The sequence below is a fragment of the Oncorhynchus mykiss genome, chromosome 19 (genome assembly GCF_057628025.1).
Source record: "Oncorhynchus mykiss isolate SJ-2025 chromosome 19, ASM5762802v1, whole genome shotgun sequence".
Taxonomy (NCBI): domain Eukaryota; kingdom Metazoa; phylum Chordata; class Actinopteri; order Salmoniformes; family Salmonidae; genus Oncorhynchus; species Oncorhynchus mykiss.
In genome coordinates this window covers 73,740,894-73,864,249 of record NC_143040.1, presented here as the reverse complement: position 1 = coordinate 73,864,249, position 123,356 = coordinate 73,740,894, and the positions used below count along the sequence as shown (strand labels likewise).

Here is a 123,356-nt window from a genome sequence, read left to right as displayed (position 1 = left end):
CTCTATTTAATCTATTCTGCCACTCTATTCAATCTATTCTGCCACTCTATTCTGCCACTCTATTCAATCTATTCTGCCACTCTATTCAATCTATTCTGCCACTCTATTCAATCTATTCTGCCACTCTATTTAATCTATTCTGCCACTCTATTCAATCTATTCAGCCACTCTATTCAATCTATTCTGCCACTCTATTCAATCTATTCTGCCACTCGATTTAATCTATTCTGCCACTCTATTCAATCTATTCTGCCACTCTATTCAATCTATTCTGCCACTCTATTCAATCTATTCTGCCACGCTATTCAATCTATTCTGCCAATCTATTCTGCCACTCTATTCAATCTATTCTGCCACTCTATTTAATCTATTCTGCCACTCTATTCAATCTATTCTGCCACTCTATTCTGCCACTCTATTCAATCTATTCTGCCACTCTATTCAATCTATTCTGCCACTCTATTCAATCTATTCTGCCACTCGATTTAATCTATTCTGCCACTCTATTCAATCTATTCTGCCACTCTATTCAATCTATTCTGCCACGCTATCCAATATATTCTGCCACTCTATTCTGCCAATATATTCTGCCACTCTATTCAATCTATTCTGCCAATCTATTCTGCCACTCTATTCAATCTATTCTGCCTCGCTATTCAATCTATTCTGCCTCTCTATTTAATCTATTCTGCCACTCTATTCAATCTATTCAGCCACTCTATTCAATCTATTCTGCCACTCTATTCAATCTATTCTGCCACTCTATTTAATCTATTCTGCCACTCTATTCAATCTATTCTGCCACTCTATTCAATCTATTCTGCCACTCTATTTAATCTATTCTGCCATTCTATTCAATCTATTCTGCCACTCTATTCAATCTATTCTGCCTCTCTATTCAATCTATGCTGCCAATATATTCTGCCACTCTATTCTGCCAATATATTCTGCCACTCTATTCAATCTATTCTGCCAATCTATTCTGCCACTCTATTCAATCTATTCTGCCACTCTATTCAATCTATTCTGCCACTCTATTCTGCCAATCTATTCTGCCACACTATTCTGCCACTCTGTTCAATCTATTCTGCTACTCTATTCTGCCAATCTATTCTGCCACTCTATTCAATCTATTCTGCCACTCTATTCAATCTATTCTGCCACTCTATTTAATCTATTCTGCCAATCTATTCTGACTCTCTATTTAATCTATTCTGCCAATCTATTTAATCTATTCTGCCAATCTATTCTGACTCTCTATTTAATCTATTCTGCCAATCTACTCTGCCAATCTATTCTGCCAATCTATTCTGCCACTCTATTCTGCCAATCTATTCTGTCAATCTATTCTGCCAATCTATTCTGCCACTCTATTCTGCCAATCTATTCTGCCAATCTATTCTGCCACTCTATTCAATCTATTCTGCCAATCTATTCTGCCACTCTATTCAATCTATTCTGCCAATCTATTCAATATATTCTGCCAATCTATTCTGCAACTCAATTCTGCCACTCTATTCAATCTATTCTGCCACTCTATTCTGCCATAGTATATTCAATCTATTCTGCCACTCTATTCTGCCACAGTATTATGCCACCACCTAAGGTCATTTTAGGTATAATTTATTCAACTGCAATATGTGGCCAGTCCAGGACTAGTCATTTATTCAACTGCAATATGTGGCCAGTCCAGGACTAGTCATTTATTCAACTGCAATATGTGGCCAGTCCAGGACTAGTCATTTATTCAACTGTAATATGTGGCCAGTCCAGGACTAGTCATTTATTCAACTGCAATATGTGGCCAGTCCAGGACTAGTCATTTATTCAACTGTAATATGTGGCCAGTCCAGGACTAGTCATTTATTCAACTGCAATATGTGGCCAGTCCAGGACTAGTCATTTATTCAACTGTAATATGTGGCCAGTCTAGGCCTAGTCATTTATTCAACTGCAATATGTGGCCAGTCTAGGACTAGTCATTTATTCAACTGTAATATGTGGCCAGTCCAGGACTAGTCATTTATTATTGTACACTATATGGTTTTGTATTGTTAGATTGTCATGCATTGCAGCCAGGGGTTTGGTATGTTTTTGTAGCAGGAAATAAGGACAACATTAAGGTGAGTCTGTATTGTAATTTCTTATTTGTAAGGTTATTGTATGTCTTTTTGCTGTTTATCCTGCGATTAAAGTGTATTTATATTAATCCCACGTTATTATACAAAATGAATACAACATGTAAATAGTATTCATTTGAGATGGAATTGACCTGCGTGTTGTTCACCCAAGCTTCCTACATCAATGCACGGTATTCTCTCCTCGACCCGGTGCTTAACGGATCGTGAATGTGCGTCTTGTTTTAATTCGTCCCTGGTGAGCTGTACCGACTTCAGTCACATGTCTGCAGAACCCGAGTCTGTAGCAGACGGAACTAGCCAGCCAGCTAGCTAGCCTTTTTTTTATTTTACATTTTAGCAAACAGAGTAATTTGCACGAATATTATTTATCTAGTCATTTCTGATTTTCTTGTCAAAATGTAAGTTTATCAAGTGATCGGGTCAAGACTAGTAATGGGATGATGGATATGGAATTTAGTTGGCTTGCTAGCTTGCTTCGTTAGCATTTGTGTGTGTTTGTTAACGCTAACTCAACTAGCTGGATAGACGAATTTCTTCGTGATTAATTTTTGGATTTAACTTGCTTGGATGTCATGGCTTCAACGAAGTGACAGGAATTATCTTCAAGTCACCAATACGGATTAAATAAACGGTTTGATCGGCTGGGTGGTGGAGAGAGGAGACATGATATTGTAGTGGTGCCTTGTAACGTTGCTCAACGTGACAGTGTTTTTTTTTATTGTCATACTGATTGGCTAAGTAAACATTAGCATATAGCTAGCAGGAAAGCTCCACAATGCATGACGCTTACGAACCGGTACCTATCCTGGAGAAACTGCCTCTCCAGATTGACTGCCTTGCGGCCTGGGGTAAGTTGATATTGTCATCTCTCTCTCTCTATCTCTATCTCTATATCTATCTATCATCTTAACTAACTAACAACACAATACCACTCTAGCTGGCTGGTTTGTTTACCATTTTAACGTTAGCCAGCTGATATCTTTACCAGTTTATAGCTTGATGAGTTTTGAGGTGACAGATCATTGTAAACAAAGTCACCCTGTCTTGGGCAACCCTGTCGATGACAGAGAGATTTATTAGAGACCAAGTCATATTTAGTGAATAGCATTGTATTTTAATGGCTCCCAGTTGATGTCCTCATAGTGTGTGTTCCAAATGGCACCCTAATTCCTATTGGTTCTTATCAAGAGTAGTGCACTACATAAGGAAACGGGTGCCGTTTGAGACATGACCATGCTGAGGTCCTTCTATTTCCTATCACGTCACAGAGGACTGGCTTCTAGTTGGGACCAAACCAGGCCATCTGCTGCTCTACAGAATCAAAAAGGATGCAGGTGAATGAGAGAGAGACCTCTGCTTTCAGCCTGTTTTTGTGTGTGTATTGTTGGCTTCGGTGTGCAATAGTTTCCAGTGTTATTACCTCCATCTCGTAGCAGATGTCTCAAACAAGGAAACATATCCGCTCTCTCTTTCTTCCTCGTAGGTACCAACAGGTTTGAGGTGACTCTGGAGAAATCCAACAAGAACTTCTCCAAGAAGATCCAGCAGGTAGGCAGATGAAGTGAGGACGGAGGGGGCTGGGAGGTCTCTCTCTCTCTCTCTCTCTCTCTGTCCCCCCCCCCTCCAGGCTTTTAAGGCACTGTCCCAAGAGGACCCCTTTCAGTGACTTGTCTCTGGTAATGTGGGCGGCAGGGTAGCCTAGTGGTTAGAGCGTTGGACTAATAACCGGAAGGTTGCAAGTTCAAACCCCCGAGCTGACAAGGAACAAATCTGTCGTTCTGCCCCTGAACAGGCAGTTAACCCGTCATTGAAAATAAGAATTTGTTCTTAACTGACTTGCCTGGTTAAATAAAGGTAAAATAAAAAATAAAAAAATGTAGGCACACTTCACATTCTGTTGATGTGACAGGAATTACAAATAACAAAAAGTAGCGTAGATTGAGACCACATCTAGGTGCCACTGTTGTCCCAGCCCTTGTTCCAGATCTGTGATGTGCTATGGCCAACTCCGTTTCTGCCCTTGACTGACAAGGAGTTGGTGACTTCACAGACTGACACTCACTCAGGTTACCATTGTCACCATCTCAGTTTTACCACCTCTGGTCTCTTTCTTCTGTTCCTCGCAGCTCTTCATTGTCTCACAGTACAAGATCCTCATCAGTCTACTAGGTAAAACATTTTCCTCAGCAAACAAACGGCCATATTGTTCACATGAACATGAGGTTTGGTTATCTCAGTAATCCATAGGTCAAAGGTTGTTTTAAATATTGTCTGTTTGTGTGTGTCTGTGTGCATGCGTACGTGTGTGTCTGCATGTGTGTTCCTCTCTCTACAGAGAACAACATCCATGTCCACGACCTATTGACCTTTCAGCAGATTACTGTGGTCTCCAAGGCCAAAGGGGCAACGCTCTTCGCCTGTGACCTGCAGGTAAAATATACCTCTGGTAACGGAGACATAGTTTGTAAATGTCTTGATGCGAACCAGTTCATTGTATTTATCTGTAGCTCCTGTAAAGATATTCCCTGTCAAATCTGTGAAATTGTATCACAAATTTCTGTTTCGTCTTCTTCTTCTACTTCTTCCTGCAGCTGTCCCCTTCAGGAGAGGCCCAGCTGAGGATGTGTGTTGCAGTGAAGAAGAAGCTTCAGTTGTACTACTGGAAGGACAGGGAGTTCTACGAGCTACAGGTGAGACAGGGAGTTCTACGAGCTACAGGTGAGACAGGGAGTTCTACGAGCTACAGGTGAGACAGGGAGTTCTACGAGCTACAGGTGAGACAGGGAGTTCTATGAGCTACAGGTAAGACAGGGAGTTCTATGAGCTACAGGTGAGACAGGGAGTTCTACGAGCTACAGGTGAGACACGGAGTTCTACGAGCTACAGGTGAGACAGGGAGTTCTACGAGCTACAGGTGAGACAGGGAGTTCTACGAGCTACAGGTGAGACAGGGAGTTCTACGAGCTACAGGTGAGACAGGGAGTTCTATGAGCTACAGGTAAGACAGGGAGTTCTATGAGCTACAGGTGAGACAGGGAGTTCTATGAGCTACAGGTGAGACAGGGAGTTCTATGAGCTACAGGTGAGACAGGGAGTTCTACGAGCTACAGGTGAGACAGGGAGTTCTACGAGCTACAGGTGAGACAGGGAGTTCTACGAGCTACAGGTGAGACAGGGAGTTCTATGAGCTACAGGTGAGACAGGGAGTTCTATGAGCTACAGGTGAGACAGGGAGTTCTATGAGCTACAGGTGAGACAGGGAGTTCTATGAGCTACAGGTGAGACAGGGAGTCCCCGTCCAACCTTGCAGCGATGCTCCCTGTCCAACCTTGCAGCGATGCTCCCTGTCCAACCTTGCAGCGATGCTCCCTGTCCAACCTGACAGAGCTTGACAGGATCTTTATTTATGGGCAGTTACATACACTTATGTTTTTCTTAACAGAATAGCTAGTGTTTTCAAATCAATTTAAGTTGGCTATTTTGGTTAATGGCCTCGGTGGCCTGGCAGATGGCCTCGGTGGCCTGGCAGGTGGCCTCGGTGGCCTGGCAGGTGGCCTGGCAGGTGGCCTCGGTGGCCTGGCAGGTGGCCTGGCAGGTGGCCTGGCAGGTGGCCTCGGTGGCCTGGCAGGTGGCCTCGGTGGCCTGGCAGGTGGCCTGGCAGGTGGCCTTGCAGGTGACCTGGCAGATTGGGCTCCTCTTGAAGGCCAAAGGACCTTACCCATAAAATCACGAAATTCCAGGCCTTCAAGATGGGCGTGTGAGTGGACAGACTCTTACCAGAGAACATGGGAACGATTGAGGAAAATGCAGACCTCACATTTAGAAGGATTTTGTTAACCAATAAGTATTAACCAATAAGTGTTGTTTGTCTTTCAGGGGGACTTTTCTGCTCCAGACATCCCGAAGTCCATGGCCTGGTGTGAGAACTCCATCTGTGTAGGCTTCAAGAGAGACTACTACCTCATCCGGGTCAGTGGGGCACAAAACAGGAAACACTGTGTGTGGATTTCATGTGAACCTGTGGGAGACATCTTCTAATATGATATATTATGAATACGAGCTATTATTATGAAGAGGGGCTTTGACCTCTTTCTCAATTTACCCTCTTCGTCCGCACTGATCGGAGAAGACTTGACAAGTTAACAATGGTATGGTAGAAGCTTATAATTAGCTTTCACCTGGTCAGTTGTTTCAGCTCCGAATCAGGACAGGAGTGGATAGAAGGAGGTTGTGTGTTTTTACCCCTCTTGTATCCTCAGACCTCTCCCCTGTTATCCTCCAGATGGATGGCCGTGGCTCCATCAAGGAGCTCTTCCCCACGGGGAAGCAGCTGGAGCCCCTGGTGGTTCCCCTGGCTGATGGGAAGGTGGCGGTGGGCCAGGATGACCTCACGGTGGTGCTCAACGAGGAAGGGGTCTGCACTCAGAAGTGTGCCCTCAACTGGACTGACATCCCCATTGATATGGGTACTTATGTTCCCTTGTTATAGTTTCTTTCCCCTGGCTCAGCAGTATGTAGATTCATATCCTGCCTTTCTGGTATTAGATAATGGCTACGCTTAAATGACTTTACGCCATATTGTTTGTCTCCAGACTTGCTACTTCTTTTTTGTTTCAAGTTTTTGTGTAGTCTACTTCACACTTACGATGCAATATTAACCAATGACTTACTGTTGGCTATGTTTTGTCGTCTACAGACTGAATGTCACTTTGTTTTCTATTTGGACTACTCGGCGTGTTATGGTTGGAACGTGAAAATGATGGGGCCGTACTTGCGAACATAAGCAGCCATTTTTAAATGTAAACTAATTTTTCTAATTTAAAAGAAATTGTCGCTCAACTTGCACGGGAGAGAATGCTAAATTATAGCTGGTCCCATAAGATAACATAGCTAACATTAGCCCTGTGCTAACCTCGCCAGGTGACAGTGATTTATGTTCTGAAACCATTTTTTTTTTTTTACAATTTTAATCAGCCTATCAAAGAGTTTAGACTTTATATCCACCAACCAATGGTATTTCTTAAAATAGGTAAAACCCCCAACCACTAGAGGGATATTTTAAACCTAGAAATTCAAGGTTTGCGTTTGTTCCTTTTGGTCTGTAACAGAATGTTGTGTGCCAACATTGATCCTTGGCAAGACTACTACTAATGTTAGACATTTTCACATGTATGAAACAACTGCCACATTATCTGTTTATCACGTTTATTGGTCACGTGCAGATGTTACTGCGGGTTTATCGAAAACCATGTGGTTTTATGGATGAAATATGGACATTTATCATGCATCGTGAAAAGAAAAGCAAAGAGCCTTTGTCAAATATCAGCCATGATCACCATCACTTTTAGGTGGCTGAAGTGGTTGACCAAGACCATAGTGGCCCACTGCTGAAGTGGTTGACCAAGACCATAGTGGCCCACTGCTGAAGTGGTTGACCAAGACCATAGTGGCCCACTGCTGAAGTGGTTGACCAAGACCATAGTGGCCCACTGCTGAAGTGGTTGATCAAGTCCATAGTGGCCCACTGCTGAAGTGGTTGACTCCAAGTCCATAGTGGCCCACTGCTGAAGTGGTTGACCAAGACCATAGTGGCCCACTGCTAAAGTGGTTGACTCCAAGACCATAGTGGCCCACTGCTGAAGTGGTTGACCAAGACCATAGTGGCCCACTGCTGAAGTGGTTGATCAAGTCCATAGTGGCCCACTGCTGAAGTGGTTGACTCCAAGACCATAGTGGCCCACTGCTGAAGTGGTTGATCAAGTCCATAGTGGCCCACTGCTGAAGTGGTTGACTCCAAGACCATAGTGGCCCACTGCTGAAGTGGTTGATCAAGTCCATAGTGGCCCACTGCTGAAGTGGTTGACCAAGACCATAGTGGCCCACTGCTGAAGTGGTTGACCAAGACCATAGTGGCCCACTGCTGAAGTGGTTGACTCCAAGACCATAGTGGCCCACTGCTGAAGTGGTTGACTCCAATACCATAGTGGCCCACTGCTGAAGTGTTTGACTCCAAGTCCATAGTGGCCCACTGCTGAAGTGGTTGACCAAGACCATAGTGGCCCACTGCTGAAGTGGTTGACTCCAAGACCATAGTGGCCCACTGCTGAAGTGGTTGACTCCAAGACCATAGTGGCCCACTGCTGAAGTGGTTGATCAAGTCCATAGTGGCCCACTGCTGAAGTGGTTGACTCCAAGACCATAGTGGCCCACTGCTGAAGTGGTTGATCAAGTCCATAGTGGCCCACTGCTGAAGTGGTTGACCAAGACCATAGTGGCCCACTGCTGAAGTGGTTGACTCCAAGACCATAGTGGCCCACTGCTGAAGTGGTTGATCAAGTCCATAGTGGCCCACTGCTGAAGTGGTTGACCAAGACCATAGTGGCCCACTGCTGAAGTGGTTGATCAAGTCCATAGTGGCCCACTGCTGAAGTGGTTGACTCCAAGACCATAGTGGCCCACTGCTGAAGTGGTTGATCAAGTCCATAGTGGCCCACTGCTGAAGTGGTTGACTCCAAGACCATAGTGGCCCACTGCTGAAGTGGTTGACTCCAAGACCATAGTGGCCCACTGCTAAAGTGGTTGACTCCAAGACCATAGTGGCCCACTGCTGAAGTGGTTGACTCCAAGACCATAGTGGCCCACTGCTGAAGTGGTTGACTCCAAGACCATAGTGGCCCACTGCTAAAGTGGTTGACTCCAAGACCATAGTGGCCCACTGCTGAAGTGGTTGACTCCAAGACCATAGTGGCCCACTGCTGAAGTGGTTGACTCCAAGACCATAGTGGCCCACTGCTGAAGTGGTTGACTCCAAGACCATAGTGGCCCACTGCTAAAGTGGTTGACTCCAAGACCATAGTGGCCCACTGCTGAAGTGGTTGACTCCAAGACCATAGTGGCCCACTGCTGAAGTGGTTGACTCCAAGACCATAGTGGCCCACTGCTGAAGTGGTTGACTCCAAGACCATAGTGGCCCACTGCTGAAGTGGTTGACCAAGACCATAGTGGCCCACTGCTGAAGTGTTTGACTCCAAGTCCATAGTGGCCCACTGCTGAAGTGGTTGACCAAGACCATAGTGGCCCACTGCTGAAGTGGTTGACTCCAATACCATAGTGGCCCACTGCTGAAGTGTTTGACTCCAAGTCCATAGTGGCCCACTGCTGAAGTGGTTGACCAAGACCATAGTGGCCCACTGCTGAAGTGGTTGACTCCAAGACCATAGTGGCCCACTGCTAAAGTGGTTGACTCCAAGACCATAGTGGCCCACTGCTGAAGTGTTTGACTCCAAGTCCATAGTGGCCCACTGCTGAAGTGGTTGACCAAGACCATAGTGGCCCACTGCTGAAGTGGTTGACTCCAAGACCATAGTGGCCCACTGCTGAAGTGTTTGACTCCAATACCATAGTGGCCCACTGCTGAAGTGTTTGACTCCAAGACCATAGTGGCCCACTGCTGAAGTGGTTGACCAAGACCATAGTGGCCCACTGCTGAAGTGGTTGACTCCAAGACCATAGTGGCCCACTGCTGAAGTGGTTGACTCCAAGACCCTAGTGGCCCACTGCTGAAGTGTTTGACTCCAAGACCATAGTGGCCCACTGCTGAAGTGGTTGACTCCAAGACCATAGTGGCCCACTGCTGAAGTGTTTGACTCCAAGTCCATAGTGGCCCACTGCTGAAGTGGTTGACTCCAATACCATAGTGGCCCACTGCTGAAGTGTTTGACTCCAAGTCCATAGTGTACTTTAACCATGGGTTCGAACCCACTTCGTGTCAAGACTTTTTTTTGTTGAGAAAAAAACTGTTCCTTTCCTTGTTGCTCGATTCAAAACTCATGTGATGAAGTGGATGATTATTATAAGGCATAGCCTTTAGAACGCTGTAGGCATAAGAATACAGCCAACTAGTGATAGTGTAGGCTAACATCTCCCCACCAGGAGGGGGCGTAGTCGCTTCATGGGTAGGCACCACCAGGCTTTCACCTCAGTGGCCTGCAAGCCATGGCGACATATGGAATAGGACCAAGGTGGTTAATGGGGTTGATCGTGAATTGAGGGTGTACCATACAAAGTGCCATATGCATTAGTAGGTTAGGACATTAGGACACTGTCTGATGTGAATGGATGTAGGCTATAGCTATGTTAGACTTCCTATAGAAGTCTACAGAAAATTATAATTTGTATTTATTAGGGATCCACATTAGTTCCTGCCAAGGCAGCAGCTACTCTTCCTGGGGTTTATTATTGATCCCCATTAGTTCCTGCCAAGGCAGCAGCTACTCTTCCTGGGGTTTATTATGGATCCCCATTAGTTCCTGCCGAGGCAGCAGCTACTCTTCCTGGGGTTTATTATGGATCCCCATTAGTTCCTGCCAAGGCAGCAGCTACTCTTCCTGGGGTTTATTATGGATCCCCATTAGTTCCTGTCAAGGCAGCAGCTACTCTTCCTGGGGTCCAGCAAAATGAAGGCAGTTTATACAATTTTAAAAACATTACAAAACATTGACTGTGTGTCCTCAGGCCCCTCCTCCACCACTACCACATATATACAGTACTAAATCCATGTGTATGCGTGTGTGTGTAGTGCGTATGCCATCGTGTGTGTGTGTCTGTGCCAATGTTTGTGTTGCTTCACAGTCCCCGCTGTCCAATAAGGTGTTTTAATTTTTAATAAAAAAAAAAATTAATCTAATTTTACAGCTGGCATGAGTTCCTTGATGTGGAATAGAGTTCCATGTGGTCTTGGCTCTATGTAGTACTGTGGAATAGAGTTCCATGTAGTCATGTCTCTATGTAGTACTGTGGAATAGAGTTCCATGTGGTCTTGGCTCTATGTAGTACTGTGGAATAGAGTTCCATGTAGTCATGGCTCTATGTAGTACTGTGGAATAGAGTTCCATGTAGTCATGGCTCTATGTAGTACTGTGGAATAGAGTTCCATGTGGTCTTGGCTCTATGTAGTACTGTGGAATAGAGTTCCATGTAGTCATGGTTCTATGTAGTACTGTGGAATAGAGTTCCATGTAGTCATGGCTCTATGTAGTACTGTGGAGTAGAGTTCCATGTAGTCATGGCTCTATGTAGTACTGTGGAATAGAGTTCCATGTAGTCATGGCTCTACGTAGTACTGTGTGCCTTCTGTGGTGACTTAACATGACTTTATCAAGTAGAAGTAATTCTCCATCAGATACTGATACAGCCCAGTGTTACTCCCTTAATACTGTTGATATGAGTCCTCTGGACTCGTGATTAAACTACTTTAACAAGAGCTGCAATACTGCCATCTGCAGGACCACTAGATATGACCACCTAAAATCCTACTGTTCACTCTGTAATGCTCATCCTCCAGTCTAATATCACATATGTAACAAATCAGATGGGGAGGGGAACGGACAGACCCGTGTGACATTAGAATCCAATCTGGGGGGCGATTACGTGGACTAGGCACTTCATCTGTTTTGGGGAGGCAGGTGGCCTGGTGGTTGGAGGAGGCAGGGTGGCCTAGTGGTTGGAGGAGGCAGGGTGGCCTAGTGGTTGGAGGAGGCAGGGTGGCCTAGTGGTTGGAGGAGGCAGGGTGGCCTAGTGGTTGGGGGAGGCAGGGTGGCCTAGTGGTTGGGGGAGGCAGGGTGGCCTAGTGGTTGGAGGAGGCAGGGTGGCCTAGTGGTTGGAGGAGGCAGGGTGGCCTAGTGGTTGGAGGAGGCAGGGTGGCCTAGTGGTTGGAGGAGGCAATAATACCCCTGTCGTCCAGATTGGTTGTAATACCCCTGTCGTCCAGCAGGGCTGTTGATAACAGGTTGGTTGTAATACCCCTGTCGTCCAGCAGGGCTGTTGATAACAGTTTGGTTGTAATACCCCTGTCGTCCAGCAGGGATAAGATTCCGGTTTGATGTTCCTATCCGGTAGGTGAGATGAGTTTTGAGGGGATTGTATTTTAGACAGGGACTCCTTGTTAGCTCTCTCATCCACAATCACTCTCTTTTCTATAAACAATGTTTCATTCTTTTTTTCTCTCGTCCTCAGTGTCATTTTATATCTTACAGTTAATATATAATAAATATATCCCATTTTAACAGATGCTTTTATCCCGACTTAGTTCAACCGTACACACACGTTTTCATATGGGTTGTCCAGGGAATCGAACCCACTGTCCTGCCATTGCAAGCACCATACTCAACCAACTGAGGACAACCCAACCCAGGACATGCTGTGTTGTCAGTTTGAGTACAGGTGACCTGGGGAACATAATGTGGAGCCGTCTATTTTGCCCTGAACGTGTCCGCTTTGCTAAAGGCCTTTTTCAGACAAAAGAAGATGCAAATGAAGTCTTTTTTTTTGTTTTTAAAGACTCTTTGTCTTCCGTCTGCATCGTTGGAATGCAGAAGTAACAGTCTGAGAGGGGAAATGAAGGCTCCAAGCTACGGAGGTTTCAATTCAAACAGCAATTTCCTCGTTTACATTGAGCCGACCAATCGTGTGGTTTTGGCAGGAGGCTGGACGGGAAGAGAATCGGCCAAGCGTTATGTCCACACATCTCTATATTCACGGTCATGCTCATCACACACACACACACACACACACACACACACACACACACACACACACACACACACACACACATAGTACATAGTCTGGTAATTTGTCTGATATTTGCTATTAATGCTTACTCTAAGACCTTGGATCTCCCCCTGGGTTCAGCCAGTCCCCCCCCCCCCCCCCCATCCTTCTCCTCAGTTCAGCCAGTCCCCCCCCCCCCCCCATCCTTCTCCTCAGTTCAGCCAGTCCCCACCCCCCCATCCTTCTCCTCAGTTCAGCCAGTCCCCCCACCCCCCATCCTTCTCCTCAGTTCAGCCAGTCCTCCCCCCATCCTTCTCCTCAGTTCAGCCAGCCCCCCCCCATCCTTCTCCTCAGTTCAGCCAGTCCCCCCCCTATCCTTCTCCTCAGTTCAGCCAGTCCCCCCCCCCCCATCCTTCTCCTCAGTTCAGCCAGTCCCCCCCCCCATCCTTCTCCTCAGTTCAGCCAGTCCCCCCCCCCATCCTTCTCCTCAGTTCAGCCAGCCCCCCCCCCCCCATCCTTCTCCTCAGTTCAGCCAGTCCCCCCCCATCCTTCTCCTCAGTTCAGCCAGTCCCCCCCCCATCCTTCTCCTCAGTTCAGCCAGTCCCCCCCCCATCCTTCTCCTAAGTTCAGCCAGTCCCCACCCCCCATCCTTCTCCTCAGTTCAGCCAGTCCCCACCCCATCCTTCTCCTCAGTTCAGCCAGTCCCCACCACCCCATCCTTCTCCTCAGTTCAGCCAGTCCCCCCCGCCCCATCCTTCTCAGTTTAGCCAGTCCCCCCCCATCCTTCTCCTCAGTTCAGCCAGTCCCCCCCACCATCCTTCTCCTCAGTTCAGCCAGCCCCCCCCATCCTTCTCCTCAGTTCAGCCAGTCCCCACCCCCCCATCCTTCTCCTCATTTCAGCCAGTCCCCACCACCCCATCCTTCTCCTCAGTTCAGCCAGTCCCCACCACCCCATCCTTCTCCTCAGTTCAGCCAGTCCCCCCCCCCATCCTTCTCCTCAGTTCAGCCAGTCCCCACCACCCCATCCTTTTCCTAAGTTCAGCCAGTCCCCACCCCCCCATCCTTCTCCTCAGTTCAGCCAGTCCCCCCCCATCCTTCTCCTCAGTTCAGCAAGTCCCCCTCCCCATCCTTCTCCTCAGTTCAGCCAGTCCCCACCACCCCATCCTTTTCCTCAGTTCAGCCAGTCCCCACCCCCCCATCCTTCTCCTCAGTTCAGCCAGTCCCCCCCCCCCATCCTTCTCCTCAGTTCAGCCAGTCCCCCCCCCCCCCCATCCTTCTCCTCAGTTCAGCCAGTCCCCACCACGCCATCCTTCTCCTCAGTTCAGCCAGTCCCCACCCCCCCATCCTTCTCCTCAGTTCAGCCAGTCCCCCCCCATCCTTCTCCTCAGTTCAGCCAGTCCCCCCCCCCCCCCATCCTTCTCCTCAGTTCAGCCAGTCCCCACCACCCCATCCTTCTCCTCAGTTCAGCCAGTCCCCACCCCCCCATCCTTCTCCTCAGTTCAGCCAGTCCCCACCACCCATCCTTCTCCTCAGTTCAGCCAGTCCCCACCACCCCATCCTTCTCCTCAGTTCAGCCAGTCCCCACCACCCCATCCTTCTCCTCAGTTCAGCCAGTCCCCACCCCCCCATCCTTCTCCTCAGTTCAGCCAGTCCCCACCCCCCCATCCTTCTCCTCAGTTCAGCCGGTCCCCACCACCCCATCCTTCTCCTCAGTTCAGCCGGTCCCCCCCCCCATCCTTCTCCTCAGTTCAGCCAGTCCCCACCACCCCATCCTTTTCCTCAGTTCAGCCAGTCCCCACCCCCCCATCCTTCTCCTCAGTTCAGCCAGTCCCCACCACGCCATCCTTCTCCTCAGTTCAGCCAGTCCCCACCACCCCATCCGTCTCCTCAGTTCAGCCAGTCCCCCCCCATCCTTCTCCTCAGTTCAGCCAGTCCCCCCCATCCTTCTCCTCAGTTCAGCCAGTCCCCACCCATCCTTCTCCTCAGTTCAGCCAGTCCCCCCCCCATCCTTCTCCTCAGTTCAGCCAGTCCCCCCCCCCCCCATCCTTCTCCTCAGTTCAGCCAGTCCCCACCACCCCGTCCTTCTCCTCAGTTCAGCCAGTCCCCACCACCCCATCCTACTCCTCAGTTCAGCCAGTCCCCCCCCATCCTTCTCCTCAGTTCAGCCAGTCCCCACCCCCCCATCCTTCTCCTCAGTTCAGCCAGTCCCCACCCCCCCATCCTTCTCCTCAGTTCAGCCAGTCCCCACCACGCCATCCTTCTCCTCAGTTCAGCCAGTCCCCACCACCCCATCCGTCTCCTCAGTTCAGCCAGTCCCCCCCATCCTTCTCCTCAGTTCAGCCAGTCCCCCCCCCCATCCTTCTCCTCAGTTCAGCCAGTCCCCCCCCATCCTTCTCCTCAGTTCAGCCAGTCCCCACCCCCACATCCTTCTCCTCAGTTCAGCCAGTCCCCCCCCATCCTTCTCCTCAGTTCAGCCAGTCCCCCCCCCCCATCCTTCTCCTCAGTTCAGCCAGTCCCCCCCCCCATCCTTCTCCTCAGTTCAGCCAGTCCCCCCCCCCCATCCTTCTCCTCAGTTCAGCCAGTCCCCACCCCCCCATCCTTCTCCTCAGTTCAGCCAGTCCCCACCACCCCGTCCTTCTCCTCAGTTCAGCCAGTCCCCACCACCCCATCCTTCTCCTCAGTTCAGCCAGTCCCCCCCATCCTTCTCCTCAGTTCAGCCAGTCCCCCCCCCCATCCTTCTCCTCAGTTCAGCCAGTCCCCACCACCCCATCCGTCTCCTCAGTTCAGCCAGTCCCCCCCATCCTTCTCCTCAGTTCAGCCAGTCCCCCCCCCCATCCTTCTCCTCAGTTCAGCCAGTCCCCACCCCCACATCCTTCTCCTCAGTTCAGCCAGTCCCCCCCCATCCTTCTCCTCAGTTCAGCCAGTCCCCCCCCATCCTTCTCCCCAGTTCAGCCAGTCCCCCCCCCCCATCCTTCTCCTCAGTTCAGCCAGCCCCCCCCCCCCATCCTTCTCCTCAGTTCAGCCAGTCCCCACCCCCCATCCTTCTCCTCAGTTCAGCCAGTCCCCACCACCCCGTCCTTCTCCTCAGTTCAGCCAGTCCCCACCACCCCATCCTTCTCCTCAGTTCAGCCAGTCCCCCCCATCCTTCTCCTCAGTTCAGCCAGTCCCCCCCCCCCATCCTTCTCCTCAGTTCAGCCAGTCCCCACCACCCCATCCGTCTCCTCAGTTCAGCCAGTCCCCCCCATCCTTCTCCTCAGTTCAGCCAGTCCCCCCCCCCATCCTTCTCCTCAGTTCAGCCAGTCCCCCCCCCCCATCCTTCTCCTCAGTTCAGCCAGTCCCCACCCCCACATCCTTCTCCTCAGTTCAGCCAGTCCCCCCCCATCCTTCTCCTCAGTTCAGCCAGTCCCCCCCCCCATCCTTCTCCTCAGTTCAGCCAGTCCCCCCCCCCCCATCCTTCTCCTCAGTTCAGCCAGTCCCCCCCCCCATCCTTCTCCTCAGTTCAGCCAGTCCCCACCCCCCCATCCTTCTCCTCAGTTCAGCCAGTCCCCCCCCCCATCCTTCTCCTCAGTTCAGCCAGTCCCCACCACCCCATCCTTCTCCTCAGTTCAGCCAGTCCCCACCACCCCATCCTTCTCCTCAGTTCAGCCAGTCCCCACCCCCCCATCCTTCTCCTCAGTTCAGCCAGTCCCCACCACCCATCCTTCTCCTCAGTTCAGCCAGTCCCCACCACCCCATCCTTCTCCTCAGTTCAGCCAGTCCCCACCCCCCCATCCTTCTCCTCAGTTCAGCCAGTCCCCACCCCCCCATCCTTCTCCTCAGTTCAGCCGGTCCCCACCACCCCATCCTTCTCCTCAGTTCAGCCGGTCCCCCCCCCCCATCCTTCTCCTCAGTTCAGCCAGTCCCCACCACCCCATCCTTCTCCTCAGTTCAGCCAGTCCCCACCACCCCATCCTTTTCCTCAGTTCAGCCAGTCCCCACCCCCCCATCCTTCTCCTCAGTTCAGCCAGTCCCCACCACGCCATCCTTCTCCTCAGTTCAGCCAGTCCCCACCACCCCATCCGTCTCCTCAGTTCAGCCAGTCCCCCCCCATCCTTCTCCTCAGTTCAGCCAGTCCCCCCCATCCTTCTCCTCAGTTCAGCCAGTCCCCACCCATCCTTCTCCTCAGTTCAGCCAGTCCCCCCCCCATCCTTCTCCTCAGTTCAGCCAGTCCCCCCCCCCCATCCTTCTCCTCAGTTCAGCCAGTCCCCACCACCCCGTCCTTCTCCTCAGTTCAGCCAGTCCCCACCACCCCGTCCTTCTCCTCAGTTCAGCCAGTCCCCACCCCCCCATCCTTCTCCTCAGTTCAGCCAGTCCCCACCCCCCCATCCTTCTCCTCAGTTCAGCCAGTCCCCACCACGCCATCCTTCTCCTCAGTTCAGCCAGTCCCCACCACCCCATCCGTCTCCTCAGTTCAGCCAGTCCCCCCCATCCTTCTCCTCAGTTCAGCCAGTCCCCCCCCCATCCTTCTCCTCAGTTCAGCCAGTCCCCCCCCCCCATCCTTCTCCTCAGTTCAGCCAGTCCCCACCCCCACATCCTTCTCCTCAGTTCAGCCAGTCCCCCCCCGTCCTTGTCCTCAGTTCAGCCAGTCCCCCCCCCCCCATCCTTCTCCTCAGTTCAGCCAGTCCCCCCCCCCCCCCATCCTTCTCCTCAGTTCAGCCAGTCCCCCCCCCCATCCTTCTCCTCAGTTCAGCCAGTCCCCACCCCCCCATCCTTCTCCTCAGTTCAGCCAGTCCCCACCACCCCGTCCTTCTCCTCAGTTCAGCCAGTCCCCACCACCCCATCCTTCTCCTCAGTTCAGCCAGTCCCCCCCATCCTTCTCCTCAGTTCAGCCAGTCCCCCCCCCCCATCCTTCTCCTCAGTTCAGCCAGTCCCCACCACCCCATCCGTCTCCTCAGTTCAGCCAGTCCCCCCCATCCTTCTCCTCAGTTCAGCCAGTCCCCCCCCCCATCCTTCTCCTCAGTTCAGCCAGTCCCCACCCCCACATCCTTCTCCTCAGTTCAGCCAGTCCCCCCCATCCTTCTCCTCAGTTCAGCCAGTCCCCCCCCCATCCTTCTCCTCAGTTCAGCCAGTCCCCCCCCCCCATCCTTCTCCTCAGTTCAGCCAGTCCCCCCCCCATCCTTCTCCTCAGTTCAGCCAGTCCCCACCCCCCCATCCTTCTCCTCAGTTCAGCCAGTCCCCACCACCCCGTCCTTCTCCTCAGTTCAGCCAGTCCCCACCACCCCATCCTTCTCCTCAGTTCAGCCAGTCCCCCCCATCCTTCTCCTCAGTTCAGCCAGTCCCCACCCCCCCATCCTTCTCCTCAGTTCAGCCAGTCCCCACCACCCCGTCCTTCTCCTCAGTTCAGCCAGTCCCCACCACCCCATCCGTCTCCTCAGTTCAGCCAGTCCCCCCCATCCTTCTCCTCAGTTCAGCCAGTCCCCCCCCCCATCCTTCTCCTCAGTTCAGCCAGTCCCCCCCCCCCATCCTTCTCCTCAGTTCAGCCAGTCCCCACCCCCACATCCTTCTCCTCAGTTCAGCCAGTCCCCCCCCATCCTTCTCCTCAGTTCAGCCAGTCCCCCCCCCCATCCTTCTCCTCAGTTCAGCCAGTCCCCCCCCCCCCATCCTTCTCCTCAGTTCAGCCAGTCCCCCCCCCCATCCTTCTCCTCAGTTCAGCCAGTCCCCACCCCCCCATCCTTCTCCTCAGTTCAGCCAGTCCCCACCCCCCCATCCTTCTCCTCAGTTCAGCCAGTCCCCACCCCCCCATCCTTCTCCTCAGTTCAGCCAGTCCCCCCCCCATCCTTCTCCTCAGTTCAGCCAGTCCCCCCCCCCCATCCTTCTCCTCAGTTCAGCCATCCATCGTCCCAGGCCATTCTAATATGTTATTCTATGGCTGTAGATAGCTGGCGCTACCAAGATTTCCTCCCTGCCCTGCTAGCCTCCAGGGCTCCAGTCTCTACACATCCAGACACCTCATGTTGGAAGACTTGAGGCAAATTTCTGATCCCAAAGTTAGTCGGTTTTATTCCTGTGTAGGTAGTGTCCAAAACACTGAAAAATGTATCTAATGATACATTATTTTTTTTTTTTTAAACCTTTATTTAACTTGTCAGTTAAAGAAAAAAATTATTATTTTCAATGACGGCCTAGGAACAGTGGGTTAACTGCCTTGTTCGGGGGAACAGTGGGTTAACTGCCTTGCTCAGGGGAACAGTGGGTTAACTGCCTTGCTCAGGGGAACAGTGGGTTATAACTGCCTTGTTCAGGGGAACAGTGGGTTATAACTGCCTTGTTCGGGGGAACAGTGGGTTAACTGCCTTGTTCAGGGGAACAGTGGGTTAACTGCCTTGTTCGGGGGAACAGTGGGTTAACTGCCTTGTTCAGGGGAACAGTGGGTTAACTGCCTTGTTCAGGGGAACAGTGGGTTAACTGCCTTGTTCAGGGGAACAGTGGGTTAACTGCCTTGTTCAGGGGAACAGTGGGTTATAACTGCCTTGTTCAGGGGAACAGTGGGTTATAACTGCCTTGTTCGGGGGAACAGTGGGTTAACTGCCTTGTTCAGGGGAACAGTGGGTTATAACTGCCTTGTTCAGGGGAACGGTGGGTTAACTGCCTTGTTCAGGGGAACGGTGGGTTAGCTGCCTTGTTCAGGGGAACGGTGGGTTAACTGCCTTGTTCAGGGGAACAGCGGGTCAACTGCCTTGTTCAGGGGAACAGTGGGTTAACTGCCTTGTTCAGGGGAACAGTGGGTTAACTGCCTTGTTCAGGGGAACAGTGGGTTAACTGCCTTGTTCAGGGGAACAGCGGGTTAACTGCCTTGTTCAGGGGAACAGCGGGTCAACTGCCTTGCTCGGGGGAACAGAGGGTTAACTGCCTTGTTCAGGGGAACAGTGGGTCAACTGCCTTGTTCAGGGGAACAGCGGGTCAACTGCCTTGCTCGGGGGAACAGTGGGTTAACTGCCTTGTTCAGGGGAACAGTGGGTTAACTGCCTTGTTCAGGGGAACAGCGGGTTAACTGCCTTGTTCAGGGGAACAGCGGGTCAACTGCCTTGTTCAGGGGAACAGTGGGTCAACTGCCTTGTTCAGGGGAACAGTGGGTTAACTGCCTTGCTCATGGGAACAGTGGGTTAACTGCCTTGCTCAGGGGAACAGTGGGTTAACTGCCTTGTTCAGGGGAACAGTGGGTTAACTGCCTTGTTCAGGGGAACAGCGGGTCAACTGCCTTGTTCAGGGGAACAGTGGGTTAACTGCCTTGTTCAGGGGAACAGCGGGTCAACTGCCTTGTTCAGGGGAACAGCGGGTCAACTGCCTTGTTCAGGGGAACAGAGGGTTAACTGCCTTGTTCAGGGGAACAGTGGGTCAACTGCCTTGTTCAGGGGAACAGTGGGTTAACTGCCTTGTTCAGGGGAACAGCGGGTCAACTGCCTTGTTCAGGGGAACAGCGGGTCAACTGCCTTGTTCAGGGGAACAGAGGGTTAACTGCCTTGTTCAGGGGAACAGTGGGTTAACTGCCTTGTTCAGGGGAACAGCGGGTCAACTGCCTTGTCATTTCGGGGATTTGATCTTGCAATCTTTCGGTTACTAGTCCAACGCTCTAACCACTAGGCTACCCTGCCACCCCGAGGAGTTAATGCTTGTGTATTATGGATAGTGCCCACACTGATTGTCGTCACAGTATCTCTGCATTCAAATTGACCTTTGATAAAAATGCAATTGTGTTAATTGTCGGTAGTTTATGCCTGCCCATACCATAACCCCACCGCCACTATGGGGCACTCTGTTCACAATTGTGACATCAGGTGAAGAAGCCGGATGTGGAGGTCTTGGGCTAGCGTGGTTACACATGATCTGTGGTTGTGAGGCCGGTTGGACGTACTGCCAAATTCTCTAAAGGCGGCTTAGTTCTCTGGCAACAGCTCTGGTGGGCATTCCTACAGTCAGCATTCCAATTGCACGCTCCCTCAAAACCTGAGACATCTGTGGCATTGTGTTGTGTAACAAAACGGCACTATTTAGTGGCCTTTTATTCAAATCAAATTGTATTGGTCACATACACAGGGTTAGCAGATGTTATTGGTCACATACACAGGGTTAGCAGATGTTATTGGTCACATACACATGGTTAGTAGATGTTATTGGTCACATGGTTAAGCAGATGTTATTGGTCACATGGTTAGCAGATGTTATTGGTCACATACGCATGGTTAGCACATGTTATTGGTCACATACACATGGTTAGCAGATGTTATTGGTCACATGCACATGGTTAGTAGATGTTATTGGTCACATACACATGGTTAGTAGATGTTATTGGTCACATGGTTAGTAGATGTTATTGGTCACATGGTTAGCAGATGTTATTGGTCACATACACATGGTTAGTGTTTGTGTTCAAATACTGGAGAGTTGAGACCAAATCACGGACGCTGGACAGAGTGGATTTCAGTTGTAACAAAAGACAGTTTTAATGAGTCAGAGATATCTTGTCCCGCAGTTTTACGTGCACGGACCTAGTTCACATAACTCGGCAAGGAGCCAGGTGAAAAAGAGGCCTATACAATGGTTACATACATTTTTATACATAGAATAAAGTAGGTGGAGTCTTGTCGTTTCGGTCTTCTTGACTGGTCGGAGGGTTGGAGGCGGGCCTTGCTCTAGCCAGAGCGGGCCCCATTGGTGCACAGCAAAAGTTCTTTGCTCTTGGGACCGGCCAGTTAGAGGGAGATGAGATGTGTGTTTATATAAGGAAGAGGGGGTCAGTCTTATGGCTGGGTGTATGTGTTCTTACGACGGAATGTCTTTGTTTATATGAGCTATGTGTATGAATATTTATATAACATTAGCACATGTTATTGGTCACATACACATGGTTAGTAGATGTTATTGGTCACATACACATGGTTAGCAGATGTTATTGGTCACATGGTTAGCAGATGTTATTGGTCACATACACATGGCTAGCAGATGTTATTGGTCACATACACATGGCTAGCAGATGTTAATGCGAGTGTAGCGAAATGCTTGTGCTTCTAGTTCCCGACAGTGCAGTAATATCTAACAAATGTAGTCTCTCTGATATCCAATAGTTCTGTTTGTAATAACATGTAAGGTTTTCTGGGCTAACAATGTAAGAAATAATATATTGAACTAAATACTGCACAGTTTCCGAACGACTAGAATCGAGGCACTTCTCTGTCGGCGCCATTTTTAATCAAGCTGAGAGAACAGTCTATTGTCCCCCAGCACAAGGTGCACCTGTGTAATGATCATACGGTTAAATCAGCATCTTGATATGTTGTGGATGGATTATCTTGTGCAAAACATTTGACTCAAATAAGCTTTTTGTGCAGTATGGAACATTTCTGGGATCTTTTATTTCAGCTCATGAAACACGGGAACCAACACTTGCCGTGTTTATTTTTGTGTTCAGTGTAAATGCCTGCTGCCACTGTATCGACGCCATGGGACACAGTTTATCATAGCGTACTATGGGACACAGTTTATCATAGCGTACTATGGGACACAGTTTATCCTAGCGTACTATGGGACACAGTTTATCCTAGCGTACTATGGGACACAGTTTATCATAGCGTACTATGGGACACAGTTTATCATAGCGTACTATGGGACACAGTTTATCATAGCGTACTATGGGACACAGTTTATCATAGCGTACTATGGGACACAGTTTATCATAGCGTACTATGGGACACAGTTTATCATAGCGTACTATGGGACACAGTTTATCATAGCGTACTATGGGACACAGTTTATCATAGCGTACTACGGGACACAGTTTATCATAGCGTACTACGGGACACAGTTTATCATAGCGTACTATGCTTTGTTATGGCCGATTTAGATTGAGAGCACATCATTGCCCTCGTCGTCCCGATCATCACCGGTTGCATCGCCGCCTGGTATGGCAACTGCTCGGCGTCCGACCGTAAGGCGCTACAGAGGGTAGTGTGTACAGCCCAGTACATCACTGGGGCCAAGCTTCCTGCCATCCAGGACCTATATACCAGGCGGTGTCAGAGGAAGGCCCTAAAAATAGTCAAAGACTCCAGTGACCCCAGTCATAGACTGTTGGCTCTAGTACCACATGGCAAGCGGTACCGGAGCGCCAAGTCTAGGTCCAAAAGGCTCCTTAACAGCTTCTACCCCCCAAGCCAAAAGACTGCTGAACAATTAATCAAATGGCCACCGGTGTTAGGGTTTTCTTGCGGTGAAGGGGGGTCGGACCAAAATGCAGCGTGGTAATTCCGATACATGTTTAATAAAAGATCAACACGAACAATACAAAAACAATAAACGTAACATGAAAACCTAAACAGCCTATTCTGGTGCAAACTAACACAGAGACAGGAACAATCACCCACGAAACACTCAAAGAATATGGTTCCCAATCAGAGACAACGATAAACACCTGCCTCTGATTGAGAACCACTCCAGGCAGCCATAGACTTTTCTAGAGAACCCCACTATACCACAATCCCATAACCTACAAAAAACCCCAAGACAAAACACACCACATAAAATAACCCATGTCACACCCTGGCCTGACCAAAATAATAAAGAAAACACAAAATACTAAGACCAGGGTGTGACAAGCGGACTATTTACATTGTTTCAGAAAGTAGGCTGGCCCTCTCTTGGAAGTTTTTGGTACAGTGCCTTCAGAAGGTATTCACACCCCTTGACTTTTTACAAATTTAGTTGTTGAAGCCTGAATTTAAAATGGATTAAAATGAGGTCTACACACACACACACAATACCCCATAATGTTAAAGTGGAATTTTGTTAGTAGAAAATGTTCTACATTTATAAATTAAAACATTTTTTGTCAAGAAGGGAACAGCTCTGGGATTTCACCATGAAGCCAATGGTGACTTTAAAACAGTTACAGATTTGAATGGCTGTGATAGGAGGTAACTGAGGATGGATCAACAACCACTGTAGTTACTCCACAATACAAACCTAAATGACAGAGTGAAAAGAAGGAACCCTGTACAGAATAATAATATTCCACAACATGCTTCCTGTTTGCAACAAGAGAAAAAACGTGGCAAAGCAATTCATTTTTTTGTCCAGCGTACACAGCGTTATGTTTGGAGAAAACACTGAAGCATGCTGGGTTTGTCATCGGCAAAAATAAATAGAGCTAAGCACAGGCTGTAGGAAAACCTGGTTCAGTCTGCTTTCCACCAGACACTGAGAGATGAATTCACCTTTCAACAGGACAATAACCTAAAACACAAGGCCAAATCTACACTGCAGTTGTTTACCAAGAAGACAGGGAATGTTCCTGAGTGGCCCAGTTAACAGTGTTGACTTAAATCGGCTTACATCTATGGCAAGACTTGAAAATGGCTTTCTAGCCATGATCAACCACCGACTTGACAGGACTTTGGAGTATTTTGTGTAGGTCGTTGACAATTTAAAAACAACATCTATTTTAATCTCACTTTGTAACACAACAAAATGGAGAACATGTCTCAAGGGACTGTAGATCATTACACTTTTTTTTTTGTTGTTTATAAAGCCCTCTTGCATAAACTTCAGTCTTTTAATGAGATACTAGACCTTTTTCTAATAACTCTACAGACCCTTTCCATCTACACTGAGTTGGGTATATCTGCTTTCAGTTGTTCTGGGGGGGCCGTGTTGAATGATCTACGATGCAGTTTAAAATGGGAGGAATTGATGCCTTTTAGGGCATTTCAGACAGTTGTTAGAATTACCTTTTTACTGAAGAATGTGTTGTTGTTTTTTTAGATTGTTTTGCTTTTTGTTAATTAATAATAGTAGTTAATAATAGTAGTTAATAATAGTAGTTAATAATAGTTAGTTAATAGTAGTTAATAATAGTAGTTAATAGTAGTTAATAATAGTAGTTAATAATAGTAGTTAATAATAGTTAGTTAATAATAGTTAGTTAATAATAGTAGTTAATAATAGTTAGTTAATAATAGTTAGTTAATAATAGTTAGTTAATAATAGTAGTTAATAATAGTAGTTAATAATAGTTAGTTAATAATAGTAGTTAATAATAGTTAGTTAATAATAGTTAGTTAATAATAGTAGTTAATAATAGTAGTTAATAATAGTTAGTTAATAATAGTTAGTTAATAATAGTTAGTTAATAATAGTAGTTAATAATAGTAGTTAATAATAGTTAGTTAATAATAGTAGTTAATAATAGTAGTTAATAATAGTTAGTTAATAATTGCAGGTTTTTTAATAGTAGTTTAATGTGTTTTAATCAAGGCTGGATTAATGCAAGAGGTCACCGGGGTTGAAAAATGTATACAGTATATACAGGAAGTATTCAGACCCCTTGACTTGTTCCACATTTTGTTACGTTACAGCTTTATTCTAAAATGGATTTAAAAATATTTCTCATCAATCTGCATACAATATCCCCTAATGACAAAGCAAAAACATTTTTCATTTTTTTGGCACAAAAAAATAAATGAAATATCACATTTCCATTAGTATTCAGACCCTTTACTCAGTACTTTGTTGAAACACCTTTTGGAAGCGATTACAGCCTTGAGTCTTCTTGGGTATAACACTACGAGCTTGGCACACCTGTATTTGGGGAGTTTCTCCCATTCTTCTCTGCAGATCCTCTCAATCTCTGTCAGGTTGGATGGGGAGCATCGCTGCATAGCTATTTTCAGGTCTCGTCAAGTCTGGGCTCTGGCTGGGCCACTCAAGGACATTCTGAGACTTGTCCCGAAGCCATTCCTGCGTTGTCTTGTCTGTGTGCTTAGGGTCGTTGTCCTGTTGGAAGGTGAACCTTTGCCCCAGTCTGAGGTCCTGTGCGCTATGGAGCAGGTTTTCATCAAGGATCTCTGTGTACTTTTCTCTGTTCATCTTTCCCTCCATCCTGACTAGTCTCTCAGTCCCTGTCGCTGAAAAACATCCCCACAGCATGATGCTGCCACCACCATGCTTTACTTTAGGGATGGTGCCAGGTTTCCTGCAGACGTGACGCTTGGCATTCAGGCCAAAGAGTTCAATCTTGGTTTCATCAGAACAGAGAATCTTGTTCTATCAAATCTACATTATTAGTGTGTGTGTGTAGCAAAATGCTTTTTTTTCTTTTTCCTCATAACAATACAGACATTTTAAAAGTAAATTCATGGAATTAAGAAATATATATAAATATTAGGATGAGCAATGTCGGTGTCACGTTGTAAGGAGGAGGCGCAGCGTGATACCCGTACATTCTTCTTTATTAAATGAATGAGACACTGAACAAACTAACAAAATAACAAAACGAACGTGAAGCTGCGCCTCCTCCTTACAACGTGAAGCTATACAAAACGAGTGCTGACACTAAACACAGAACAACAACCCACAAAACCAAAGGGGTAAATGGCAACCTAAATAGGATCCCCAATCAGAGATAAACAGCTGCCTCTGATTGGGAACCAATTCAGGCCACCATAGACTTACAAATACCTAGAACTACCAACACCCCTAGACATACGAAACCCCCTAGACAATACAAAAACGAACATACCTACTCTCGTCACCACTTGCCCTAAACAAAATAATAACGAAAACGGAGATATCTAAGGTCAGAGCGTGACAGTCGGAGTGGCATTGACTAAAATACTGCTTTACTCATCTGTATACACTGTATGTAAACATTATTACATTGACCAGTGATTCTATGTATATAGTAGTTTTCCCCCAGTGATGCGTTCTGCAGACCTCACCGCCCTCTGCAGAGCCCTGCGTTTGCGGGCGGTGCCGTTGCCGTACCAGGCGGTGATACAGCCAGACGGGATGCTCTCAATGGTGCATCTGAAAGTTTGAGTGTCTTAGGGGCCGAGACTCATTTCTTCAGCTTCCTGCGGTTGAAGAGGCGCCGTTGAGCTTTCTTTACCTCACTGTCTGTGTGGGTGGACCATTTAAGGTCATATGGTCATTTGGTAAAAAAGCCAATTTGACATTTGCTCAGTACATTGTTTTCAGTGGGGAAATGTCTGCTGTTAATGATAATGCAGAGGATTTTCCCAAGGTTTCTGTTGACTCATATCCCACGGTAGTTATTGGGGTCAAATTTGTCTCTGCTTTTGTGGATTGGGGGTGATCAGTCCTTGGTTCCAAATATTGGGGAAGATGCCAGAGCTGAGGATGATGTTAAAGAGTTTAAGTATAGCCAAATGGAATTTGTAGCCAATTGGAATGTGTGGTCTGTATATTTTATAATTTCATTGAGGATATCTTCAACACCACAGGCCTTTTTGGGTTTAAGGGTTGTGTATTTTGTCCTGTAGTTCGTTCAATGTAATTGGAGAATCCAGTGGGTTCTGGTAGTCTTTTAATAGCTGATTCTAAGATTTGTAATTGATCCTGTATATGTTTTTTCTCTTTGTTATTGAGACAATAAGCTTGACGAAGTGGTTTACCCATACATCTCTGTTTTGGATAGATGACTCTTCGTGTTGTTGTTTATTTAGTACGTTCCAATATCCCCAGAAGTAGTTCGATTGTATGGATTCTTCAATTAGATTCTTCTGTCTCTCTGTCTAAGAAAACACCAGCCCCCCTACGTCATAGCTTTTCTCTCTCTCTCTGGTTTTGGGCCAGGCCAGCGTGTGTTTTTAATCAGTCTGCCACAAGCTGTTGTAGTGATGTAATGCTGCTGAGGTTTCTGTGTGTTTCTCTCTCTCTCTCAGAACATCAGCCCCCCTACATCATAGCTGTCCTGCCTCGCTATGTGGAGATCAGGACCTTTGAACCCAGACTGCTGGTCCAGAGTGTGGAGCTACAGAGACCACGATTTATCACCTCAGCTGGGTGAGAGGATATTTATTGTCCAGATATGTACCTTTTGTTTTCTGAAGGAGGGAATCCAACCAACCGTACTGGAAACCACTGCCACGCAGATCAGATGTTACGCAGATCAGATGTTACGCAGATCAGATGTTACGCAGATCAGATGTTACGCAGATGAGATGTCACGCAGATGAGATGTCACGCAGATGAGATGTCACGCAGATGAGATGTCACGCAGATGAGATGTCACGCAGATGAGATGTCACGCAGATGAGATGTCACGCAGATGAGATGTCACGCAGATGAGATGTCACGCAGATGAGATGTCACGCAGATGAGATGCCACGCAGATGAGATGCCACGCAGATGAGATGCCACGCAGATCCGATGTCACGCAGATCCGATGTCACGCAGATGAGATGTCACGCAGATGAGATGTCACGCAGATGAGATGTCACGCAGATGAGATGTCACGCAGATGAGATGTCACGCAGATGAGATGTCACGCAGATGAGATGTCACGCAGATGAGATGTCACGCAGATGAGATGTCACGCAGATGAGATGTCACGCAGATGAGATGCCACGCAGATGAGATGCCACGCAGATGAGATGCCACGCAGATGAGATGCCACGCAGATGAGATGCCACGCAGATCCGATGTCACGCAGATGAGATGCCACGCAGATGAGATGCCACGCAGATGAGATGCCACGCAGATGAGATGCCACGCAGATGAGATGCCACGCAGATGAGATGCCACTCAGATGAGATGCCACGCAGATCCGATGCCACGCAGATCCGATGTCACGCAGATGAGATGTCACGCAGATCCGATGCCACGCAGATCCGATGTCACGCAGATCAGATGTCACGCAGATCAGATGCCACTCAGATCCGATGCCACGCAGATCCGATGCCACGCAGATCCGATGTTACGCAGATCAGATGTTACTCAGATCAGATGTCGTTATTTTATAGCTTTGCTGGATCAACTATCCCATGTTTTTGATGTAGAACGTTTTTGTCAACCATCACACACTCGTAATAAAAACAATCTCTCCCTTCTCTTGTTGTTCCCTCCTCCTCTCTGTCTGTCCCAGGCCTAATATAGTGTACGTTGCCAGCAACCATTTTGTCTGGCGCCTGGTACCTGTGTCCATCGCCAGTCAGATCAGACAGTTACTACAGGACAAGCAGTTTGAACTGGCCCTGCAACTGGCGGTGAGTAATTACCCCATCACTACTATTACTACTACTAATACTACTACTACTACTACTACTACAAATACTACTACTACTACCACCACTACTGCTACTAATAATAATACTACTACTACTACTACTACAAATACTACTACTACTACCACCACTACTGCTACTAATAATAATACTACTACTACTACAAATACTACTACTACTACCACCACTACTGCTACTAATAATAATACTACTACTACTACTACTACTACAAATACTACTACTACTACCAATACTACCACTACTACCACTACCACTACTGCTACCACTACTGCTACCACTACTACTACTACTACTACCACTACTACTACCACTACCATCACTAGTACTACTACTACTACTACTATCACTACTACTACTACTACTACTACTATCACTAATACTGCTAATACTAGTACTACTATTCAAATTACTACTATCACTGGTACTACTACTACTACTATCACTACTACTAATACTACTAATACGATCACTAATAGCGCTAATACTAGTACTACTATGCGTATTACTACTATCACTAATACTACTAATACTAGTACTACTATCGCTAATACTACTATTACTATCACTTTTACTACTACTCCTATCGCTAATACTACTAATACTAGTACTACTATTACTACTACTACCACTACGGCCACTACTACTATTACTATCACTACAACTACCAATACTAGTATTGATACTAATATCACTACTACTAATACCACCACTATGACTACAATTACTAGTCCTATTACTACTATTACTAATACTACTACTATTACTACCACTACTACTACTAATACTACTACTACTATCACTACTACTAATAAAATACTACTACCACTACTACTACCAGTACTACTACTGTTAGAGTTGCGTAAATTCGAATCTGGTATCAGGATAAATATGACAATGACTCACCGATTTTTATACTATGTATTTTTTATTAGCTAAGCAATAAATGGCAATTGCAACTTTCGTATATACGGGTTCACTGAATCACCACGCAGGGCAGAACAGGGAACTGACAGGATGTATGTAAACAGTGTTCTTAGATAGGCCAACAGACGGGTTGGAACTGTCTATCACAGTAGAGGCTGGGCGTGGTTTAGACTTGCTCAGCCTATTGCAGGCGCTCAGGCGGGTCCCCGCCTCTTGGCGCTTCTTGGAGTCCTCCCTCCGTCAATATATAGATCCTTACTGTTCTGGTATCGCAGCCTAGTTATAACAGTTGCTCAGTTCCTGCTATTGTGTTGTTCAGTATTTTTCCATCTCAGTTAAACCTCGTGATGACCACCCCTCCCTATACCTAAATGACCACAACTTTGTAAGATACAGCAAGTCACACCATGTGCTCAATATTGTTACATCCAAACACAAGGACAAAGCATCTGCTGGGCTGTTATCTACAGTTTTGCAACATGCAGGTCACACCATGTTACTCAGTTCTTGTCACACACACAAACAGGCAAGTAGATGTAGCAAGCAGTTGTTTAATCTCATGATGATGCTCAAGTGCACAAATGCAGACACCTCACACAGCCAACATCAGATAATATTTAATCATATATATGGTAATGGCTATAATGTAAAACACAGAATCGCACACTACTGCTACTACCTCTACTTCTGCTACTACTATTACTACTACTACTACTACTACCACTACAACTACTACCAGTACTACTACTACTACTACTACTACTACTACCAGTACTACTGCTACTACCAGTACTACTGCTACTACTACCAGTACTAATACTACTAATACTACTATTACTGCCACTACTACCACTATTAGTACTCAAGTGAACAAATGCAGATACCTCACACTACTACTAATACCGCCACTACCACTGACATACAAATCAATAAAATCCAGACAGAAAATATTTACACAAGAAGCAATCTAATATCACACAGTCAAACTCTCAGTCGTTTAGTAAGTTCACCACACCACCACTACCACCATTACCACATGGATTCACACACTGCGTTTTAAAATCCGGACCACTCCTTTAAGGGTGTGTGGGGGGGGGGGATCCGGACCACTCTTTCAGGGGGAACAGAGATAATATATAGGTCAGAGGGTTAGCAGTGGGACAGAGATAATATATAGGTCAGAGGGTTAGTAGTGGGACAGAGATATGATAAAAACCAGAGGGTTAGCAGAGGGACAGAGATATGATACTGACCTGTCATGGTGTGACTCACTACATCCCTATATGCCTCTCTCTCCATCCCTCTCTCCTCTCCTCCCTCCCCATGACCTCTTTCCCCTCCTCCATCCCTCTTATTCTTCTCCCCTCCTCCATCCCTCTCTCCTCTCCTCTCTCCCCATTACCTCTTTCCCCTCCTCCATCCCCATGACCTCTTTCCCCTCCTCCATCCCTCTCTCCCCCAGAATATGAAGGATGACGTGGAAGGAGATAAGAGACAGCAGATTCACCACATCCAGAATCTCTATGCCTTCAATCTGTTCTGTCAGAAGAGATTCGATGACTCCATGCAGGTGTTCGCTAAGCTCGGCACAGGTGAGCTTCTGGCTGTCCGTTAACTACCTGTCCGTTAACTACCTGAACAGGTCTGTCCGTTAACTACCTGAACGGGTCTGTCCGTTAACTACCTGAACAGGTCTGTCCGTTAACTACCTGTCTGTTAACTACCTGAACGGGTCTGTCCGTTAACTACCTGAACAGGTCTGTCCGTTAACTACCTGAACGGGTCTGTCCGTTAACTACCTGAACGGGTCTGTCCGTTAACTACCTGAACGGGTCTGTCCGTTAACTACCTGTCTGTTAACTACCTGAACGGGTCTGTCCGTTAACTACCTGTCTGTTAACTACCTGAACGGGTCTGTCCGTTAACTACCTGAACGGGTCTGTCCGTTAACTACCTGAACAGGTCTGTCCGTTAACTACCTGAACGGGTCTGTCCGTTAACTACCTGAACGGGTCTGTCCGTTAACTACCTGAACGGGTCTGTCCGTTAACTACCTGTCTGTTAACTACCTGAACGGGTCTGTCCGTTAACTACCTGAACGGGTCTGTCCGTTAACTATCTGAACGGGTCTGTCCGTTAACTACCTGAATGGGTCTGTCCGTTAACTACCTGAACGGGTCTGTCCGTTAACTACCTGAACGGGTCTGTCCGTTAACTACCTGAACGGGTCTGTCCGTTAACTACCTGTCTGTTAACTACCTGAACGGGTCTGTCCGTTAACTACCTGAACGGGTCTGTCCGTTAACTACCTGAACGGGTCTGTCCGTTAACTACCTGAACGGGTCTGTCCGTTAACTACCTGAACGGGTCTGTCCGTTAACTACCTGAACGGGTCTGTCCGTTAACTACCTGAACGGGTCTGTCCGTTAACTACCTGAACGGGTCTGTCCGTTAACTACCTGAACGGGTCTGTCCGTTAACTACCTGAACAGGTCTGTCCGTTAACTACCTGAACGGGTCTGTCCGTTAACTACCTGAACGGGTCTGTCCGTTAACTACCTGAACGGGTCTGTCCGTTAACTACCTGTCTGTTAACTACCTGAACGGGTCTGTCCGTTAACTACCTGTCCGTTAACTACCTGAACGGGTCTGTCCGTTAACTACCTGAACGGGTCTGTCCGTTAACTACCTGAACGGGTCTGTCCGTTAACTACCTGAACGGGTCTGTCCGTTAACTACCTGAACGGGTCTGTCCGTTAACTACCTGAATGGGTCTGTCCGTTAACTACCTGAACGGGTCTGTCCGTTAACTACCTGAACGGGTCTGTCCGTTAACTACCTGAACGGGTCTGTCCGTTAACTACCTGAACGGGTCTGTCCGTTAACTACCTGAACGGGTCTGTCCGTTAACTACCTGTCTGTTAACTACCTGAACGGGTCTGTCCGTTAACTACCTGAACGGGTCTGTCCGTTAACTACCTGAACGGGTCTGTCCGTTAACTACCTGAACGGGTCTGTCCGTTAACTACCTCTCCGTTAACTACCTGAACGGGTCTGTCCGTTAACTACCTGAACGGGTCTGTCCGTTAACTACCTGAACGGGTCTGTCCGTTAACTACCTGAACGGGTCTGTCCGTTAACTACCTGAACGGGTCTGTCCGTTAACTACCTGAACGGGTCTGTCCGTTAACTACCTGAACGGGTCTGTCCGTTAACTACCTGAACGGGTCTGTCAGTTAACTACCTGAACGGGTCTGTCCGTTAACTACCTGAACGGGTCTGTCCGTTAACTACCTGAACGGGTCTGTCCGTTAACTACCTGAACGGGTCTGTCAGGTCTCTAATGGCACCCTTTTCCCTACGTAGTGTGCTACTTTAGATATGCTGCCTTACCTACGTTGTGTACAGCAGTACTGCGTACCATCGTCCCATCTGGGACATTAAAGTTAATGTTAACCAATATAAAGCCTCTGGTCAACAGCAGTGTACAGGGAATAGAGGGTGGTAGTAACGCTGTACCTTCTCCCTTCCAACAGATCCCACCCATGTGATTGGTCTGTATCCAGACCTGCTCCCCGCTGACTACCGTAAACAGCTGCACTACCCCAACCCCTTGCCCAGTCTGTCTGGAGCAGAACTGGAGAAGGCTCACCTGGCGCTCATAGACTACCTGACACAGGTGGGTGGGGGGGTTGTAAACCAGCGTGTAGTATTGTCCCTGTTAGATGATGTGTGTTGTCCCTGTTAGATGATGTGTGTTGTCCCTGTTAGATGATGTGTGTTGTCCCTGTTTGATGTGTATTGTCCCTGTTAGATGATGTGTGTTGTCCCTGTTAGATGATGTGTGTTGTCCCTGTTAGATGATGTGTGTTGTCCCTGTTAGATGATGTGTGTTGTCCCTGTTAGATGATGTGTGTTGTCCCTGTTAGATGATGTGTGTTGTCCCTGTTAGATGATGTGTGTTGTCCCTGTTAGATGATGTGTATTGTCCCTGTTAGATGATGTGTGTTGTCCCTGTTAGATGATGTGTGTTGTCCCTGTTAGATGATGTGTGTTGTCCCTGTTAGATGATGTGTGTTGTCCCTGTTAGATGATGTGTATTGTCCCTGTTAGATGATGTGTGTTGTCCCTGTTAGATGATGTGTGTTGTCCCTGTTAGATGATGTGTGTTGTCCCTGTTAGATGATGTGTGTTGTCCCTGTTAGATGATGTGTGTTGTCCCTGTTAGATGATGTGTGTTGTCCCTGTTAGATGATGTGTGTTGTCCCTGTTAGATGATGTGTGTTGTCCCTGTTTGATGTGTATTGTCCCTGTTAGATGATGTGTGTTGTCCCTGTTAGATGATGTGTATTGTCCCTGTTTGATGATGTGTGTTGTCCCTGTTAGATGATGTGTATTGTCCCTGTTAGATGTGTATTGTCCCTGTTAGATGATGTGTGTTGTCCCTGTTAGATGATGTGTGTTGTCCCTGTTAGATTATGTGTATTGTCCCTGTTAGATGATGTGTGTTGTCCCTGTTAGATGATGTGTGTTGTCCCTGTTAGATGATGTGTGTTGTCCCTGTTTGATGTGTATTGTCCCTGTTAGATGATGTGTGTTGTCCCTGTTAGATGATGTGTGTTGTCCCTGTTAGATGATGTGTATTGTCCCTGTTTGATGATGTGTGTTGTCCCTGTTAGATGATGTGTATTGTCCCTGTTAGATGTGTATTGTCCCTGTTAGATGATGTGTATTGTCCCTGTTAGATGATGTGATGTGTGTTGTCCCTGTTTGATGATGTGTATTGTCCCTGTTAGATGATGTGTATTGTCCCTGTTAGATGATGTGTATTGTCCCTGTTAGATGATGTGTATTGTCCCTGTTAGATGATGTGTATTGTCCCTGTTAGATGATGTGTACTGTCCCTGTTAGATGATGTGTACTGTCCCTGTTAGATGATGTGTACTGTCCCTGTTAGATGATGTGTATTGTCCCTGTTAGATGATGTGTATTGTCCCTGTTAGATGATGTGTGTTGTCCCTGTTAGATGATGTGTCCCTGTTAGATGATGTGTGTTGTCCCTGTTAGATGATGTGTGTTGTCCCTGTTAGATGATGTGTGTTGTCCCTGTTAGATGATGTGTGTTGTCCCTGTTAGATGATGTGTGTTGTCCCTGTTAGATGATGTGTGTTGTCCCTGTTAGATGATGTGTGTTGTCCCTGTTAGATGATGTGCATTGTCCCTGTTAGATGATGTGTGTTGTCCCTGTTAGATGATGTGTATTGTCCCTGTTAGATGATGTGATGTGTGTTGTCCCTGTTAGATGATGTGTATTGTCCCTGTTAGATGATGTGTATTGTCCCTGTTAGATGATGTGTACTGTCCCTGTTAGATGATGTGTACTGTCCCTGTTAGATGATGTGTGTTGTCCCTGTTAGATGATGTGTATTGTCCCTGTTAGATGATGTGTATTGTCCCTGTTAGATGATGTGTACTGTCCCTGTTAGATGATGTGTGTTGTCCCTGTTAGATGATGTGTCCCTGTTAGATGATGTGTGTTGTCCCTGTTAGATGATGTGTCCCTGTTAGATGATGTGTCCCTGTTAGATGATGTGTACTGTCCCTGTTAGATGATGTGTATTGTCCCTGTTAGATGATGTGTATTGTCCCTGTTAGATGATGTGTATTGTCCCTGTTAGATGATGTGTATTGTCCCTGTTAGATGATGTGTATTGTCCCTGTTGGATGATGTGTATTGTCCCTGTTGGATGATGTGTATTGTCCCTGTTTGATGATGTGTATTGTCCCTGTTTGATGATGTGTATTGTCCCTGTTTGATGATGTGATGTGTATTGTCCCTGTTAGATGATGTGATGTGTGTTGTCCCTGTTAGATGATGTGTGTTGTCCCTGTTAGATGATGTGTGTTGTCCCTGTTAGATGATGTGTGTTGTCCCTGTTAGATGATGTGTGTTGTCCCTGTTAGATGATGTGTGTTGTCCCTGTTAGATTATGTGTGTTGTCCCTGTTAGATGATGTGATGTGTGTTGTCCCTGTTAGATGATGTGTGTTGTCCCTGTTAGATGATGTGTGTTGTCCCTGTTAGATGATGTGTGTTGTCCCTGTTAGATGACGTGTGTATGTTTTTGATTCTATGGAACCCACGACTCAGTGACTAGTGGACTATCCTGACCTAGGGGACTATCCTGACCTAGGGGACTATCCTTCCCTAGTGGACTATCCTTCCCTAGTGGACTATCCTTCCCTAGTGGACTATCCTGACCTAGGGGACTATCCTGACCTAGGGGACTATCCTGACCTAGGGGACTATCCTGACCTAGGGGACTATCCTGACCTAGGGGACTATCCTTCCCTAGTGGACTATCCTGACCTAGGGGACTATCCTGACCTAGGGGACTATCCTTCCCTAGTGGACTATCCTGACCTAGGGGACTATCCTGACCTAGGGGACTATCCTGACCTAGGGGACTATCCTGACCTAGGGGACTATCCTGACCTAGGGGACTATCCTGACCTAGTGGACTATCCTGACCTAGGGGACTATCCTGACCTAGTGGACTATCCTTCCCTAGTGGACTATCCTTCCCTAGTGGACTATCCTTCCCTAGTGGACTATCTCGACCTAGGGGACTATCTCGACCTAGGGGACTATCTCGACCTAGTGGACTATCCTTCCCTAGTGGACTATCCTTCCCTAGTGGACTATCTCGACCTAGGGGACTATCCTGGCTCCATAAATACAATGAAATGTGTGCGTTCCAGAAACGCAGCCACCTGGTGAAGCAGCTGAACGACTCCGAGCCGTCCACCCCGTCTCCCCTCATGGAAGGGACTCCCACCATCAAGAGCAGGAAGAAACTCCTGCAGATCATCGACACCACGCTGCTCAAATGCTACCTGCATGTACGTATGGATACCTCAGATGTACTCCCCCATTCCATTGTAATGCTACCTGCATGTACGTATGGATACCTCAGACGTACTCCCCCATTTCATTGTAATGCTACCTGCATGTACGTATGGATACCTCAGACGTACTCCCCCATTTCATTGTAATGCTACCTGCATGTACGTATGGATAATTCCATGGTAACGGAACTTCGCTTTATACCAAATTAAAAACCATTGATTTTCAAAGTTTAATAAATAACTTTTTAACAATTTGCCCTGGTGTCCCCTGTGCTAATCTAGTGTCTCTCTCCAGACCAACGTGTCCCCTGTGTTATTCTACTGTCTCTCTCCTCTCTCCAGACCAACATGGCCCTGGTGTCCCCTGTGTTAATCTAGTGTCTCTATCCTCTCTCCAGACCAACGTGTCCCCTGTGTTAATCTAGTGTCTCTCTCCAGACCAACGTGTCCCCTGTGTTAATCTAGTGTCTCTCTCCAGACCAACGTGTCCCCTGTGTTATTCTACTGTCTCTCTCCTCTCTCCAGACCAACGTGTCCCCTGTGTTAATCTAGTGTCTCTCTCCTCTCTCCAGACCAACGTGTCCCCTGTTAATCTAGTGTATTTCTCCTCTCTCCAGACCAACATGGCCCTGGTGTCCCCTGTGTTAATCTAGTGTATCTCTCCTCTCTCCAGACCAACGTGGCCCTGGTGTCCCCTGTGTTAATCTAGTGTCTCTCTCCAGACCAACGTGTCCCCTGTGTTAATCTAGTGTCTCCTCTCTCCAGACCAACGTGGCCCTGGTGTCCTGTGTTAATCTAGTGTCTCTCTCCAGACCAACGTGTCCCCTGTGTTATCTCCAGACCAATGTGTCCCCTGTGTTAATCTAGTGTCTCTCTCCTCTCTCCAGACCAACGTGTCCCCTGTGTTAATCTAGTGTCTCCTCTCTCCAGACCAATGTGCCCCTGGTGTCCCCTGTGTTAATCTAGTGTCTCTCTCCAGACCAACGTGTCCCCTGTGTTAATCTAGTGTCTCTCTCCAGACCAACGTGTCCCCTGTGTTAATCTAGTCTCTCTCTCCAGACCAACGTGTCCCCTGTGTTAATCTAGTGTCTCTCTCCAGACCAACGTGTCCCCTGTGTTAATCTAGTGTCTCCTCTCTCCAGACCAATGTGGCCCTGGTGTCCCCTGTGTTAATCTAGTGTCTCTCTCCAGACCAACGTGTCCCCTGTGTTAATCTAGTGCTTCTCTCCAGACCCTGTGTTAATCTAGTGTCTCTCTCCAGACCAACGTGTCCCCTGTGTTAATCTAGTGTCTCCTCTCTCCAGACCAACGTGGCCCTGGTGTCCCCTCTGTTGCGTCTGGATAATAACCACTGTCACATTGAGGAGAGTGAGTACATCCTGAAGAAGGCCCACAAGTACAGCGAGCTCATCATCCTCTATGAGAAGAAGGGCCTGCATCAGAAAGGTAATGAACACCATCACACCTCCTCCTCCATGCTTCAAAGGTAATGAGCACTAACACACCTCCTCCTCCATGCTTCAAAGGTAATCAGCACTAACACACCTCCTCCTCCATGCTTCAAAAGTAATGAGCACTAACACACCTCCTCCTCCATGCTTCAAAGGTAATGAGCACTAACACACCTCCTCCTCCATGCTTCAAAGGTAATGAGCACTAACACACCTCCTCCTCCATGCTTCAAAGGTAATGAGCACTAACACACCACCTCCTCCATGCTTCAAAGGTAATGAGCACTAACACACCTCCTCCTCCATGCTTCAAAGGTAATGAACACTAACACACCTCCTCCTCCATGCTTCAAAGGTAATGAGACTTGTCGCTCTGGCATCTCAAATCTGATCTTTGTTTTTTCTTCACTAATGGTTCTTTTGACCAATCAGATCGGCTCCCTTGACAATAATTGTGCTTCATGTGTAAATGCAGCGTATCGACGCTAGACATCAGTCACAGCGTGCGGGGTATGTGGAGCAATAACACTACACTACATATTAGTCATTTAGTAAACACTCTTATCCAGAGTTAGAATTAGTGCATTCAACTTGCATAGGTAAAACAACCACATACCAACACCATCATTGTGGCTAAAACCTTCCGAAATAGCTGCGACCTACAAAGTCTGTGCTAGTGAGAGTAGAAGACGGTGTTACAGAGAGAGCATCTGTTGTTCTGAGCATGCAGGAGGACCAGAGAGGGAGAGGATATGTTGTTCTGAGCATGCAGGAGGACCAGAGAGAGAGAGGATCTGTTGTTCTGAGCATGCAGGACCAGAGAGAGAGAGAGGATCTGTTGTTCTGAGCGTGCAGGAGGACCAGAGAGGGAGAGGATCTGTTGTTCTGAGCGTGCAGGAGGACCAGAGAGATAGGATCTGTTCTGAGTGTGCAGGAGGACCAGAGAGAGATGATCTGTTGTTCTGAGCATGCAGGAGGACCAGAGAGAGAGGATATGTTGTTCTGAGCGTGCAGGAGGACCAGAGAGAGAGGATCTGTTGTTCTGAGCGTGCAGGAGGACCAGAGAGAGATGATCTGTTGTTCTGAGCATGCAGGAGGACCAGAGAGAAAGGATCTGTTGTTTTGAGCGTGCAGGAGGACCAGAGAGATATGATCTGTTGTTCTGAGCATGCAGGAGGACCAGAGAGAGAGAGAGCATCTGTTGTTCTGAGCATGCAGGAGGACCAGAGAGAGAGAGAGCATCTGTTGTTCTGAGCATGCAGGAGAACCAGAGAGAGAGAGCATCTGTTGTTCTGAGCATGCAGGATCCCTCTGAGCTCTGCTCTCTCTGTGGTGTGTCCTGTCTGAATGAAGGATCCCTCCCAGAGCTCTGCTCTCTGTGGTGTGTCCTGTCTGAATGAAGGATCCCTCCCAGATAAACTCGGGAGTCCCCATGGTTTGTCTCCCAGGACTGGAGGCTGGCCCACACTGTGGTTGGACAGTCATCCTCATACCTCTTAGATCATAGCTGTCTTCATGCTATTAGTGCTGGTTTTGGGCCAGGCCAGTGTGTGTTTTTAATTAGTCTGCCACAAGCTGTTGTAGTGATGTAATGCTGCTGAGGTTTCTGTGTGTTTCTCTCTCTCCCTCTCTGCCTCTCCCTCTCTCTCTGTCTCTCTGTCTCAATTTAAAGGTGTAGATACTAGAGGTCGACAGATTATGATTTTTCATCAACCATGTGTAGTTATAACTAGTGATTATGATTGATTGATTGTTTTTTATAAGATAAGTTTAATTCTAGCTAGCAGCTTACCTTGGCTTCTACTGCATTCGCGTAACAGGCATTCGCGTAACAGGCAGGCTCCTCGTGGAGTGCAATGAGAGGCTGGAGGTTAGAGTGTTGGACTGGTTAACGGTAAGGTTGCAAGATTGAATCCCCCAAGCTGACAAGTTCAAGGGCAGAACGACAGATTTTTACCAAGGCAGTTAACCCACTGTTCCTAGACCAGTTAACCCACTGTTCCTAGACCAGTTAACCCACTGTTCCTAGACCAGTTAATCCACTGTTCCTAGGCCAGTTAACCCACTGTTCCTAGACCAGTTAACCCACTGTTCCTAGGCCAGTTAACCCACTGTTCCTAGACCAGTTAACCCACTGTTCCTAGGCCAGTTAACCCACTGTTCCTAGGCCAGTTAACCCACTGTTCCTAGACCAGTTAACCCACTGTTCCTAGACCAGTTAACCCACTGTTCCTAGGCCAGTTAACCCACTGTTCCTAGGCCAGTTAATCCACTGTTCCTAGACCAGTTAACCCACTGTTCCTAGGCCGTCATTGAAAATATGAATGTTTTCTTAACTGACTTGCCTAGTTAAATAAAGGTATTAAAAAATATATTTAAAAATCGATTGTTATTTCCGATTGTTATGTAACTTGAAATCGTCCCTAATTAATCGGCCATTCTGATTAATCGGTCGACCTCCGACCTCTAGTAGATCCAGGACAGTAATCCATTGGGAGTGTGTTCTCCTGAATATTCAAGGACTTGTGCTCAGTAGACCGTAATGATACTGTAACCTCAAACCTCCCCTGGTCTTGTAACTCACCTCGTGTGTGTTTCCATCTCCCAGCCCTACAGGTGGTGTTGGATCAGTTGCACCAAGGCTAACTCTCCTCTCTTCCTCCCCCAGCCCTACAGGTGTTGTTGGATCAGTTCCACCAAGGCTAACTCTACCCTCTTCCTCCCCCAGCCCTACGGGTGTTGTTGGATCAGTTGCACCAAGGCTAACTCTCCTCTCTTCCTCCCCCAGCCCTACAGGTGTTGTTGGATCAGTTCCACCAAGGCTAACTCTCCTCTCTTCCTCCCCCAGCCCTGCAGGTGTTGTTGGATCAGTTCCACCAAGGCTAACGTTCCTCTCTTCCTCCCCTACAGGTGTTGTTGGATCAGTTCCACCAAAGCTAACTCTCCTCTCTTCCCCCCCAGCCCTACAGGTGTTGTTGGATCAATTCCACCAAGATTAACTCTACTCTCTCCTCCCCCAGCCCTACAGGTGTTGTTGGATCAGTTCCACCAAGGCTAACTCTCCCCCCCCAGCCCTACAGGTGTTGTTGGATCAGTTCCACCAAGGCTAACTCCCCCCCCCCCAGCCCTAGAGGTGTTGTTGGATCAGTTCCACCAAGGCTAACTCTCCCCCCCCAGCCCTACAGGTGTTGTTGGATCAGTTCCACCAAGGCTAACTCTCCCCCCCCAGCCCTACAGGTGTTGTTGGATCAGTTCCACCAAGGCTAACTCTCCCCCCCAGCCCTACAGGTGTTGTTGGATCAGTTACACCAAGGCTAACCCCCCCCCCCCCAGCCCTACAGGTGTTGTTGGATCAGTTCCACCAAGGCTAACTCTCCTCCCCCAGCCCTACAGGTGTTGTTGGATCAGTTCCACCAAGGCTAACTCTCCTCCCCCAGCCCTACAGGTGTTGTTGGATCAGTTCCACCAAGGCTAACGTTCCTCTCTTCCTCCCCTACAGGTGTTGTTGGATCAGTTCCACCAAGGCTATCTCTTCACCCCCAGCCCTACAGGTGTTGTTGGATCAGTTCCACCAAGGCTAACTCTCCTCTCTTCCCCCCCCAGCCCTACAGGTGTTGTTGGATCAGTTCCACCAACGCTAACTCTCCTCCCCCAGCCCTACAGGTGTTGTTGGATCAATTCCACCAAGACTAACTCTACTCTCTCCCCCCCCCCAGCCCTACAGGTGTTGTTGGATCAGTTCCACCAAGGTTAACTCTCCCCCCCAGCCCTACAGGTGTTGTTGGATCAGTTCCACCAAGGCTAACTCTCCCCCCCAGCCCTACAGGTGTTGTTGGATCAGTTCCACCAAGGCTAACTCTCCCCCCCCAGCCCTACAGGTGTTGTTGGATCAGTTCCACCAAGGCTAACTCTCCCCCCCAGCCCTACTGGTGTTGTTGGATCAGTTCCACCAAGGCTACCCCCCCCCCCCAGCCCTACAGGTGTTGTTGGATCAGTTCCACCAAGGCTAACTCTCCCCCCCAGCCCTACAGGTGTTGTTGGATCAGTTCCACCAAGGCTAACTCTCCCCCCCCAGCCCTACAGGTGTTGTTGGATCAGTTCCACCAAGGCTAACTCTCCCCCCCCAGCCCTACAGGTGTTGTTGGATCAGTTCCACCAAGGCTAACTCTCCTCTCTTCCTCCCCTACAGGTGTTGTTGGACCAGTCCACCAAGGCTAACTCTCCTCTCTTCCTCCCCTACAGGTGTTGTTGGACCAGTCCACCAAGGCTAACTCTCCTCCCCCAGCCCTACAGGTGTTGTTGGATCAGTTCCACCAAGGCTAACTCTCCCATCTTCCTCCCCCAGCCCTACAGGTGTTGTTGGACCAGTCCACCAAGGCTAACTCTCCTCTCTTCCTCCCCCAGCCCTACAGGTGTTGTTGGATCAGTCCACCAAGGCTAACTCTACCCTCTTCCTCCCCCAGCCCTACAGGTGTTGTTGGACCAGTCCACCAAGGCTAACTCTCCCCTCTTCCTCCCCCTGCCCTACAGGTGTTGTTGGATCAGTTCCACCAAGGCTAACTCTCCCCTCTTCCTCCCCCAGCCCTACAGGTGTTGTTGGACCAGTCCACCAAGGCTAACTCTCCCCTCTTCCTCCCCCAGCCCTACAGGTGTTGTTGGACCAGTCCACCAAGGCTAACTCTCCCCTCTTCCTCCCCCAGCCCTACAGGTGTTGTTGGACCAGTCCACCAAGGCTAACTCTCCCCTCTTCCTCCCCCAGCCCTACAGGTGTTGTTGGACCAGTCCACCAAGGCTAACTCTCCTCTCTTCCTCCCCCAGCCCTACAGGTGTTGTTGGATCAGTTCCACCAAGGCTAACTCTCCTCCCCCAGCCCTACAGGTGTTGTTGGATCAGTTCCACCAAGGCTAACTCTCCTCTCTTCCTCCCCCAGCCCTACAGGTGTTGTTGGATCAGTTCCACCAAGGCTAACTCTACCCTCTTCCTCCCCCAGCCCTACAGGTGTTGTTGGACCAGTCCACCAAGGCTAACTCTCCCCTAAAGGGGCATGAGAGGACTGTGCAGTACCTCCAGAGACTGGGTGAGTGTTTCTCCCCACACCACGTCAACACTGTTGTAAACTATCCAGAACTGGCTTATAGACATACAATAGGCTTTACAGACAGACATACAATAGGCTTTACAGACAGACATACAATAGGCTTTACAGACAGACATACAATAGGCTTTACAGACATACATACAATAGGCTTTACAGACAGACATACAATAGGCTTTACAGACAGACAGGCTTTACAGACAGACATACAATAGGCTTTACAGACAGACATACAATAGGCTTTACAGACAGACATACAATAGGCTTTACAGACAGACATACAATAGGCTTTACAGACAGACATACAATAGGCTTTACAGACAGACATACAATAGGCTTTACAGACAGACATACAATAGGCTTTACAGACAGACAGATTAGTGTTCGACTGACAGAGAACACCTGAACACAGTTATAACACACTCCCACTCTCCTCTCTCTCTCTCTTTCTCTCCTCAGGGATGGAGAATCTAGGCATCATCTTTGAGTTCTCTCCCTGGGTGTTGAAGATCTGTCCTGAAGACGGACTGAAGGTGAGACTGGCTCAATTCCAAATCTACCCCTTTCCCTAAACCCCTGCACTCGATGAAGTCACACTCGTTGAAACGTGTTTAGTACTGCAGAATCGAGAGCCACTTGGAGATCAAACAAAGGAATCAACAAATACATCATTTTCTAAACACCCTCCGACTGAAAATCATAAAACAAGAAAATTAGCGCAGTATTTATATTGTGTGTCTCTGTCCCAGATCTTCACTGAGGACCTGACGGAGGTAGAGACCCTGCCCAGAGACAAGGTCCTGAACTTCCTGAAGGAGGGCTTTAAGGAGCTGGCTATCCCCTACCTGGAGCACATCGTACACGTCTGGGAGGAGACGGAGCCAGAGTTCCATAACGTCCTCATTCAGCTGTACCTGGAGAGGGTCCAGGGGCTCATGAAGCAGTACCTCAACTCCCTGCCCGAGGGTAAGACCTGCTACTACTACTATCACTACTACTACTACTATCACTAATATACTACTACTACTATGTAAGACCTGCTACTAATACTACTACCACTACTATTACTACTATTACTACTATCATTACTACTACTAATACTACTATCACTACTACCACTACTGCTACTACTACTATCACTAATATACTACTACTACCACTATTACTACTATTACTACTATCACTACTATTACTACTATCATTACTACTACTAATACTACTATCACTACTACCACTACTACTATCACTAATATACTACTACTACCACTATTACTACTATTACTACTATCACTACTATTACTACTATCATTACTACTACTAATACTACTATCACTACTACCACTACTACTACTACTAATACTACTACTACTAATACTACTACTACTACTACTACTACTACTACTACTACTATCACTAATATACTACTACTACCACTATTACTACTATTACTACTATCACTACTATTACTACTATCATTACTACTACTAATACTACTATCACTACTACCACTACTACTACTACTAATACTACTACTACTAATACTACTACTACTACTACTACTACTACTACTACTACTACTACTACTAATACCACTACTACTAATACCACTACTACCATTACCACTACTACTACCACTACTACTACTACTACTACTACTACTACCACTACTACTACTACAACCGCTACTACTATTACTACCACTACTACAATCACTACTACTACTACTACTACTACTACCGTCACTTCCGTCACTAACCTCACTACCCTCACTTCCATCACTACCATCACTACCCTCACTTCTGTCACTACCCTCACTACCACATCACTACCCTCACTACCGTCACTACCCTCACTACCACATCACTACCCTCACTACCGTCACTAACGTCACTACCCTCACTACCGTCACTACCCTCACTACCACATCACTACCGTCACTACCGGCACTACCCTCACTACCACATCACTACCATCACTACCATTACTACCCTCACTACCGTCACTACCCTCACTTCCGTCACTACCCTCACTACCACATCACTACCCTCACTACCGTCACTACCCTCACTACCGTCACTACCCTCACTACCCTCACTACCGTCACTACCCTCACTACCACATCACTACCGTCACTTCCATCACTACCGTCACTACCGTCACTACCCTCACTACAGTCACTACCCTCACTACCGTCACTACCCTCACTACCGTCACTACCCTCACTTCCATCACTACCCTCACTTCCATCACTACCATCACTACCCTCACTTCCATCACTACCCTCACTTCCGTCACTACCCTCACTACCGTCACTACCCTCACTGCCCTCACTACCGTCACTACCCTCACTACCCTCACTACCGTCACTACCCTCACTACCGTCACTACCCTCACTACCATCACTACCGTCACTACCCTCACTACCCTCACTACCGTCACTACCCTCACTACCGTCACTACCCTCACTACCCTCACTACCGTCACTACCCTCACTACCCTCACTATCGTCACTACCATCACTACCATCACTTCCATCAGGGGACTTTTATTCATTGTTTCATTCCGAGTTACGACATTCAACCCACAGTGCATTTCGTGTTTTAATTTTTTTGTTATTGAAACCGAAGTCGAACCAACCTCGAAAAGCAGTAATCTCTCAGCAGTATCAGCCTCCGTATCTTACTGGACTGAAAAGCAGTAATCTCTCAGCAGTATCAGCCTCCGTATCTTACTGGACTGAAAAGCAGTAATCTCTCAGCACTATCAGCCTCCGTATTTTACTGGACTGAAAAGCAGTAATCTCTCAGCACTATCAGCCTCCGTATCTTACTGGACTGAAAAGCAGTAATCTCTCAGCACTATCAGCCTCCGTATCTTACTGGACTGAAAAGCAGTAATCTCTCAGCAGTATCAGCCTCCGTATCTTACTGGACTGAAAAGCAGTAATCTCTCAGCAGTATCAGCCTCCGTATCTTACTGGACTGAAAAGCAGTAATCTCTCAGCAGTATCAGCCTCCGTATCTTACTGGACTGAAAAGCAGTAATCTCTCAGCACTATCAGCCTCCGTATCTTACTGGACTGAAAAGCAGTAATCTCCGTATCTTACTGGACTGACAAAACGGACTAAAGACTTTATGGGGTCCTGAGGAAAATCTAGTATCATCGATATAACAGAAAAATAAATGGTGTTTGGCACCATCACCCTTCCCTGACAAGGTAGAGAGAGATCTGTCGTTCTGCCCCTGAACAAGGCAGTTAACCCACTGTTCCCCTGAACAAGGCAGTTAACCCACTGTTCCCCTGAACAAGGCAGTTAACCCACTGTTCCCCTGAACAAGGCAGTTAACCCACTGTTCCCCTGAACAAGGCAGTTAACCCACTGTTCCCCTGAACAAGGCAGTTAACCCACTGTTCCCCTGAACAAGGCAGTTAACCCACTGTTCCCCTGAACAAGGCAGTTAACCCACTGTTCCCCTGAGCAAGGCAGTTAACCCACTGTTCCCCTGAGCAAGGCAGTTAACCCACTGTTCCCCTGAGCAAGGCAGTTAAACCACTGTTCCCCTGAGCAAGGCAGTTAACCCACTGTTCCCCTGAGCAAGGCAGTTAAACCACTGTTCCCCTGAGCAAGGCAGTTAACCCACTGTTCCCCTGAGCAAGGCAGTTAACCCACTGTTCCCCTGAGCAAGGCAGTTAACCCACTGTTCCCCTGAGCAAGGCAGTTAACCCACTGTTCCCCTGAACAAGGCAGTTAACCCACTGTTCCCCTGAACAAGGCAGTTAACCCACTGTTCCCCTGAACAAGGCAGTTAACCCACTGTTCCCCTGAACAAGGCAGTTAACCCACTGTTCCCCTGAACAAGGCAGTTAACCCACTGTTCCCCTGAGCAAGGCAGTTAACCCACTGTTCCCCTGAGCAAGGCAGTTAACCCACTGTTCCCCTGAGCAAGGCAGTTAACCCACTGTTCCCCTGAGCAAGGCAGTTAACCCACTGTTCCCCTGAGCAAGGCAGTTAACCCACTGTTCCCCTGAGCAAGGCAGTTAACCCACTGTTCCCCTGAGCAAGGCAGTTAACCCACTGTTCCCCTGAACAAGGCAGTTAACCCACTGTTCCCCTGAGCAAGGCAGTTAACCCACTGTTCCCCTGAACAAGGCAGTTAACCCACTGTTCCCCTGAACAAGGCAGTTAACCCACTGTTCCCCTGAACAAGGCAGTTAACCCACTGTTCCCCTGAGCAAGGCAGTTAACCCACTGTTCCCCTGAGCAAGGCAGTTAACCCACTGTTCCCCTGAGCAAGGCAGTTAACCCACTGTTCCCCTGAGCAAGGCAGTTAACCTACTGTTCCCCTGAGCAAGGCAGTTAACCTACTGTTCCCCTGAGCAAGGCAGTTAACCCACTGTTCCCCTGAGCAAGGCAGTTAACCCACTGTTCCCCTGAACAAGGCAGTTAACCCACTGTTCCCCTGAACAAGGCAGTTAACCCACTGTTCCCCTGAACAAGGCAGTTAACCCACTGTTCCCCTGAACAAGGCAGTTAACCCACTGTTCCCCTGAACAAGGCAGTTAACCCACTGTTCCCCTGAACAAGGCAGTTAACCCACTGTTCCCCTGAACAAGGCAGTTAACCCACTGTTCCCCTGAACAAGGCAGTTAACCCACTGTTCCCCTGAACAAGGCAGTTAACCCACTGTTCCCCTGAACAAGGCAGTTAACCCACTGTTCCCCTGAACAAGGCAGTTAACCCACTGTTCCCCTGAACAAGGCAGTTAACCCACTGTTCCCCTGAACAAGGCAGTTAACCCACTGTTCCCCTGAACAAGGCAGTTAACCCACTGTTCCCCTGAACAAGGCAGTTAACCCACTGTTCCCCTGAACAAGGCAGTTAATCCACTGTTCCCCGGGCGCCGAAAACGTGGATGTTGATTAAAGGCAGCCCCCCCGCACCTCTCTGATTCAGAGGGGTTGGGTTAAACGTGGAAGACACACCTCTCTGATTCAGAGGGGTTGGGTTAAACGTGTAAGACACACCTCTCTGATTCAGAGGGGTTGGGTTAAACGTGGAAGACACACCTCTCTGATTCAGAGGGGTTGGGTTAAACGTGGAAGACACACCTCTCTGATTCAGAGGGGTTGGGTTAAACGTGGAAGACACACCTTTCTGATTCAGAGGGGTTGGGTTAAACGTGGAAGACACACCTCTCTGATTCAGAGGGGTTGGGTTAAACGTGGAAGACACACCTCTCTGATTCAGAGGGGTTGGGTTAAACGTGGAAGACACACCTCTCTGATTCAGAGGGGTTGGGTTAAACGTGGAAGACACACCTCTCTGACTCAGAGGGGTTGGGTTAAACGTGGAAGACACACCTTTCTGATTCAGAGGGGTTGGGTTAAACGTGGAAGACACACCTCTCTGATTCAGAGGGGTTGGGTTAAACGTGGAAGACACACCTCTCTGATTCAGAGGGGTTGGGTTAAACGTGGAAGACACACCTCTCTGATTCAGAGGGGTTGGGTTAAACGTGGAAGACACACCTCTGACTCAGAGGGGTTGGGTTAAACGTGGAAGACACACCTCTCTGACTCAGAGGGGTTGGGTTAAACGTGGAAGACACACCTCTCTGATTCAGAGGGGTTGGGTTAAATGCAGAAGACACATTTCAGTTGAAGACATTCAGTTGGACAACTGACTAGGTATCCCCCCTTTCCCTCCACAGCTGATATATGATATTCTAATCAAATCTATCTGTTCCGTCTTCCTGTAGGAGTTCCTGCAGTGGCTGCTGGGAAGGAGGAGGGGGACCTGGGAGAGTTCAGGAGCAAGCTAGTGTGTTTCCTGGAGGTCTCTACCAGCTACGAACCAGGCCGACTTATCTCTGACTTCCCCTTCGATGGTGAGGATTGGATGGATTGGATTCAACCGTTCTTGTGCTTCCCCCTGGCTGGTTGTACTTGCAGTGGTCGTATGCAGTCCTGATTGTGATATCCCAGAGGTCTTTGCATGAATGAGTAACAATTCTTAACAATGGGACCAGCGATGCTAGTTACCAACGACGCTGGTCTCATGAATGTGTTTTTTAAAAGCTAACTTGTCTTTAGCCTTTGTATCGTCAACCTAGCCATGCCGTTTGTCTGTCAGGTCTTCTGGAGGAGCGGGCCCTGCTGCTGGGTCGGATGGGGAAACACGAACAGGCCCTCTTCATCTACGTACACGTCCTGAAGGACACACACATGGCCAAGGAGTGAGTAGTGCTACACACATACACACACACACACACATATACACACACCCACACACACACACACACCCACACACCCCCACATACACACACACACCCACACACACACACACACACACACACATACACACACATACACACACAAACACACACATACACCCACAAACACACACATACACCCACAAACACACACACACACACACCCACACACACACATGGCCAAGGAGTGAGTAGTGCTACACACACACACATACACACACAAACACCCACAAACATACACACACATACACCCACACCCACACCCACATACACCCACAACCCCCCCCCCGGGACCGTTGTACACTATATTACATGTTCTGCAGAGGATCTTAAAGAAAACTGCAGTTTCCTGCTTGTTCTATAGTACAGAATAGTCTCTCTTATTTTCCAGTATTTTTTTTATTGCACAGATTCTGGAAAATCTGTGCATTTTGGGAAAGTTACAGGAATTTGACCACCCTATGGATGAGTTAGTGGGACGGCAGCCCATTGACCACCCTATGGATGAGTTAGTGGGACGGCAGCCCATTGACCACCCTATGGATGAGTTAGTGGGACGGCGGCCCGTCGACCACCCTATGGATGAGTTAGTGGGACGGCGGCCCGTTGACCACCCTATGGATGAGTTAGTGGGACGGCAGCCTGTCGACCACCCTATGGATGAGTTAGTGGGACGGCAGCCTGTTGACCACCCTATGGATGAGTTAGTGGGACGGCAGCCAGGTGACCACCCTATGGATGAGTTAGTGGGACGGCGGCCCGTTGACCACCCTATGGATGAGTTAGTGGGACGGCGGCCCGTCGATCACCCTATGGATGAGTTAGTGGGACGGCGGCCCGTTGACCACCCTATGGATGAGTTAGTGGGACGGCAGCCCGTTGACCACCCTATGGATGAGTTAGTGGGACGGCGGCCTGTCGACCACCCTATGGATGAGTTAGTGGGACGGCAGCCTGTTGACCACCCTATGGATGAGTTAGTGGGACGGCGGCCCGTTGACCACCCTATGGATGAGTTAGTGGGACGGCAGCCTGTTGACCACCCTATGGATGAGTTAGTGGGACGGCGGCCTGTCGACCACCCTATGGATGAGTTAGTGGGACGGCAGCCTGTTGACCACCCTATGGATGAGTTAGTGGGACGGCAGCCTGTTGACCACCCTATGGATGAGTTAGTGGGACGGCGGCCTGTCGACCACCCTATGGATGAGTTAGTGGGACGGCGGCCTGTCGACCACCCTATGGATGAGTTAGTGGGACGGCGGCCTGTCGACCACCCTATGGATGAGTTAGTGGGACGGCGGCCTGTCGACCTCCCTATGGATGAGTTAGTGGGACGGCGGCCTGTTGACCACCCTATGGATGAGTTAGTGGGACGGCAGCCAGGTGACCACCCTATGGATGAGTTAGTGGGACGGCGGCCTGTTGACCACCCTATGGATGAGTTAGTGGGACGGCAGCCCGTTGACCACCCTATGGATGAGTTAGTGGGACGGCAGCCTGTCGACCACCCTATGGATGAGTTAGTGGGACGGCAGCCTGTTGACCACCCTATGGATGAGTTAGTGGGACGGCAGCCTGTCGACCACCCTATGGATGAGTTAGTGGGACGGCAGCCTGTCGACCACCCTATGGATGAGTTAGTGGGACGGCGGCCCGTCGACCACCCTATGGATGAGTTAGTGGGACGGCGGCCTGTTGACCACCCTATGGATGAGTTCGTGGGACGGCGGCCCGTTGACCACCCTATGGATGAGTTAGTGAGACGGCAGCCAGTTGACCACCCTATGGATGAGTTAGTGGGACGGCAGCCTGTTGACCACCCTATGGATGAGTTAGTGGGACGGCAGCCCGTTGACCACCCTATGGATGAGTTAGTGGGACGGCAGCCCGTTGACCACCCTATGGATGAGTTAGTGGGACGGCAGCCTGTTGACCACCCTATGGATGAGTTAGTGGGACGGCAGCCTGTTGACCACCCTATGGATGAGTTAGTGGGACGGCAGCCTGTCGACCACCCTATGGATGAGTTAGTGGGACGGCAGCCTGTTGACCACCCTATGGATGAGTTAGTGGGACGGCGGCCTGTTGACCACCCTATGGATGAGTTAGTGGGACGGCAGCCTGTTGACCACCCTATGGATGAGTTAGTGGGACGGCGGCCCGTTGACCACCCTATGGATGAGTTAGTGGGACGGCAGCCAGTTGACCACCCTATGGATGAGTTAGTGGGACGGCAGCCTGTTGACCACCCTATGGATGAGTTAGTGGGACGGCGGCCCGTTGACCACCCTATGGATGAGTTAGTGGGACGGCAGCCTGTTGACCACCCTATGGATGAGTTCGTGGGACGGCGGCCCGTTGACCACCCTATGGATGAGTTAGTGAGACGGCAGCCAGTTGACCACCCTATGGATGAGTTAGTGGGACGGCAGCCTGTTGACCACCCTATGGATGAGTTAGTGGGACGGCAGCCCGTTGACCACCCTATGGATGAGTTAGTGGGACGGCAGCCCGTTGACCACCCTATGGATGAGTTAGTGGGACGGCAGCCTGTTGACCACCCTATGGATGAGTTAGTGGGACGGCAGCCCGTTGACCACCCTATGGATGAGTTAGTGGGACGGCAGCCTGTTGACCACCCTATGGATGAGTTAGTGGGACGGCAGCCTGTTGACCACCCTATGGATGAGTTAGTGGGACGGCAGCCTGTCGACCACCCTATGGATGAGTTAGTGGGACGGCAGCCTGTTGACCACCCTATGGATGAGTTAGTGGGACGGCAGCCTCCCACTCAATCAACCCACCAGCCATCAACAATAACATGCTGATTCAAACAAAACAATTTCCAAATAAGAAACGTAGGATGTTTTTAAACTATCTACATTATGATTTCTCTCCAGGCGGTGTCTTTGCTGATGTTATTGTCAGTTATAATAGTGCCATTTTGTGTTTCTCTCCCTTCAGGTACTGTCACCGGCATTATGACAAAGACACAGACAGAAACAAAGATGTGAGTATCTCCCTCTGATTGACACGTGTTGGACTTGTACTGTGATACTTACTAGCTGTACATTTAACTCTATGGTAAACCTCTCTTACCTCTGGCAATCCAGTGTTATTCTGGTGCAGGTGTACCTGTCTCTTAACCCCATGTTGTTGTTATACAGGTGTACCTGTCTCTTAACCCCATGTTGTTGTTATACAGGTGTACCTGTCTCTTAACCCCATGTTGTTATACAGGTGTACATGTCTCTTAACCCCATGTTGTTATACAGGTGTACCTGTCTCTTAACCCCATGTTGTTATTCAGGTGTACCTGTCTCTTAACCCCATGTTGTTATACAGGTGTGCCTGTCTCTTAACCCCATGTTGTTATACAGGTGTACCTGTCTCTTAACCCCATGTTGTTATTCAGGTGTACCTGTCTCTTAACCCCATGTTGTTATACAGGTGTACCTGTCTCTTAACCCCATGTTGTTGTTATACAGGTGTACCTGTCTCTTAACCCCATGTTGTTGTTATACAGGTGTACCTGTCTCTTAACCCCATGTTGTTGTCATGTTGTTATACAGGTGTACCTGTCTCTTAACCCCATGTTGTTATACAGGTGTACCTGTCTCTTAACCCCATGTTGTTATTCAGGTGTACCTGTCTCTTAACCCCATGTTGTTATACAGGTGTGCCTGTCTCTTAACTCCATGTTGTTATACAGGTGTACCTGTCTCTTAACCCCATGTTGTTGTTATACAGGTGTACCTGTCTCTTAACCCCATGTTGTTGTTATACAGGTGTACCTGTCTCTTAACCCCATGTTGTTGTCATGTTGTTATACAGGTGTACCTGTCTCTTAACCCCATGTTGTTATACAGGTGTACCTGTCTCTTAACCCCATGTTGTTATACAGGTGTACCTGTCTCTTAACCCCATGTTGTTATACAGGTGTACCTGTCTCCTAACCCCATGTTGTTATACAGGTGTACCTGTCTCTTAACCCCATGTTGTTGTTATACAGGTGTACCTGTCTCTTAACCCCATGTTGTTATACAGGTGTACCTGTCTCTTAATCCCATGTTGTTGTCATGTTGTTATACAGGTGTACCTGTCTCTTAACCCCATGTTGTTATACAGGTGTACCTGTCTCCTAACCCCATGTTGTTATACAGGTGTACCTGTCTCTTAACTCCATGTTGTTATACAGGTGTACCTGTCTCCTAACCCCATGTTGTTATACAGGTGTACCTGTCTCCTAACCCCATGTTGTTATACAGGTGTACCTGTCTCTTAACCCCATGTTGTTGTTATACAGGTGTACCTGTCTCTTAACCCCATGTTGTTATACAGGTGTACCTGTCTCTTAACCCCATGTTGTTGTCATGTTGTTATACAGGTGTACCTGTCTCTTAACCCCATGTTGTTATACAGGTGTACCTGTCTCTTAATCCCATGTTGTTATGTTGTTATACAGGTGTACCTGTCTCTTAATCCCATGTTGTTGTCATGTTGTTATACAGGTGTACCTGTCTCTTAACCCCATGTTGTTGTCATGTTGTTATACAGGTGTACCTGTCTCTTAACCCCATGTTGTTGTCATGTTGTTATACAGGTGTACCTGTCTCTTAACCCCATGTTGTTGTCATGTTGTTATACAGGTGTACCTGTCTCTTAACCCCATGTTGTTGTCATGTTGTTATACAGGTGTACCTGTCTCTTAACCCCATGTTGTTGTTATACAGGTGTACCTGTCTCTTAACCCCATGTTGTTGTCATGTTGTTATACAGGTGTACCTGTCTCTTAACCCCATGTTGTTGTTATACAGGTGTACCTGTCTCTTAACCCCATGTTGTTGTCATGTTGTTATACAGGTGTACCTGTCTCTTAACCCCATGTTGTTGTTATACAGGTGTACCTGTCTCTTAACCCCATGTTGTTATACAGGTGTACCTGTCTCTTAACCCCATGTTGTTGTTATACAGGTGTACCTGTCTCTTAACCCCATGTTGTTATACAGGTGTACCTGTCTCTTAACCCCATGTTGTTATACAGGTGTACCTGTCTCTTAACCCCATGTTGTTGTCATGTTGTTATACAGGTGTACCTGTCTCTTAACCCCATGTTGTTGTCATGTTGTTATACAGGTGTACCTGTCTCTTAACCCCATGTTGTTATACAGGTGTACCTGTCTCTTAACCCCATGTTGTTATACAGGTGTACCTGTCTCTTAACCCCATGTTGTTATACAGGTGTACCTGTCTCTTAACCCCATGTTGTTATACAGGTGTACCTGTCTCTTAACCCCATGTTGTTGTCATGTTGTTATACAGGTGTACCTGTCTCTTAACCCCATGTTGTTGTCATGTTGTTATACAGGTGTACCTGTCTCTTAACCCCATGTTGTTATACAGGTGTACCTGTCTCTTAACCCCATGTTGTTATACAGGTGTACCTGTCTCTTAACCCCATGTTGTTATACAGGTGTACCTGTCTCCTAACCCCATGTTGTTATACAGGTGTACCTGTCTCTTAACCCCATGTTGTTGTTATACAGGTGTACCTGTCTCTTAACCCCATGTTGTTATACAGGTGTACCTGTCTCTTAATCCCATGTTGTTGTCATGTTGTTATACAGGTGTACCTGTCTCTTAACCCCATGTTGTTATACAGGTGTACCTGTCTCCTAACCCCATGTTGTTATACAGGTGTACCTGTCTCTTAACTCCATGTTGTTATACAGGTGTACCTGTCTCCTAACCCCATGTTGTTATACAGGTGTACCTGTCTCCTAACCCCATGTTGTTATACAGGTGTACCTGTCTCTTAACCCCATGTTGTTGTTATACAGGTGTACCTGTCTCTTAACCCCATGTTGTTATACAGGTGTACCTGTCTCTTAACCCCATGTTGTTGTCATGTTGTTATACAGGTGTACCTGTCTCTTAACCCCATGTTGTTATACAGGTGTACCTGTCTCTTAATCCCATGTTGTTATGTTGTTATACAGGTGTACCTGTCTCTTAATCCCATGTTGTTGTCATGTTGTTATACAGGTGTACCTGTCTCTTAACCCCATGTTGTTGTCATGTTGTTATACAGGTGTACCTGTCTCTTAACCCCATGTTGTTGTCATGTTGTTATACAGGTGTACCTGTCTCTTAACCCCATGTTGTTGTCATGTTGTTATACAGGTGTACCTGTCTCTTAACCCCATGTTGTTGTCATGTTGTTATACAGGTGTACCTGTCTCTTAACCCCATGTTGTTGTTATACAGGTGTACCTGTCTCTTAACCCCATGTTGTTGTCATGTTGTTATACAGGTGTACCTGTCTCTTAACCCCATGTTGTTGTTATACAGGTGTACCTGTCTCTTAACCCCATGTTGTTGTCATGTTGTTATACAGGTGTACCTGTCTCTTAACCCCATGTTGTTGTTATACAGGTGTACCTGTCTCTTAACCCCATGTTGTTATACAGGTGTACCTGTCTCTTAACCCCATGTTGTTGTTATACAGGTGTACCTGTCTCTTAACCCCATGTTGTTATACAGGTGTACCTGTCTCTTAACCCCATGTTGTTATACAGGTGTACCTGTCTCTTAACCCCATGTTGTTGTCATGTTGTTATACAGGTGTACCTGTCTCTTAACCCCATGTTGTTGTCATGTTGTTATACAGGTGTACCTGTCTCTTAACCCCATGTTGTTATACAGGTGTACCTGTCTCTTAACCCCATGTTGTTATACAGGTGTACCTGTCTCTTAACCCCATGTTGTTATACAGGTGTACCTGTCTCTTAACCCCATGTTGTTATACAGGTGTACCTGTCTCTTAACCCCATGTTGTTGTCATGTTGTTATACAGGTGTACCTGTCTCTTAACCCCATGTTGTTATACAGGTGTACCTGTCTCTTAACCCCATGTTGTTATACAGGTGTACCTGTCTCTTAACCCCATGTTGTTATACAGGTGTACCTGTCTCTTAACCCCATGTTGTTATACAGGTGTACCTGTCTCTTAACCCCATGTTGTTATACAGGTGTACCTGTCTCTTAACCCCATGTTGTTATACAGGTGTACCTGTCTCTTAACCCCATGTTGTTATACAGGTGTACCTGTCTCTTAACCCCATGTTGTTGTCATGTTGTTATACAGGTGTACCTGTCTCTTAACCCCATGTTGTTGTCATGTTGTTATACAGGTGTACCTGTCTCTTAACCCCATGTTGTTATACAGGTGTACCTGTCTCTTAACCCCATGTTGTTATACAGGTGTACCTGTCTCTTAACCCCATGTTGTTGTTATACAGGTGTACCTGTCTCTTAACCCCATGTTGTTATACAGGTGTACCTGTCTCTTAACCCCATGTTGTTATACAGGTGTACCTGTCTCTTAACCCCATGTTGTTATACAGGTGTACCTGTCTCTTAACCCCATGTTGTTGTCATGTTGTTATACAGGTGTACCTGTCTCTGCTGCGCATGTATTTGTCCCCTCCTGATGTCCACTGCCTTGGACCAATCAAAATGGAGCTGTCGGAGCCACAGGCCAATCTAAAGGCTGCTCTACACGTGCTGGAGCTGCACCACAGCAAGCTGAATACCGCTAAGGTAGGCTGAACCACAGCACGCTGAATACCACTAAGGTAGACTGCACCACAGCACTCTGAATACCACTAAGGTAGACTGAACCACATCACTCTGAATACCACTAAGGTAGACTGAACCACAGCACTCTGAATACCACTAAGGTAGACTGCACCACAGCACTCTGAATACCACTAAGTTAGACTGAACCACAGCACGCTGAATACCACTAAGGTAGACTGAACCACAGCACTCTGAATACCACTAAGGTAGACTGAACCACAGCACTCTGAATACCACTAAGGTAGACTGCACCACAGCACGCTGAATACCACTAAGGTAGACTGTACCGCAGCACTCTGAATACCACTAAGGTAGACTGCACCACAGCACTCTGAATACCACTAAGGTAGACTGCACCACAGCACGCTGAATACCACTAAGGTAGACTGTACCGCAGCACTCTGAATACCACTAAGGTAGACTGCACCACAGCATGCTGAATACCACTAAGGTAGACTGTACCACAGCACTCTGAATACCACTAAGGTAGACTGTACCGCAGCACTCTGAATACCACTAAGGTAGACTGTACCGCAGCACGGCACTCTGAATACCATTAAGGTAGACTGCACCACAGCACAGCACTCTGAATACCACTAAGGTAGACTGCACCACAGCACTCTAAATAACACTAAGGTAGACTGCACCACAGCACTCTGAATACCACTAAGGTAGACTGAACCACAGCACTCTGAATACCACTAAGGTAGACTGAACCACAGCACTCTGAATACCACTAAGGTAGACTGAACCACAGCATGCTGAATACCACTAAGGTAGACTGAACCACAGCACTCTGAATACCACTAAGGTAGACTGCACCACAGCACTCTGAATACCACTAAGGTAGACTGAACCACAGCACTCTGAATACCACTAAGGTAGACTGAACCACAGCACTCTGAATACCACTAAGGTAGACTGAACCACAGCACTCTGAATACCACTAAGGTAGACTGCACCACAGCACTCTGAATACCACTAAGGTAGACTGAACCACAGTACAGCACTCTGAATATAACTAAGGTAGACTGAACCACAGCACAGCACTCTGAATACCACTAAGGTAGACTGAACCACAGCACTCTGAATACCACTAAGGTAGACTGCACCACAGCACTCTGAATACCACTAAGGTAGACTGCACCACAGCACTCTGAATACCACTAAGGTAGACTGAACCACAGCACTCTGAATACCACTAAGGTAGACTGCACCACAGCACTCTGAATACCTCCAACACAGATAAGAACAAGGAGACATATTTCGCTGGATGTTTCCACTCACTACCGAACATGGAAGGAGATGGATTTTGGCTGACATTCTGCTACTGTTCTCATTACTGGGTTTTAATGTGGTTCTGCTCTCTCCTCTCCCTTACTGGGTTTTAATGTGGTTCTCCTCTCCCTTACTGGGTTTTAATGTGGTTCTCCTCTCCCTTACTGGGTTTTAATGTGGTTCTGCTCTCCCTTACTGGGTTTTAATGTGGTTCTGCTCTCTCCTCTCCTTTACTGGGTTTTAATGTGCCTCTGCTTTCATTTCCCCTGGCTCAGCTCCCAGAGCCTGTCTTTGCCAAGAGAGGGGGAGAGGAAGGGCACATAAAAATAAACAAATTCAGTATCTCCTACAGTAAACACATACAGTATCTCCTACAGTAAACACATACGGTATCTCCTACAGTAAACACATACGGTATCTCCTACAGTAAACACATACGGTATCTCCTACAGTAAACACATACAGTATCTCCTACAGTAAACACATACAGTATCTCCTACAGTAAACACATACAGTATCTCCTACAGTAAACACATACAGTATCTCTTACAGTAAACACATACAGTATCTCCTACAGTAAACACATACAGTATCTCCTACAGTAAACAAATTCAGTATCTCCTACAGTAAACACATACTGAATTTGTTTACTGTAGGAGATACTGAATTTGTTTACTGTAGGAGATACTGTATCTCCTACAGTAAACACATACAGTATCTCCTACAGTAAACACATACAGTACCTCCTACAGTAAACACATACAGTATCTCCTACAGTAAACACATACTGAATTTGTTTACTGTAGGAGATACTGAATTTGTTTACTGTAGGAGATACTGTATCTCCTACAGTAAACACATACAGTATCTCCTACAGTAAACACATACAGTACCTCCTACAGTAAACACATACAGTATCTCCTACAGTAAACACATACGGTATCTCCTACAGTAAACACATACGGTATCTCCTACAGTAAACACATACGGTATCTCCTACAGTAAACACATACAGTACCTCCTACAGTAAACACATACAGTATCTCCTACAGTAAACACATACGGTATCTCCTACAGTAAACACATACTGTATCTCCTACAGTAAACACATACAGTATCTCCTACAGTAAACACATACAGTACCTCCTACAGTAAACACATACGGTATCTCCTACAGTAAACACATACGGTATCTCCTACAGTAAACACATACGGTATCTCCTACAGTAAACACATACGGTATCTCCTACAGTAAACACATACGGTATCTCCTACAGTAAACACATACAGTACCTCCTACAGTAAACACATACAGTATCTCCTACAGTAAACACATACGGTATCTCCTACAGTAAACACATACGGTATCTCCTACAGTAAACACATACGGTATCTCCTACAGTAAACACATACAGTACCTCCTACAGTAAACACATACAGTATCTCCTACAGTAAACACATACAGTATCTCCTACAGTAAACACATACAGTATCTCCTACAGTAAACACATACAGTATCTCCTACAGTAAACACATACGGTATCTCCTACAGTAAACACATACGGTATCTCCTACAGTAAACACATACGGTATCTCCTACAGTAAACACATACAGTACCTCCTACAGTAAACACATACAGTATCTCCTACAGTAAACACATACGTCTCGTGTCTGAGCTGTTGAATTGCGACTCCACTTTGTCCCTGTACCGGCATTTCGCTTGTTTGATTGCCTTGCGGAGGGAATAACTACACTGTTTTATATTCAGCCATATTCCCAGACCTCTTTCCATGGTTAAATGCTGTGGTTCGCGCTTTCAGTTTTGAGCGAATGCCGCCATCCATCCACGGTTTCTGGTTAGGGTATGTTTTAATAGTCACTGTAGGTACAACATCTACAATGCACTTCCTTATAAACTCACTCACCGAGTCAGCGTATAGGTCGATGTTATTCTCTGAGGCTGATAGGAACATATTCCAGTCCGCGTGATCAAAACAATCTTAAAGCGTGGATTCCAATTGGTCAGACCAGCGTTGAATGGTTGTAGTCACTGTTAAATCCTGTTTGAGTTTCTGCCTATAAGACGGAAGGAACAAGATGACGTCGTGGTCGGATTTTCCCGACGGGAGGGCAGGTGAGGGCCTAGGAACAGTGGGTTAACTGCCTTGTTCAGGGGCAGGACAACAGTCACCTTGTCAGCTCGGGGATTCGATCTAGCAACCTTTTGGTTACTAGTCCAATGCTTTAACCACTAGGCTACCTGCCGCCTATACATTCTAACCACTAGGCTACATGCCGCCCCCCTCTAACCACTAGGCTACCTGCCGCCCCCCTCTAACCACTAGGCTACCTGCCGCCCCCCTCTAACCACTAGGCTACCTGCCACCTCTACACTCTAACCACTAGGCTACCTGCCTCCTCTACACTCTAACCACTAGGCTACCTGCCTCCTCTACACTCTAACCACTAGGCTACCTGCCACCTCTACACTCTAACCACTAGGCTACCCTGCCTCCTCTACACTCTAACCACTAGGCTACCCTGCCCCCTCTACACACTAACCACTAGGCTACCCTGCCGCCTCTACACTCTAACCACTAGGCTACCCTGCCGCCTCTACACTCTAACCACTAGGCTACCTGCCTCCTCTAACCACTAGGCTACCTGCCTCCTCTAACCACTAGGCTACCTGCCGCCTCTACACTCTAACCACTAGGTTACCTGCCGCCTCTAACCACTAGGCTACCTGCCGCCTCTACACTCTAACCACTAGGTTACCTGCCGCCTCTAACCACTAGGCTGCCTGCCTCCTCTACACTCTAACCACTAGGTTACCTGCCACCTCTACACTCTAACCACTAGGCTACCTGCCGCCTCTACACTCTAACCACTAGGCTACTAACCACTAACCTCTACACTCTAACCACTAGGTTACCTGCCACCTCTACACTCTAACCACTAGGCTACCTGCCGCCTCTACACTCTAACCACTAGGCTACTAACCACTAACCTCTACACTCTAACCACTAGGCTACCTGCCGCCTCTACACTCTAACCACTAGGCTACTAACCACTAACCTCTACACTCTAACCACTAGGCTACCTGCCGCCTCTACACTCTAACCACTAGGCTACTAACCACTAACCTCTACACTCTAACCACTAGGCTACCTACCTCCTCTACACTCTAACCACTAGGTTACCTGCCACCTCTACACTCTAACCACTAGGCTACCTGCCGCCTCTACACTCTAACCACTAGGCTACTAACCACTAACCTCTACACTCTAACCACTAGGTTACCTGCCACCTCTACACTCTAACCACTAGGCTACCTGCCGCCTCTACACTCTAACCACTAGGCTACTAACCACTAACCTCTACACTCTAACCACTAGGCTACCTGCCGCCTCTACACTCTAACCACTAGGCTACTAACCACTAACCTCTACACTCTAACCACTAGGCTACCTGCCGTCCCCGAATACAGGCAGCTCAGTATTTGTATAATTAATTTTACACAGTAATTTTTGCCCCTGATTAACACCACTGTTTCTACCATCTCTGTCTCTGCTCCCCACCAGGCCATCAACCTGCTGCCAGCCAACACTCAGATCAGAGAGATCCGTGTGTTCCTGGAGAGTGTTCTGGAGGAGAAGGCCCAGAGGAAACGCTTTGACCAGGTCCTCAAGAGTCTGCTGCAGGCCGAGTTCCTACGGGTGAGCTGGGGGTGTGGGGGGGGGGGGGGGGGGGTGAGAGCTGGGGGTGTGGGGGGGGGGGGGTGAGAGCTGGGGGTGTGGGGGGGGGGGTGAGAGCTGGGGGTGTGGGGGGGGGTGAGAGCTGGGGGTGTGTGTGTGAGAGCTGGGGGTGTGGGGGGGGGTGAGAGCTGGGGGTGTGTGTGTGAGAGCTGGGGGTGTGTGTGTGAGAGCTGGGGGTGTGTGTGTGAGAGCTGGGGGTGTGTGTGTGAGAGCTGGGGGTGTGTGTGTGAGAGCTGGGGGTGTGTGTGTGAGAGCTGGGGGTGTGTGTGAGAGAGCTGGGGGTGTGTGTGAGAGAGCTGGGGGTGTGTGTGTGAGAGCTGGGGGTGTGTGTGAGAGAGCTGGGGGTGTGTGTGAGAGAGCTGGGGGTGTGGGGGGGGGTGAGAGCTGGGGGTGTGTGTGTGAGAGCTGGGGGTGTGTGTGAGAGAGCTGGGGGTGTGGGGGGGGGTGAGAGCTGGGGGTGTGTGTGTGAGAGCTGGGGGTGTGTGTGAGAGAGCTGGGGGTGTGTGTGTGAGAGCTGGGGGTATGTGTGTGAGAGCTGGGGGTGTGTGTGAGAGAGCTGGGGGTGTGTGTGTGAGAGCTGGGGGTGTGTGTGTGAGAGCTGGGGGTGTGTGTGAGAGAGCTGGGGGTGTGTGTGTGAGAGCTGGGGGTGTGTGTGAGAGAGCTGGGGGTGTGTGTGAGAGAGCTGGGGGTGTGTGTGTGAGAGCTGGGTGTGTGTGTGTGTGAGAGCTGGGGGTGTGTGTGTGAGAGCTGGGGGTATGTGTGTGAGAGCTGGGGGTGTGTGTGTGTGTGAGAGCTGGGGGGGGGGGGGGGGGGGGGGGCGCTGAGGAAACTATTTGACCAGGTCATCAAGAGTTCCTATGGGTGGACGTTGTGCTTGTGTGTCGTTTCTACCCACCTGACGTGTGCGTTTGTTTGTTTGTTTGTTTGTTTGTTTGTTTGTGCAGGTCCAGGAGGAGCGTATCTTCCACCAGCAGGTCAAGTGTACCATCTCAGAAGAGAAGACCTGCCGGGTCTGTAAGAAGAAGATAGGCAACAGGTAACACTGGTTTAGTTTATTTACACCATCCCCTTTTAGTACTAACATCAATGCTTTATAAACACCTACAACTAGGTCATATACATTCTGTATAAGTGATCATGTGAATATGTAGTTAAGGCTCTGTTTATAAACTGTTACTGAATCACCTGTCTCTCCTGTCCAGCGCCTTCGCCAGGTATCCCAACGGTGTTGTCGTTCATTACTTCTGCTGTAAGGACCGAGGGGTGTGTCCTATTGAGCAGTGACACCAAAATAGTGTCCTCTTGTGGACTACATGTTCCTTAGCGGCACCCTGGACGGAGGGAGGGCAGGGAGCTGGGTTTGTCTGAAACACTTCCACAGCAGCTTGGCTGTTCAGCTGGACTCATCTCTGGAACTCTGGAACTCTGGAACTCTGGCTGCTTCTGTCTAGAATTGTGGAATGCTGTTCCTCTCCCTCCCGATCTCGTTGTCTCTCTCTGACTCTCGCTGTCTCTCTGACTCTCGCTGTCTCTCTGACTCTCGCTGTCTCTCTGACTCTCGCTGTCTCTCTGACTCTCGCTCTCTCTCTGACTCTCGCTGTCGCTCTCTCTCTGACTCTCGCTGTCTCTCTCTCTCTGACTCTCGCTGTCTCTCTGACTCTCTGTCTCTCTCTCTGACTCTCGCTGTCTCTGTCTCTCTCTCTGACTCTCGCTGTCTCTCTCTGACTCTCTCTCTCTGTCTGTCTCTCTCTCGCTCTCTCTGACTCTCGCTGACTCTCTCTGTCTCTCTCTCGCTCTCTCTGACTCTCGCTGACTCTCTGTCTATCTAATATTCGGATAATCTTTATTAGCATGAATGACTAAGCCACTGTTGCTAAAGCGAAGTGAGATAATGTAATCAACAATAACAGTAAAAAAAAAAAGTAAGACTATTGATGGTGATTAGATAAAGGAGACTAATATATATATTATACACAATCGTTCAGAAGTTTGGGGTCACTTAGAAATATTCTGCTTTTTGAAAGAAAATATCATTTTTTTGTCCATTAAAATAACATCAAATTAATCAGAAATACAGTGTAGACATTGTTAATGTTGTAAATGACTATTGTAGCTGGAAACGGCTGATTTTTAATGGAATATCTACAGAGGTGTACAGAGGCCCATTATCAGCAACCATCACTCCTGTGTTCCAATGGCACGTTGTGTTAGCTCATCCAAGGTTATCATTTTAAAAGACAAAACTCCCTTCACAGAACAGTGTAAACTGGCTCTATCCAATGGGCCTCTTTACGTCAATGAAGATATTCCTTTAAAAATCAGCCTCGCCTCGTTTCCTCCTCTACTCATCTCATCCTCAGACTCAACACGCTATAGGCTATACATAGAGGAGAAGAGTTAAGCTGATGCCGTGTGTGTGTGTGTGTGTGTGTGTGTGTGTGTGTATGTACTAAAAAGCAGCCCTTTGCTTTTGACTTTTCATGTTGTTTTCAGTGACCCGTTTGTTTCTCAGGCAATGGTTGAAAACCAGATTATTATATTATTATTATAATGTAACGACTAAACTTCTAATATGGTTCGATGTGCACAAACAAGTTTTTTTTTTGTTGTTCTTTTTTTTTAAATATCTCAGTTGCCTCAATATAAATATAATATCTTCTGTCTTGACATAGACGCCTTTTGTTTGAACATCCACAGTTTCAAAATCCATATTTTTTATTATTGATCGATAATCCTCCCATTCTGTGGAAAAACCTGGAAGAAGATCAGTCCAGCCCGGCGACCATTTTCTTCCTAATCACAGAAGACGGTTTAAAAGGTTAGGGTTAGGTCTTTATTCTTAAATCATGTTGTCGTCTGACTAGGACTGAAGGAAGCTCTACTGTATGTCAGAGTGGAAGGTTTCTCTGCCTCCCAATTGGCTCCCTATTCCCTATATAGTGCACTACTTTAGACCAGGGACCCTATTCCCTATATAGTGCACTACTTTAGACCAGGGCCCTATTTCCTATATAGTGCACTACTTTAGACCAGGGACCCTATTCCCTATATAGTGCACTACTTTAGACCACAGCCCTATTCCCTAAATAGTGCACTACTTTAGACCAGAGCCCTATTCCCTATATAGTGCACGACTTTAGACCACAGCCCTATTCCCTATATAGTGCACTACTTTAGACCACAGCTCTATTCCCTATATAGTGCACTACTTTAGACCAGAGCCCTATTCCCTATATAGTGCACTACTTTAGACCACAGCTCTATTCCCTATATAGTGCACTACTTTAGACCAGAGCCCTATTCCCTATATAGTGCACTACTTTAGACCACAGCTCTATTCCCTATATAGTGCACTACTTTAGACCAGAGCCCTATTCCCTATGTAGTGCACTACTTTAGACCAGAGCCCTATTCCCTATATAGTGCACTACTTTAGACCAGGGACCCTATTCCCTATATAGCCCACTACTTTAGACCAGAACCCTATTCCCTATATAGCCCACTACTTTAGACCAGAACCCTATTCCCTATATAGTGCACTACTTTAGACCAGGGACCCTATTCCCTATATAGCCCACTATTTAGACCAGAACCCTATTCCCTATATAGTGCACTACTTTAGACCAGAACCCTATTCCCTATATAGTGCACTACTTTAGACCAGAGCCCTATTCCCTATGTAGCCCACTACTTTAGACCAGGGACCCTATTCCCTATATAGCCCACTACTTTAGACCAGAACCCTATTCCCTATATAGTGCACTACTTTAGACCAGAACCCTATTCCCTATATAGCCCACTACTTTAGACCAGAACCCTATTCCCTATATAGTGCACTACTTTAGACCAGAACCCTATTCCCTATATAGCCCACTACTTTAGACCAGAACCCTATTCCCTATATAGTGCACTACTTTAGACCAGAGCCCTATTCCCTATATAGTGCACTACTTTAGACCAGGGAATAATGCCATTTGGGATGCATACACACAACCAACCGTCCACCTGTTTGATATTGGGTCGTTCCGCCAATTGGGTGCCTTTTGAGAAGTGTAAAAATAAAAACAGGGTTGCTGATTTCATCTTAGAGGCAGTGGAAGCTTAATCAGTCATGAATCCCCTTGTGGAAGCTTAATCAGTCATGAATCCCCTTCTGGCAGCTTAATCAGTCATGAATCCCCTTGTGGAAGCTTAATCAGTCATGAATCCCCTTGTGGAAGCTTAATCAGTCATGAATCCCCTTGTGACAGAGGCAGTGGAAGCTTAATCCGTCATGAATCCCCTTGTGGCAGCTTAATCAGTCATGAATCCCCTTGTGGAAGCTTAATCAGTCATGAATCCCCTTGTGGAAGCTTAATCAGTCATGAATCCACTTGTGGAAGCTTAATCAGTCATGAATCCCCTTGTGGAAGCTTAATCAGTCATGAATCCCCTTGTGACAGAGGCAGTGGAAGCTTAATCCGTCATGAATCCCCTTGTGGCAGCTTAATCAGTCATGAATCCCCTTCTGGCAGCTTAATCAGTCATGAATCCCCTTGTGGAAGCTTAATCAGTCATGAATCCCCTTGTGGAAGCTTAATCAGTCATGAATCCCCTTGTGACAGAGGCAGTGGAAGCTTAATCCGTCATGAATCCCCTTGTGGCAGCTTAATCAGTCATGAATCCCCTTGTGGAAGCTTAATCAGTCATGAATCCCCTTGTGGAAGCTTAATCAGTCATGAATCCGCTTGTGGCAGCTTAATCAGTCATGAATCCCCTTGTGGAAGCTTAATCAGTCATGAATCCACTTGTGGAAGCTTAATCAGTCATGAATCCCCTTGTGGCAGCTTAATCAGTCATGAATCCCCTTGTGACAGAGGCAGTGGAAGCTTAATCAGTCATGAATCCCCTTGTGGAAGCTTAATCAGTCATGAATCCCCTTGTGGAAGCTTAATCAGTCATGAATCCCCTTGTGACAGTGGCAGTGGAAGCTTAATCCGTCATGAATCCCCTTGTGGAAGCTTAATCAGTCATGAATCCCCTTGTGACAGAGGCAGTGGAAGCTTAATCCGTCATGAATCCCCTTGTGGAAGCTTAATCCGTCATGAATCCCCTTGTGGAAGCTTAATCAGTCATGAATCCCCTTGTGGAAGCTTAATCAGTCATGAATCCCCTTGTGGAAGCTTAATCAGTCATGAATCCCCTTGTGGAAGCTTAATCCGTCATGAATCCCCTTGTGGAAGCTTAATCAGTCATGAATCCCCTTGTGGAAGCTTAATCAGTCATGAATCCCCTTGTGGAAGCTTAATCCGTCATGAATCCCCTTGTGGAAGCTTAATCCGTCATGAATCCCCTTGTGGAAGCTTAATCAGTCACGAATCCCCTTGTGGAAGCTTAATCAGTCATGAATCCCCTTGTGGAAGCTTAATCAGTCATGAATCCCCTTGTGGAAGCTTAATCAGTCATGAATCCCCTTGTGACAGGCAGTGGAAGCTTGTGATGTGCAACAGGGAGGGGCCGTTGAATGCAAGATTCAAACAAAAAATGGTATTGTAGAAAAATCTCTAGCCTGTCTTATCTGGGTAAAAGGGTTGGCGTGTTATGTTCGACCAGCTCCGTTTTCCACCACAAAACACCAGAAAGATTAACAAAAACAAATAGAATCAGCTCACCTGCTTTTAGACGATAATTTGACTATTAGATGGTCAATGTTTCTTTTAGAAAAAAAACTATTTAAAAAGGAATATTTTCACCATATTAAAACGAGGGTTCAGTTCACATAACGGGGTCGACCATCAAACGAGGGTTCAGTTCACATAACGGGGTCGACCATCAAACGAGGGTTCAGTTCACATAACAGGGTCGACCATCAAACGAGGGTTCAGTTCACATAACAGGGTCGACCATCAAACGAGGGTTCAGTTCACATAACGGGGTCGACCATCAAACGAGGGTTCAGTTCACATAACAGGGTCGACCATCAAACGAGGGTTCAGTTCACATAACGGGGTCGACCATCAAACGTGGGTTCAGTTCACATAACGGGGTCGACCATCAAACGAGGGTTCAGTTCACATAACGGGGTCGACCATCAAACGAGGGTTCAGTTCACATAACGGGGTCGACCATCAAACGAGGGTTCAGTTCACATAACGGGGTCGACCATCAAACGAGGGTTCAGTTCACATAACGGGGTCGACCATCAAACGAGGGTTCAGTTCACATAACGGGGTCGACCATCAAACGAGGGTTCAGTTCACATAACGGGGTCGACCATCAAACGAGGGTTCAGTTCACATAACGGGGTCGACCATCAAACGAGGGTTCAGTTCACATAACGGGGTCGACCATCAAACGAGGGTTCAGTTCACATAACGGGGTCGACCATCAAACGAGGGTTCAGTTCACATAACAGGGTCGACCATCAAACGAGGGTTCAGTTCACATAACAGGGTCGACCATCAAACGAGGGTTCAGTTCACACAACAGGGTCGACCATCAAATGAGGCACAGGTTTTAAAAATACATTTTTTTTAAATGTCAAACTAATAAGCACCATAAATAGGCTGTCTATTGTAAATAAGAATTTGTTATTTGATTGAATTTATTTGACAATTTGTCAAAACTATATGTAAGGGCCCTCCAGCCGGTGACGCCTCCACATACAATTTCAGAAGATCATCAAGGATAACACGATAAATCTTAACAACTTATTTCCATTGTGGTCCTTTTGAAGAGGGAAGAGGAGAGAGGGAATGGGGAAGAGGAGAGAAGTAATGGGGAAGAGGAGAGAGGGAAGAGGAGAGAGGGAATGGGGAAGAGGAGAGAGGGAAGAGGAGAGAGGGAATGGGGAAGAGGAGAGAGGGAATGGGGAAGAGGAGAGAGGGAATGGGGAAGAGGAGAGAGGGAATGGGGAAGAGGAGAGAGGGAATGGGGAAGAGGAGAGAGGGAATGGGGAAGAGGAGAGAGGGAATGGGGAAGAGGAGAGAGGGAAGGAGGAATGGGGAAGGAGGAAGAGGGAAAGGGGGAATCGTCAAGATGCGTAGGTGCTGTAAGTTTTTAAGAATAAACCTGACTAATTTATTCTGAGATACCTGCAGTTGATGTTGTATTATCTTGGGGCCAATATTGTACCAGGATGAGCATGCATAGTTCAAGTGGCACTGAACAAAGAGCCCCCTGACAATGTCCCCATTGCATTCTTATCCAGATATTTGGAGGTTCTAGCCAGAAACGTAATTTTATGGTTCACTTTGGAAATCACGTTTTGTGCCGTGCTCTCCCCTGTCAGATGATTATCTGGCACACATCCAAGATACTTAACAGGGTCCTTTGCTGTGACTACTTTGTCACCTACGACCACCTGGGGATTTCCTCAGTTTCACTTTGAACCCGAACAGGACTCTGTTTTTTCTCTGTTTTTTTTTGTTGTGTGTCAGGAATGTTGTCAAGGCCAGTTGCTATGGAACAGTCAAGTTCTTTCAGCCTCTCTAGCACAGTTGATTCAGACACCTTTTCAAATGAAAAACCATCTACTTGAATCTCCTGCTGTTGAGTGAAACTGCTAGACACGACTCTCCCCAATAGCAACCTGATTGACATGGTAACTTGCTAACTAATGAATTAGCTATAGTTGTAAAATTAGCTATTCAGACTGCCTGTAACCATGGTCTTGTCTGATGTAACCTTTCCTCCAATGTCCAAACTGAGACTGAGAGCTTTGGTCTTTAATCTGTCACTGTTACCTAACAGCATCAGACACTTAGATAATTTACTCGGATCGTTCCTATGTTCAACTGTTTTGTCATTGAAATCATCTTTCTTGGCCTTCTGTATCATCCTGTTGACCTCATTTCTCAACTTCTTATAGTCTATAAGTATATCATCTGCCCTGGATTTTCTAAACTCCAGAAAGGGTTCGTTTCTACTCTTAATTGCCTTTAAAATGTTATAATTTATCCGTGGTTCAGTTCTTTGCTTAACCTGTATTACTGGAGCCTGCTTATCTACAGCATGTAAAAAAAGAATGATTTTAAAATGGCCCCAGGCATTCTCCACCTCATTGCATTTCAACCAGTCCAATTTGCTCAAATAATTAACAAAAATATCTGCATTATAATTCTTCTTCATAGCCCTAATTTTTATGAAGTTATAACAATTAAAAACGGTTTTCAGAACCTTCCTTAATACAGAAAATGATGGAATGATCACTAAGCCCATAGGTTACAACTCCACTGTTTTGATATCTTTAATCTGACACCAACACAAAGGTCAATGTTGGTTTGGGTAGATGGACAGACCCTGGTGGGCTCATTAATCAGCTGGTATAAAGCAAACCGATTACAAAAATTCTTAAGAGCTTTAAAAGTAGCATGGCCCTTTTTAGAGCAAATCTGTATTCGAATCACCAGTGACAATAACCTCTGATTGACCAAAGTCTGTACAGTTGGAACAAGTCTCCAACAATTCATAAAATGTCTAACACTAAACTGAGCCAGTCTGAGGGGTTATCATCTCCAGCTAACACTAAACTGAGCCAGTCTGAGGGGTTATCATCTCCAGCTAACACTAAACTGAGCCAGTCTGAGGGGTTATCATCTCCAGCTAACACTAAGCTGAGCCAGTCTGAGGGGTTATCATCTCCAGCTAACACTAAGCTGAGCCAGTCTGAGGGGTTATCATCTCCAGCTAACACTAAGCTGAGCCAGTCTGAGGGGTTATCATCTCCAGCTAACACTAAGCTGAGCCAGTCTGAGGGGTTATCATCTCCAGCTAACACTAAGCTGAGCCAGTCTGAGGGGTTATCTCCAGCTAACACTAAGCTGAGCCAGTCTGAGGGGTTATCTCCAGCTAACACTAAGCTGAGCCAGTCTGAGGGGTTATCATCTCCAGCTAACACTAAGCTGAGCCAGTCTGAGGGGTTATCTCCAGCTAACACTAAGCTGAGCCAGTCTGAGGGGTTATCTCCAGCTAACACTAAGCTGAGCCAGTCTGAGGGGTTATCTCCAGCTAACACTAAACTGAGCCAGTCTGAGGGGTTATCATCTCCAGTTAACACTAAGCTGGGCCAGTCTGAGGGGTTATCTCCAGCTAACACTAAACTGAGCCAGTCTGAGGGGTTATCTCCAGCTAACACTAAGCTGAGCCAGTCTGAGGGGTTATCATCTCCAGCTAACACTAAGCTGAGCCAGTCTGAGGGGTTATCATCTCCAGCTAACACTAAGCTGAGCCAGTCTGAGGGGTTATCTCCAGCTAACACTAAGCTGAGCCAGTCTGAGGGGTTATCTCCAGCTAACACTAAGCTGAGCCAGTCTGAGGGGTTATCTCCAGCTAACACTAAGCTGAGCCAGTCTGAGGGGTTATCTCCAGCTAACACTAAGCTGAGCCAGTCTGAGGGGTTATCTCCAGATAACACTAAACTGAGCCAGTCTGAGGGGTTATCTCCAGCTAACACTAAGCTGAGCCAGTCTGAGGGTTATCTCCAGTTAACACTAAACTGAGCCAGTCTGAGGGGTTATCTCCAGCTAACACTAAACTGAGCCAGTCTGAGGGGTTATTATCTCCAGTTAACACTAAGCTGAGCCAGTCTGAGGGGTTATCATCTCCAGCTAACACTAAGCTGAGCCAGTCTGAGGGGTTATCATCTCCAGCTAACACTAAACTGAGCCAGTCTGAGGGGTTATTATCTCCAGTTAACACTAAACTGAGCCAGTCTGAGGGGTTATCTCCAGCTAACACTAAGCTGAGCCAGTCTGAGGGGTTATCTCCAGCTAACACTAAGCTGAGCCAGTCTGAGGGGTTATCATCTCCAGCTAACACTAAGCTGAGCCAGTCTGAGGGGTTATCTCCAGTTAACACTAAACTGAGCCAGTCTGAGGGGTTATCTCCAGCTAACACTAAGCTGAGCCAGTCTGAGGGGTTATCATCTCCAGCTAACACTAAGCTGAGCCAGTCTGAGGGGTTATCATCTCCAGCTAACACTAAGCTGAGCCAGTCTGAGGGGTTATCTCCAGCTAACACTAAGCTGAGCCAGTCTGAGGGGTTATCTCCAGTTAACACTAAGCTGAGCCAGTCTGAGGGGTTATCTCCAGCTAACACTAAGCTGAGCCAGTCTGAGGGGTTATCTCCAGCTAACACTAAGCTGAGCCAGTCTGAGGGGTTATCTCCAGCTAACACTAAGCTGAGCCAGTCTGAGGGGTTATCTCCAGTTAACACTAAACTGAGCCAGTCTGAGGGGTTATCTCCAGCTAACACTAAACTGAGCCAGTCTGAGGGGTTATCTCCAGCTAACACTAAGCTGAGCCAGTCTGAGGGTTATCTCCAGCTAACACTAAACTGAGCCAGTCTGAGGGGTTATCTCCAGCTAACACTAAGCTGAGCCAGTCTGAGGGGTTATCTCCAGTTAACACTAAACTGAGCCAGTCTGAGGGGTTATCTCCAGCTAACACTAAACTGAGCCAGTCTGAGGGGTTATCTCCAGTTAACACTAAGCTGAGCCAGTCTGAGGGGTTATCTCCAGTTAACACTAAACTGAGCCAGTCTGAGGGGTTATCTCCAGCTAACACTAAGCTGAGCCAGTCTGAGGGGTTATCTCCAGTTAACACTAAGCTGAGCCAGTCTGAGGGGTTATCTCCAGCTAACACTAAGCTGAGCCAGTCTGAGGGGTTATCTCCAGCTAACACTAAACTGAGCCAGTCTGAGGGGTTATCTCCAGTTAACACTAAGCTGAGCCAGTCTGAGGGGTTATCTCCAGCTAACACTAAGCTGAGCCAGTCTGAGGGGTTATTATCTCCAGCTAACACTAAGCTGAGCCAGTCAGGGGTTATCTCCAGCTAACACTAAGCTGAGCCAGTCTGAGGGGTTATCTCCAGTTAACACTAAGCTGAGCCAGTCTGAGGGTTATCTCCAGTTAACACTAAGCTGAGCCAGTCTGAGGGGTTATCTCCAGCTAACACTAAGCTGAGCCAGTCTGAGGGGTTATCTCCAGATAACACTAAGCTGAGCCAGTCTGAGGGGTTATCTCCAGCTAACACTAAGCTGAGCCAGTCTGAGGGGTTATCTCCAGCTAACACTAAACTGAGCCAGTCTGAGGGGTTATCTCCAGTTAACACTAAGCTGAGCCAGTCTGAGGGGTCATCTCCAGCTAACACTAAGCTGAGCCAGTCTGAGGGGTTATCTCCAGTTAACACTAAACTGAGCCAGTCTGAGGGGTCATCTCCAGCTAACACTAAGCTGAGCCAGTCTGAGGGGTTATCTCCAGCTAACACTAAACTGAGCCAGTCTGAGGGGTTATCTCCAGCTAACACTAAGCTGAGCCAGTCTGAGGGGTTATCTCCAGCTAACACTAAGCTGAGCCAGTCTGAGGGGTTATCTCCAGTTAACACTAAGCTGAGCCAGTCTGAGGGGTTATCTCCAGTTAACACTAAGCTGAGCCAGTCTGAGGGGTTATCTCCAGTTAACACTAAGCTGAGCCAGTCTGAGGGGTTATCTCCAGTTAACACTAAGCTGAGCCAGTCTGAGGGGTTATCTCCAGTTAACACTAAGCTGAGCCAGTCTGAGGGGTTATCTCCAGTTAACACTAAGCTGAGCCAGTCTGAGGGGTTATCTCCAGCTAACACTAAGCTGAGCCAGTCTGAGGGGTTATCTCCAGCTAACACTAAGCTGAGCCAGTCTGAGGGGTTATCTCCAGCTAACACTAAGCTGAGCCAGTCTGAGGGGTCATCTCCAGTTAACACTAAGCTGAGCCAGTCTGAGGGGTTATCTCCAGCTAACACTAAGCTGAGCCAGTCTGAGGGGTTATCATCTCCAGCTAACACTAAACTGAGCCAGTCTGAGGGGTTATTATCTCCAGTTAACACTAAACTGAGCCAGTCTGAGGGGTTATCTCCAGCTAACACTAAGCTGAGCCAGTCTGAGGGGTTATCTCCAGCTAACACTAAGCTGAGCCAGTCTGAGGGGTTATCATCTCCAGCTAACACTAAGCTGAGCCAGTCTGAGGGGTTATCTCCAGTTAACACTAAACTGAGCCAGTCTGAGGGGTTATCTCCAGCTAACACTAAGCTGAGCCAGTCTGAGGGGTTATCATCTCCAGCTAACACTAAGCTGAGCCAGTCTGAGGGGTTATCTCCAGCTAACACTAAACTGAGCCAGTCTGAGGGGTTATCTCCAGCTAACACTAAGCTGAGCCAGTCTGAGGGTTATCTCCAGCTAACACTAAACTGAGCCAGTCTGAGGGGTTATCTCCAGCTAACACTAAGCTGAGCCAGTCTGAGGGGTTATCTCCAGTTAACACTAAACTGAGCCAGTCTGAGGGGTTATCTCCAGCTAACACTAAACTGAGCCAGTCTGAGGGGTTATCTCCAGTTAACACTAAGCTGAGCCAGTCTGAGGGGTTATCTCCAGTTAACACTAAACTGAGCCAGTCTGAGGGGTTATCTCCAGCTAACACTAAGCTGAGCCAGTCTGAGGGGTTATCTCCAGTTAACACTAAGCTGAGCCAGTCTGAGGGGTTATCTCCAGCTAACACTAAGCTGAGCCAGTCTGAGGGGTTATCTCCAGCTAACACTAAACTGAGCCAGTCTGAGGGGTTATCTCCAGTTAACACTAAGCTGAGCCAGTCTGAGGGGTTATCTCCAGCTAACACTAAGCTGAGCCAGTCTGAGGGGTTATTATCTCCAGCTAACACTAAGCTGAGCCAGTCAGGGGTTATCTCCAGCTAACACTAAGCTGAGCCAGTCTGAGGGGTTATCTCCAGTTAACACTAAGCTGAGCCAGTCTGAGGGTTATCTCCAGTTAACACTAAGCTGAGCCAGTCTGAGGGGTTATCTCCAGCTAACACTAAGCTGAGCCAGTCTGAGGGGTTATCTCCAGATAACACTAAGCTGAGCCAGTCTGAGGGGTTATCTCCAGCTAACACTAAGCTGAGCCAGTCTGAGGGGTTATCTCCAGCTAACACTAAACTGAGCCAGTCTGAGGGGTTATCTCCAGTTAACACTAAGCTGAGCCAGTCTGAGGGGTCATCTCCAGCTAACACTAAGCTGAGCCAGTCTGAGGGGTTATCTCCAGTTAACACTAAACTGAGCCAGTCTGAGGGGTCATCTCCAGCTAACACTAAGCTGAGCCAGTCTGAGGGGTTATCTCCAGCTAACACTAAACTGAGCCAGTCTGAGGGGTTATCTCCAGCTAACACTAAGCTGAGCCAGTCTGAGGGGTTATCTCCAGCTAACACTAAGCTGAGCCAGTCTGAGGGGTTATCTCCAGTTAACACTAAGCTGAGCCAGTCTGAGGGGTTATCTCCAGTTAACACTAAGCTGAGCCAGTCTGAGGGGTTATCTCCAGTTAACACTAAGCTGAGCCAGTCTGAGGGGTTATCTCCAGTTAACACTAAGCTGAGCCAGTCTGAGGGGTTATCTCCAGTTAACACTAAGCTGAGCCAGTCTGAGGGGTTATCTCCAGTTAACACTAAGCTGAGCCAGTCTGAGGGGTTATCTCCAGCTAACACTAAGCTGAGCCAGTCTGAGGGGTCATCTCCAGTTAACACTAAGCTGAGCCAGTCTGAGGGGTTATCTCCAGCTAACACTAAGCTGAGCCAGTCTGAGGGGTTATCTCCAGATAACACTAAGCTGAGCCAGTCTGAGGGGTTATCTCCAGCTAACACTAAACTGAGCCAGTCTGAGGGGTTATCATCTCCAGTTAACACTAAGCTGGGCCAGTCTGAGGGGTTATCTCCAGCTAACACTAAACTGAGCCAGTCTGAGGGGTTATCTCCAGTTAACACTAAACTGAGCCAGTCTGAGGGGTTATCTCCAGCTAACACTAAACTGAGCCAGTCTGAGGGGTTATCTCCAGCTAACACTAAGCTGAGCCAGTCTGAGGGGTTATCTCCAGCTAACACTAAGCTGAGCCAGTCTGAGGGGTTATCTCCAGTTAACACTAAACTGAGCCAGTCTGAGGGTTTATCTCCAGTTAACACTAAGCTGAGCCAGTCTGAGGGGTCATCTCCAGTTAACACTAAGCTGAGCCAGTCTGAGGGGTTATCTCCAGTTAACACTAAGCTGAGCCAGTCTGAGGGGTTATCTCCAGTTAACACTAAACTGAGCCAGTCTGAGGGGTTATCTCCAGTTAACACTAAGCTGAGCCAGTCTGAGGGGTTATCTCCAGTTAACACTAAGCTGAGCCAGTCTGAGGGGTTATCTCCAGTTAACACTAAGCTGAGCCAGTCTGAGGGGTTATCTCCAGTTAACACTAAGCTGAGCCAGTCTGAGGGGTTATCTCCAGCTAACACTAAGCTGAGCCAGTCTGAGGGGTTATCTCCAGCTAACACTAAGCTGAGCCAGTCTGAGGGGTTATCTCCAGCTAACACTAAGCTGAGCCAGTCTGAGGGGTCATCTCCAGTTAACACTAAGCTGAGCCAGTCTGAGGGGTTATCTCCAGCTAACACTAAGCTGAGCCAGTCTGAGGGGTTATCTCCAGTTAACACTAAGCTGAGCCAGTCTGAGGGGTTATCTCCAGCTAACACTAAGCTGAGCCAGTCTGAGGGGTTATCATCTCCAGTTAACACTAAGCTGAGCCAGTCTGAGGGGTTATCTCCAGTTAACACTAAGCTGAGCCAGTCTGAGGGGTTATCTCCAGCTAACACTAAGCTGAGCCAGTCTGAGGGGTTATCTCCAGCTAACACTAAGCTGAGCCAGTCTGAGGGGTTATCTCCAGCTAACACTAAGCTGAGCCAGTCTGAGGGGTTATCTCCAGCTAACACTAAGCTGAGCCAGTCTGAGGGGTTATCTCCAGCTAACACTAAGCTGAGCCAGTCTGAGGGGTTATCATCTCCAGTTAACACTAAGCTGAGCCAGTCTGAGGGGTTATCTCCAGCTAACACTAAGCTGAGCCAGTCTGAGGGGTTATCTCCAGCTAACACTAAGCTGAGCCAGTCTGAGGGGTTATCTCCAGCTAACACTAAACTGAGCCAGTCTGAGGGGTTATCTCCAGCTAACACTAAGCTGAGCCAGTCTGAGGGGTTATCTCCAGCTAACACTAAGCTGAGCCAGTCTGAGGGGTTATCATCTCCAGTCTCAGTCTGCTCTGCAACAGGGTGTGTGGGGTTCACCAAATTCCTAAATTGCACCTTATTCCCTATAGGGCCCTGGGCAAAAATAGTGCACTATATAGGGAACAGGGTGCCATTTGGGATTCCAGCTATGACTCCTGACTTGGAGGACAGACAAGGTAGAATTTGGGAGGAGAATTTGAGAAGAGAAATTATTAGCTAACAGTTACTGTAGAGCAGCACCACGCTCTACTGACCACACGTTCAAAACTCCTGGTTGTTTTCGGTGACGACATCTAGTTCATCCCAAACGGCACCCTATTCCCTATATAGTGCACTACTTTTGAGCAGGACCTATAGGGAATAGTGTGCCGTTGGGCACACAGCCATCCTGCAGAGGCATTATGGTCCTGGCAGCCTGGACTGGGGAGAGTTAGCAGAATAAACACAGTGATTCATTTAGCATGTTCCAAATTATTTGTGTTGTCTATTGCTGTTTTTCAAACTATAACACCAGTATTACACTAGTGTATACAGCCTTGTTATACTAGGGAACTTGTGTCTCCATTGCTAGCGCTGACAGTGAGGACTTGTGTCTCCATAGCTAGCGCTAACAGTGAGGACTTGTGTCTCCATAGCTAGCGCTGACAGTGAGGACTTGTGTCTCCATAGCTAGCGCTGACAGTGAGGACTTGTGTCTCCATAGCTAGCGCTGACAGTGAGGACTTGTGTCTCCATAGCTAGCGCTGACAGTGAGGACTTGTGTCTCCATAGCTAGCGCTGACAGTGAGGACTTGTGTCTCCATAGCTAGCGCTAACAGTGAGGACTTGTGTGAAGAGCAGAATCAACAACCTCTGCATATTCAAAACAGCTGCGTTGTGAGGTGTTAAAGTTCCCAGTTAGCCATTGTTATGTAAATGCTGGCTGAAAAGTACCATATGCCTGGCTTTAGCCCCAAGTGAGAGCAGGTTCGCAGGAGCCATGGTCCTGTAAGACACAGGTGTCAGCCCGCCTAGATGGAAACAGAAAAGTCTGAGCCTTTTGGGTAAAACACTTAACCACTGCGCCACTCGGGAGGCCGGTCTGTTGATATTCTGTCTAACAGGGGAGAGGTCTGTTGATATTCTGTTGATATTTTGTCAGTCTGACAGGGGAGAGTTCTGTTAACTCCCAACTCAATTTTGTGTGGAGGTGTGGAGAATATTACACAAGAAATGTTGAATTTCACATTTAAATCAAGGATACTCATCATTGTGGCATAATCCTAGGCTCCTGAAAGGAAATATGTATGTGTCCTGGAAACAATGGCTACCGAAATAAATTAATATTATAAGTGATCTGTACAAAGAAGATGTTTTAATGTCATACTCAGATTTGACGTGGGAGATGAGGGACATTCCTGGAAATATTTACAATTGAGAGAATGTTGTTAACCGGCTATCACCAAAATCCAAGAAAGAACCCAATAGCTGAGTATTTGGAACGACCCAAACATAAAGCAGCCATTTTATACTCAATATTTAGTCATCTGCAGAGACTGTAGAAACCTCAGAACAATATGGCAAACTGACTTTAAGTGTGAAATTGGAGGAACATAAGGGAAGCCTGGGGGAAACTCACTCAATATAAGATAGTACATAGTTTTTATTGGACCCCAACAGGGCTTCCTCAGATGGGGCTGACCCACAATTCTCTGTGTTGGAAATGTCAAAAAAGACACTGGGACATTTTTACATGCGATATGGGAATGCTCATTAGTGCAACTTTCCTGGAAAGATGTTTTGAAATATTCGAGAGGAATGGTTGGAGTTAACAATTCCAGTTTCGAACTAGAATATTTCCCTTGGGCGATAGAACAGAGTAACCTAATGAAACAAAGGAGGAATTTGCACCGATCACCGTTGGTATGGTTACAGCAGCTAGAGTAATCCTTAGAATCTGGAAGGGTCACTCCTACTCTGAAACAGTGGATAGAATCACTGTTGGTATGGTTACAGCAGCTAGAGTAATCCTTAGAATCTGGAAGGGTCACTCCTACTCTGAAACAGTGGTCAGAATCACCGTTGGTATGGTTACAGCAGCTAGAGTAATCCTTAGAATCTGGAAGGGTCACTCCTACTCTGAAACAGTGGTCAGAATCACCGTTGGTATGGTTACAGCAGCTAGAGTAATCCTTAGAATCTGGAAGGGTCACTCCTACTCTGAAACAGTGGTCAGAATCACCGTTGGTATGGTTACAGCAGCTAGAGTAATCCTTAGAATCTGGAAGGGTCACTCCTACTCTGAAACAGTGGGAAGAATCACTGTTGGTATGGTTACAGCAGCTAGAGTAATCCTTAGAACCTGGAAGGACCTCTCCTACTCTGAAACAGTGGATAGAATCACTGTTGGTATGGTTACAGCAGCTAGAGTAATCCTTAGAACCTGGAAGGACCACTCCTACTCTGAAACAGTGGATATAATCACTGTTGGTATGGTTACAGCAGCTAGAGTAATCCTTAGAACCTGGAAGGACCACTCCTACTCTGAAACAGTGGATAGAATCACTGTTGGTATGGTTACAGCAGCTAGAGTAATCCTTAGAACCTGGAAGGACCACTCCTACTCTGAAACAGTGGATAGAATCACTGTTGGTATGGTTAAAGCAGCTAGAGTAATCCTTAGAACCTGGAAGGACCTCTCCTACTCTGAAACAGTGGATAGAATCACTGTTGGTATGGTTACAGCAGCTAGAGTAATCCTTAGAATCTGGAAGGGTCACTCCTACTGTGAAACAGTGGATAGAATCACCGTTGGTATGGTTACAGCAGCTAGAGTAATCCTTAGAATCTGGAAGGGTCACTCCTACTCTGAAACAGTGGTCAGAATCACCGTTGGTATGGTTACAGCAGCTAGAGTAATCCTTAGAATCTGGAAGGGTCACTCCTACTCTGAAACAGTGGTCAGAATCACCGTTGGTATGGTTACAGCAGCTAGAGTAATCCTTAGAATCTGGAAGGGTCACTCCTACTCTGAAACAGTGGATAGAATCACCGTTGGTATGGTTACAGCAGCTAGAGTAATCCTTAGAATCTGGAAGGACCACTCCTACTCTGAAACAGTGGATAGAATCACCGTTGGTATGGTTACAGCAGCTAGAGTAATCCTTGGAATCTGGAAGGGTCACTCCTACTCTGAAACAATGGATAGAATCACCGTTGGTATGGTTACAGCAGCTCCGGATCCCTCCGGAGCTGTGTCATTACGCACACCTGGTACCCATTCCCACTGATTGTAATTGTATAAATGTGCCCTTTGATTCCCCATTGGGCTGTCGGTTATTGTTACCATGTCCGTTGGTCGTGTGAGTACCTATGCGTTATCTCAGCCTGTGCTGCGTGTTTTGTGAATTGTGTATTACGGGTCTCGTCCTGTGTCGTTCTACGAGGTTTACTCTCTCTTACTCTCTTTTCTTTGGGTACATCCCAGTGTTTTGTATACGTGTTTGTTTTGGGTGTATTAAAACCCCATTCTGAATTTGTTTTGTGCGGTAGCCCCATGCCACCCCTGGCAAGATGCTGCCCATACCTAAATCTGCTAGTGAGCTTGGCACATGACTGACAGATAGCCAGACCCCCCCCCCCCCCCTCCCTCTCTCCCACAGGAGGGGGGAGTTGGGCCGGTTTTATGACTTAACAGCAGGTCATAAATAGTTTGCAGAAACTCTCCCTCTGGCTCTATAGTAGGGGGAAGACTGAAATAACTTTGTTTCAGAGAGACTTTTGCCACCAAAACCTTTTTCTTCAAAATAATGAACTTTGGAACAATATTAATAAGATAGGAATGTTAAGAATGGTTCGGGGGGGATGTAAAGAATAATCCTGTCACATTGTTTATTATTTTGTGATGTCATTAAGGATGGTTTAACTTGTTATGGCTGCAATCCCACTAACGGGATAAGTGTCATCAACAACCGCTGAATAGCATAGCACTACATTCAATAAATAATACTAAAAATATTTAGATTCATGAAATCACAAGTGCAATATAGGAAAACACAGCTTAGCCTTTTGTTAATCCACCTGTCGTGTCAGATTTTGAAATTATGCTTTACAGCGAAAGTAATCCAAGCGTTTGTGTAAGTTTATCGATCACTAGACAAAACATTAAGTACACTTAGCATCAGGTAGCTTGGTCACGAAAATCAGAAGAGCAATCAAATTAATCGTTTACCTTTGATCTTCGGATATTTTCACTCACGAGACTCCCAGTTACACAACAAATGTTCCTTTTGTTCCATAAAGATTATTTTTATATCCAAAATACCTCTGTTTGTTTGGCGCGTTATGTTCAGAAATCCACAGGGAAGAGCGGTCACGACAACGCAGACGAAAATTCCAAATAGTTTCCATAATGTCCACAGAAACATGCCAAAAAAAAAAAAAAATCAATCCTCAGGTTGTTTGTAAAATATATAATCGATAATATATCAACCGCAAATGTCTTTCACAGTAGAAGAGGGAAAAGCAATACCCATCCAAACTCATGTGACCACTTGACGCGATGTTATCGTTCTGGCTCATTTTTCAAAATAAAAGTCTGAAACTATGTCTGAAGACTGTTGACACCTTGAGGAAGCGATGGGAAAAGGAATCTGGTTCATATCCCTTTAAATCCAGCAAAGGGAGGCTATGGAACATGGAGTTTTCAAAATAGAAGCCACTTCCTGTTTTGATTTTCCTCAGGGTTTCGCCTGCAATATCAGTTCTGTTATACTCACAGACAATATTTTGACAGTTTTGGAAACTTTAGAGTGTTTTCTATCCAATACTAATAATAATATGCATATATTAGCAACTGAGACTGAGGAGCTGGCCGTTTACAATGGGCAACTTTTCATCCAAGCTAATCAGGACTGCCCCTGCAGCCATAAAAAGTTAACAAAGTAACTGTAACTTAGGAAGGAAACACATTCTGTCAAGTTTAGATCTAAATGTTGTGTAAATTATTAATTATGAGAGTATTTTTGAAAATATATAAATGTGATTTTAGTTTTCTAATGACACAATTGTTTTTCATATAAGCTATACGCTGTCAGTAGCCAAGCCCAAATGAGCTCAGACTTTGTGTCAGCATGACGAAATGCTCTCAACCTCAACACTAGAAGAGAAGAGAGACCTAGGAGACCAGAAACATTCAGTCTGCAGCTGTGCATGTATAGAACTTTGACTAAAGACACAAGGTGGGAAGGAGAATCCCCATAGACAACCACTGGTACATCAGAAGTATCTAATCTAACAACCACTCCACTACCAGAGAAGCTCTACAAAGGACATTGTGACCTCTGGTGGACAACCAGAGCCTTACATCGAGCCACTACCCATAGATGGATCGATTGGCTTCAACAGAGAGATGTCGATCAGGTACAGCTACGCGTAAATATATATTGCATTTCTAAACTGAATGAGCGGTGGTTACAGTGTTATGCATTAATTTCCATGAGCGTAGTTTCCAAATGTATCCAAGTGTTGTCTCTCTTTGTCTCTCCATCTCTTTACCTACCCCTCCCTCTCCATATGTGTAACAAGCCATCATATCTTGTCAGTCCACTAGAGACTTTTATCTCATGTAAGCGTGCATGTGCATTCTGTGTTATTATTTAGTTACTTAATAAATAAATGATTAAATCAATTAGTGTCGTACTGAATATTCAGAAGGGATCTAAGGATTATGTGACGTTCAGAATGAGACTGAGGTAATAATTAATAATTGACTGTTATTGATGTAAAATAAATCTATATATCTTTAGAGTTTAAGTCGTGAGATAGTAACTCGTTAAACAACTTTTCCCGTGGTGCCCCAAATTCCTAATGAGTTAATTGTTACATGATTAATTTAATCGGGGTGACAATTAAACCTAGTTAGTGGATTAGATAAATAAGTCATCACATTAATGATAGTCACAATACATGGTTATGGAGCATACAGGAAATACAGATCATTCATTTGATGATGCAGTAGTACCTATACATGGTTATAGAATATATAGGAAAATAGAAATTCAAAATGGAGGAGGTGTTGCTATAAATGTCCAGAGTCATATTCCTGTTAGGTTGAGAGAGGATCTCATGTCAGATGATATGGAAGTAAAATGGCTACAGGTTAATCTGCCTCACCTAAAGCCTATTCTCGTAGGAAGTTGCTATTGGCCAAGTGCTAAAAGTCAGTATTTGGACTATGTGTGTGAAATGCTTGATTATGTATGCAATATCAACAGAGAGGTATATTTTCTGGGTGAGCTAAATATTGCCTGGTTGTCATCAAGCTGCCCACTCAAAAAGAAGCTTCAGGCCTCTAATCTGGTTCAAGTTATCAGTCAACCTACCGGGGTATTTACAAACAGAACAGGAACTAAATCATCCGTGGTGTATAGATCACATCTTTACTAATGTTGCAGAAATCAGCTCTTAAGCAGTATCCACACTAACCGGATGTAGTGATCACAATATAATACCCATATCTAGAAAAAACAACGGCTGGACCTAAAAGTTGTGTATAAACAATCATACAAGAGACTTTGCAAATGATTCTTATGTTGACGAAAAAATTTGTTTGGGTCTGTGGTGTGTAATAAGGAACATCCGGACACTGCACTTGTCTAGTTACTGATAGGCATGCACCCGTCGAGAAACTGACTGTTAGAACTGCCAAATACCAATGGTTAGACGATGAAATTACAAAACTGTATGGCTGAAAGGGAATAGCAAATAAGTCTGACAACACAGCAGACTGACAAACATACAGAACATTGAGAATTCACAAAAACTAAACAAAAAGAAGAAGAAACTATGGAACAAAGATAAATTATATAAAAAAAGTTTTGAAATATGAATGAAATGTCTATGAAAGTCTAGGCAGACTTGTCTCCATCCTTCATTGAGGCAGAGGGCTTGTTCATCACAAAACCCTTTGTAATTGTCAACCACTTTAATAACTGTTTTGTTGTTGAGACAAGATTAGCAAACTTAGGTACAGTGCCTTGCGAAAGTATTCGGCCCCCATGAACTTTGCGACCTTTTGCCACATTTCAGGCTTCAAACATAAAGATATAAAACTGTATTTTTTTGTGAAGAATCAACAACAAGTGGGACACAATCATGAAGTGGAACGACATTTATTGGATATTTCAAACTTTTTTAACAAATCAAAAACTGAAAAATTGGGCGTGCAAAATTATTCAGCCCCTTTACTTTCAGTGCAGCAAACTCTCTCCAGAAGTTCAGTGAGGATCTCTGAATGATCCAATGTTGACCTAAATGACTAATGATGATAAATACAATCCACCTGTGTGTAATCAAGTCTCCGTATAAATGCACCTGCACTGTGATAGTCTCAGAGGTCCGTTAAAAGCGCAGAGAGCATCATGAAGAACAAGGAACACACCAGGCAGGTCCGAGATACTGTTGTGAAGAAGTTTAAATCCGGATTTGGATACAAAAAGATTTCCCAAGCTTTAAACATCCCAAGGAGCACTGTGCAAGCGATAATATTGAAATGGAAGGAGTATCAGACCACTGCAAATCTACCAAGACCTGGCCGTCCCTCTAAACTTTCAGCTCATACAAGGAGAAGACTGATCAGAGATGCAGCCAGGAGGCCCATGATCACTCTGGATGAACTGCAGAGATCTACAGCTGAGGTGGGAGACTCTGTCCATAGGACAACAATCAGTCGTATATTGCACAAATCTGGCCTTTATGGAAGAGTGGCAAGAAGAAAGCCATTTCTTAAAGATATCCATAAAAAGTGTTGTTTAAAGTTTGCCACAAGCCACCTGGGAGACACACCAAACATGTGGAAGAAGGTGCTCTGGTCAGATGAAACCAAAATTGAACTTTTTGGCAACAATGCAAGACGTTATGTTTGGCGTAAAAGCAACACAGCTGAACACACCATCCCCACTGTCAAACATGGTGGTGGCAGCATCATGGTTTGGGCCTGCTTTTCTTCAGCAGGGACAGGGAAGATGGTTAAAATTGATGGGAAGATGGATGGAGCCAAATACAGGACCATTCTGGAAGAAAACCTGATGGAGTCTGCAAAAGACCTGAGACTGGGACGGAGATTTGTCTTCCAACAAGACAATGATCCAAAACATAAAGCAAAATCTACAATGGAATGGTTCAAAAATAAACATATCCAGGTGTTAGAATGGCCAGGTCAAAGTCCAGACCTGAATCCAATCGAGAATCTGTGGAAAGAACTGAAAACTGCTGTTCACAAATGCTCTCCATCCAACATCACTAAGCTCAAGCTGTTTTGCAAGGAGGAATGGGAAAAAATGTCAGTCTCTCGATGTGCAAAACTGATAGAGACATACCTCAAGCGACTTACAGCTGTAATCGCAGCAAAAGGTGGCGCTACAAAGTATTAACTTAAGGGGGCTGAATAATTTTGCACGCCCAATTTTTCAGTTTTTGATTTGTTAAAAAAGTTTGAAATATCCAATAAATGTCGTTCCACTTCATGATTGTGTCCCATTTGTTGTTGATTCTTCACAAAAAAATACAGTTTTATATCTTTATGTTTGAAGCCTGAAATGTGGCTAAAGGTCGCAAAGTTCAAGGGGGCCGAATACTTTCGCAAGGCACTGTATAACATGCAAACAACAAAATGCATAGCCTTCATATTCACAACGGACCAAATAATGAAGCGCTGTAGTTTTGAGTTCCACAAAGTGGAAGTTGAAAAATTGTTGCTAATCATTAAATGAGGACAAACCTGCCGACAACCTGGACGGTAAAATTGTTGAAGTTTGTACCAGAATCCATTGTGACTCCTGTTTGTCACATCTTCAATTTATGCCTCGAAGGCAGTGTATGCGCCCTCAGACATGAAGGGAGTCAACGGTCATTCAGCTACCCAAGAATGGCAGAGCACCCTTTAATGGTTGAATAGCTGACTCATCAGCCTTTCACAGGTGCGTTGAGCAAACTTTTGGAAATTGATGAAATTACTTTACAGAAAACAAATTAGCAACAGACTTTCAGCATGCTTATAAAGGAAGGGCACTCAACATGCTCGGCACTGACACAAATGATTGGCTGACAGAAATGTGAAGTAAGAAGCTTGTGGGAGCTGTGTTGTCAGACTTCACCAGCTTTTGATGTCATTGATCATAACTTATCGCTGACAAAAAAATATCGGTGTTATGGATTTGCATCCTTTGCCTTACTATGGATCGAGAGTTACCTATTTAATACAACACAGAAGGGTTTTCCTTCATGGAAGCTTCTCTCATGTAAATTCAGTTGTGTGGCGTACCAGAACAGAGGCTGGGAAACACACAGTATTAAATAGAGCCTTGACCACTTGGAACTCTCTGGTAACCCAGGTAACATGACCACTTGGAACTCTCTGGTAACCCAGGTAACATGACCACTTGGAACTCTCTGGTAACCCAGGTAACATGACCACTTGGAACTCTCTGTTAACCCAGGTAACATGACCACTTGGAACTCTCTGGTAACCCAGGTAACATGCCCACTTGGAACTCTCTGGTAACCCAGGTAACATGACCACTTGGAACTCTCTGGTAACCCAGGTAACATGACCACTTGGAACTCTCTGGTAACCCAGGTAACATGACCACTTGGAACTCTCTGGTAACCCAGGTAACATGACCACTTGGAACTCTCTGGTAACCCAGGTAACATGACCACTTGGAACTCTCTGGTAACCCAGGTAACATGACCACTTGGAACTCTCTGGTAACCCAGGTAACTCAAGCTGGCAATACAACCAGATTAAAGAACACCTTACTGCACAAAGGGGATTGTGAAGAGTACCAGCCATTTTATATATTTGGTATTGTAATTTGCACTGTGTTATGTATTAGACCTAGATATTGTGTGTATGTACTGATATTTAGGCTATATGTGATGTTTTAAATTAATGTATTTTAGACCTTGACCAATAATGCTAATGGGAATCCTAATGAATACCAAATGCCTCTGACTTCGCTCCCCTCCTCAAGAAGCCAACATTCCCAACGTCTAAAACTACAAACCGGTATCCCTTCTTTCTTTCCTTTCCAAAACATTTGAGCGTGCTGTCTCTGATTAACTTTTTCTTTATCTCTCTCAGAACGATCTTCTGGACCCAAACCAGTCAGGCTTCAAGATGGATCAGTCAACCGCTCTTCTCTCTTCTTCTCTGTGTCACACAGGAAGTGGTGCAGGTTCTAATCAAGGCACTAATCTCCTGTCTGGACTACTGCAACTCGCTGTTGGCTGGGCTCCCCGCTAGTGCCATCAAACCCCTGCAACTTATCCAAAACGCTGCAGCCAGCATAGTGTTCAACCATCCCAAGTTCTCCCATGGCACCCGCTCCTCTGCACACTCCACTGGCTTCCAGTCGAAGCTCGAATCCACTACAATATCATGGTACTTAAATATATTAAATAAATAATCCCAAACATCTAGTTCAATCTTGGTTTCATCAGACCAGAGAATCTTGTTTCTCATGGTCTGAAGGTCCTTTAGGTGCCTTTTGGCAAACTCCAAGCAGGCTGTCATGAGCTTTTTACTGAGGAGTGGCTTCCATCTGACCACTCTACCGTAAAGGCCTGATTGATGGAGTGCTACAGAGATGGTTGTCCTTCTGGAAGGTTCTCCCATCTCCACAGAGGAGCTCTCAGAGTGAAAACAAAAAAAAACTAAACAAAAAACAACAACAAAAAATAAACCATTTGCCAAAAGCCACAAAAATAACCCTGAATAAATGTCTGTAAATATGTTAAACACCACGGGAGTCTTCTTACATTTGGGAACTTTACAGTCCTGTTGATTAAACAACCAGGAACGGGTGGGCTATCACTCCCTCAGTTATACACATCAACAGCCATGAACAGGTAGGCTACGTCTCCCTCCCCAAGATCAACGACTAATGCTAGCCAGAGCAAGATGAGCTAAAAATCTAATGAGGCAAGAGTAGATAAACCCTCTCAAACTTTCTCAGCTTGTAGTTGGACGTCAAAAAGGCACTGATGAATGAAGGGAATTAGTAGCCTTCTCGTCCTTCTGCAACTCGTCTGCCAATGCACGCTTGTCCCAACCCACGTTTTGACAACTGAATGGGAACTTCCTGCCTGCCCGCCCCTTTTAATGGATGGGTTGAATGGGAACTTCCTGCCTGCCCGCCCCTTTTAATGGATGGGTTGAATGGGAACTTCCTGCCTGCCCGCCCCTTTTAATGGATGGGTTGAATGGGAACTTCCTGCCTGCCTGCCCCTTTTAATGGATGGGTTGAATGGGAACTTCCTGCCTGCCCGCCCCTTTTAATGGATGGGTTGAATGGGAACTTCCTGCCTGCCCGCCCCTTTTAATGGATGGGTTGAATGGGAACTTCCTGCCTGCCCGCCCCTTTTAATGGATGGGTTGAATGGGAACTTCCTGCCTGCCCGCCCCTTTTAATGGATGGGTTGAATGGGAACTTCCTGCCTGCCCACCCCTTTTAATGGATGGGTTGAATGGGAACTTCCTGCCTGCCCGCCCCTTTCAATGGATGGGTTGAATGGGAACTTCCTGCCTGCCCGCCCCTTTTAATGGATGGGTTGAATGGGAACTTCCTGCCTGCCCGCCCCTTTTAATGGATGGGTTGAATGGGAACTTCCTGCCTGCCCGCCCCTTTTAATGGATGGGTTGAATGGGAACTTCCTGCCTGCCCACCCCTTTTAATGGATGGGTTGAATGGGAACTTCCTGCATGCCCGCCCCTTTTAATGGATGGGTTGAATGGGAACTTCCTGCCTGCCCGCCCCTTTTAATGGATGGGTTGAATGGGAACTTCCTGCCTGCCCGCCCCTTTTAATGGATGCCAAATACATTTTATTGTTATCCACAGCACAGATATTTCTTAGATGTCAATCTTTCAAGTTCAGTTTAGCTTAGCTTGCTAGCAAAGCGATTCAAATTTCTCACTAGCTAACAAAATGACACCCGCCTCTCTAACTGTAGCCAACGAAAAACAATATGAGGGGGAAAAGTTGGCCACACCCACTCATCTAATGACATGACATCTTCCCAGCAACTAGTTAACTAACATCAGGCTCCGTGTTTTTAGATTTCTTAATGAAAGGCTATATAAATAGATACGCTAGCCTATTAGCCATGTAAATGACTTGTGATCATTGCTCCTGCTAGTTTGATTGTATCGACATTCCCAGTCTTAGTTAAAGTCGTCCGTTTTTGTCAAAATATCAAGTCTCTGACACTGAAACGGTGCATACCGATTGGTTAGAGGCGGCAAACAATGTACCAGGCCAGCTGTGATTTACAACCTGATCGTAATATGTTTTGGACCACCGAGAAATGTATTGGTGAATTATATTAATCTGCATTGAACGACATCCATCTATTCTGACAGCAATGCCTTACTGTACATCACGGAATAGAACCTATTTTTAAAACCTCTTATAAAGTTGGTTTCCTGAGGATAAACAGGGAACCTGATATTACGATTGTCTGTTTGTTTCATATCTGCTAAGTCATTAAAATGCTGTCAGTTCCACTTTAAATCCAGACTACTGTGCTGCGTTTCAATCTAAACTGCCTGTTGTTCTGTGTTCAAATGTTTTTCCCTAGGACTTATTACACTCTCTCTCTCTCTCTCTCTCTCTCTCTCTCTCTCTCTCTCTCTCTCTCTCTCTCTCTCTCTCTCTCTCACACTCACACTCACACTCACACTCACACTCACACTCACACACAGGCTCAGCCCTAAGCCATAGCAAAGGCACCTTCAGAGAGAGTGATGGAACACATTTCTTGGAACCGATGAGATTTTGGTTAAAATTGCATCCCATAATTCATTATCTCCACACTCCTCCTACTGTATGACTGTGTCTGCGTCCCAGATTGCACATTATTTCCTACTTAGTGCACTATTGTTGATCAGGGGCCCATAGGGTTCTGGTCAAAATAGAACTTGATATTTGGTATTTATTTGTGAATAGGATGCCATTTTGGGATGTCTAGGGGAGAGCAAGGACCAAAGCAACACGGGGAGAAAGTAACCTGTTCTCAGATAAGACAGAAGCTGGAATGACATAGTGAAGTCAGCATGTTCCTAATGCAGAGAACGAGCTTCCAACAACGACAAAAAAACAGCCCTAAAAAACAGACCATGTTACGCCAAGTTATCAGCAAAAAGTGGTTTTGAGCAATGTAAGTAAAAAACAAACGGACCCGGAGTTGTTTTTCCGGTTGTTTTAGGTTCCAAACATCATGTTCTTAATCAATCTAGTGACTAAATTACAGGTTTAAAGTATCATGCTAGCTAGTCTTGGGTGTTAGACTGGGAGAAGTATCGTGTTAGCCTAGGAGAAGTACCATGCTAGCTAGTCTTGGGTGTTAGCCTGGGAGAAGTATTGTGTTAGCCTGGGAGAAGTATCGTGTTAGCCTGGAAGAAGTATCACGCTAGCTAGTCTTGGGTGTTAGCCTGGGAGAAGTATTGTGTTAGCCTGGGAGAAGTATCACGCTAGCTAGTCTTGGGTGTTAGCCTGGGAGAAGTATTGTGTTAGCCTGGGAGAAGTATCACGCTAGCTAGTCTTGGGTGTTAGCCTGGGAGAAGTATTGTGTTAGCCTGGGAGAAGTATCACGCTAGCTAGTCTTGGGTGTTAGCCTGGGAGAAGTATTGTGTTAGCCTGGGAGAAGTATCGTGAAGTATCGTGAGCACCTGATTGGTAGGGCTACTATTCTATCAAGACACGAGGAGCACATGACAAGGACAGCTGCAGCACCTGATTGGCTAAGCATGAATAGTCATTAAAAATAGTTTGAAAGATATCCCACAACATGCTCATTAAAGAGAGATGGAAAATGATGGTCAATATAGCCATTATGTCATCCACTGTAGTCCCATTAAGATTGTAAGGTAAAATACAGTGGTTACGCAGCATTGTGATGTTGACGCATGGTTCGTTTTCATACATTTCAAACCTATAGCATTAACTATTCACATCGACACAAACATGAAATGATGTCTGAAATGTGTTGAAAGTAGTGAGCGTTACAAACCAGAAACATGGAGATAAGACAGATATTGTAAACTTCTCGCCAGCTGTTACTTCCCTCCCAGGGCTGTGTTACTTCCATCCCAGGGCTGTGTTACTTCCTTCCCAAGGCTGTGTTACTTCCGTCCCAGGGCTGTGTTACTTCCTTCCCAGGGCTGTGTTACTTCCTTCCCAAGGCTGTGTTACTTCCTTCCCAGGGCTGTGTTACTTCCTTCCCAGGGCTGTGTTACTTCCGTCCCAGGGCTGTGTTACTTCCTTCTTCAGGGCTGTGTTACTTCCCTTCCCAGGGCTGTGTTACTTCCCTCCCAGGGCTGTGTTACTTCCTTCCCAAGGCTGAGTTACTTCCCTCCCAAGGCTGTGTTACTTCCGTCCCAAGGCTGTGTTACTTCCTTCCCAAGGCTGTGTTACTTCCTTCCCAGGGCTGTGTTACTTCCTTCCCAGGGCTGTGTTATTTCCTTCCCAAGGCTGTGTTACTTCCTTCCCAGGGCTGTGTTACTTCCTTCCCAGGGCTGTGATACTTCCCTCCCAGGGCTGTGTTACTTCCCTCCCAAGGCTGTGTTACTTCCCTCCCAGGGCTGTGTTACTTCCCTCCCAGGGCTGTGTTACTTCCCTCCCAAGGCTGTGTTACTTCCCTCCCAAGGCTGTGTTACTTCCCTCCCAGGGCTGTGTTACTTCCTTCCCAAGGCTGTGTTACTCCCTCCCAGGGCTGTGTTACTTCCCTTCCCAGGGCTGTGTTACTTCCCTCCCAGGGCTGTGTTACTTCCCTCCCAGGGCTGTGTTACTTCCCTCCCAGGGCTGTGTTACCTCCCTTCCGAGGGCTGTGTTACTTCCGTCCCAGGGCTGTGTTACTTCCTTCCCAGGGCTGTGTTACTTCCCTCCCAGGGCTGTGTTACTTCCCTCCCAGGGCTGTGTTACTTCCCTCCCAGGGCTGTGTTACTTCCTTCCCAGGGCTGTGTTACTCCCCTCCCAGGGCTGTGTTACTCCCCTCCCAGGGCTGTGTTACTTCCTTCCCAGGGCTGTGTTACTTCCGTCCCAAGGCTGTGTTACTTCCTTCCCAAGGCTGTGTTACTTCCTTCCCAGGGCTGTGTTACTTCCCTCCCAGGGCTGTGTTACTTCCTTCCCAGGGCTGTGTTACTTCCTTCTTCAGGGCTGTGTTACTTCCGTCCCAAGGCTGTGTTGCTTCCTTCTTCATGGCTGTGTTACTCCCTCCCAGGGCTGTGTTACTCCCTTCCCAGGGCTGTGTTACTCCCTTCCCAAGGCTGTGGTACTTCCTTCCCAGGGCTGTGTTACTTCCCTTCCCAGGGCTGTGTTACTTCCCTTCCCAGGGCTGGCTGTGTTACTTCCTTCCCAGGGCTGTGTTACTTCCTTCTTCAGGGCTGTGTTACTTCCGTCCCAGGGCTGTGTTACTTCCTTCTTCAGGGCTGTGTTACTTCCCTTCCCAGGGCTGTGTTACTTCCGTCCCAGGGCTGTGTTACTTCCGTCCCAGGGCTGTGTTACTTCCTTCCCAGGGCTGTGTTACTTCCCTTCCCAGGGCTGTGTTACTTCCTTCCCAAGGCTGTCTTACTTCCCTCCCAGGGCTGTGTTACTCCCTTCCCAGGGCTGTGTTACTTCCTTCCCAAGGCTGTGTTATTTCCCTCCCAGGGCTGTGTTATTTCCCTCCCAGGGCTGTGCTACTTCCCTCCCAAGGCTGTGTTACTTCCCTACCAAGGCTGTGTTACTCCAGCCCCGCCAGCAGGTACAAAAGTAATGTTGCGGTAGTTCTGTTCTCGTTCTATTTCCTTTCAACTCATTTACCCTAGAAATGACATTACAGTTGCTAATGGTAGAGGACATATATGACTCATCAGTAGGAAAGATTTGTTTCTCTTTTGGTCCATTCAACAACAGAGCGATACGATCCTTGTTTCAGCAGGATGTCATGTTATGTCATGCCTTATTGGAATGGATTTATTGATAATATCTGTTGGAAAAAAGTTTGGATGTTGCCACATACATACCTACTTGTTAACAAAATTAAGGAAGTTTCCTTTAAAATGATTCATAAATATTATCCTGCCAACCACTATACGAAGAAGTTTAAGGAAAACATCAACTCAAATTGCACCTTTTGTAATGACCACCCAGAAACAGTTTTGCATCTTTTTTGGCATTGTATACATGTAAGAAAACTGTGTCAAGACATCAGTAGGTTTATAATTGAACACATTTATGAAGATTTTACACTATTGTGGAGAGATGTACTGTTTGGATTCTTTACATACAATAGAAATAAGCGGAATCATTTTTATGTAATTAATTTCATTATTCTTTTGGCCAAATTTCATATACACAAATGTAAATTTACAAACAGAAAACCACATTTTCGTAACCTACAAAAATAACTGTATTTTAAGACAGTTAAATGCTCTACTAGCAAAAAAGCTGTTAGAATTGTAAGTATATGCATGTCCCTTAAGGTCCTTGTGTAATTGTAATGTGATATTGTACCCCCTAGCTCGATTGTCTATTGTTTGTAATCTATGTATGCTTGTGTTCCCTCATGTGCTTTATGTATTGATTTGAAATTAATAAAAAATATAAAAAATAAAATAAAAACCTTGGTAGCTTTATAGCAAACATAGCTACAACATTCACTCTCTTTACAGTGTTGTGGTGTATGTTGGACACACTTCTGTCGTAAAAAAAAAAGTTCTCAAGATGGTGTCCCTTGCTCTATCGATCTGTGAGTAATTAGAAAAAAACTGGTTGTAAATGCAGGGTGTTACTTTCGGCCCTGTTCTCCCCTAATATACGATTGTGTGAATAATTTAATATGTTTCAATTGGAAGTCAACTATCACCTTTTATTTTATATCTTTATTTAAACAGGAAGTCACCTTGTAGACCAGGGTCTTTATATCTTTATTTAAACAGGAAGTCACCTTGTAGACCAGGGTCTTTATATCTTTATTTAAACAGGAAGTCACCTTGTAGACCAGGGTCTTTGTTTTATATCTTTATTTAAACAGGAAATCACCTTGTAGACCAGGGTATTTATTTTATATCTTTATTTAAACAGGAAGTCACCTTGTAGACCAGGGTATTTATTTTATATCTTCATTTCAACAGGAAGTCACCTTGTAGACCAGAGTCTTTATATCTTTATTTAAACAGGAAGTCACCTTGTAGACCAGAGTCTTTATATCTTTATTTAAACAGGAAGTCACCTTGTAGACCAGGGTCTTTGTTTTATATCTTTATTTAAACAGGAAATCACCTTGTAGACCAGGGTATTTATATCTTTATTTAAACAGGAAGTCACCTTGTAGACCAGAGTCTTTATATCTTTATTTAAACAGGAAGTCACCTTGTAGACCAGGGTCTTTGTTTTATATCTTTATTTAAACAGGAAGTCACCTTGTAGACCAGGGTCTTTGTTTTATATCTTTATTTAAACAGGAAGTCACCTTGTAGACCAGGGTCTTTGTTTTATATCTTTATTTAAACAGGAAGTCACCTTGTAGACCAGGGTCTTTATATCTTTATTTAAACAGGAAGTCACCTTGTAGACCAGGGTCTTTGTTTTATATCTTTATTTAAACAGGAAATCACCTTGTAGACCAGGGTATTTATTTTATATCTTTATTTAAACAGGAAGTCACCTTGTAGACCAGGGTATTTATTTTATATCTTTATTTAAACAGGAAGTCACCTTGTAGACCAGAGTCTTTATATCTTTATTTCAACAGGAAGTCACCTTGTAGACCAGAGTCTTTATATCTTTATTTCAACAGGAAGTCACCTTGTAGACCAGAGTCTTTATATCTTTATTTCAACAGGAAGTCACCTTGTAGACCAGAGTCTTTATATCTTTATTTCAACAGGAAGTCACCTTGTAGACCAGAGTCTTTATATCTTTATTTCAACAGGAAGTCACCTTGTAGACCAGAGTCTTTATATCTTTATTTCAACAGGAAGTCACCTTGTAGACCAGAGTCTTTATATCTTTATTTCAACAGGAAGTCACCTTGTAGACCAGAGTCTTTATATCTTTATTTCAACAGGAAGTCACCTTGTAGACCAGAGTCTTTATATCTTTATTTCAACAGGAAGTCACCTTGTAGACCAGAGTCTTTATATCTTTATTTCAACAGGAAGTCACCTTGTAGACCAGAGTCTTTATATCTTTATTTCAACAGGAAGTCACCTTGTAGACCAGAGTCTTTATATCTTTATTTCAACAGGAAGTCACCTTGTAGACCAGAGTCTTTATATCTTTATTTCAACAGGAAGTCACCTTGTAGACCAGAGTCTTTATATCTTTATTTCAACAGGAAGTCACCTTGTAGACCAGAGTCTTTATATCTTTATTTCAACAGGAAGTCACCTTGTAGACCAGAGTCTTTATATCTTTATTTCAACAGGAAGTCACCTTGTAGACCAGAGTCTTTATATCTTTATTTCAACAGGAAGTCACCTTGTAGACCAGGGTCTTTATATCTTTATTTAAACCGGAAGTCACCTTGTAGACCAGGGTCTTTATATCTGTATTTAAACAGGAAGTCACCTTGTAGACCAGGGTATTTATTTGATATCTTTATTTCAACAGGAAGTCACCTTGTAGACCAGAGTCTTTATATCTTTATTTAAACAGGAAGTCACCTTGTAGACCAGAGTCTTTATATCTTTATTTAAACAGGAAGTCACCTTGTAGACCAGAGTCTTTATATCTTTATTTAAACAGGAAGTTACCTTGTAGACCAGGGTATTTATTTGATATCTTTATTTCAACAGGAAGTCACCTTGTAGACCAGAGTCTTTATATCTTTATTTAAACAGGAAGTCACCTTGTAGACCAGAGTCTTTCACAAGGGTGCCCTGCATATAGAACTACATCTAATACAATATAAAACACAGATATTATTGAAAAACAATTATATTCCTCAGTAAGAAGGTACCCAATCAATATTTTAAATTGCTCAAGTGGCACCAGAACAACCAATTGTAATGAGCTATAGTCCTACTAACAGTGCAGTTACACTGTGATGAGCTAAGCTGAGAGGACTGTTGGTTGATGTACTGTGTACAAGCTACAGTATTGCAGAGGTCTGTTGGTCCAAAACTATACACTCATTCTAAAGGAGTGGAGAGTGAGGAGGGGGGGGGGGGGGGGGGGGGGGGGGGGGGGGGGGTGGTAGAGTGGGACAAGTGTACACTGTACAGTATTGCAGACTTGCACTCCTCAGCTCAAAGGGGGCTGGAGGAAGGGAGGAAGGAAAACATTACACTCCCTTCTCTGCCCTAATCCCCCATGTGCCCTGAATCAACTTAGCCCAATGCAGGTCCCACCAGCCCCGAAGACTGGATACGCACACGAAATGGCAATCTATTCACACTAGTTCTGACCAGAGCCCTATGGGCCCACGTTTTAGGGAATGGGTTGCCATTTGGGATTCATTCTTACTGTACTATGGGCCCAAAAAAATATAATTGGTTGGCTGGTGATATATGGGGTTATTTAACCAGGTGGTTGTCACATTGATGTTAACATATTGTATTTAACCAGGTAGTTGTCACATTGATGTTAAGATATCGTATTTAACCAGGTAGTTGTCACATTGATGTTAAGATATCTTATTTAACCAGGTAATTGTCACATTGATGTTAACAGATCTCGTTCACAGGGTGAGACCTGGGGAATGACCTAAATACTGGAATAGTCTAGACTCGAGGTCTGAGGCTGAAGGGAAGCTATCTGGCTCTGGACAGTAGACACACACACACACAATTACCTCTTTCTGTTTAAGCAGCCATCTCACACTTTGAGTTTCCTGTACTGTTAAACCACATAGTGACCCTGTACCACAGACCATCTATTGTCCTGTCCTGCCCAGATTCCTGCTGTCTCTCTCTCTCTGTACTCTGACTGACTCTGTGTTTGCACAGCCATAACACACATCAAATATCCAGCTTGCACATCACAGGGGACTCAAGCATGCTGATAGCCCATGCCCCCCGGCTGTAACTGGGAGGGAGCGAGGGAGGGAGGGAGGGAGGGAGGGAATGTTGGGAGGGGATAGACAGAGAGAGGGAGGGGAGAGAGGGAGGAGAGAGAGTTCTACCCTTTCGCTGGTTCTATGTAGGGAATGGGAATATAATATAATAGTTTATAGGAATAGAATAGAATAGAATAGGAATAGAATAGGAATAGGAATATAATAGAATAGGAATAGAATATAATAGAAAAGGGAATAGGAATATAATATAATAGAATAGGAATAGGAATAGAATAGAATAGGAATAGGAATAGAATAGAATAGGAATAGGAATAGAATAGAATAGGAATATAATAGAATAGGAATAGGAATAGAATAGAATAGGAATAGAATATAATAGGAATATAATAGAATAGGAATAGAATAGGAATATAATAGAATAGGAATAGAATAGGAATATAATAGAATAGGGAATAGGAATATAATAGAATAGGGAATAGGAATATAATAGAATAGGAATAGAATAGGAATATAATAGAATAGGAATATAATAGAATAGGAATAGAATAGGAATATAATAGAATAGGAATAGAATAGGAATATAATAGAATAGGAATAGAATAGGAATATAATAGAATAGGGAATAGGAATATAATAGAATAGGGAATAGGAATATAATAGAATAGGAATAGAATAGGAATATAATAGAATAGGAATATAATAGAATAGGAATAGAATAGGAATATAATAGAATAGGAATAGAATAGGAATATAATAGAATAGGAATAGAATAGGAATATAATAGAATAGGGAATAGGAATATAATAGAATAGGAATAGAATAGGAATATAATAGAATAGGGAATAGGAATATAATAGAATAGGGAATAGGAATATAATAGAATAGGAATAGAATAGGAATATAATAGAATAGGAATATAATAGAATAGGAATAGAATAGGAATATAATAGAATAGGGAATAGGAATATAATAGAATAGGAATAGAATAGGAATATAATAGAATAGGAATAGAATAGAATAGGAATATAATAGAATAGGAATAGAATAGGAATATAATAGAATAGGAATAGAATAGGAATATAATAGAATAGGAATAGAATAGGAATATAATAGAATAGGAATAGAATAGGAATATAATAGAATAGGAATAGAATAGGAATATAATAGAATAGGAATAGAATAGAATAGGAATAGAATAGGAATATAATAGAATAGGAATAGAATAGAATAGGAATAGAATAGGAATATAATATAATAGAATAGGAATATAATAGAATAGGAATAGAATAGGAATAGAATAGAATAGGAATAGAATAGGAATATAATAGAATAGGGAATAGGAATATGATAGAATAGAATAGGGAATGTGAATAGAATAGAATAGGAATATAATAGAATAGGGAATAGGAATAGAATAGAATAGGAATAGAATAGAATAGGAATAGAATAGAATAGGGAATGTGAATAGAATAGAATAGGAATATAATAGAATAGGGAATAGGAATAGAATAGAATAGGAATAGAATAGGAATAGAATAGGAATATAATAGAAAAGGGAATAGGAATAGAATAGAATAGGAATAGAATAGAATAGAATAGGAATAGAATAGAATAGGAATAGAATAGAATAGAATAGGAATAGAATAGAATAGGAATAGAATAGAATAGAATAGGAATATAATATAATAGAATAGGGAATGTGAATAGAATAGAATAGGAATAGAATAGAATAGAATAGGAATATAATATAATAGGGAATAGGAATATAATAAAATAGGAATAGAATAGAATAGGGAATAGGAATATGATAGAATAGAATAGAATAGGAATATAATATAATAGGGAATAGGAATATAATAAAATAGGAATAGAATAGAAAAGGGAATAGGAATATGATAGAATAGAATAGAATAGGAATAGAATAGAATAGGGAATGTGAATAGAATAGAATAGGAATATAATAGAATAGGGAATAGGAATATAATAGAATAGGAATAGAATAGAATAGGAATAGAATAGAATAGGGAATAGGAATAGAATAGAATAGAATAGAATAGGAATAGAATAGAATAGAATAGGAATATAATAGAATAGGGAATAGGAATATAATAAAATAGGAATATAATAGAATAGGGAATAGGAATCGAATAGAATAGGAATAGAATAGAATAGGAATAGAATAGAACAGGAATATAATAGAATAGGGAATAGGAATAGAATAGAATATGAATATAATATATAGGAATATAATAGAATAGGGAATAGGAATGGAATAGAATAGGAATATAATAGAATAGGAATATAATATAATAGGAATAGAATAGAATAGGAATAGGAATATAATATAATAGGAATAGAATAGAATAGGAATAGGAATATAATATAATAGGAATAGAATAGAATAGGGAATAGGAATATAATAGAATAGGGAATAGGAATATAATATAATAGGAATAGAATAGAATAGGAATATAATAGAATAGGGAATATAATAGAATAGGGAATAGGAATATAATATAATAGGAATAGAATAGAATAGGAATATAATAGAATAGGGAATATAATAGAATAGGAATAGGAATATAATATAATAGGGAATAGGAATATAATATAATAGGAATAGAATAGAATAGGAATATAATAGAATAGGAATATAATAGAATAGGAATAGGAATATAATATAATAGGAATAGAATAGAATAGGAATATAATAGAATAGGAATATAATAGAATAGGGAATATAATAGAATAGGAATAGGAATATAATATAATAGGAATAGAATAGAATAGGAATATAATAGAATAGGAATATAATAGAATAGGAATAGGAATATAATATAATAGGGAATAGGAATATAATATAATAGGAATAGAATAGAATAGGAATATAATAGAATAGGAATATAATAGAATAGGAATAGGAATATAATATAATAGGAATATAATAGAATAGGAATATAATAGAATAGGAATAGAATAGAATAGGAATAGAATAGAATAGGAATAGAATAGAATAGGGAATAGGAATAGAATAGAATAGGAATATAATAGAATAGGAATATAATAGAATAGGGAATAGGAATATAATAGAATAGGGAATAGGAATATAATAGAATAGAATAGAATAGGAATATAATAGAATAGGAATATAATAGAATAGGAATATAATAGAATAGGGAATAGGAATAGAATAGAATAGTGTATAAGAATATAATAGAATAGGAATACAATAGAATATTGTATAGGAATATAATAGAATAGGAATAGAATAGAATAGTGTATAGGAATATAATAGAATAGGGAATAAGAATAGCCTATCACAGTAGGACACTACTTCTCACCAGGGCCTTTGGGCTGTACTACATAGGGAATAGGGTGTTACTTCAGACTTAACCCAGCTGGGACCTGACCATCCGTTGCCTGCCTGCCTGCCTGCCTGCCTGCCTGCCTGCCTGCCTGCCTGCCTGCCTGCCTGCCTGCCTGCCTGTCTGCCTGCCTGCCTGCCTGTCTGTCTGCCTGCCTGCCTGCCTGCCTGCCTGCCTGCCTGCCTGCCTGCCTGCCTGCCTGCCTGCCTGCCTGCCTGCCTGCCTGCCTGCCTGCCTGTCTGTCTGTCTGTCTGTCTGTCTGTGAGTAATATTCTGAAGGCCACAAAAGTCAGAGATGTCCGTCAACATTGCAAATATATACATTTTTTTCTCTCAAAGGAACAGAGAGATTTTCCCTTGTGAACATAGAAGGAAGACATTCCAAAACAGTAATTCAGTTTTGCCTCCTTGATCGTTTTAGTTGACCTGATTTGCTTGGTGGAGTTTGCCAAATAGGCTATTTATTAAAACCACATTAGAGACAATTAATCCTGTCATCCTTGTTTAGTCAGGGTTGTCTCTTTTATTTATGTAAATTGTACGATGAGTGTCTATTCTAACAGAAACCAAACGGAGAAAATCTGTGCGTAATGCAGCCAGACTTTAGCAGCTTAGCGCAGCAGCCAGTGGGTGACGACACCTCGGAAGGAACTTCTCGGCGTTAGGACCGCGCACGGCTCTGTGAGTGCGCAAATCCCTGCATAGGGACCGCTCGTTCTCTCCATCAGAATAGCTCGGAGGCTGTTTGCTGCGGTGCGGAGCCATCACCAACTCTCCTCCTCCCGCTCGGTCTTCTGATCCAGCAGAACACCGATCGAACCTGAACCATCTGGGCATATCTCCGAGGGACGGAGCTCTCCTTATGGGCTCACAATGCGCAGGATACGGGCCAACGCCATCGCAATCTTGACTGTAGCGTGGATCCTGGGAACATTTTATTACCTGTGGCAGGACAATAAGCCGCACACATCATCCCCGTCCTCGGCCTCGCAACCCCGCGTCGGGGACAGCAGGAGCCATGCCGGGCGACCTGACATCCACCGAGATGACAGTCACAGGACCATTCCGCTAATCGTAAGTGACAGGTTGAGAGTAGCGGAGCTGGATTTGTTGATAGAGAGAACAGTGATAGATAAAGGAAGAGCGACAGACTGCGCTGCGGCGCTCTCTCTCTCTCTGCTGGAAGGAAAGCGGCTGGCTGTGTGAGACTGCAGCTCGCCGCACAGCACAGACAGCCGGGCACAGCATAGTCAGGGAGGGGTGGGTGTGTTTCATGTTGATGTGCGTTGGGTAATCTGTGTTGTGATGCACAGCTGGAGGTACAGTTCACCCACCTCCACACTAAACCTATGCTGCCTGAATGTATTTGACGCAAAGAACCTGTGCGTCGACGCTGTGGTCCATTTCATGTAGTTAAACTGAGCTCTATGTTTTTTCTGCGTTGCATTATGCGTTATTTGTATGCCTTTCGCTCTCGTCCATTGCCCTTTGGTCAAAGGCTGCCACAGGACCCGAATAACCCATAAGAGGCTTTCCGTAAGACTCTGAAGGATGAGGGAGCAAACCGAGCTAGCCCTGAGAGCCGAGCCGTCCGCGGGTAGCCACCGTCTGGAGCGTAGATATGCAACTGTTATGACTGTGTTGCAGAATCTAGAGCATATTCTCTGCGATATAAACCGAGACCCATTGAACATTTAGATACAAATATGGCATATGGGGTGGAGGACATAATGTAGGTCTGTAGCCTTTACAGAGACGGTTCAGGGATGGATGATCTTTCTCTTCTTTCGCCGTTTGACGCGTTTATTTATTTTGGCGTCTATTTCCTTTGTCTAGATGTGATAGAGCTCTTTCCCGGGTCTTATCGCTCCGTGTGTCTAGGGGTGCATGGAAAATCACTGCTCTATGTGGTCGTGGACATGCCATTTGGAATTCTTGACATATTTTGAGTTGTATTAATTTGGCAGGAAAACTATAGGCCCACCTGCAGGGTTGGGAAGTAACGGATTACCTTTAGAAAGTAACCTACCAAAACCTGCCCACCTGAAAAACCTATTTTAGAATTTCTCTGTCAGTTTTCATATCATCTACTCAGGTTAATGCCTATTAGGCCTCTGACCTATAGGAAAATAATGACATGTTCTCTTCAGGACCAATCATCTATTCTCAAGAAGCTTCACGTGTTCTTCACTTTGTTTCTCATGACCCAATCAGAGTGTTTATTTTTTGCGGCCTATAATTCCTGACAGTTTTTTTTAAATCATAACTATGAATGGAACATAGGTTCTTGATGGAGCTGTAAAACGAGTAAAGTTCGGGACGAGTGCTCCAGGAAACGGAACACTTACCTTGGGATAGTTTTTACTAGATCAATGAAATCCAGTCAGCTGTGCTTAGTGGCTCACGCATTGGAAGAAAGACCCACGTGCTGATGTGGTTTTAGTCCTCCCAGTAGCCCTCACAGGTGCCAATGTTTTTCATTGTGACTGGAGAAAATATGGAGAGGTTGTGGATGAAGTCAATAGGCCACCCAAGCTATATAATATGCACCTAACCTTAATGCAATATATCTCAATATATGGAGAAAGGGAGCAAGTATGAGTTTCCCAGATTTTATTTAACTAGTACCTCTCAACCTGCTCACTGTTCTCTGTTATTTTTTAACCTTTATTTAACTAGTCAGGTCAGTTAAGAACAAATTGTTATTTTCAATGACGGCCTTGTTCAGGGACAGAACGGCAGATTTGCACCTTGTCAGCTTGGGGGTTTGAACTTGCAACCTTCCGGTTACTAGTCCCACTAGGCTACCCTGCCGCCCCCAGATGAGGTAAACCATGAAGCAAACACATGGTACTATGTTCTATGATCTCAGTGTTTTGTAGACCTAACTGTAGTAAAAAAAAAAAAAACAATAGCACAATCACATCTGAGTTTGCGTTTTACAATGACTTGTGTGGAAAACATCTGCTGTTAATTGCACATGCAGAGAGCACCATCAAAGAGTGGCTGGGCCCATCAATAAAAACACTTGTAGGGGTGAACAGCAATATTCCAAGGTGCATTAAGGTTAGGTGCTTTCCAAGGTGCATTAAGGTTAGGTGCTTTCCAAGGTGCATTATGGTTAGGTGCTTTCCAAGGTGCATTAAGGTTAGGTGCTTTCCAAGGTGCATTAAGGTTAGGTGCTTTCCAAGGTGCATTGAGGTTAGGTGCTTTCCAAGGTGCATTAAGGTTAGGTGCTTTCCAAGGTGCATTAAGGTTAGGTGCTTTCCAAGGTGCATTAAGGTTAGGTGCTTTCCAAGGTGCATTATGGTTAGGTGCTTTCCAAGGTGCATTAAGGTTAGGTGCTTTCCAAGGTGCATTAAGGTTAGGTGCTTTCCAAGTTGCATTAAGGTTAGGTGCTTTCCAAGGTGCATTAAGGTTAGGTGCTTTCCAAGGTGCATTAAGGTTAGGTGCTTTCCAAGGTGCATTAAGGTTAGGTGCTTTCCAAGGTGCATTAAGGTTAGGTGCTTTCCAAGTTGCATTAAGGTTAGGTGCTTTCCAAGGTGCATTAAGGTTAGGTGCTTTCCAAGGTGCATTATGGTTAGGTGCTTTCCAAGGTGCATTAAGGTTAGGTACTTTCCAAGGTGCATTAAGGTTAGGTGCTTTCCGAGTTGCATTAAGGTTAGGTGCTTTCCAAGGTGCATTAAGGTTAGGTGCTTTCCAAGGTGCATTAAGGTTAGGTGCTTTCCAAGGTGCATTAAGGTTAGGTGCTTTCCAAGGTGCGTTAAAGTTAGGTGCTTTCCAAGGTGCATTAAGAATTTCCAAGGTGCATTAACCCCAAACCGTAACCCTAACAGGCCTAACCTTAACCCCAAACCGTAACCCTAACAGGCCTAACCTTAACCCCAAACCGTAACCCTAACAGGCCTAACCTTAACCCCTAACCTTAACCCTAACACCTAACCTTAACCCCAAACCATAACCCTAACACCTAACCTTAACCCCAAACCATAACCCTAAAACCTAACCTTAACCCCAAACCGTAACCCTAACACCTAACCTTAACCTTAACCCCAAACCGTAACCCTAACACCTAACCTTAACCCCAAACCGTAACCCTAACAGGCCTAACCTTAACCCCAAACCGTAACCCTAACACCTAACCTTAACCCCAAACCGTAACCCTAACCCCTAACCTTAACCCCAAACCGTAACCCTAACACCTAACCTTAACCCCAAACCGTAACCCTAACACCTAACCTTAACCTTAACCCCAAACCGTAACCCTAACACCTAACCTTAACCCCAAACCGTAACCCTAACCCCTAACCTTAACCCCAAACCGTAACCCTAACACCTAACCTTAACCCCAAACCGTAACCCTAACACCTAACCTTAACCTTAACCCCAAACCGTAACCCTAACCTTAACACCAAACCGTAACCCTAACAGGCCTAACCTTAACCCCAAACCGTAACCCTAACACCTAACCTTAACCCCAAACCGTAACCCTAACACCTAACCTTAACCTTAACACCTAACCTTAACCTTAACCCCAAACCGTAACCCTAACATCTAACCTTAACCCCAAACCATAACCCTAACACCTAACCTTAACCCCAAACCGTAACCCTAACCTTAACCCCAAAGGTTAGGTGCTTTCCAAGGTGCATTAAGGTTAGGTGCTTTCCAAGGTGCATTAAGGTTATGTGCTTTCCAAGGTGCATTAAGGTTAGGTGCTTTCCAAGGTGCATTAAGGTTAGGTGCTTTCCAAGGTGCATTAAGGTTAGGTGCTTTCCAAGGTGCGTTAAGGTTAGGTGCTTTCCAAGGTGCATTAAGAATTTCCAAGGTGCATTAACCCCAAACCGTAACCCTAAAAGGCCTAACCTTAACCCCAAACCGTAACCCTAACAGGCCTAACCTTAACCCCAAACCGTAACCCTAACAGGCCTAACCTTAACCCCTAACCTTAACCCTAACCTAACCTTAACCCCAAACCATAACCCTAACACCTAACCTTAACCTTAACCCCAAACCGTAACCCTAACACCTAACCTTAACCTTAACCCCAAACCGTAACCCTAACACCTAACCTTAACCCCAAACCGTAACCCTAACAGGCCTAACCTTAACCCCAAACTGTAACCCTAACACCTAACCTTAACCCCAAACCGTAACCCTAACCCCTAACCTTAACCCCAAACCGTAACCCTAACACCTAACCTTAACCCCAAACCGTAACCCTAACACCTAACCTTAACCTTAACCCCAAACCGTAACCCTAACCTTAACACCAAACCGTAACCCTAACAGGCCTAACCTTAACCGTAACCCTAACACCTAACCTTAACCCCAAACCGTAACCCTAACACCTAACCTTAACCTTAACACCTAACCTTAACCTTAACCCCAAACCGTAACCCTAACACCTAACCTTAACCCCAAACCATAACCCTAACACCTAACCTTAACCCCAAACCGTAACCCTAACCTTAACCCCAAAGGTTAGGTGCATTAAGGTTAGGTGCTTTCCAAGGTGCATTAAGGTTAGGTGCTTTCCAAGGTGCATTAAGGTTAGGTGCTTTCCGAGTTGCATTAAGGTTAGGTGCTTTCCAAGGTGCATTAAGGTTAGGTGCTTTCCAAGGTGCATTAAGGTTAGGTGCTTTCCGAGTTGCATTAAGGTTAGGTGCTTTCCAAGGTGCATTAAGGTTAGGTGCTTTCCAAGTTGCATTAAGGTTAGGTGCTTTCCAAGGTGCATTAAGGTTAGGTGCTTTCCAAGGTGCATTAAGGTTAGGTGCTTTCCAAGGTGCATTAAGGTTAGGTGCTTTCCAAGGTGCGTTAAGGTTAGGTGCTTTCCAAGGTGCATTAAGAATTTCCAAGGTGCATTAACCCCAAACCGTAACCCTAACAGGCCTAACCTTAACCCCAAACAGTAACCCTAACAGGCCTAACCTTAACCCCAAACCGTAACCCTAACAGGCCTAACCTTAACCCCTAACCTTAACCCTAACACCTAACCTTAACCCCAAACCATAACCCTAACACCTAACCTTAACCTTAACACCTAACCTTAACCCCAAACCGTAACCCTAACACCTAACCTTAACCCCAAACCATAACCATAACACCTAACCTTAACCTTAACCCCAAACCATAACCCTAACACCTAACCTTAACCTTAACCCCAAACCGTAACCCTAACACCTAACCTTAACCCCAAACCGTAACCCTAACAGGCCTAACCTTAACCCCAAACCGTAACCCTAACCCCTAACCTTAACCCCAAACCGTAACCCTAACAGGCCTAACCTTAACCCCAAACCGTAACCCTAACACCTAACCTTAACCTTAACCTTAACACCTAACCTTAACCCCAAACCGTAACCCTAACACCTAACCTTAACCCCAAACCATAACCCTAACACCTAACCTTAACCTTAACCCCAAACCGCAACAATAACAGGCCTAACCTTAACCTTAACCCCAAACCATAACCCTAACACCTAACCTTAACCCCAAACCGTAACCCTAACACCTAACCTTAACCTTAACCCCAAACCGTAACCCTAACCTTAACACCAAACCGTAACCCTAACACCTAACCTTAACCCCAAACCATAACCCTAACACCTAACCTTAACCTTAACACCTAACCTTAACCTTAACCCCAAACCGTAACCCTAACACCTAACCTTAACCCCAAACCGTAACCCTAACACCTAACCTTAACCCCAAACCATAACCCTAACACCTAACCTTAACCCCAAACCGTAACCCTAACCTTAACCCCAAAGGTTAGGTGCTTTCCAAGGTGCATTAAGGTTAGGTGCTTTCCAAGGTGCATTAAGGTTAGGTGCTTTCCAAGGTGCATTAAGGTTAGGTGCTTTCCAAGGTGCATTAAGGTTAGGTGCTTTCCAAGGTGCATTAAGGTTAGGTGCTTTCCGAGTTGCATTAAGGTTAGGTGCTTTCCAAGGTGCATTAAGGTTAGGTGCTTTCCGAGTTGCATTAAGGTTAGGTGCTTTCCAAGGTGCATTAAGGTTAGGTGCTTTCCAAGTTGCATTAAGGTTAGGTGCTTTCCAAGGTGCATTAAGGTTAGGTGCTTTCCAAGGTGCATTAAGGTTAGGTGCTTTCCAAGGTGCATTATGGTTAGGTGCTTTCCAAGGTGCATTAAGGTTAGGTGCTTTCCAAGGTGCATTAAGGTTAGGTGCTTTCCAAGGTGCGTTAAGGTTAGGTGCTTTCCAAGGTGCATTAAGAATTTCCAAGGTGCATTAACCCCAAACCGTAACCCTAACAGGCCTAACCTTAACCCCAAACAGTAACCCTAACAGGCCTAACCTTAACCCCAAACCGTAACCCTAACAGGCTTAACCTTAACCCCTAACCCTAACCCTAACCCTAACAGGCCTAACCTTAACCCCTAACCTTAACCCTAACACCTAACCTTAACCCCAAACCATAACCCTAACACCTAACCTTAACCTTAACACCTAACCTTAACCCCAAACCGTAACCCTAACACCTAACCTTAACCCCAAACCATAACCCTAACACCTTAACCTTAACCCCAAACCGTAACCCTAACACCTAACCTTAACCTTAACCCCAAACCGTAACCCTAACACCTAACCTTAACCCCAAACCGTAACCCTAACAGGCCTAACCTTAACCCCAAACCGTAACCCTAACACCTAACCTTAACCCCAAACCGTAACCCTAACCCTAACCCCAAACCGTAACCCTAACACCTAACCTTAACCCCAAACCGTAACCCTAACAGACCTAACCTTAACCCCAAACCGTAACCCTAACACCTAACCTTAACCTTAACACCTAACCTTAACCCCAAACCGTAACCCTAACACCTAACCTTAACCCCAAACCATAACCCTAACACCTAACCTTAACCTTAACCCCAAACTGCAACAATAACAGGCCTAACCTTAACCTTAACCCCAAACCATAACCCTAACACCTAACCTTAACCCCAAACCGTAACCCTAACCTTAACCCCAAACCGTAACCCTAACAGGCCTAACCTTAACCTTAACCCCAAACCGTAACCCTAACAGGCCTGACGTTAACCCCAAACCGTAACCCTAACACCTAACCTTAACCTTAACGACACCATTCTGTATACTTCCGGCCCTTCTTTGGACACTGTGTTAACAACCCTCCAGGCAAGCTTCAATGCCATACAACTCTCCTTCCGTGGCCTCCAACTGCTCTTAAATACAAGTAAAACTAAATGCATGCTCTTCAACCGATCACTACCTGCACCTACCCGCCTGTCCAACATCACTACTCTGGACGGCTCTGACTTAGAATACGTGGACAACTACAAATACTTAGGTGTCTGGTTAGACTGTAAACTCTCCTTCCAGACCCATATCAAACATCTCCAATCCAAAGTTAAATCTAGAATTGGCTTCCTATTTCGCAACAAAGCATCCTTCACTCATGCTGCCAAACATACCCTTGTAAAACTGACCATCCTACCAATCCTCGACTTTGGCGATGTAATTTACAAAATAGCCTCCAATACCCTACTCAACAAACTGGATGCAGTCTATCACAGTGCAATCCGTTTTGTCACCAAAGCCCCATACACTACCCACCATTGCGACCTGTACGCTCTCGTTGGCTGGCCCTCGCTTCATACTCGTCGCCAAACCCACTGGCTCCATGTCATCTACAAGACCCTGCTAGGTAAAGTCCCCCCTTATCTCAGCTCGCTGGTCACCATAGCATCTCCCACCTGTAGCACACGCTCCAGCAGGTATATCTCTCTAGTCACCCCCAAAACCAATTCTTTCTTTGGCCGCCTCTCTTTCCAGTTCTCTGCTGCCAATGACTGGAACGAACTACAAAAATCTCTGAAACTGGAAACACTTATCTCCCTCACTAGCTTTAAGCACCAACTGTCAGAGCAGCTCACAGATTACTGCACCTGTACATAGCCCACATATAATTTAGCCCTATCAACTACCTCTTTCCCAACTGTATTTAATTTATTTATTTATTTTGCTCCTTTGCACCCCATTATTTTTATTTCGACTTTGCACATTCTTCCATTGCAAAACTACCATTCCAGTGTTTTACTTGCTATATTGTATTTACCTTGCCACCAAGGCCTTTTTTTGCCTTTACCTCCCTTCTCACCTCATTTGCTCACATTGTATATAGACTTGTTTATACTTTATTATTGACTGTATGTTTGTTTTACTCCATGTGTAACTCTGTGTTGTTGTATCTGTCGAACTGCTTTGCTTTATCTTGGCCAGGTCGCAATTGTAAATGAGAACTTGTTCTCAACTTGCCTACCTGGTTAAATAAAGGTAAAATAAAATAAAATAAAATAAATAAATAAAAACCCCAAACCGTAACCCTAACCCCAAACCGTAACCCTAACACCTAACCTTAACCCTAACACCTTACCTTAACCCCAAACCGTAACCCTAAAACCTAACCTTAATCTTAACCCCAAACCGTAACCCTAACACCTAACCCACCCAATCCTAATCCTGAACATTCCATTAGTGTGTCTACAATATAGAAAGGAACACCACCTTGTGCTCTCTGTGATGTTCCATGACAACAGGGTGCCCTCGACAACCAGGGGTTCCTGACATCATTCAGGATGACTTTATGTCTTGGCCCCATCATGAGTCCCTAGGATACAGTTACGGCAAGGAATTAGACCAAATATCGCTGGTTAGTGTGTAACCTCGACTTTATTCCGGTCTTTATCATCATTAAAACATTTTAAGAAGACTTTATAGTTGGGGTCCCCAATTCCATTTCCCGCCGTCAGCCGATGACAACTGTCCCAAACGGACAACGGGCTCTATTTTAACAAACCTAACGCAATGGTACATCTGTGCCAAGGCGATAGCGCTATAGGTTTAGGAGTGTTTCAGAAATTTTTGAACTATTTTCACTATGAAAATGATCCGTGCATTTGCTGGCGCTGGCGCAAAAAGGGGCAGTGTTTTGATGAATAAACAAGTTGTGGCTGTGTTGAGGCTTAGCCTTTTCAATGGTCAATCAGAACGTGCTCCGTGGCGAAATACGTGGTTGCTTCAAGTCGTGTATTTGCGGTGTTTTAAGTATTGCCGTGGAATCAACTCCAATTCCAATGTTAGTCCATTTCTAGTTTGTTAAATGGCTTACAGAAACGAAATAACAAAATGTAGACCTTTATTTGCTAAATACGTTAACTTGAACCCATTTTGCAGTCCACATTGTTGTCAGCATGTCTTCAATAAGCGTTCACACTGATATAGGGACTAGGCCGACTGTAAATGACGTTATGGCTTAGCGTGGACATGCCAAAAATTGTCAATTAGCAAGATTCAATGAATTATCGATCAGGCCTAAAAAGAGAATAAATAATTATAATCAAATTCTAAACAAAATAAAAACGTGTTGTAAATAGGCTATGTCACATTTACAGGCCCCATAATTTCTCTCCGTGGGCATAAAATATTAAAACAATGCAGACTATGGAGGGTTTTACGCACATCCAAACTTTCCACGGGAGCTGGACAAAGATCCTATATGAATATAGATAATGTCCGCTCACCGTTCCACTGCTCCCCAATAGACCTGTGTTTTTAAAACATTTTTTTAAAAAACAAAATCGGAACCATTTTACAGATCAGATCTCATTCACACATCTCCAGAAGTTGTAAGCGCGCCGCGGACGTTGTCCCCATAAAACCAGGAAGGAGAATCATTCTAATACCTTTGGTTGTCATAAAACCGAATGAAAAACGATAATTAAAGTTGACAGAATAAAGACACGCGTTGCTGTTGAACCAGCGTTATTAATAGTAGGCCTAAAGGAGGGTTTTGAACATATACAACGGAGAACAAGCCATTTTATACAGGCTACAGATAACTTCTAAATATCAGGTTCGCCTCAATTCACCGAGAGGTTCTCATCCCGCGTTTCACTACGGACACGTGGCCTACATCTCGGAGGGGGTTTTACGACACGTCCAAAACTGGATCTACATGGCTAAAATAATGTGGGCCAGCCTACAAAGATAAAAAGCGAATGTCAGCTCACTGTTTTACTCCTCTCAAACTTTATATTTTAATAAAGCTCTGGTGATCGACTATTTATTTCCTAGTGGTCTCAGGAGCCAGTCTTGACTACTTTGCGATTGCATTGGGCAACTTTAATTTAGAGGAGGGGGGCTATGCTTGGTTTTTATAAAAAAAAAAAAAAGGAAATGACATATGTTTCTAACTAGGAAGTATACAGGCACATTAGGCTACTCTTGTTCCATGTTCATATGGGCAGTGTGCGTCACGGCTGGATAGTCTGAGTTTCCGCTGTCGAAATTCATAACATAACTAACTGCAAAGACTTGGAGACTTTTATCTCCCTCACCAACTTCAAACATCTGCTATCTGAGCAGCTTTCTGAGCAGCTAACCGATCGCTGCAGCTGTACGTAGTCTATCGGTAAAAAGCCCACCCAATTTTTACCTACCTCTTCCCCATACTGTTTTTATTTATTTACTTTTCTGCTCTTTTGCACACCAGTATCTCTACCTGTACATGAACATCTGATCATTTATCACTCCAGTGTTAATCTGCAAAATTGTAATTATTCGCCTACCTCCTCATGCCTTTTGCACACAATGTATATAGACTCTCTTTTTTTTTCTACTGTGTTATTAACTTGTTAATTGTTTACTCCATGTGCAACTCTGTGTTGTCTGTTCACACTGCTATGCTTTATCTTGGCCAGGTCGCAGTTGTAAATGAGAACTTGTTCTCAACTAGCCTACCTGGTTAAATAAAGGTGTTCTCAACTAGCCTACCTGGTTAAATAAAGGTGTTCTCAACTAGCCTACCTGGTTAAATAAAGGTGTTCTCAACTAGCCTACCTGGTTAAATAAAGGTGTTCTCAACTAGCCTACCTGGTTAAATAAAGGTGTTCTCAACTAGCCTACCTGGTTAAATAAAGGTGTTCTCAACTAGCCTACCAGGTTAAATAAAGGTGTTCTCAACTAGTCTACCTGGTTAAATAAAGGTGTTCTCAACTATCCTACCTGGTTAAATAAAGGTGTTCTCAACTAGCCTACCTGGTTAAATAAAGGTGTTCTCAACTAGCCTACCTGGTTAAATAAAGGTGTTCTCAACTAGCCTACCTGGTTAAATAAAGGTGTTCTCAACTAGCCTACCTGGTTAAATAAAGGTGTTCTCAACTAGCCTACCTGGTTAAATAAAGGTGTTCTCAACTAGCCTACCTGGTTAAATAAAGGTGTTCTCAACTAGCCTACCTGGTTAAATAAAGGTGTTCTCAACTAGCCTACCTGGTTAAATAAAGGTGTTCTCAACTAGCCTACCTGGTTAAATAAAGGTGTTCTCAACTAGCCTACCAGGTTAAATAAAGGTGTTCTCAACTAGTCTACCTGGTTAAATAAAGGTGTTCTCAACTATCCTACCTGGTTAAATAAAGGTGTTCTCAACTAGCCTACCTGGTTAAATAAAGATGTTCTCAACTAGCCTACCTGGTTAAATAAAGGTGTTCTCAACTAGCCTACCTGGTTAAATAAAGGTGTTCTCAACTAGCCTACCTGGTTAAATAAAGGTGTTCTCAACTAGCCTACCTGGTTAAATAAAGGTGTTCTCAACTAGCCTACCTGGTTAAATAAAGGTGTTCTCAACTAGCCTACCTGGTTAAATAAAGGTGTTCTCAACTAGCCTACCTGGTTAAATAAAGGTGTTCTCAACTAGCCTACCTGGTTAAATAAAGGGGAAATAAAAAAAAATAAACAAATTACCCCTAAACCCAGTTTTTGGTTGGTTTCAAATATGCCTATCAGTTCTGCCTGAAATTCTGAAAATTCAGTTCTGCCTGAAAGCACTTTGGATCATTTTTTTTAAGGACACACCTCAAATATTTCCACACCCATCTGAGCGCAAGCGAGCTGATATAAGACAGGTGAATTCCCGAAACATGGCGTTAGGGCTGGAAAATGCCAGTGAGACAGTTTCTACTTTTCTCTTTCTTTCTTTCTTTCTTTCTTTCTTTCTTTCTTTCTTTCTTTCTTTCTTTCTTTCTTTCTTTCTTTCTCTCTTTCTCTCTTTCTCTCTTTCTTTCTCTCTTTCTTTCTCTCTTTCTCTCTTTCTTTCTCTCTTTCGTTCTTTCTTTAGGAACCATGGTATTAAATTAGATTCAGTGATGTTATCGTAACAGTGCTGTAATGTAATTTGAGTTTAGTTTGTTATGGGAGCATCATTACATTATATTTATTTTTCCATGAGTGCACCCCCCCCCCCCCCCCCCACACCCCACACACACACATCTCCCTTCATTGCTGTTTTGAGTTTAACGCCCCCCCCCCCCCATCTCGAGCTCAACCCCCCTCCTCTTCCATGCTGTGTTGAGCTCAACCCCCCCCCCTCCTCCATGCTGTGTTGAGCTCAACCCCCCCCCCTCCTCCATGCTGTGTTGAGCTCAACCCCCCCCCCTCCTCCATGCTGTGTTGAACTCAAACCCCCCCCCTCCTCCATGCTGTGTTGAGCTCAAACCCCCCCCCTCCTCCATGCTGTGTTGAGCTCAAACCCCCCCCCTCCTCCATGCTGTGTTGAGCTCAACCCCCCTCCTCTTCCATGCTGTGTTGAACTCAACCCCCCTCCTCCATGCTGTGTTGAGCTCAACCCCCCTCCTCCTCCATGCTGTGTTGAACTCAACCCCCCCCCCCTCCTCCATGCTGTGTTGAACTCAACCCCCCTCCTCCTCCATGCTGTGTTGAACTCAACCCCCCCCTCCTCCATGCTGTGTTGAACTCAACCCCCCTCCCCCTCCATGCTGTGTTGAACTCAACCCCCCCCCCCTCCTCCATGCTGTGTTGAACTCAACCCCCCTCCTCCTCCATGCTGTGTTGAACTCAACCCCCCTCCTCCTCCATGCTGTGTTGAACTCAACCCCCCTCCCCCTCCATGCTGTGTTGAGCTCAACCCCCCCCCCTCCTCTTCCATGCTGTGTTGAACTCAACCCCCCCCGTCCTCTTCCATGCTGTGTTGAGCTCAACCCCCCCCTCCTCTTCCATGCTGTGTTGAACTCAACCCCCCTCCTCCTCCATGCTGTGTTGAACTCAACCCCCCTCCTCTTCCATGCTGTGTTGAACTCAACCCCCCCCTCCTCCATGCTGTGTTGAACTCAACCCCCCTCCTCTTCCATGCTGTGTTGAACTCAACCCCCCTCCTCTTCCATGCTGTGTTGAGCTCAACCCCCCCCCCCTCCTCTTCCATGCTGTGTTGAACTCAACCCCCCCCCGTCCTCTTCCATGCTGTGTTGAGCTCAACCCCCCCCCTCCTCTTCCATGCTGTGTTGAACTCAACCCCCCTCCTCCTCCGTGCTGTGTTGAACTCAACCCCCCTCCTCTTCCATGCTGTGTTGAACTCAACCCCCCCCCTCCTCCATGCTGTGTTGAACTCAACCCCCCTCCTCTTCCATGCTGTGTTGAACTCAACCCCCCTCCTCCTCCATGCTGTGTTGAACTCAACCCCCCTCCTCCTCCATGCTGTGTTGAGCTCAACCCCCCGCCCTCCTCCATGCTGTGTTGAACTCAACCCCCCTCCTCTTCCATGCTGTGTTGAACTCAACCCCCCCCCTCCTCCATGCTGTGTTGAACTCAACCCCCCTCCTCCTCCATGCTGTGTTGAACTCAACCCCCCTCCTCTTCCATGCTGTGTTGAACTCAACCCCCCCCTCCTCCATGCTGTGTTGAGCTCAACCCCCCCCCTCCTCTTCCATGCTGTGTTGAACTCAACCCCCCTCCTCCTCCATGCTGTGTTGAACTCAACCCCCCTCCTCTTCCATGCTGTGTTGAACTCAACCCCCCCCTCCTCCATGCTGTGTTGAACTCAACCCCCCTCCTCCTCCATGCTGTGTTGAACTCAACCCCCCTCCTCCTCCATGCTGTGTTGAGCTCAACCCCCCGCCCTCCTCCATGCTGTGTTGAACTCAACCCCCCCCCTCCTCCATGCTGTGTTGAACTCAACCCCCCTCCTCTTCATTGCGTGTGTGTGTGTGTGTGTGTGTGTGTGTGTGCGTGTGTGCGCGCGCGTGTGTGTGTGTGTGTGTGTGTGTGCGCGCGTGTGTGTGCGCGTGTGTGTGTGTGTGTGTGTGTAGGTTGAGTTCTGCGTGCATGCGTGTGTGTGTGTGTGTGTGCGTGCGTGCGTGTGTGCGTGTGCGTGTGCGTGTGTGTGTGTGTGTGTGTGCCATTTGTGCATATCCGGTAAATGGTAAATGTTGCAGTGTCACTTCAAGTCTCAGGATAAATACATTTTCTGACAAAGCAGTGAGTCTCAGGCCATTGAAATGAGGTCATAAGAGCCCTCCTTGTAATTGGGTTTGATGGCTCCAGATCCCCCAGGGGAGTCACAACCATGAGACCATGAGACCAAGCTTAAGATAGATCAGTGTAATAATAGCAGGCCTATTAAACATCATAATGAAACAGGCCTAATTACTGCATGCAAAGTGTAAATGTCTCTTAAACATAAGTCCTTACCAACTACAAGTCACAAAGGGAAACAGATAAATGACTGCTTGGCCTGACTATTAGCGGCCTAAATCGCACACAAACACAACAGAGGTGAGGACCAACCTGCCCTTTTAAATACCTGACCATAGACTTAGACAGACGGCACTCATACCACGAGGGCCATCTGTAATCACGTGACCATAGACTTAGACAGACGGCACTCATACCACGAGGGCCATCTGTAATCACGTGACCATAGACTTAGACAGACGGCACTCATACCACGAGGGCCATCTGTAATCACGTGACCATAGACTTAGACAGACGGCACTCATACCACGAGGGCCATCTGTAATCACGTGACCATAGACTTAGACAGACGGCACTCATACCACGAGGGCCATCTGTAATCACGTGACCATAGACTTAGACAGACGGCACTCATACCACGAGGGCCATCTGTAATCACGTGACCATAGAGGTGGGTAGAGCGATCACCAATCAGGGAATTCTGTTCATTTAGGGTTCTTAGTAATAGCTGTCTGTCTGTCTGTCTGTCTGTCTGTCTGTCTGTCTGTCTGTGTGTGTGTCTGGAAACAGTAAGGAAATCCATTCTTCCCATCATCTGTGTATCTAGGAGACCCTGTAGACATCCCATCATGTGTGTATCTAGGAGACCCTGTAGACATCCCATCATCTGTGTATATAGGAGACCCTGTAGACATCCCATCATCTGTGTATCTAGGAGACCCTGTAGACATCCCATCATCTGTGTATCTAGGAGACCCTGTAGACATCCCATCATCTGTGTATCTAGGAGACCCTGTAGACATCCCATCATCTGTGTATCTAGGAGACCCTGTAGACATCCCATCATCTGTGTATCTAGGAGACCCTGTAGACATCCCATCATCTGTGTATCTAGGAGACCCTGTAGACATTCCATCATCTGTGTATCTAGGAGACCCTGTAGACATCCCATCATGTGTGTATATAGGAGACCCTGTAGACATCCCATCATCTGTGTATCTAGGAGACCCTGTAGACATCCCATCATCTGTGTATCTAGGAGACCCTGTAGACATCCCATCATCTGTGTATCTAGGAGACCCTGTAGACATCCCATCATCTGTGTATCTAGGAGACCCTGTAGACATCCCATCATCTGTGTATCTAGGAGACCCTGTAGACATCCCATCATCTGTGTACCTAGGAGACCCTGTAGACATCACATATATTGAAATATCTGGATTTAAAGATTCCAGTCAGAGTGCAGTTCATATGGATAAATTGCCCCCTATTCCCTACATAGTGCACTACTTTTGACCAGAGCCCTATGGCCCCTGGTGCACTATGTAGGGAATAGGGGGCATTTGGGACACATTCTCTCAGTTTGTTCTCGTCTCCTGAGAAATGGAAAGTGAGGTCATGAAGGTGCCTGGATGGGAGTTAATCTGAGAGAGTTCTGTTCTCTAGGTGTGTGTGAGCGTGTGTGTGTGTGTGTGAGCGTGTGTGTGAGCGTGTGTGTGAGCGTGTGTGTGAGCGTGAGCGTGTGTGTGTGTGAGTGTGTGTGTGAGCGTGTGTGTGAGTGTGTGTGTGAGCGTGAGTGTGTGTGTGAGCGTGTGTGTGTGTGTGTGTGTGTGAGTGTGTGTGTGTGTGAGTGTGTGTGTGTGTGAGCGTGTGTGTGTGTGTGAGCGTGTGTGTGTGTGTGTGAGCGTGTGTGTGTGTGTGTGTGGGTGTGTGTGTGTGTGTGTGTGTGAGTGTGTGTGTGGGTGTGTGTGTGTGTGTGAGCGTGTGTGTGTGTGTGTGAGCGTGTGTGTGTGGGTGTGAGTGTGTGTGTGTGTGTGAGCGTGTGTGGGAGCGTGTGGGAGCGTGTGTGAGCGTGAGTGTGTGTGTGTGTGTGTGTGTGTGTGTGTGTGTGTGTGTGTGTGTGTGTGTGTGTGTGTGTGTGTGTGTGTGTGTGTGTGTGTGTGTGTGTGTGTGTGTGTGTGTGTGTGTGTGTGTGTGTGTGTGTGTGTGTGTGTGTGTGTGTGTGGGTGAGCTCTAAGCTTAAGCTTCTCCCCTGACAGACCATTAATAACCCAGAACTGAAGAATGCAGTTCTCTCTCAGTTCTCTTTCCATCCTCTTCAATTATATCCTCTCTTTCCCTCAGACAACGTCTCCCCCTTTTCTTCAAATATTCATCACCTGTGTCATCATCGTTCCTCTCTTCCACTTTATTTTCCTCTCAGCCTCACTCCTACACCAACTCTGTGTCCTCTGTCATCCTCTGTGACCTCTGTCTCTCTCTCTGTCATCCTCTGTGTCCTCTGTCTCTCTCTCTGTCATCCTCTGTGTCCTCTGTCTCTCTCTCTGTCATCCTCTGTGTCCTCTGTCTCTCTCTCTGTCATCCCCTGTGTCCTCTGTTTCTCTCTCTGTCATCCTCTGTGTCCTCTGTTTCTCTCTCTGTCATCCTCTGTGTCCTCTGTTTCTCTGTCATCCTCTGTGTCCTCTGTTTCTCTGTCATCCTTTGCATCCTCTGTCTCTCTGTCATCCTCTGTGTCCTCTGTTTCTCTGTCATCCTCTGTGTCCTCTGTTTCTCTGTCATCCTCTGTGTCCTCTCTATCTATCATCCCCTGTGTCCTCTGTCTCTCTCTCTCTGTCATCCCCTGTGTCCTCTGTCTCTCTCTCTCTCTGTCATCCTCTGTGTCCTCTGTCTCTCTCTCTCTGTCATCCTCTGTGTCCTCTGTCTCTCTGTCATCCTCTGTGTCCTCTGTTTCTCTGTCATCCCCTGTGTCCTCTGTCTCTCTCTCTGTCATCCCCTGTGTCCTCTGTTTCTCTGTCATCCCCTGTGTCCTCTGTCTCTCTCTCTGTCATCCTCTGTGTCCTCTGTCTCTCTCTCTGTCATCCTCTGTGTCCTCTGTTTCTCTCTCTGTCATCCCCTGTGTCCTCTGTCTCTCTCTCTGTCATCCTCTGTGTCCTCTGTCTCTCTGTCACCCTCTGTGTCCTCTGTCTCTCTCTCTCTGTCATCCTCTGTGTCCTCTGTTTCTCTGTCATCCTCTGTGTCCTCTGTCTCTCTATTAAAGTTGAATGGAAACACTCATTATGATGAAATCTCTGGGTTTAAAGATTACAGTTAGAGTTAGAGATACCATTAAAGTCAGATTCTAGTTCATATAACATTAGAGTCAGATTCTAGTTCATAGAGATACCATTAGAGTCTAATTCTAGTTCAGATACCATTAGAGTCAGATTCTAGTTCATATAGATATCATTAGAGTCAGATTCTAGTTCAGATAACATTAGAGTCAGATTCTAGTTCATATAACATTAGAGTCAGATTCTAGTTCATATAGATACCATTAGAGTCAGATTCTAGTTCAGACACCATTAGAGTCAGATTCTAGTTCATATATCATTAGAGTCAGATTCTAGTTCAGATATCATTAGAGTCAGATTATAGTTCAGATATCATTAGAGTCAGATTCTAGTTCATAGAGATATCATTAGAGTCAGATTCTAGTTCAGATAACATTAGAGTCAGATTCTAGTTCAGATGCCATTAGAGTCAGATTCTAGTTCAGATACCATTAGAGTCAGATTCTAGTTCAGATACCATTAGAGTCAGATTCTAGTTCAGATACCATTAGAGTCAGATTCTAGTTCAGATATCATTAGAGTCAGATTCTAGTTCATATAGATAACATTATAGTCAGATTCTAGTTAATATAGATATCATTAGAGTCAGATTCTAGTTCATAGAGATATAATTAGAGTCAGATTCTAGTTCATATAGATATCATTAGAGTCAGATTCTAGTTCATAGAGATATCATTAGAGTCAGATTCTAGTTCATAGAGATATCATTAGAGTCAGATTCTAGTTCAGATACCATTAGAGTCAGATTCTAGTTCATATAGATACCATTAGTCAGATTCTAGTTCATATAGATACCATTAGAGTCAGATTCTAGTTCATATAGATACCATTAGAGTCAGATTCTAGTTCAGATATCATTAGAGTCAGATTCTAGTTCATATAGATACCATTAGAGTCAGATTCTAGTTCAGATAGATACCATTAGAGTCAGATTCTAGTTCATATAGATACCATTAGAGTCAGATTCTAGTTCATATAGATACCATTAGAGTCAGATTCTAGTTCATATATATACCATTAGAGTCAGATTCTAGTTCATATAACATTAGAGTCAGATTCTAGTTCATATAGATACCATTAGAGTCAGATTCTAGTTCAGATATCATTAGAGTCAGATTCTAGTTCATATAGATACCATTAGAGTCAGATTCTAGTTCAGATAGATACCATTAGAGTTAGATTCTAGTTCATATAGATACCATTAGAGTCAGATTCTAGTTCATATAGATACCATTAGAGTCAGATTCTAGTTCATATAGATACCATTAGAGTCAGATTCTAGTTCATATAGATACCATTAGAGTCAGATTCTAGTTCAGATAGATACCATTAGAGTCAGATTCTAGTTCAGATACCATTAGAGTCAGATTCTAGTTCATATAGATACCATTAGAGTCAGATTCTAGTTCATATAGATACCATTAGAGTCAGATTCTAGTTCATATAGATACCATTAGAGTCAGATTCTAGTTCATATAACATTAGAGTCAGATTCTAGTTCAGATACCATTAGAGTCAGATTCTAGTTCAGATACCATTAGAGTCAGATTCTAGTTCATATAACATTAGAGTCAGATTCTAGTTCAGATACCATTAGAGTCAGATTCTAGTTCAGATACCATTAGAGTCAGATTCTAGTTCATATAGATACCATTAGAGTCAGATTCTAGTTCAGATACTATTAGAGTCAGATTCTAGTTCAGATAACATTAGAGTCAGATTCTAGTTCAGATAACATTAGAGTCAGATTCTAGTTCAGATATCATTAGAGTCAGATTCTAGTTCAGATATCATTAGAGTCAGATTCTAGTTCATATAACATTAGAGTCAGATTCTAGTTCAGATACCATTAGAGTCAGATTCTAGTTCAGATACCATTAGAGTCAGATTCTAGTTCAGATATCATTAGAGTCAGATTCTAGTTCAGATATCATTAGAGTCAGATTCTAATTCAGATAACATTAGAGTCAGATTCTAGTTCAGATAACATTAGAGTCAGATTCTAGTTAATATTGATATCATTAGAGTCAGATTCTAGTTCATAGAGATATCATTAAAGTCAGATTCTAGTTCATAGAGATATCATTAGAGTCAGATTCTAGTTCATAGAGATATCATTAGAGTCAGATTATAGTTCATAGAGATATCATTAGAGTCAGATTCTAGTTCAGATACCATTAGAGTCAGATTCTAGTTCAGATACCATTAGAGTCAGATTCTAGTTCAGATACCATTAGAGTCAGATTCTAGTTCAGATACCATTAGAGTCAGATTCTAGTTCATATAACATTAGAGTCAGATTCTAGTTCAGATAACATTAGAGTCAGATTCTAGTTCAGATACCATTAGAGTCAGATTCTAGTTCAGATACCATTAGAGTCAGATTCTAGTTCATATAGATACCATTAGAGTCAGATTCTAGTTCAGATATCATTAGAGTCAGATTCTAGTTCAGATAACATTAGAGTCAGATTCTAGTTCAGATAACATTAGAGTTAGATTCTAGTTAATTTAGATATCATTAGAGTCAGATTCTAGTTCATAGAGATATCATTAAAGTCAGATTCTAGTTCATAGAGATATCATTAGAGTCAGATTCTAGTTCATAGAGATATTATTAGAGTCAGATTCTAGTTCATATAGATACCATTGGAGTCAGATTCTAGTTCATATAGATAACATTATAGTCAGATTCTAGTTAATATAGATATCATTAGAGTCAGATTCTAGTTAATATAGATATCATTAGAGTCAGATTCTAGTTCAGATATCATTAGAATCAGACTCTAGTTCATATAACGTTAGAGTCAGATTCTAGTTCATAAAACATTAGAGTCAGATTCTAGTTCATATAGATACCATTAGAGTCAGATTCTAGTTCAGATACCATTAGAGTCAGATTCTAGTTCATATAGATACCATTAGAGTCAGATTCTAGTTCATATAGATACCATTAGAGTCAGATTCTAGTTCAGATACCATTAGAGTCAGATTCTAGTTCAGATAACATTCGAGTCAGATTATAGTTCATGCAGATAACATTAGAGTCATGCTAGAGACTGGGTGTCTCACACCTTTGAGGATGATGGAGAATGTGACAGTATGTTTTCAAACAGGGTTGATAGCGTTACCAAATATCTACAGTGTGAGAGATGAGAGTTGACCGTCAATAAGACTGAAACATCTTCTAACCAGAGTCATAAATCTTCTAACTGGTGACCCATCTTTCCTTCTGACCTCAGCTTCCTGTGTTTTGACCCCTGACCTCTGCGTGCTGCCACATCTAAACTCTAACTTCCCCCTGCAGATGACCCAGTCCCCACGGGCGGAGCCGCAGCAGGGTCAGCTCATAGGGAGTTTCGATGAGAAGGCGTACCTGTTGGGGAAACAGCTGAAGGCGGGAGACGACCCCTACAGAGACCACGCCTTCAACCTGGCTGAGAGCGACCGACTCGGCTCCGAGCGGGCCATCAGAGACACACGACACTACAGGTGTCTTAAAAAGTTATAAAAGCAACCATATGTTAGGATTTATGGTGGTATTGCCTTCATGTGCAGGGTGAACGGGACAATATGCACAGTAGGTGTGAATACTTTACTAAAACAACGTTTCTCCTTAAACGTTTGTAGATGTGCCTCCGTGAATTACGACGCTAATCTTCCTCCTACGAGCATCATCATCACCTTCCACAATGAAGCTCGCTCCACCCTGCTCCGCACCATCAAAAGGTAAGGAACCGTTTTGTGCCTTTCACAATGAAGAATCGACCCTCCGACTTAATGCTGCCTTTTCTCTGCCTCTCCCAGTGTCCTGATGAGGAGCCCTCCCTCTCTCAGTGTCCTGATGAGGAGCCCTCCCTCTCTCAGTGTCCTGATGAGGAGCCCTCCCTCTCTCAGTGTCCTGATGAGGAGCCCTCCCTCTCTCAGTGTCCTGATGAGGAGTTTTAATGTTTAATGCTGTCTTCTCGCTCTCTCTCTGTGTCTCCGTCTCTGTCTCTCTCTCCCTCTCTCAGTGTCCTGATGAGGAGCCCTCCCTCTCTGATCCAGGAGATCATCCTGATAGACGACTTCAGTACCGACCGTGAGGCCTCTCTTCTTGTTCTCAGTCCTCCTCTTTAAATAGTCTCTAGTCTTTACACAGCTCACACCGTGAGGCCTCTCTTCTTGTTCTCAGTCCTCCTCTTTAAATAGTCTC

The 123,356-nt window shown here is 45.5% G+C and overlaps 2 protein-coding genes across 5 annotated transcripts in view; both read left to right on the top strand.

The window, feature by feature from the left end:
- Positions 1-2,297: 2,297 nt before the first annotated feature.
- LOC110498297 (vam6/Vps39-like protein) lies at positions 2,298-64,169 on the top strand. 3 transcript variants are annotated; one of them, XM_090211720.1, is made up of 25 exons: positions 2,298-2,376; positions 2,881-2,989; positions 3,410-3,475; positions 3,625-3,689; positions 4,268-4,310; positions 4,477-4,571; positions 4,733-4,831; positions 6,018-6,110; positions 6,424-6,607; positions 27,404-27,524; positions 28,606-28,726; positions 31,152-31,281; positions 33,226-33,368; positions 36,451-36,591; positions 37,902-38,043; positions 43,039-43,125; positions 43,603-43,676; positions 43,893-44,109; positions 48,904-49,032; positions 49,278-49,380; positions 52,384-52,429; positions 56,872-57,021; positions 61,924-62,058; positions 63,042-63,133; positions 63,300-64,169. In XM_090211720.1, exons 2-25 carry the CDS (start codon positions 2,917-2,919, stop codon positions 63,379-63,381), a joined length of 2,631 nt encoding a protein of 876 aa, XP_090067846.1. In that variant the 5' UTR covers positions 2,298-2,376; positions 2,881-2,916; the 3' UTR covers positions 63,382-64,169. The 3 variants fall into 3 exon arrangements, with proteins under 3 accessions (XP_090067846.1, XP_090067845.1, XP_090067847.1); XM_090211719.1 differs by having other exon boundaries at positions 2,355-2,539; XM_090211721.1 differs by lacking the exons at positions 2,298-2,376; positions 43,039-43,125; positions 43,603-43,676; ... (6 more) ...; positions 63,042-63,133; positions 63,300-64,169 and adding an exon at positions 40,717-40,769 and having other exon boundaries at positions 2,384-2,989.
- Positions 64,170-101,165: 36,996 nt separating this feature from the next.
- The window catches only part of galnt16 (UDP-N-acetyl-alpha-D-galactosamine:polypeptide N-acetylgalactosaminyltransferase 16), a 102,947-nt gene continuing 80,756 nt past the window's right edge, over positions 101,166-123,356 (top strand). The window contains exons 1-4 of one of the 2 annotated variants that reach the window (XM_090211718.1): positions 101,166-101,604; positions 122,469-122,653; positions 122,792-122,890; positions 123,175-123,242. In XM_090211718.1, the coding sequence (XP_090067844.1) occupies positions 101,404-101,604; positions 122,469-122,653; positions 122,792-122,890; positions 123,175-123,242 (553 nt within the window). In that variant the 5' untranslated portion in view covers positions 101,166-101,403. The remainder of the gene's footprint in view (positions 101,605-122,468; positions 122,654-122,791; positions 122,891-123,174; positions 123,243-123,356) is intronic. The other variant, XM_090211717.1, reaches the window with a different exon arrangement.

Excerpts from the sequence above, each read along its gene's own strand:
- LOC110498297 (XM_090211720.1), top strand. The coding sequence starts at position 2,917 with ATGCATGACGCTTACGAACCGGTACCTATCCTGGAGAAACTGCCTCTC. Across the intron at positions 36,592-37,901 it reads TGCTCAAATGCTACCTGCAT|ACCAACGTGGCCCTGGTGTC; the intron begins GTACGTATGGAT and ends TCCTCTCTCCAG. Across the intron at positions 49,033-49,277 it reads CTCTGACTTCCCCTTCGATG|GTCTTCTGGAGGAGCGGGCC; the intron begins GTGAGGATTGGA and ends TTTGTCTGTCAG.